Consider the following 144,179-nt stretch of genomic DNA (forward strand, 5'->3'; position numbering starts at 1 on the left):
CTATACAAAACTTTCTTGCTGCAGATAACCATGATCATGCCCTAAACCTTACATTGAATGAAGCTCTCTCACAGAACCTGAACCAGAACCAGCCCGAGGAAGTTGCTCATACTAAGAACCTTCTTGCTGCAGATAACGATGATCCTATACAGAAATTTCTTGCTGCAAATAACCATCATTCTATACAAAACTTTCTTGCTGCAGATAACCATGATCATGCACTGAACCAAACATTGAATGAAGCTCACTCACAGAACCTGAACCAGAACCCTCCGAGGAAGTTTCTCATTCTGAGAACCTTCTTGCTGCAGATAACGATGATCTATACAAACTTTCTTGCTGCAAATAACCATCATTCTATACAAACTTTCTTGCTGCAGATAACCATGATCATGCAATGAACCTGACATTGAATGAAGCTCCGTTACAGAACCTGAACCAGAACCAACTCGAGGAAGTTTCTCATACTGAGAACCTTCTTGTTGCAGATAACGATGATCCTATACATAACTTTCTTGCTACAAATAACCATCATTCTATACAAACTTTCTTGCTGCAGATAACCATGATCATGCACTGAACCAAACATTGAATGAAGATCACTCACAGAACCTGAACCAGAACCAGCCCGAGGAAGTTTCTCATTCTGAGAACCTTCTTGCTGCAGATAACGATGATCCTATACATAACTTTCTTGCTACAAATAACCATCATCCTATACAAACTTTCTTGCTACAGATAACCATAATCATGCACTGAATCTGACATTGAATGAAGCTCCCTCAGGGAACCAGAACCAGCCCGAGGAAGTTACTCATACTAAGAACCTTCTTTCCGTAGATAACCATCTTGCTGCAGATAACGATGATCCTATACAGAAATTTCTTGCTGCAAATAACCATCATTCTATACAAAACATTCTTGCTGCAGATAACCATGATCATGCACTGAACCAAACATTGAATGAAGCTCACTCACAGAACCTGAACCAGAACCATCCCGAGGAAGTTTCTCATTCTGAGAACCTTCTTGCTGCAGATAACAATGATCCTATTCATAACTTTCTTGCTACAAATAACCATCATCCTATACAGAACTTTCTTGCTACAAATAACCATAATCATGCACTGAATCTGACATTGAATGAAGCTCCCTCAGAGAACCAGAACCAGCCCGAGGAAGTTACTCATACTGAGAACCTTCTTGCTGCAGATAACCATCATCTTATACAGAACTTTCTTGCTGCAAATAACCATCATCCTATACAAAACTTTCTTGCTACAGATAATTATTATCATGCACTGAACCTGACATTGAATGAAGCTCCCTCACAGAACCTGAACCAGAACCAACCAGAGGAAGTTGCTCATACTAATAACCTTCTTTCCGTAGATAACAATGATCCTATACAGAACTTTCTTGTCGCAGATAACGATGATCCTATACAGAACTTTCTTGCTGCAAATAACCATCATCCTATACAAAACTTTCTTGTTGTAGATAACCAAGATCTGCCCTGAAACTGACATTGAATGAAGCTACCATACAGAACCTGAACCAGAACCAAACCGAGGAAGTGGCTCATACTGAGAACCTTCTTGTTACCGATAACGATGATGCTATACATAACTTTCTTGCTGCAAATAACCATCATCCTGTACAAAACTTTCTTTTTGCAGATAACCTTGATCATGCACTGAACCTGACATTGGATGAAGCTCTCTCACAAAACCTAACCAGAACCAGCCCGAGGAAATTGCTCATACATAGAACCTTCTTGCTGCAGATAATGATGATCCTATACTGAACTTTCTTGCTGCAAATAACCATCATCCTATACTTAACTTTCTTGCTGAAGATAACGTTTTTCATGCACTGAACCAGACATTGAATGAAGCTCCACCACAGAACTTGAAACAAAACCAGCCCTAGGAAGTTGCTCATACTGAGAACCTTCTTGCTGCATATAACGATGATCCTATACATAACTTTCTTGCTGCAAATAACCATCATCCTATACAAAACTTTCTTGCTGCAGATAACCATGATCATGCACTGAACCTGACATTGTATGAAACTCCCTCACAGAACCTATACATAACTTTCTTGCTGCAAATAACCATCATCCTATACAAAACTTTCTTGCTGCAGATAACCATGATCATGCACTGAACCTGACATTGTATGAAACTCCCTCACAGAACCTGAACCAGAACCATCCCGAGGAAGTTGCTCATACTGAGAACCTTCTTGCTAAAGATAACGATGATCTTATACAGAACTTTCTTGCTGCAAATAACCATCATCCTATATAGAACTTTCTTGCTGCAGATAACCATGATCATGCACTGAACCTAACATTGAATAAAGCTCCCTCACAGAACCTGAACGAGAACCAGCCCGAGGAAGTTGCTCATACTGAGAACCTTCTTGCTGCTGATAACGATGATCCTATAAAGAATATCTTTGTGCAAATAACCATCATCCTATAAAGAACTTTCTTGCTGCAGATAACCATGATCATGCACTGAACTTGACATTGAATGAAGCTCCATCACAGAACCTGAACCAGAACCAGCCCGAGGAAGTTGCTCATATTGAGAACCTTCTTGCTGCAGATAACGATGATCTTATACAGAACCTTCTTGGTGCAAATAACCATTATCCTATACAGAACTTTCTTGCTGCAATAACCATGATCATGCACTGAACCTGACATTGAATGAAGCTCCCTTACATAACATGAACCAGAACCACCCGAGAAAGTTGCTCATACTGACAACCATCTTGCTGCAGATAACGATGATCCTATACAGAACTTTCTTGCTGCAAATAACCATCATCCTATACAAAACTTTCTTGCTGCAGATAACGATGATCATGCACTAAACTTACATTGAATGAAGCTCTCTCACAGAACCTGAACCAGAACCAGCCCGAGGAAGTTGCTCATACTAAGAACCTTCTTGCTGCAGATAACGATGATCCTATACAGAATTTCTTGCTGCAAATAACCATCATTCTATACAAACTTTCTTGCTGCAGATAACCATGATCATGCACTGAACCAAACATTGAATGAAGCTCACTCACAGAACCTGAACCAGAACCAGCCCGAGGAATTTCTCATTCTGAGAACCTTCTTGCTGTAGATAACGATGATCCTATACATAACTTTCTTGCTACAAAAACATCATCCTATACAGAACTTTCTTGCTACAGATAACTATAATCATGCACTGAATCTGACATTGAATGAAGCTCCCTCAGGGAACCAGAACCAGCCCGAGGAAGTTGCTCATACTAAGAACCTTCTTGCTGCTGATAACGATGATCCTATAAAGAAATTTCTTGCTGCAAATAACCATCATCCTATAAAGAACTTTCTTGCTGAAAGAAACCATGATCATGCACTGAACCTGACATTGAATGAAGCTCCCTTACAGAACCTGAACCAGAACCAATTCGAGGAAGTTGCTCATACTGAGAACCTTCTTGTTGTAGATAACGATGATCCTATGCATAACCTTCTTGCTACAAATAACCATCATCGTATACAAAAATTTCTTGCTGCAGATAACCATGATCATGCACTGTACCTGACATTGAATGAAGCTCTCTCACAGAACCTGAACCAGAACCAACCCGAGGAAGTTGCTCATATTAAGAACCTTCTTGCTGCAGAAAACGATGATCCTATACAGAACTTTCTTCCTGCAAATAACCATCATTCTATACGAAACTCTCTTGCTGCAGATAACCATGATCATGCACTGAACCTGACATTGAATGAAGCTCCCTTATAGAACCTGAACCAGAACCAGCCCGAGGAAGTTTCTCATACTGAGATCCTTCTTGCTGCAGATAACGATGATCCTATACATAACTTTCTTGCTACAAATAACCATCATCCTTTACAGAACTTTCTTGCTGCAGATAACCACGATCATGCACTGAACCTGACATTGAATGTAGCTTCCTCATAGAACCTGAACCAGAACCAGCCCGAGGAAGTTTCTCATACTGAGAACCTTCTTGCTGTAGATAAAGATGATCCTATACAGAACTTTCTTGCTGGAAATAACCATCATCCTATACAGAACTTTCTTGCTACAGATAACCATCATCATGCACTGAATCTGACATTGAATGAAGCTCCCTTAGGGAACCAGAACCAGCCCGAGGAAGTTACTCATACTGAGAACCTTCTTGCTGCAGATAACGATGATCTTATACGAAACTTTCTTGCTGAAAATAACCATCATCCTATACAAAACTTTCTGGTTGCAGATAACATATGATCATGCACTGAACCTGACATTGAATGAAGCTCCTCCATAGAACCTGAACTAGAACCAGCCCAAGAAAGGTGCTCACACTGAGAACCTTCTTGCTGCAGATAACGATGATGCTATACAGAACTTTTTTGCTGCAAATAACCATCATCCTATATAGAACTTTCTTGCTGCAGATAACCATGATCATGCATTGAAAATGTTATTGAATGAAGCTCCCTCACAGAACCTAAACCAGAACCAGCCAGAGAAAGTTGCTCATACTGAGAACCTTCTTGTTGCAGATAACCATCATCCTATACAGAACTTTCTTGCTGCAAATAACCATCATCCTATACAAAACTTTCTTGCTGCAGATAACCATTATCATGCACTGAACCTGACATTGAATGAAGCTCCCTCACAGAACCTGAACCAGAACCAACCCGAGGAAGTTGCTCATACTAATAACCTTCTTTCCGCAGATAACGATGATCCTATACAGAACTTTCTTGCCGCAGATAACGATGATCCTATAAAGAACTTTCTTGCTGCAAATAACCATCATCCTATACAAATCTTTCTTGTTGTAGATAACCATGATCTCCCCTGAAACTGACATTGAATGAAGCTACCTTACAGAACCTTAACCAGAACCAGCCCGAGGAAGTTGCTCATACTGTGAACCTTCTTGTTGCCGATAACGATGATCCTATACATAACTTTCTTGCTGCAAATAACCATCATCCTATAAAGAACTTTCTTGCTGCAGATAACCATGATCATGCACTGAACCTGACATTGAATGAAGCTCCCTTACAGAACCTGAACCAGAACCAATTCGAGGAAGTTGCTCATACTGAGAACCTTCTTGTTGCAGATAACGATGATCCTATACATAACCTTCTTGCTACAAATAACCATCATCGTATACAAAAATTTCTTGCTGCAGATAACCATGATCATGCATTGTACCTGACATTGAATGAAGCTCTCTCACAGAACCTGAACCAGAACCAACCCGAGGAAGTTGCTCATATTAAGAACCTTCTTGCTGCAGAAAACGATGATCCTATACAGAACTTTCTTCCTGCAAATAACCATCATTCTATACGAAACTCTCTTGCTGCAGATAACCATGATCATGCACTGAACCTGATATTGAATTATGCTCCCTTACAGAACCTGAACCAGAACCAGCCCGACGAAGTTTCTCATACTGAGAACCTTCTTGCTGCAGATAACGATGATCCTATACATAACTTTCTTGCTACAAATAACCATCATCCTTTACAGAACTTTCTTGCTGCAGATAACCACGATCATGCACTGAACCTGACATTGAATGTAGCTTCCTCATAGAACCTGAACCAGAACCAGCCCGAGAAAGGCGCTCATACTGAGAACCTTCTTGCAGTAGATAAAGATGATCCTATACAGAACTTTCTTGCTGGAAATAACCATCATCCTATACAGAACTTTCTTGCTACAGATAACCATCATCATGCACTGAATCTGACATTGAATGAAGCTCCCTTAGGGAACCAGAACCAGCCCGAGGACGTTACTCATACTGAGAACCTTCTTGCTGCAGATAACGATGATCTTATACAGAACTATCTTGCTGAAAATAACCATCATCCTATACAAAACTTTCTGGTTGCAGATAACATATGATCATGCACTGAACCTGACATTGAATTAAGCTCCTCCATAGAACCTGAACTAGAACCAGCCCAAGAAAGGTGCTCACACTCAGAACCTTCTTGCTGCAGATAACGATGATGCTATACAGAACTTTTTTGCTGCAAATAACCATCATCCTATATAGAACTTTCTTGCTGCAGATAACCATGATCATGCTTTGAAAATGTTATTGAATGAAGCTCCCTCACAGAACCTAAACCAGAACCAGCCAGAGAAAGTTGCTCATACTGAGAACCTTCTTGTTGCAGATAACCATCATCCTATACAGAACTTTCTTGCTGCAAATAACCATCATCCTATACAAAACTTTCTTGCTGCAGATAACCATTATCATGCACTGAACCTGACATTGAATGAAGCTCCCTCACAGAACCTGAACCAGAACCACCCGAGGAAGTTGCTCATACTAATAACCTTCTTTCCGCAGATAACGATGATCCTATACAGAACTTTCTTGCCGCAGATAACGATGATCCTATAAAGAACTTTCTTGCTGCAAATAACCATCATCCTATACAAATCTTTCTTGTTGTAGATAACCATGATCTCCCCTGAAACTGACATGAATGAAGCTACCTACAGAACCTTAACCAGAACCAGCCGAGGAAGTTGCTCATACTGTGAACTTCTTGTTGCCGATAACGATGATCCTATACATAACTTTCTTGCTGCAAATAACCATCATCCTATAAAGAACTTTCTTGCTGCATATAACCATGATCATGCCCTGAACCTGACATTGAATGAAGCTCCCTTACAGAACCTGAACCAGAACCAATTCGAGGAAGTTGCTCATACTGAGAACCTTCTTGTTGCAGATAACGATGATCCTATACATAACCTTCTTGCTACAAATAACCATCATCGTATACAAAAATTTCTTGCTGCAGATAACCATGATCATGCACTGTACCTGACATTGAATGAAGCTCTCTCACAGAACCTGAACCAGAACCAGCCCGAGGAAGTTTCTCATTCTGAGAACCTTCTTGCTGCAGATAACGATGATCCTATACATAACTTTCTTGCTACAAATAACCATCATCCTATACAGAACTTTCTTGCTGCAGATAAACATGATCATGCACTGAACCAAACATTGAATGAAGCTTACTCACAGAACTTGAACCAGAACCAGCCCGAGGAAGTTACTCATACTAAGAACCTTCTTGCTGCTGAACACGATGATCCTATAAAGAAATTTCTTCCTGCAAATAACCATCATCCTATAAAGAACTTTCTTGCTGCAGATAACCATGATCATGCACTGAACCTGACATTGAATGAAGCTCCCTTACAGAACCTGAACCAGAACCAACCCGAGGAAGTTGCTCATACTGAGAACCTTCTTGCTGCAGATAACGATGATCCTATACATACCTTCTTGCTACAAATAACCATCATCCTATACAAAACTTTCTTGCTGCAGATAACCATGATCATACACTGAACCTGACATTGAATGAAGCTCTCTCACAGAACCTGAACCAGAACCAACCCGAGGAAGTTGCTCAGATTGAAAACCTTCTTGCTGCAGATAACAATGATCCTATACATAAATTTCTTGCTACAAATAACCATTATCCTATACAAAACTTTCTTGCTGCAGATAACCATGATCATGCACTGAACTTGACATTGAATGAAGCTCCCTCACAGAACCTGAACTAAAACCATCCCGAGAAAGGCGCTCATACTGAGAACCTTCTTGCTGCAGATAACGATGATCCTATACAGAACTTTTTTGCTGCAAATAACCATCATCCTATACAGAACTTTCTTGCTGCAGATAACCATGATCATGCACTGAACATGTCATTGAATGAAGCTCCCACACAGAACCTGAACCAGAACCAACCCGAGGAAGTTGCTCATACTAAGAACCTTCTTTCCGTAGATAACGATGATCCTATACAGAACTTTCTTGCCGCATATAACAATGATCCTATACAGAACTTTCTTGCTGCAAATAACCATCATCCTATACAAACTTTTCTTGTTGTAGATAACCATGATCTGCCCTAAAACTGACATTGAATGAAGCTACCTTACAGAACCTGAACCAGAACCAGCCCGAGGAAGTTGCTCATACTAAGAACCTTCTTGTTGCCGATAACGATGATCCTATACAAAACTTTCTTTCTGCAAATAACCATCATCCTATACATAACTTTCTTTCTGCAGATAAACCTGATCATGCTCTGAACCTGACATTGGATGAAGCTCTCTCACAGAACCTAACCAGAACCAGCCCGAGGAAATTGCTCATACTAAGAACCTTCTTGCTGCAGATAACGATGATCCTATACAGAACTTTCTTGCTAAAAATAACCATCATCCTATACAGAACTTTCTTGCTGAAGATAACCATGATCATGCACTGAACCTGACATTGAATGAAGCTCCATCATAGAACCTGAAACAAAACCAGCCCTAGGAAGTTGCTCATACTGAGAACCTTCTTCCTGCATATAACGATGATCCTATACATAACTTTCTTGCTGCAAATAACCATCATCCTATACAAAACTTTCTTGCTGCAGATAACCATGATCATGCACTGAACCTGACATTGTATGAAACTCCCTCACAGAACCTGAACCAGAACCATCCCGAGGAAGTTGATCATACTGAGAACCTTCTTGCTACAGATAACGATGATCTTATACAGAACTTTCTTGCTGCAAATAACCATCATCCTATAAAGAACTTTCTTGCTGCAGATAACCATGATCATGCACTGAACCTAACATTGAATAAAGCTCCCTCACAGAACCTGAACGAGAACCAGCCCGAGGAAGTTGCTCATACTGAGAACCTTCTTGCTGCTGATAACGATGATCCTATAAAGAATATCTTTGTGCAAATAACCATCATCCTATAAAGAACTTTCTTGCTGCAGATAACCATGATCATGCACTGAACCTGACATTGAATGAAGCTCCATCACAGAACCTGAAGCAGAACCAGCCCGAGGATGTTGCTCATATTGAGAACCTTCTTGCTGCAGATAACGATGATCTTATACAGAACCTTCTTGGTGCAAATAACCATTATCCTATACAGAACTTTCTTGCTGCAAATAACCATGATCATGCACTGAACCCGACATTGAATGAAGCTCCCTTACATAACATGAACCAGAACAAACCCGAGAAAGTTGCTCATACTGACAACCATCTTGCTGCAGATAACGATGATCCTATACAGAACTTTCTTGCTGCAAATAACCATCATCCTATACCAAACTTTCTTGCTGCAGATAACCATGATCATGCCCTAAACCTTACATTGAATGAAGCTCTCTCACAGAACCTGAACCAGAACCAGCCCGAGGAAGTTTCTCATACTAAGAACCTTCTTGCTGCAGATAACGATGATCCTATACAGAAATTTCTTGCTGCAAATAACCATCATTCTATACAAAACTTTCTTGCTGCAGATAACCATGATCATGCACTGAACCAAACATTGAATGAAGCTCACTCACAGAACCTGAACCAGAACCAGCCCGAGGAAGTTTCTCATTCTGATAACCTTCTTGCTGCAGATAACGATGATCCTATACATAACTTTCTTGCTACAAATAACCATCATCCTATACAGAACTTTCTTGCTACAGATAACTATAATCATGCACTTAATCTGACATTGAATGAAGCTCCCTCAGGGAACCAGAACCAGCCCGAGGAAGTTGCTCATACTAAGAACCTTCTTGATGCTGATAACGATGATCCTATAAAGAAATTTCTTGCTGCAAATAACCATCATCCTATAAAGAACTTTCTTGCTGCAGATAACCATGATCATGCACTGAACCTGACATTGAATGCAGCTCCCTTACAGAACCTGAACCAGAACCAACCCAAGGAAGTTTCTCATACTGAGAACCTTCTTGCTGCAGATAACGATGATCCTATACATAACCTTCTTGCTACAAATAACCATCATCGTATACAAAAATTTCTTGCTGTAGATAACCATGATCATGCACTGTATCTGACATTGAATGAAGCTCTCTCACAGAACCTGAACCAGAACCAACCCGAGGAAGTTGCTCATATTAAGAACCTTCTTGCTGCAGAAAACGATGATCCTATACAGAACTTTCTTCCTGCAAATAACCATCATTCTATACGAAACTCTTATGCTGCAGATAACCATGATCATGCACTGAACCTGACATTGAATTATGCTCCCTTACAGAACCTGAACCAGAACCAGCCCGAGGAAGTTTCTCATACTGAGAACCTTCTTGCTGCAGATAACGATGATCCTATACATAACTTTCTTGCTACAAATAACCATCATCCTTTACAGAACTTTCTTGCTGCAGATAACTACGATCATGCACTGAACCTGACATTGAATGTAGCTTCCTCATAGAACCTGAACCAGAACCAGCACGAGAAAGGCGCTCATACTGAGAACCTTCTTGCTGTAGATAAAGATGATCCTATACAGAACTTTCTTGCTGGAAATAACCATCATCCTATACAGAACTTTCTTGCTACAGATAACCATCATCATGCACTGAATCTGACATTGAATGAAGCTCCCTCAGGGAACCAGAACCAGCCCGAGGAAGTTACTCATACTGAGAACCTTCTTGCTGCAGATAACGATGATCTTATACAGAACTTTCTTGCTGAAAATAACCATCATCCTATACAAAACTTTCTGGTTGCAGATAACATATGATCATGCACTGAACCTGACATTGAATGAAGCTCCTCCATAGAACCTGAACTAGAACCAGCCCAAGAAAGGTGCTCACACTGAGAACCTTCTTGCTGCAGATAACGATGATGCTATACAGAACTTTTTTGCTGCAAATAACCATCATCCTATATAGAACTTTCTTGCTGCAGATAACCATGATCATGCATTGAAAATGTTATTGAATGAAGCTCCCTCACAGAACTTAAACTTGAACCAGCCCGAGGAAGTTGCTCATACTGAGAACCTTCTTGTTGCAGATAACCATCATCCTATACAGAACTTTCTTGCTGCAAATAACCATCATCCTATACAAAACTTTCTTGCTGCAGATAACCATTATCATGCACTGAACCTGACATTGAATGAAGCTCCCTCACAGAACCTGAACCAGAACCAACCCGAGGAAGTTGCTCATACTAAAAACCTTCTTTCCGCAGATAACGATGATCCTATACAGAACTTTCTTGCCGCAGATAACGATGATCCTATAAAGAACTTTCTTGCAGCAAATAACCATCATCCTATACAAATCTTTCTTGTTGTAGATAACCATGATCTCCCCTGAAACTGACATTGAATGAAGCTACCTTACAGAACCTTAACCAGAACCAGCCCGAGGAAGTTGCTCATACTGTGAACCTTCTTGTTGCCGATAACGATGATCCTATACATAACTTTCTTGCTGCAAATAACCATCATCCTATACAGAACTTTCTTTCTGCAGATAACCTGAGCATGCACTGAACCTGATTTGGATGAAGCTCTCTCACAGAACCTAACCAGAACCAACCCGAGGAAGTTGCTCATATTGAGAACCTTCTTGCTGCAGATAACGATGATCCTATACAAAACTTTCTTGCTGCAAATAACCATCATTCTATACGAAACTCTCTTGCTGCAGATAACCATGATCATGCACTGAACATGACATTGAATGAAGCTCCCTTACAGAACCTGAACCAGAACCAACCCGAGGAAGTTTCTCATTCTAAGAACCTTCTTGCTGCAGATAACGATGATCCTATACATAACTTTCTAGCTGCAAATAACCATCACTCTACACAAAACTTTCTTGCTGCAGATAACCAAGATCATGCACTGAACCAGACATTGAATGAAGCTCCCTCATAGAACCTGAACCAGAACCAGCCCGAGGAAGTTTCTCATTCTGAGAACCTTCTTGATGCAGATAACGATGATCCTATACATAACTTTCTTGCTACAAATAACCATCATCCTATACAGAACTTTCATGCTGCAGATAAACATGATCATGCACTGAACCAAACATTGAATGAAGCTTACTCACAGAACCTGAACCAGAACCAGCCCGAGGAAGTTACTCATACTAAGAACCTTCTTGCTGCTGAACACGATGATCCTATAAAGAAATTTCTTCCTGCAAATAACCATCATCCTATAAAGAACTTTCTTGCTGCAGATAACCATGATCATGCACTGAACCTGACATTGAATGAAGCTCCCTTACAGAACCTGAACCAGAACCAACCCGAGGAAGTTGCTCATACTGAGAACCTTCTTGCTGCAGATAACGATGATCCTATACATAACCTTCTTGCTACAAATAACCATCATCCTATACAAAACTTTCTTGCTGCAGATAACCATGATCATACACTGAACCTGACATTGAATGAAGCTCTCTCACAGAACCTGAACCAGAACCAACCCGAGGAAGTTGCTCAGATTGAAAACCTTCTTGCTGCAGATAACGATGATCCTATACATAAATTTCTTGCTACAAATAACCATCATCCTATACAGAACTTTCTTGCTGCAGATAACCATGATCATGCACTGAACCTGACATTGAATGTAGCTCCCTCACAGAACCTGAACCAGAACCAGCCAGAGAAAGGCGCTCATACTGAGAACCTTCTTGTTGCAGATATAGATGATCCTATACAGAACTTTCTTGCTGCAAATAACCATCATCCTATACAGAACTTTGTTGCTATAGATAACCATGATCATCCACTGATTCTGACATTGAATGAAGCTCCCCCAGGGAACCAGAACCAGCCCGAGGAAGTTACTCATACTGAGAACCTTCTTGCTGCAGATAACGATGATCTTATACAGAACTTTCTTGCTGAAAATAACCATCATCCTATACAAAACTTTCTTGTTGCAGATAACATATGATCATGCACTGAACCTGACATTGAATGAAGCTCCTCCATAGAACCTGAACTAAAACCATCCCGAGAAAGGCGCTCATACTGAGAACCTTCTTGCTGCAGATAACGATGATCCTATACAGAACTTTTTTGCTGCAAATAACCATCATCCTATACAGAACTTTCTTGCTGCAGATAACCATGATCATGCACTGAACATGTCATTGAATGAAGCTCCCACACAGAACCTGAACCAGAACCAACCCGAGGAAGTTGCTCATACTAAGAACCTTCTTTCCGTAGATAACGATGATCCTATACAGAACTTTCTTGCCGCATATAACAATGATCCTATACAGAACTTTCTTGCTGCAAATAACCATCATCCTATACAAACTTTTCTTGTTGTAGATAACCATGATCTGCCCTAAAACTGACATTGAATGAAGCTACCTTACAGAACCTGAACCAGAACCTGCCCGAGGAAGTTGCTCATACTAAGAACCTTCTTGTTGCCGATAACGATGATCCTATACATAACTTTCTTTCTGCAAATAACCATCATCCTATACATAACTTTCTTTCTGCAGATAACCTTGATCATGCTCTGAACTTGACATTGGATGAAGCTCTCTCACAGAACCTAACCAGAACCAGCTCGAGGAAATTGCTCATACTAAGAACCTTCTTGCTGCAGATAACGATGATCCTATACAGAACTTTCTTGCTACAAATAACCATCATCCTATACAGAACTTTCTTGCTGAAGATAACCATGATCATGCACTGAACCTGACATTGAATGAAGCTCCATCATAGAACCTGAAACAAAACCAGCCCTAGGAAGTTGCTCATACTGAGAACCTTCTTCCTGCATATAACGCTGATCCTATACATAACTTTCTTGCTGCAAATAACCATCATCCTATACAAAACTTTCTTGCTGCAGTTAACCATGATCATGCACTGAACCTGACATTGTATGAAACTCCCTCACAGAACCTGAACCAGAACCATCCCGAGGAAGTTGATCATACTGAGAACCTTCTTGCTACAGATAACGATGATCTTATACAGAACTTTCTTGCTGCAAATAACCATCATCCTATAAAGAACTTTCTTGCTGCAGATAACCATGATCATGCACTGAACCTAACATTGAATAAAGCTCCCTCACAGAACCTGAACGAGAACCAGCCCGAGGAAGTTGCTCATACTGAGAACCTTCTTGCTGCTGATAACGATGATCCTATAAAGAATATCTTTGTGCAAATAACCATCATCCTATAAAGAACTTTCTTGCTGCAGATAACCATGATCATGCACTGAACCTGACATTGAATGAAGCTCCATCACAGAACCTAAAGCAGAACCAGCTCGAGGAAGTTGCTCATATTGAGAACCTTCTTGCTGCAGATAACGATGATCTTATACAGAACCTTCTTGGTGCAAATAACCATTATCCTATACAGAACTTTCTTGCTGCAAATAACCATGATCATGCACTGAACCTGACATTGAATGAAGCTCCCTTACATAACATGAACCAGAACCAACCCGAGAAAGTTGCTCATACTGACAACCATCTTGCTGCAGATAACGATGATCCTATACAGAAATTTCTTGCTGCAAATAACCATCATCCTATACAAAACTTTCTTGCTGCAGATAACCATGATCATGCACTAAACCTTACATTGAATGAAGCTCTCTCACAGAACCTGAACCAGAACCAGCCCGAGGAAGTTTCTCATACTAAGAACCTTCTTGCTGCAGATAACGATGATCCTATACAGAAATTTCTTGCTGCAAATAACCATCATTCTATACAAAACTTTCTTGCTGCAGATAACCATGATCATGCACTGAACCAAACATTGAATGAAGCTCACTCACAGAACCTGAACCAGAACCAGCCCGAGGAAGTTTCTCATTCTGAGAACCTTCTTGCTGCAGATAACGATGATCCTATACATAACTTTCTTGCTACAAATAACCATCATCCTATACAGAACTTTCTTGCTACAAATAACTATAATCATGCACTGAATCTGACATTGAATGAAGCTCCCTCAGGGAACCAGAACCAGCCCGAGGAAGTTGCTCATACTAAGAACCTTCTTGCTGCTGATAACGATAATCCTATAAAGAAATTTCTTGCTGCAAATAACCATCATCCTATAAAGAACTTTCTTGCTGCAGATAACCATGATCATGCACTGAACCTGACATTGAATGCAGCTCCTTTACAGAACCTGAACCAGAACCAACCCGAGGAAGTTGCTCATACTGAGAACCTTCTTGCTGCAGATAACGATGATCCTATACATAACCTTCTTGCTACAAATAACCATCATCGTATACAAAAATTTCTTGCTGCAGATAACCATGATCATGCACTGTACCTGACATTGAATGAAGCTCTCTCACAGAACCTGAACCAGAACCAGCCCGAGAAAGGCGCTCATACTGAGAACCTTCTTGCTGTAGATAAAGATGATCCTATACAAAACTTTCTTGCTGGAAATAACCATCATCCTATACAGAACTTTCTTGCTACAGATAACCATCATCATGCACTGAATCTGACATTGAATGAAGCTCCCTCAGGGAACCAGAACCAGCCCGAGGAAGTTACTCATACTGAGAACCTTCTTGCTGCAGATAACGATGATCTTATACAGAACTTTCTTGCTGAAAATAACCATCATCCTATACAAAACTTTCTGGTTGCAGATAACATATGATCATGCACTGAACCTGACATTGAATGAAGCTCCTCCATAGAACCTGAACTAGAACCAGCCCAAGAAAGGCGCTCACACTGAGAACCTTCTTGCTGCAGATAACGATGATCCTATACAGAACTTTTTTGCTGCAAATAACCATCATCCTATATAGAACTTTCTTGCTGCAGATAACCATGATCATGCATTGAAAATGTTATTGAATGAAGCTCCCTCACAAAACCTAAACCAGAACCAGCCCGAGGAAGTTGCTCATACTGAGAACCTTCTTGTTGCAGATAACCATCATCCTATACAGAACTTTCTTGCTGCAAATAACCATCATCCTATACAAAACTTTCTTGCTGCAGATAACCATTATCATGCACTGAACCTGACATTGAATGAAGCTCCCTCACAGAACCTGAACCATAACCAACCCGAGGAAGTTGCTCATACTAATAACCTTCTTTCCGCAGATAACGATGATCCTATACAGAACTTTCTTGCCGCAGATAACGATGATCCTATAAAGAACTTTCTTGCTGCAAATAACCATCATCCTATACAAATCTTTCTTGTTGTAGATAACCATGATCTCCCCTGAAACTGACATTGAATGAAGCTACCTTACAGAACCTTAACCAGAACCAGCCCGAGGAAGTTGCTCATACTGTGAACCTTCTTGTTGCCGATAACGATGATCCTATACATAACTTTCTTGCTGCAAATAACCATTATCCTATACAGAACTTTCTTTCAGCAGATAACCTTGAGCATGCACTGAACGTGATTTTGGATGAAGCTCTCTCACAGAACCTAACCAGAACCAACCCGAGGAAGTTGCTCATATTGAGAACCTTCTTGCTGCAGATAACCATGATCATGCACTGAACATGACATTGAATGAAGCTCCCTTACAGAACCTGAACCAGAACCAGCCCGAGGAAGTTTCTCATTCTAAGAACCTTCTTGCTGCAGATAACGATGATCCTATACATAACTTTCTAGCTGCAAATAACCATCATTCTATACAAAACTTTCTTGCTGCAGATAACCAAGATCATGCACTGAACCAGACATTGAATGAAGCTCCCTCATAGAACATGAACCAGAACCAGCCAGAGGAAGTTTCTCATTCTGAGAACCTTCTTGCTGCAGATAACGATGATCCTATACATAACTTTCTTGCTACAAATAACCATCATCTTATACAGAACTTTCTTGCTGCAGATAAACATGATCATGCACTGAACCAAACATTGAATGAAGCTTACTCACAGAACCTGAACCAGAACCAGCCCGAGGAAGTTACTCATACTAAGAACCTTCTTGCTGCTGAACACGATGATCCCATAAAGAAATTTCTTCCTGCAAATAACCATCATCCTATAAAGAACTTTCTTGCTGCAGATAAACATGATCATGCACTGAACCTGACATTGAATGAAGCTCCCTTACAGAACCTGAACCAGAACCAACCCGAGGAAGTTGCTCATACTGAGAACCTTCTTGCTGCAGATAACGATGATCCTATACATAACCTTCTTGCTACAAATAACCATCATCCTATACAAAACTTTCTTGCTGCAGATAACCATGATCATACACTGAACCTGACATTGAATGAAGCTCTCTCACAGAACCTGAACCAGAACCAACCCGAGGAAGTTGCTCAGATTGAAAACCTTCTTGCTGCAGATAACGATGATGCTATACAGAACTTTTTTGCTGCAAATAACCATCATCCTATATAGAACTTTCTTGCTGCAGATAACCATGATCATGCATTGAAAATGTTATTGAATGAAGCTCCCTCACAGAACTTAAACCAGAACCAGCCCGAGGAAGTTGCTCATACTGAGAACCTTCTTGTTGCAGATAACCATCATCCTATACAGAACTTTCTTGCTGCAAATAACCATCATCCTATACAAAACTTTCTTGCTGCAGATAACCATTATCATGCACTGAACCTGACATTGAATGAAGCTCCCTCACAGAACCTGAACCAGAACCAACCCGAGGAAGTTGCTCATACTAATAACCTTCTTTCCGCAGATAACGATGATCCTATACAGAACTTTCTTGCCGCAGATAACGATGATCCTATAAAGAACTTTCTTGCAGCAAATAACCATCATCCTATACAGAACTTTCTTGCCGCAGATAACGATGATCCTATACATAAATTTCTTGCTACAAATAACCATCATCCTATACAGAACTTTCTTGCTGCAGATAACCATGATCATGCACTGAACCTGACATTGAATGTAGCTCCCTCACAGAACCTGAACCAGAACCAGCCAGAGAAAGGCGCTCATACTGAGAACCTTCTTGTTGCAGATAAAGATGATCCTATACAGAACTTTCTTGCTGCAAATAACCATCATCCTATACAGAACTTTCTTGCTATAGATAACCATGATCATCCACTGATTCTGACATTCAATGAAGCTCCCCCAGGGAACCAGAACCAGCCCGAGGAAGTTACTCATACTGAGAACCTTCTTCCTGCAGATAACGATGATCTCATACAGAACTTACTTGCTGAAAATAACCATCATCCTATACAAAACTTTCTTGTTGCAGATAACATATGATCATGCACTGAACCTGACATTGAATGAAGCTCCTCCATAGAACCTGAACTAAAACCATCCTGAGAAAGGCGCTCATACTGAGAACCTTCTTGCTGCAGATAACGATGATCCTATACAGAACTTTTTTGCTGCAAATAACCATCATCCTATACAGAACTTTCTTGCTGCAGATAACCATGATCATGCACTGAACATGTCATTGAATGAAGCTCCCACACAGAACCTGAACCAGAACCAACCCGACGAAGTTGCTCATACTTAGAACCTTCTTTCCGTAGATAACGATGATCCTATACAGAACTTTCTTGCCGCATATAACAATGATCCTATATAGAACTTTCTTGCTGCAAATAACCATCATCCTATACAAACTTTTCTTGTTGTAGATAACCATGATCTGCCCTAAAACTGACATTGAATGAAGCTACCTTACAGAACCTGAACCAGAACCAGCCCGAGGAAGTTGCTCATACTAAGAACCTTCTTGTTGCCGATAACGATGATCCTATACATAACTTTCTTTCTGCAAATAACCATCATCCTATATAGAACTTTCTTGCTGCAGATAACCATGATCATGCATTGAAAATGTTATTGAATGAAGCTCCCTCACAGAACCTAAACCAGAACCAGCCCGAGGAAGTTGCTCATACTGAGAACCTTCTTGTTGCAGATAACCATCATCCTATACAGAACTTTCTTGCTGCAAATAACCATCATCCTATACAAAACTTTCTTGCTGCAGATAACCATTATCATGCACTGAACCTGACATTGAATGAAGCTCCCTCATAGAACCTGAACCAGAACCAACCCGAGGAAGTTGCTCATACTAATAACCTTCTTTCCGCAGATAACGATGATCCTATACAGAACTTTCTTGCCGCAGATAACGATGATCCTATAAAGAACTTTCTTGCTGCAAATAACCATCATCCTATACAAATCTTTCTTGTTGTAGATAACCATGATCTCCCCTGAATCTGACATTGAACGAAGCTACCTTACAGAACCTTAACCAGAACCAGCACGAGGAAGTTGCTCATACTGTGAACCTTCTTTTTGCCGATAACGATGATCCTATACATAACTTTCTTGCTGCAAATAACCATCATCCTATACAGAACTTTCTTTCTGCAGATAACCTTGAGCATGCACTGAACCTGATTTTGGATGAAGCTCTCTCACAGAACCTAACCAGAACCAACCCGAGGAAGTTGCTCATATTGAGAACTTTCTTGCTGCAGATAATGATGATCCTATACAAAACTTTCTTGCTGCAAATAACCATCATTCTATACGAAACTCTCTTGCTGCAGATAACCATGATCATGCACTGAACATGACATTGAATGAAGCTCCCTTACAGAACCTGAACCAGAACCAGCCCGAGGAAGTTTCTCATTCTAAGAACCTTCTTGCTGCAGATAACGATGATCCTATACATAACTTTCTAGCTGCAAATAACCATCATTCTATACAAAACTTTCTTGCTGCAGATAACCAAGATCATGCACTGAACCAGACATTGAATGAAGCTCCCTCATAGAACCTGAACCAGAACCAGCCAGAGGAAGTTTCTCATTCTGAGAACCTTCTTGCTGCAGATAACGATGATCCTATACATAACTTTCTTGCTACAAATAACCATCATCCTATACAGAACTTTCTTGCTGCAGATAAACATGATCATGCACTGAACCAAACATTGAATGAAGCTTACTCACAGAACCTGAACCAGAACCAGCCCGAGGAAGTTACTCATACTAAGAACCTTCTTGCTGCTGAACACGATGATCCTATAAAGAAATTTCTTCCTGCAAATAACCATCATCCTATAAAGAACTTTCTTGCTGCAGATAAACATGATCATGCACTGAACCTGACATTGAATGAAGCTCCCTTACAGAACCTGAACCAGAACCAACCCGAGGAAGTTGCTCATACTGAGAACCTTCTTGCTGCAGATAACGATGATCCTATACATAACCTTCTTGCTACAAATAACCATCATCCTATACAAAACTTTCTTGCTGCAGATAACCATGATCATACACTGAACCTGACATTGAATGAAGCTCTCTCACAGAACCTGAACCAGAACCAACCCGAGGAAGTTGCTCAGATTGAAAACCTTCTTGCTGCAGATAACGATGATGCTATACAGAACTTTTTTGCTGCAAATAACCATCATCCTATATAGAACTTTCTTGCTGCAGATAACCATGATCATGCATTGAAAATGTTATTGAATGAAGCTCCCTCACAGAACTTAAACCAGAACCAGCCCGAGGAAGTTGCTCATACTGAGAACCTTCTTGTTGCAGATAACCATCATCCTATACAGAACTTTCTTGCTGCAAATAACCATCATCCTATACAAAACTTTCTTGCTGCAGATAACCATTATCATGCACTGAACCTGACATTGAATGAAGCTCCCTCACAGAACCTGAACCAGAACCAACCCGAGGAAGTTGCTCATACTAATAACCTTCTTTCCGCAGATAACGATGATCCTATACAGAACTTTCTTGCCGCAGATAACGATGATCCTATAAAGAACTTTCTTGCAGCAAATAACCATCATCCTATACAGAACTTTCTTGCCGCAGATAACGATGATCCTATACATAAATTTCTTGCTACAAATAACCATCATCCTATACAGAACTTTCTTGCTGCAGATAACCATGATCATGCACTGAACCTGACATTGAATGTAGCTCCCTCACAGAACCTGAACCAGAACCAGCCAGAGAAAGGCGCTCATACTGAGAACCTTCTTGTTGCAGATAAAGATGATCCTATACAGAACTTTCTTGCTGCAAATAACCATCATCCTATACAGAACTTTCTTGCTATAGATAACCATGATCATCCACTGATTCTGACATTGAATGAAGCTCCCCCAGGGAACCAGAACCAGCCCGAGGAAGTTACTCATACTGAGAACCTTCTTCCTGCAGATAACGATGATCTTATACAGAACTTTCTTGCTGAAAATAACCATCATCCTATACAAAACTTTCTTGTTGCAGATAACATATTATCATGCACTGAACCTGACATTGAATCAAGCTCCTCCATAGAACCTGAACTAAAACCATCCTGAGAAAGGCGCTCATACTGAGAACCTTCTTGCTGCAGATAACGATGATCCTATACAGAACTTTTTTGCTGCAAATAACCATCATCCTATACAGAACTTTCTTGCTGCAGATAACCATGATCATGCACTGAACATGTCATTGAATGAAGCTCCCACACAGAACCTGAACCAGAACCAACCCGAGGAAGTTGCTCATACTAAGAACCTTCTTTCCGTAGATAACGATGATCCTATACAGAACTTTCTTGCCGCATATAACAATGATCCTATATAGAACTTTCTTGCTGCAAATAACCATCATCCTATACAAACTTTTCTTGTTGTAGATAACCATGATCTGCCCTAAAACTGACATTGAATGAAGCTACCTTACAGAACCTGAACCAGAACCAGCCCGAGGAAGTTGCTCATACTAAGAACCTTCTTGTTGCCGATAACGATGATCCTATACATAACTTTCTTTCTGCAAATAACCATCATCCTATATAGAACTTTCTTGCTGCAGATAACCATGATCATGCATTGAAAATGTTATTGAATGAAGCTCCCTCACAGAACCTAAACCAGAACCAGCCCGAGGAAGTTGCTCATACTGAGAACCTTCTTGTTGCAGATAACCATCATCCTATACAGAACTTTGTTGCTGCAAATAACCATCATCCTATACAAAACTTTCTTGCTGCAGATAACCATTATCATGCACTGAACCTGACATTGAATGAAGCTCCCTCATAGAACCTGAAGCAGAACCAACCCGAGGAAGTTGCTCATACTAATAACCTTCTTTCCGCAGATAACGATGATCCTATACAGAACTTTCTTGCCGCAGATAACGATGATCCTATAAAGAACTTTCTTGCTGCAAATAACCATCATCCTATACAAATCTTTCTTGTTGTAGATAACCATGATCTCCCCTGAAACTGACATTGAACGAAGCTACCTTACAGAACCTTAACCAGAACCAGCACGAGGAAGTTGCTCATACTGTGAACCTTCTTGTTGCCGATAACGATGATCCTATACATAACTTTCTTGCTGCAAATAACCATCATCCTATACAGAACTTTCTTTCTGCAGATAACCTTGAGCATGCACTGAACCTGATTTTGGATGAAGCTCTCTCACAGAACCTAACCAGAACCAACCCGAGGAAGTTGCTCATATTGAGAACTTTCTTGCTGCAGATAACGATGATCCTATACAAAACTTTCTTGCTGCAAATAACCATCATTCTATACGAAACTCTCTTGCTGCAGATAACCATGATCATGCACTGAACATGACATTGAATGAAGCTCCCTTACAGAACCTGAACCAGAACCAGCCCGAGGAAGTTTCTCATTCTAAGAACCTTCTTGCTGCAGATAACGATGATCCTATACATAACTTTCTAGCTGCAAATAACCATCATTCTATACAAAACTTTCTTGCTGCAGATAACCAAGATCATGCACTGAACCAGACATTGAATGAAGCTCCCTCATAAAACCTGAACCAGAACCAGCCCGAGGAAGTTTCTCATTCTGAGAACCTTCTTGCTGCAGATAACGATGATCCTATACATAACTTTCTTGCTACAAATAACCATCATCCTATACAGAACTTTCTTGCTGCAGATAAACATGATCATACACTGAACCAAACATTGAATGAAGCTTACTCACATAACGTGAACCAGAACCAGCCCGAGGAAGTTACTCATACTAAGAACCTTCTTGCTGCTGAACACGATGATCCTATAAAGAAATTTCTTCCTGCAAATAACCATCATCCTATAAAGAACTTTCTTGCTGCAGATAACCATGATCATGCACTGAACCTGACATTGAATGAAGCTCCCTTACAGAACCTGAACCAGAACCAACCCGAGGAAGTTGCTCATACTGAGAACCTTCTTGCTGCAGATAACGATGATCCTATACATAACCTTCTTGCTACAAATAACCATCATCCTATACAAAACTTTCTTGCTGCAGATAACCATGATCATACACTGAACCTGACATTGAATGAAGCTCCCTCACAGAACCTGAACCTGAACCAACCCGAGGAAGTTGCTCAGATTGAAAACCTTCTTGCTGCAGATAACGATGATCCTATACATAAATTTCTTGCTACAAATAACCATCTTCCTATACAGAACTTTCTTGCTGCAGATAACCATGATCATGCACTGAACCTGACATTGAATGTAGCTCCCTCACAGAACCTGAACCAGAACCAGCCAGAGAAAGGCGCTCATACTGAGAACCTTCTTGTTGCAGATAAAGATGATCCTATACAGAACTTTCTTGCTGCAAATAACCATCATCCTATACAGAACTTTCTTGCTATAGATAACCATGATCATCCACTGATTCTGACATTGAATGAAGCTCCCCCAGGGAACCAGAACCAGCCCGAGAAAGTTACTCATACTGAGAACCTTCTTGCTGCAGATAACGATGATCTTATACAGAACTTTCTTGCTGAAAATAACCATCATCCTATACAAAACTTTCTTGTTGCAGATAACATATGATCATGCACTGAACCTGACATTGAATGAAGCTCCTCCATAGAACCTGAACTAAAACCATCCCGAGAAAGGCGCTCATACTGAGAACCTTCTTGTTGCAGATAACGATGATCCTATACAGAACTTTTTTGCTGCAAATAACCATCATCCTATACAGAACTTTCTTGCTGCAGATAACCATGATCATGCACTGAACATGTCATTGAATGAAGCTCCCACACAGAACCTGAATCAGAACCAACCCGAGGAAGTTGCTCATACTAAGAACCTTCTTTCCGTAGATAACGATGATCCTATACAGAACTTTCTTGCCGCATATAACAATGATCCTATACAGAACTTTCTTGCTGCAAATAACCATCATCCTATACAAACTTTTCTTGTTGTAGATAACCATGATCTGCCCTGAAACTGACATTGAATGAAGCTACCTTACAGAACCAGAACCAGAACCAGCCGAGGAAGTTGCTCATACTAAGAACCTTCTTGTTGCCGATAACGATGATCCTATACATAACTTTCTTTCTGCAAATAACCATCATCCTATACAGAACTTTCTCTCTGCAGATAACCTTGATCATGCTCTGAACCTGACATTGGATGAAGCTCTCTCACAGAACCTAACCAGAACCAGCCCGAGGAAATTGCTCATACTAAGAACCTTCTTGCTGCAGATAACGATGATCCTATACATAACTTTCTTGCTACAAATAACCATCATCCTATACATAACTTTCTTGCTGAAGATAACCATGATCATGCACTGAACCTGACATTGAATGAAGCTCCATCATAGAACCTGAAACAAAACCAGCCCTAGGAAGTTGCTCATACTGAGAACCTTCTTCCTGCATATAACGATGATCCTTTACATAACTTTCTTGCTGCAAATAACCATCATCCTATACAAAACTTTCTTGCTGCAGATAACCATGATCATGCACTGAACCTGACATTGTATGAAACTCCCTCACAGAACCTGAACCAGAACCATCCCGAGGAAGTTGCTCATACTGAGAACCTTCTTGCTACAGATAACAATGATCTTATACAGAACTTTCTTGCTGTAAATAACCATCATCCTATACAGAACTTTCTTGCTGCAGATAACCATGATCATGCACTGAACCTAACATTGAATAAAGCTCCCTCACAGAACCTGAACGAGAACCAGCCCAAGGAAGTTGCTCATACTGAGAACCTTCTTGCTGCTGATAACGATGATCCTATAAAGAATATCTTTATGCAAATAACCATCATCCTATAAAGAACTTTCTTGCTGCAGATAACCATGATCATGCACTGAACCTGACATTAAATGAAGCTCCATCACAGAACCTGAACCAGAACCAGCCCGAGGAAGTTGCTCATATTGAGAACCTTCTTGCTGCAGATAACGATGATCTTATACAGAACCTTCTTGGTGCAAATAACCATTATCCTATACAGAACTTTCTTGCTGCAAATAACCATGATCATGCACTGAACCTGACATTGAATGAAGCTCCCTTACATAACAGGAACCAGAACCAACCCGAGAAAGTTGCTCATACTGACAACCATCTTGCTGCAGATAACGATGATCCTATACAGAACTTTCTTGCTGCAAATAACCATCATCCTATACAAAACTTTCTTGCTGCAGATAACCATGATCATGCACTAAACCTTACATTGAATGAAGCTCTCTCACAGAACCTGAACCAGAACCAGCCCGAGGAAGTTGCTCATACTAAGAACCTTCTTGCTGCAGATAACGATGATCCTATACAGAAATTTCTTGCTGCAAATAACCATCATTCTATACAAAACTTTCTTGCTGCAGATAACCGTGATCATGCACTGAACCAAACATTGAATGAAGCTCACTCACAGAACCTGAACCAGAACCAGCCCGAGGAAGTTTCTCATTCTGAGAACCTTCTTGCTGCAGATAACGATGATCCTATACATAACTTTCTTGCTACAAATAACCATCATTCTATACAGAACTTTCTTGCTACAGATAACTATAATCATGCACTGAATCTGACATTGAATGAAGCCCCCTCAGGGAACCAGAACCAGCCCGAGGAAGTTGCTCATACTAAGAACCTTCTTGCTGCTGATAACGATGATCCTATAAAGAAATTTCTTGCTGCAAATAACCATCATCCTATAAAGAACTTTCTTGCTGCAGATAACCATGATCATGCACTGAACCTGACATTGAATGCAGCTCCCTTACAGAACCTGAACCAGACCCAACCCGAGGAAGTTGCTCATACTGAGAACCTTCTTGCTGCAGATAACGATGATCCTATACAGAACTTTCTTGCTACAAATAACCATCATCGTATACAAAAATTTCTTGCTGCAGATAACCATGATCATGCACTGTACCTGACATTGAATGAAACTCTCTCAGAGAACCTGAACCAGAACCAACCCGAGGAAGTTGCTCATATTAAGAACCTTCTTGCTGCAGAAAACGATGATCCTATACAGAACTTTCTTCCTGCAAATAACCATCATTCTATACGAAACTCTCTTGCTGCAGATAACCATGATCATGCACTGAACCTGACATTGAATGATGCTCCCTTACAGAACCTGAACCAGAACCAGCCCGAGGAAGTTTCTCATACTGAGAACCTTCTTGCTGCAGATAACGATGATCCTATACATAACTTTCTTGCTACAAATAACCATCATCCTTTACAGAACTTTCTTGCTGCAGATAACCACGATCATGCACTGAACCTGACATTGAATGTAGCTTCCTCATAGAACCTGAACCAGAACCAGCCCGAGAAAGGCGCTCATACTGAGAACCTTCTTGCTATAGATAAAGATGATCCTATACAGAACTTACTTGCTGGAAATAACCATCATCCTATACAGAACTTTCTTGCTACAGATAACCATCATCATGCACTGAATCTGACATTGAATGAAGCTCCCTCAGGGAACCAGAACCAGCCCGAGGAAGTTACTCATACTGAGAACCTTCTTGCTGCAGATAACGATGATCTTATACAGAACTTTCTTGCTGAAAATAACCATCATCCTATACAAAACTTTCTGGTTGCAGATAACATATGATCATGCACTGAACCTGACATTGAATGAAGCTCCTCCATAGAACCTGAACTAAAACCATCCTGAGAAAGGCGCTCATACTGAGAACCTTCTTGCTGCAGATAACGATGATCCTATACAGAACTTTTTTGCTGCAAATAACCATCATCCTATATAGAACTTTCTTGCTGCAGATAACCATGATCATGCATTGAAAATGTTATTGAATGAAGCTCCCTCACAGAACCTAAACCAGAACCAGCCCGAGGAAGTTGCTCATACTGAGAACCTTCTTGTTGCAGATAACCATCATCCTATACAGAACTTTCTTGCTGCAAATAACCATCATCCTATACAAAACTTTCTTGCTGCAAATAACCATTATCATGCACTGAACCTGCCATTGAATGAAGCTCCCTCACAGAACCTGAACCAGAACCAACCCGAGGAAGTTGCTCATACTAATATCCTTCTTTCCGCAGATAACGATGATCATATACAGAACTTTCTTGCCGCAGATAACGATGATCCTATAAAGAACTTTCTTGCTGCAAATAACCATCATCCTATACAAATCTTTCTTGTTGTAGATAACCATGATCTCCCCTGAAACTGACATTGAATGAAGCTACCTTACAGAACCTTAACCAGAACCAGCCCGAGGAAGTTGCTCATACTGTGAACCTTCTTGTTGCCGATAACGATGATCCTATACATAACTTTCTTGCTGCAAATAACCATCATCCTATACAGAACTTTCTTTCTGCAGATAACCTTGAGCATGCACTGAACCTGATTTTGGATGAAGCTCTCTCACAGAACCTAACCAGAACCAACCCGAGGAAGTTGCTCATATTGAGAACCTTCTTGCTGCAGATAACGATGATCCTATACAAAACTTTCTTGCTGCAAATAACCATCATTCTATACGAAACTCTCTTGCTGCAGAAAACCATGATCATGCACTGAACATGACATTGAATGAAGCTCCCTTACAGAACCTGAACCAGAACCAGCCCGAGGAAGTTTCTCATTCTAAGAACCTTCTTGCTGCAGATAACGATGATCCTATACATAACATTCTAGCTGCAAATAACCATCATTCTATACAAAACTTTCTTGCCGCAGATAACCAAGATCATGCACTGAACCAGACATTGAATGAAGCTCCCTCATAGAACCTGAACCAGAACCAGCCCGAGGAAGTTTCTCATTCTGAGAACCTTCTTGCTGCAGATAACGATGATCCTATACATAACTTTCTTGCTACAAATAACCATCATCCTATACAGAACTTTCTTGCTGCAGATAAACATGATCATGCACTGAACCAAACATTGAATGAAGCTTACTCACAGAACCTGAACCAGAACCAGCCCGAGGAAGTTACGCATACTAAGAACCTTCTTGCTGCTGAACACGATGATCCTATAAAGAAATTTCTTCCTGCAAATAACCATCATCCTATAAAGAACTTTCTTGCTGCAGATAACCATGATCATGCACTGAACCTGACATTGAATGAAGCTCCCTTACAGAACCTGAACCAGAACCAACCCGAGGAAGTTGCTCATACTGAGAACCTTTTTGCTGCAGATAACGATGATCCTATACATAACCTTCTTGCTACAAATAACCATCATCCTATACAAAACTTTCTTGCTGCAGATAACCATGATCATACACTGAACCTGACATTGAATGAAGCTCTCTCACAGAACCTGAACCAGAACCAACCCGAGGAAGTTGCTCAGATTGAGAACCTTCTTGCTGCAGATAACGATGATCCTATACATAAATTTCTTGCTACAAATAACCATCATCCTATACAGAACTTTCTTGCTGCAGATAACCATGATCATGCACTGAACCTGACATTGAATGTAGCTCCCTCACAGAACCTGAACCAGAACCAGCCAGAGAAAGGCGCTCATACTGAGAACCTTCTTGTTGCAGATAAAGATGATCCTATACAGAACTTTCTTGCTGCAAATAACCATCATCCTATACAGAACTTTCTTGCTATAGATAACCATGATCATCCACTGATTCTGACATTGAATGAAGCTCCCCCAGGGAACCAGAACCAGCCCGAGGAAGTTACTCATACTGAGAACCTTCTTGCTGCAGATAACGATGATCTTATACAGAACTTTTTTGCTGAAAATAACCATCATCCTATACAAAACTTTCTTGTTGCAGATAACATATGATCATGCACTGAACCTGACATTGAATGAAGCTCCTCCATAGAACCTGAACTAAAACCATCCCGAGAAAGGCGCTCATACTGAGAACCTTCTTGCTGCAGATAAAAATGATCCTATACAGAACTTTTTTGCTGCAAATAACCATCATCCTATACAGAACTTTCTTGCTGCAGATAACCATGATCATGCACTGAACATGTCATTGAATGAAGCTCCCACACAGAACCTGAACCAGATCCAACCCGAGGAAGTTGCTCATACTAAGAACCTTCTTTCCGTAGATAACGATGATCCTATACAGAACTTTCTTGCCGCATATAACAATGATCCTATACAGAAATTTCTTGCTGCAAATAACCATCATCCTATACAAACTTTTCTTGTTGTAGATAACCATGATCTGCCCTGAAACTGACATTGAATGAAGCTACCTTACAGAACCTGAACCAGAACCAGCCCGAGGAAGTTGCTCATACTAAGAACCTTCTTGTTGCCAATAACGATGATCCTATACATAACTTTCTTTCTGCAAATAACCATCATCCTATACAGAACTTTCTTTCTGCAGATAACCTTGATCATGCTCTGAACCTTACATTGGATGAAGCTCTCTCACAGAACCCAACCAGAACCAGCCCGAGGAAATTGCTCATACTAAGAACCTTCTTGCTGCAGATAACGATGATCCTATACAGAACTTTCTTGCTACAAATAACCATCATCCTATACAGAACTTTCTTGCTGAAGATAACCATGATCATGCACTGAACCTGACATTGAATGAAGCTCCATCATAGAACCTGAAACAAAACCAGCCCTAGGAAGTTGCTCATACTGAGAACCTTCTTCCTGCATATAATGCTGATCCTATACATAACTTTCTTGCTGCAAATAACCATCATCCTATACAAAACTTTCTTGCTGCAGATAACCATGATCATGTACTGAACCTGACATTGTAAGAAACTCCCTCACAGAACCTAAACCAGAACCAGCCCGAGGAAGTTGCTCATACTGAGAACCTTCTTGCTACAGATAACGATGATCTTATACAGAACTTTCTTGCTGCAAATAACCATCATCCTATACACAACTTTCTTGCTGCAGATAACCATGATCATGCACTGAACCTAACATAGAATGAAGCTCCCTCACAGAACCTGAACGAGAACCAGCCCGAGGAAGTTGCTCATACTGAGAACCTTCTTGCTGCTGATAACGATGATCCTATAAAAAAATTCTTGCTGCAAATAACCATCATGCTATACAAAACTTTCTTGCTGTAGATAACCATGATCATGCACCGAACCTGACATTGAATGAAGCTCTCTCACAAAACCTGAACCAGAACCAGCCCGAGGAAGTTGCTCATACTGAGAACCTTCTTGCTGTAGATAACGATGATCCTATACAGAACTTTCTTGCTGCAAATTACCAGCATTCTATACAAAACTTTCTTGCTGTAGATAACCATGATCATGCACTGAACCTGACATTGAATGAAGCTCCCTTACAGAACCTGACCAGAACCAGCCCGAGGAAGTTTCTCATACTGAGAACCTTCTTGCTGCAGATAACGATGATCCTATACAGAACTTTCTTGCTGCAAATAACCATCATTCTATACAAAACTTTCTTGTAGCAGATAACCATGATCATGCACTGAACCTGACATTGAATGAAGCTCCCTTACAGAACCTGAACCAGAACCAGCCCGAGGAAGTTTCTCATACTGAGAACCTTCTTGCTGCAGATAACGATTATCCTATACAGAACTTTCTTGCTGCAAATAACCATCATCCTATACAAAACTTTCTAGTTGTAGATAACCATGATCATGCACTGAACCTGACATTGAATGAAGCTCTCTCACAGAACCTGAACCAGAACCAGCCCGAGGAAGTTGCTCATACATAGAACCTTCTTGCTGCAGATAACGATGATCCTATACAGAACTTTCTTGCTGCAAATAACCATCATTCTATATAAAACTTTCTTGCAGCAGATAACCATGATCATGCACTGAACCTGACATTGAATGAAGCTCCCTTACAGAACCTGAACCCAAACCAGCCCGAGGAAGTTTCTCATACTGAGAACCTTCTTGCTGCAGATAACGATAATCCTATACAGAACTTTCTTGGTGCAAATAACTATCATCCTATACAAAACTTTCTTGCTGCAGATAACCATGATCATGCACTGAAGCTGACATTGAATGAAGCTCTCTCACAGAACCTGAACCAGAACCAGCCCGAGGAAGTTGCTCATACTGAGAACCTTCTTGCTGCAGATAACGATGATCCTATACAGAACTTTCTTGCTGCAAATAACCATCATTCTATACAAAACTTTCTTGCAGCAGATAACCATGATCATGCACTGAACCTGACATTGAATGAAGCTCCCTTACAGAACCTGAACCAGAACCAGCTCGAGGAAGTTTCTCATACTGAGAACCTTCTTGATGCAGATAACAATGATCCTATACATAACTTTCTTGCTACAAATAACCATCATCCTATACAGAACTTTTTTGCTGCAAATAACCATGATCATGCACTGAACCTGACATTGAATGAAACTCCCTCACAGATCCTGAACCAGAACCAGCCCGAGAAAGGCGCTCATACTGAGAACCTTCTTGCTGCAGATAAACATGATTCTATACAGAACTTTCTTGCTGCAAATAACCATCATCCTATACAGAACTTTCTTGCTACAGATAACCATGATCATGCACTGAATCTGACATTTAATGAAGCTTTCTCAGGGAACCAGAACCACCCCGACGAAGTTACTCATACTGACCTTCTTGCTGCAGATAACGATGATCTTATACAGAACCTTCTTGCTGCAAATAACCAATATCCTATACAGAACTTTCTTGCTGCAGATAACCATGATCATGCACTGAACCTGACATTGAATGAAGCTCCCTTACAGAACCTGAACCAGAACCAACCCGAGGAAGTTGCTCATACTGAGAACCTTCTTGCTGTAGATAACGATGATCCTATACATAACCTTCTTGCTGCAAATAATCATCATCCTATACAAAACTTTCTTGCTTCCAGATAACCATGATCATGCACTAAACCTGACATTGAATGAAGCTCTCTCACAGAACCTGAACCAGAACCAGCCCGAGGAAGTTGCTCATACTGAGAACCTTCTTGATGCAGATAACGATGATCTTATACAGAACCTTCTTGCTGCAAATAACCATTATCCTATACATAACATTCTTGCTGCAAATAACCATGATCATGCACTGAACCTGACATTGAATGAAGCTCCCTTACATAACATGAACCAGAACCAACCCGAGAAAGTTGCTCATACTGACAACCATCTTGCTGCAGATAACGATGATCCTATACAGAACTTTCTTGCTGCAAATAACCATCATCCTATACAAAACTTTCTTGCTGCAGATAACCATGATCATGCACTAAACCTTACATTGAATGAAGCTCTCTCACAGAACCTGAACCAGAACCAGCCCGAGGAAGTTGCTCATACTAAGAACCTTCTTGCTGCAGATAACGATGATCCTATACAGAAATTTCTTGCTGCAAATAACCATCATTCTATACAAAACTTTCTTGCTGCAGATAACCATGATCATGCACTGAACCAAACATTGAATGAAGCTCACTCACAGAACCTGAACCAGAACCAGCCCGAGGAAGTTTCTCATTCTGAGAACCTTCTTGCTGCAGATAACGATGATCCTATACATAACTTTCTTGCTACAAATAACCATCATCCTATACAGAACTTTCTTGCTACAGATAACTATAATCATGCACTGAATCTGACATTGAATGAAGCTCCCTCAGGGAACCAGAACCAGCCCGAGGAAGTTGCTCATACTAAGAACCTTCTTGCTGCTGATAACGATGATCCTATAAAGAAATTTCTTGCTGCAAATAACCATCATCCTATAAAGAACTTTCTTGCTGCAGATAACCATGATCATTCACTGAACCTGACATTTAATGCAGCTCCCTTACAGAACCTGAACCAGAACCAACCCGAGGAAGTTGCTCATACTGAGAACCTTCTTGCTGCAGATAACGATGATCATATACATAACCTTCTTGCTACAAATAACCATCATCGTATACAAAAATTTCTTGCTGCAGATAACCATGATCATGCACTGTACCTGACATTGAATGAAGCTCTCTCACAGAACCTGAACCAGAACCAACCCGAGGAGGTTGCTCATATTAAGAACCTTCTTGCTGCAGAAAACGATGATCCTATACAGAACTTTCTTCCTGCAAATAACCATCATTCTATACGAAACTCTCCTGCTGCAGATAACCATGATCATGCACTGAACCTGACATTGAATGATGCTCCCTTACAGAACCTGAACCAGAACCAGCCCGAGGAAGTTTCTCATACTGAGAACCTTCTTGCTGCAGATAACGATGATCCTATACATAACTTTCTTGCTACAAATAACCATCATCCTTTACAGAACTTTCTTGCTGCAGATAACCACGATCATGCACTGAACCTGACATTGAATGTAGCTTCCTCATAGAACCTGAACCAGAACCAGCCCGAGAAAGGCGCTCATACTGAGAACCTTCTTGCTGTAGATAAAGATGATCCTATACAGAACTTTCTTGCTGGAAATAACCATCATCCTATACAGAACTTTCTTGCTACAGATAACCATCATCATGCACTGAATCTGACATTGAATGAAGCTCCCTCAGGGAACCAGAACCAGCCCGAGGAAGTTACTCATACTGAGAACCTTCTTGCTGCAGATAACGATGATCTTATACAGAACTTTCTTGCTGAAAATAACCATCATCCTATACAAAACTTTCTGGTTGCAGATAACATATGATCATGCACTGAACCTGACATTGAATGAAGCTCCTCCATAGAACCTGAACTAGAACCAGCCCAAGGCAGGCGCTCACACTGAGAACCTTCTTTCTGCAGATAACGATGATCCTATACAGAACTTTTTTGCTGCAAATAACCATCATCCTATATAGAACTTTCTTGCTGCAGATAACCATGATCATGCATTGAAAATGTTATTGAATGAAGCTCCCTCACAGAACCTAAACCAGAACCAGCCCGAGGAAGTTGCTCATACTGAGAACCTTCTTGTTGCAGATAACCATCATCCTATACAGAGCTTTCTTGCTGCAAATAACCATCATCCTATACAAAACTTTCTTGCTGCAGATAACCATTATCATGCACTGAACCTGACATTGAATGAAGCTCCCTCACAGAACCTGAACCAGAACCAACCCGAGGAAGTTGCTCATACTAATAACCTTCTTTCCGCAGATAACGATGATCATATACAGAACTTTCTTGCCGCAGATAACGATGATCCTATAAAGAACTTTCTTGCTGTAAATAACCATCATCCTATACAAATCATTCTTGTTGTAGATAACCATGATCTCCCCTGAAACTGACATTGAATGAAGCTACCTTACAGAACCTTAACCAGAACCAGCCCGAGGAAGTTGCTCAAACTGTGAACCTTCTTGTTGCCGATAACGATGATCCTATACATAACTTTCTTGCTGCAAATAACCATCATCCTATACAGAACTTTCTTTCTGCATATAACCTTGAGCATGCACTGAACCTGATTTTGGATGAAGCTCTCTCACAGAACCTAACCAGAACCAACCCGAGGAAGTTGCTCATATTGAGAACCTTCTTGATGCAGATAACGATGATCCTATACAAAACTTTCTTGCTGCAAATAACCGTCATTCTATACAAAACTCTCTTGCTGCAGATAACCAAGATCATGCACTGAACCAGACATTGAATGAAGCTCCCTCATAGAACCTGAACCAGAACCAGCCCGAGGAAGTTTCTCCTTGTGAGAACCTTCTTGCTGCAGATAACGATGATCCTATACATAACTTTCTTGCTATAAATAACCATCATCCTATACAGAACTTTCTTGCTGCAGATAAACATGATCATGCACTGAACCAAACATTGAATGAAGCTTACTCACAGAACCTGAACCAGAACCAGCCCGAGGAAGTTACTCATACTAAGAACCTTCTTGCTGCTGAACACGATGATCCTATAAAGAAATTTCTTCCTGCAAATAACCATCATCCTATAAAGAACTTTCTTGCTGCAGATAACCATGATCATGCACTGAACCTGACATTGAATGAAGCTCCCTTACAGAACCTGAACCAGAACCAACCCGAGGAAGTTGCTCATACTGAGAACCTTCTTGCTGCAGATAACGATGATCCTATACATAACCTTCTTGCTACAAATAACCATCATCCTATACAAAACTTTCTTGCTGCAGATAACCATGATCATACACTGAACCTGACATTGAATGAAGCTCTCTCACAGAACCTGAACCAGAACCAACCCGAGGAAGTTGCTCAGATAACGATGATCCTATACATAAATTTCTTGCTATAAATAACCATCATCCTATACAGAACTTTCTTGCTGCAGATAACCATGATCATGCACTGAACCTGACATTGAATGTAGCTCCCTCACAGAACCTGAACCAGAACCAGCCAGAGAAAGGCGCTCATACTGAGAACCTTCTTGTTGCAGATAAAGATGATCCTATACAGAACTTTCTTGCTGCAAATAACCATCATCCTATACAGAACTTTCTTGCTATAGATAACCATGATCATCCACTGATTCTGACATTGAATGAAGCTACCCCAGGGAACCAGAACCAGCCCGAGGAAGTTACTCATACTGAGAACCTTCTTGCTGCAGATAACGATGATCTTATACAGAACTTTTTTGCTGAAAATAACCATCATCCTATACAAAACTTTCTTGTTGCAGATAACATATGATCATGCACTGAACCTGACATTGAATGAAGCTCCTCCATAGAACCTGAACTAAAACCATCCCGTGAAAGGCGCTCATACTGAGAACCTTCTTGTTGCAGATAACGATGATCCTATACAGAACTTTTTTGCTGCAAATAACCATCATCCTATACAGAACTTTCTTGCTGTAGATAACCATGATCATGCACTAAACATGTCATTGAATGAAGCTCCCACACAGAACCTGAACCAGAACCAACCCGAGGAAGTTGCTCATACTAAGAACCTTCTTTCCGTAGATAACGATGATCCTATACAGAACTTTCTTGCCGCATATAACAATGATCCTATACAGAACTTTCTTGCTGCAAATAACCATCATGCTATACAAACTTTTCTTGTTGTAGATAACCATGATCTGCCCTGAAACTGACATTGAATGAAGCTACCTTACAGAACCTGAACCAGAACCAGCCCGAGGAAGTTGCTCATACTAAGAACCTTCTTGTTGCCGATAACGATGATCCTATACATAACTTTCTTTCTGCAAATAACCATCATCCTATACAGAACTTTCTTTCTGCAGATAACCTTGATCATGCTCTGAACCTTACATTGGATGAAGCTCTCTCACAGAACCTAACCAGAACCAGCCCGAGGAAATTGCTCATACTAAGAACCTTCTTGCTGCAGATAACGATGATCCTATACAGAACTTTCTTGCTACAAATAACCATCATCCTATACAGAACTTTCTTGCTGAAGATAACCATGATCATGCACTGAACCTGACATTTAATGAAGCTCCATCATAGAACCTGAAACAAAACCAGCCCTAGGAAGTTGCTCATACTGAGAACCTTCTTCCTGCATATAACGCTGTTAGACGGTGTGGCTAGTGATCGAGAGGGGGGGGGGGTGAATAGATCACCTCTTTAAAATTAACGGATTTATCGTTTAATTAGAGTTTTCAAAAACAGCGGAAAGAGCAGTCCCGAATCGGCTTCCGTCTATTCTGAACTGCTACTAGAAAGCCGGACACGCAAGTGCAGTTGCTGGATTTTAATGAGAATGACAGAAATAATACACACAGAATTTTAACAGATTGAATGCGCTTATCCTCAAATTCTATTTCCAATGAGCACAATCAAGTTAACCGTTTTGTCAAACAGTTGGTGTGTGTGTGTTTGATGATAAACAGCAATGGTGTATGACTAAAGGTTTTATTATCACTGCTGTCCAGAAAAATTGATCAATCACCACACACTAACATAAATTGCAAAACAGTTTTGAAACGTAAAGAAGATTAAGGTAAGAGTACGATACGCAGAGATTTGTTAAGGAAGTTCCCCACGTCGTCCTCGCGTGTGGGTACGTCTCCCTCTCAATTTCAAATGAAATTGAGAACTTTGATTATCAATTATTGCCGAATCCGTTGATACAAGGTTTTGATACAAAGACAAAATTTCTAAACTCCAAGAACCTCTTCTTGTATAAACCTTCACTTGATCTGAGCTCGATCAAGATTTTCCTGCACAAAGTTGCAAACAATTCACCGGTTCCACGACCTGCTTGCAAAATCCCCAGATCTCCAAACGCAACGCTGCGGCTGAATTTGTTCTGCAAATGTGACTCCCAAACCCTCAAGAACACACCAGTTCTTGAAGGAAAAACCAGTAGGTTTTTCCTAGAAACCCCCTTCAATCTTCGACTCAGCTAGATCCTCGATCGTTCCACTGCAACCCACAGCTAGATCCTTGATCGTACCACTGAACGTTATCTCAATCCTTCTTTAATCCAAAGAACAAGAATTGTTATGTGTAAATGTTCTTGAAGGGAAGTGATTGAGAAGATGAAGAAGATGAAGTCTCTTTCAGGTTTCTATGTGCTCACAAACAATTTCTCCAACACTGCTTTTTGATCTGTGTTCAATTGTTTTCCCTCAATGAATTCGTCATTGCCACCTGCTGTTGAAACCTGTATTTATATCCTTAAAAAAACAGTTGCTGTTATGACTTAAAACAACTCTGTGTATTGATACATAGAGGTGTGTATCGATGCATACTGTAAGTTGTATAGATTTTTGGTGAAATTAATTAATCATGTATCGATGCAGGAATCGTGTGTATCGATGCATGTGAATTTTACACTAATATGTATCGATGCCCAATGCGTATGTATCGATGCACAGGCTGACTCAAGTAGTCATGTATCGATGCAGGTGTCGTGTGTATCGATGCACAGAGTTTTTGGCCTTCCATGTATTGATGCATGGTTCGTATGTATCGATGCATACTGAACAAGAATTGTTTTGTGATTAATCACAGGCTACATGTATCGATGCAAAGGGTCATGTATTGATACATACTGACATAAAATGCATTTTAATTGTTATTTTAAAGGAAATTTTCAATGTAGGCTTATATGTGTGGTTATGCAACAATAGAATGGGATGAATTAAAAAGTAAGAACACAAATATATCATGTAATGCAATGCACAACCAATTTGGATGATGATCACACAATTTGCTATCATTAAAAGTTAATTCAAGTTAAAGAATTCTTTCACAAACTCCCCCTTTTGATGATGGCAAATTCTTGGCAAGATGTGTGATACTCCCCCTGAGTTTGTGCATATCTGCGTTTTCTCCCCCTTTGTCAACATCAAAAAGAGGAAGACACAAAGTTATCAAGCAGAAAGTGTAGCAGGGCATGGCAAAAATGGATAATAGGCTATCAATCACAAAGAAAGAAGCTGCAAGTTAAAGAATCATTCACAAAGAATCATTCAAACAGTAAGGGCAATAACAAATAGAGGTAAACAGAAACTGAAAAGCATTTTAAGTGTGCGAACAAGTTTAAGAGTTACATAAGCTAAACCATATAATGTGCAACAAAATAAAACATGAGCAATATGAAATGAAATGCAGTGAGATGAAAGTAATGAGATAGGAAGTGAGATGATTGGCTGATGTGTCGATGCATGAGAGAGAAAGAAATGCATTTAATGCAGATAGCATCAGTAAGTATCGATGCAGAGAGTTATGCGTCGATGCCAAGCATTTCAAAATTGTCGTGTGTATCGATACATGCGATGGATGCGTCGATGCCTAGTGTTTACAATTGCCTTGTGTATCGATACATGCGATAGATGCATCGATGCATACTGAAGCAGTTTTTCAAAAAATTTAATTTCAGAGTATATGTATCGATGCAGGCTTCGTATGTGTCGATACATACTGATGCTGAACTGGTTTTTAATGAGTTTTAATGAAGTATGATTATGCAGTTGCACTATGTCATGATAATTTTGCTCAGAAATCAGATTGTTAATGAGCACACATTATAGACAGGAAGTATATTCAAGCAAACTTTACATCAACTAGAGTAAGCATATTTGTTCTAACAAACACAATTACTAATCAATAAGAAAATTGTAGAAAGGATTGATATTACCTCTGTTGGAGAGATCTTGTGAAGGATAATTGACATCTAAAACAGTGCTTGTCACACACGGTGAGGCATAATATAATTAAGATGTAACATGCTTATGACATCAAATGAGATAGATCTAAGATTCCTAATTCACGACGTATGTTGAAGAAAGGTTCCGTTGCCAATGGTTTAGTGAAAATATCAGCAAGCTGATTTTTGGAGTCAACGTGCTCAAAGACAACGTCTTCTTTTTCAACATGATCGCGAAGGAAATGATGTCTAATCTCTATGTGTTTAGTGCGTGAGTGTAAAACAGGGTTTTTAGTAAGGTTTATGGCACTAGTGTTGTCACATTTGATAGGAATACGTTTGAGTTGAATGTTGAAGTCTTGTAGTTGCTGCTTAAGCCATAAAATCTGAGCGCAACAACTACCGGCTGCAACGTATTCAGCCTCTGCAGTTGACAAAGCCACAGAAACTTGCTTTTTGCTGTGCCAACTGACTAAGGAGTTTGAAAATAGGTGACACGTACCACTTGTACTTTTCCTATCTGATTTGCAGCCAGCAAAATCAGAATCGGAGTACCCTACTAGGCTACAATCACTTCCTTTAGAATACCAAAGCCCATATTTAGATGTTCCATGAAGATATCTAAATATGCGCTTCACCGCTTTTAGGTGCGATTCTTTAGGATTTGATTGATAGCGTGCACACATGCAAACACTAAACATGATGTCAGGTCTAGAAGCAGAAAGATACAAGAGAGATCCAATCATACCTCTGAATCTTTTGACGTCTACACACTTACCGTGCTCATCCTTTTCTAGATTTCCGTTGGTAGGCATTGGAGTGTCGATTGATTTTGAGTCATTCATTCCAAAGCGCTTGAGTAGTTCTCTGCAGTATTTTGTTTGACATACTGCAGTACCTTCATCAAGTTGCTTTATTTGCAGTCCTAGGAAGTAGTTTAGCTCCCCCATTAGACTCATCTCAAATTCACCCTGCATAACCTTAGAAAATTCTTCGACCAAGTGTATGTTAGTTGAACCAAATATGATGTCGTCGACATAAACTTAAACTAAAAGAATGTGCTTCCCTTTGTGTTTAATAAAGAGAGTATTGTCCACTTTACCTCTTGAATATCCATGATCAATTAGGAATTTGCTAAGTCTTTCATACCAAACCCGAGGGGCTTGTTTAAGACCATACAAAGCTCTTTTTAATTTGTAAACATGATCTGGATTTTCAGCATTTTCAAAACCGGGAGGTTGTGAAACATATACTTCTTCATTTATGACACCATTAAGAAAGGCACTCTTTACGTCCATTTGGTAAAGCTTAAAATCCTTAGAACACGCATAGGCAAGCAAAAGACGTATAGCTTCGAGGCGAGCAACTGGAGCATAAGTTTCCTCATAGTCTATGCCCTCCTCTTGGTTATATCCTTGTGCTACTAAGCGTGCCTTGTTCCTAGTAATCACTCCGTTTTCATCAAGCTTGTTTCTAAAAACCCACTTAGTGCCTATGATATGATGATCTCGCGGACGAGGGACAAGTTCCCAAACGTCATTTCTTTTAAATTGATTAAGCTCTTCTTGCATGGCCATTAGCCAAAATTCATCAATCAAGGCCTCTTTGGCATTTTTAGGTTCTACTTGTGAAACAAACGCGAAGTGAGAACAAAAGTTACTTATCTTAGACCGGGTCATTACTCCCTTTGAAATGTCTCCCAAAATGTTGTCGATGGGATGGTCTTTTGAGGATCTCCAAGCTGTTGGAAGATCATTCACTTCAGCTGTCTTTTCTTCCTCAATTTCTTCATGACTTGTATCTTCCTCCTTCTCATGGGCAGCTGTTTTGGACTGATCAATTTCCTCAACAGCTTCCTTGAGTATGTCTTCTATAGATACACCTGCGTCATCAAAAGAAATACCTTTTCCGACATTTTTCGGATAAGACTCATCAAACGAAACATGAACCGACTCTTCAACAGTAAGTAAACGCTTATTATACACTCTATATGCTTTACTTGACATTGAGTAACCAAGAAAAATACCTTCATCCGCTTTTGCATCAAACTTCCCAATGTTTTCCTTACCGTTATTCAAAACAAAACATTTACAACCGAATACGTGAAGATGTGACAAGTTTGGTTTTCTTCCTTTCAAAAGTTCATAAGGAGTTTTGTTCAAAATAGGGCGAATTAAGATTCTGTTTAGGACATAACAGGCTGTGCTAACAGCATCAGCCCAAAAGTATTTTGGTAATCCACCCTCATTAAGCATTGTTCTTGCCAACTCCTCTAAAACACGATTTTTACGCTCCACAACGCCATTTTGTTGTGGAGTGCGAGGGGCTGAAAAGTTATGCTCAATGCCATACTTGTCACAAAACTTCTCAAAGTGATAATTTTGAAACTCACCACCATGATCGCTACGAATTGTAACTATTTTGGAATTCATTTTGTTTTGGGACAGATTTGCAAAATTTTTAAAAGCAGAAAAAGTTTCATCTTTGCTATGAAGGAATATAGTCCAAGTGAATCTAGAGTAGTCATCAACTATTACAAAGCCATAGTAGTTTCCACCTAGGCTCTTTGTCCTAGAAGGTCCAAAGAGGTCCATATGGAGAAGCTCAAGGGGTCGTGAAGTTGAAATTACATTTTTAGATTTAAAAGACACCCTTGTTTGCTTTCCCATTTGGCACGCGTCACATAGGTGGTCTTTTGAAAATTTTATTTTTGGTAGACCAACTACTAGATCCTTAGATACAACCTTGTTTAGCAAATCGAAGTTAACATGAGCTAAACGTCTATGCCAAAGCCAAGAATCATCATTCAAGGTGACTAGACATTTAGTATTTGTTAACGGTACATCAAACAAGTCAAGCATATAGATGTTGTTTACTCTTACACCCTTAAACACAATGTTTTGTTCAGCATGTTCAATTATGCAGCAAGTTTTTGTAAACGAAACTTTATAGCCCATGTCGCATAGTTGACTTATGCTTAACAAATTGTGTTTAAGTCCCTCAACTAAATGGACATTTGAAATAGTAGTGGTGGAGGGATTACCTACACTACCTTTGCCGAGTATAGCTCCTTTGTTGTTGTCTCCATAAGTAACATATCCCTTTTTCTTTGCCTTGAAATCTATAAAAAGCGATATGTCACCGGTCATGTGCCTTGAGCAGCCGCTGTCAAGAAACCACCTTCTATCTACGGAGGCAAGGCACTCATCCTACAACATCAAAAGAGAGAAGTTGGTCCCCAATTTTCATTGGGTCCAAGAGGGTAAGTGTTAACATGGTTGCCTTTTGGCTTCCATTGATAAATACCTTTAGGGACTAGAAATCTCCTAAATTTGCATTTCTCAATGGTATGGCCAGCATGACAACAATAATGACATAAACCATGATGATGTGTTTGTTGTTTCTTGTTCATTGAATCCTTTAAGATAAAAGAGTATTTTGCATATGGAGGATTCAATGACTTCTTAAACAACTTGGGGTCAACGGCATAAGTAATTTTAGGTTGTAGCGCTTTCTCTAGTTTGACCTTAAGAGTGTTTACCTCTTTTTGCCAAACATAACAAGCGTCACAATACCTAACTCTACTACATCCGTCAATGTCAATAGTTTTTGAATTTTCTGCAATACTAGTTTTCAATGCTTCTAAATCAATTTCAGCTTTGTTTACTTTACCTTCCAAAAAAGAGAAGATATGTTTGTCGGAAGCTAGTCGTTTAAAAGCATCTACAGCTTCGTTATGCAGTTTTTCAAAAGCTATTTTTAATTCTGAAAAAGACATAGAGGAGAAGTTATTGAAGTAGGCTTGTTTTACCTTTTTGTCATTGCTTTTCTTCTTGTGGTAGGACTGATTTTTTGTGTGAGCCATAAGGCACAGATTTGCAGCTTCATCATCATCACTTGAGCTTTGTGTGCTTGATGAATCACTATCACTTTCCCATGCAATATACGCTCTTCTTTGCTTGCTGTACCCTTTTGGTGAGTCTTTTCTTTGGTCCTTATACTTCATAGGGCAGTCCATTTTAAAGTGTCCGGATTTACCACAATTAAAGCATGATCCTCTTCCTCTACTCTTCTTGTTTTCTTCTTGTTTCGAATTTATGGATTGTCTTCGAAACTTCATGAGATTTTTGTCGGAATGCTTGACTCCATTCTTTCGAATGAATCTATTGTATCTCCTTACAAACAGTCCCATTTCCTCATCATCCGAGTCTTTGTCACTACTTGAATCATTGTCGCTTTGCTCTTTTCGTGAGGACTTAGAGCTAGAAGCCACAAGAGCTATTGGCTTCTTCTCTCCCTCTTTGTCTCTTTTCTTCTCCTTTTCCTTCTTACTTTTATTCTCATATTTTTCAAGACTTTCCAAAGCTTGCTGATGTTCTTCCAGCTTTCCAAACAGTGTTGTAATCGTAAGTCTTGTAAGATCGTTGGCTTCCTTGATTGCTGTAACTTTAGGTTGCCACTCCCTGCTTAGACACCTGAGAATTTTATTAGTAGCAATTTCATTGGAAATAGGTTTTCCAAGAGCATTCAATCGGTTAGTTAGATGGGTGAATCTCTTTTGCATGTCGGAGATGGATTCTCCTTGTTTCATGCGAAAGAGCTCAAACTCTTGATTGAGTGTGTTAATGCGGGATTGTTTTACTTCAGTAGTACCCTCATGGGCAACTTCTAAAGCGTCCCACATTTCTTTAGCTGTCGTGCAATGGGATACTCGATAATACTCATCAACACCAAGTGCTGAAATTAACATGTTTCGAGCTCTCCAATCACACAACCACTTTTTCTCATCTTTCTCATTCCAATCATTTTCTGGTTTAGGTACTATGGCGCCAGCCGCATTAGTTATTGTAATTTGAAACGGACCGTTTTCAATGGCAGCCCATACTAACCTATCCACAGAATTTATATGAACTCGCATGCAGTCTTTCCAGTAGCCATAGTTTTCACCGTTGAAAATAGGCGCTCTATTATACGCCCCCTTTGGTTCAGAATCCATACTGTTACAGGCAGCCACAGAGCACCAGCGAACCGACGCTCTGATACCACTTGTTAGACGGTGTGGCTAGTGATCGAGAGGGGGGGGGGTGAATAGATCACCTCTTTAAAATTAACGGATTTATCGTTTAATTAGAGTTTTCAAAAACAGCGGAAAGAGCAGTCCCGAATCGACTTCCGTCTATTCTGAACTGCTACTAGAAAGCCGGACACGCAAGTGCAGTTGCTGGATTTTAATGAGAATGACTGAAATAATACACACAGAATTTTAACAGATTGAATGCGCTTATCCTCAAATTCTATTTCCGATGAGCACAATCAAGTTAACCGTTTTGTCAAACAGTTGGTGTGTGTGTTTGATGATAAACAGCAATGGTGTATGACTAAAGGTTTTATTATCACTGCTGTCCAGAAAAATTGATCAATCACCACACACTAACATAAATTGCAAAACAGTTTTGAAACGTAAAGAAGATTAAGGTAAGAGTACGATACGCAGAGATTTGTTAAGGAAGTTCCCCACGTCGTCCTCGCGTGTGGGTACGTCTCCCTCTCAATTTCAAATGAAATTGAGAACTTTGATTATCAATTATTGCCGAATCGGTTGATACAAGGTTTTGATACAAAGACAGAATTTCTAAACTCCAAGAACCTCTTCTTGTATAAACCTTCACTTGATCTGAGCTCGATCAAGATTTTCCTGCACAAAGTTGCAAACAATTCACCGGTTCCACGACCTGCTTGCAAAATCCCCCGATCTCCAAACGCAACGCTGCGGCTGAATTTGTTCTGCAAATGTGACTCCCAAACCCTCAAGAACACACCAGTTCTTGAAGGACAAACCAATAGGTTTTTCCTAGAAACCCCCTTCAATCTTCGACTCAGCTAGATCCTCGATCGTTCCACTGCAACCCACAGCTAGATCCTTGATCGTACCACTGAACGTTATCTCAATCCTTCTTTAATCCAAAGAACAAGAATTGTTATGTGTAAATGTTCTTGAAGGGAAGTGATTGAGAAGATGAAGAAGATGAAGTCTCTTTCAGGTTTCTATGTGCTCACAAACAATTGCTCCAACACTGCTTTTTGATCTGTGTTCAATTGTTTTCCTTCAATGAATTCGTCATTGCCACCTGCTGTTGAAACCTGTATTTATATCCTTAAAAAAACAGTTGCTGTTATGACTTAAAACAACTCTGTGTATTGATACATAGAGGTGTGTATCGATGCATACTGTAAGTTGTATAGATTTTTGGTGAAATTAATTAATCATGTATCGATGCAGGAATCGTGTGTATCGATGCATGTGAATTTTACACTAATATGTATCGATGCCCAATGCGTATGTATCGATGCACAGGCTGACTCAAGTAGTCATGTATCGATGCAGGTGTCGTGTGTATCGATGCACAGAGTTTTTGGCCTTCCATGTATTGATGCATGGTTCGTATGTATCGATGCATACTGAACAAGAATTGTTTTGTGATTAATCACAGGCTACATGTATCGATGCAAAGGGTCATGTATTGATACATACTGACATAAAATGCATTTTAATTGTTATTTTAAAGGAAATTTTCAATGTAGGCTTATATGTGTGGTTATGCAACAATAGAATGGGATGAATTAAAAAGTAAGAACACAAATATATCATGTAATGCAATGCACAACCAATTTGGATGATGATCACACAATTTGCTATCATTAAAAGTTAATTCAAGTTAAAGAATTCTTTCACAAACTCCCCCTTTTTGATGATGGCAAATTCTTGGCAAGATGTGTGATACTCCCCCTGAGTTTGTGCATATCTGCGTTTTCTCCCCCTTTGTCAACATCAAAAAGAGGAAGACACAAAGTTATCAAGCAGAAAGTGTAGCAGGGCATGGCAAAAATGGATAATAGGCTATCAATCACAAAGAAAGAAGCTGCAAGTTAAAGAATCATTCACAAAGAATCATTCAAACAGTAAGGGCAATAACAAATAGAGGTAAACAGAAATTGAAAAGCATTTTAAGTGTGCGAACAAGTTTAAGAGTTACATAAGCTAAACCATATAATGTGCAACAAAATAAAACATGAGCAATATGAAATGAAATGCAGTGAGATGAAAGTAATGAGATAGGAAGTGAGATGATTGGCTGATGTGTCGATGCATGAGAGAGAAAGAAATGCATTTAATGCAGATAGCATCAGTAAGTATCGATGCAGAGAGTTATGCGTCGATGCCAAGCATTTCAAAATTGTCATGTGTATCGATACATGCGATGGATGCGTCGATGCCTAGTGTTTACAATTGCCTTGTGTATTGATACATGCGATAGATGCATCGATGCATACTGAAGCAGTTTTTCAAAAAAATTAATTTCAGAGTATATGTATCGATGCAGGCTTCGTATGTGTCGATACATACTGATGCTGAACTGGATTTTAATGAGTTTTAATGCAGTATGATTATGCAGTTGCACTATGTCATGATAATTTTGCTCAGAAATCAGATTGTTAATGAGCACACATTATAGACAGGAAGTATATTCAAGCAAACTTTACATCAACTAGAGTAAGCATATTTGTTCTAACAAACACAATTACTAATCAATAAGAAAATTGTAGAAAGGATTGATATTACCTCTGTTGGAGAGATCTTGTGAAGGATAATTGACATCTAAAACAGTGCTTGTCACACACGGTGAGGCATAATATAATTAAGATGTAACATGCTTATGACATCAAATGAGATAGATCTAAGATTCCTAATTCACGACGTATGTTGAAGAAAGGTTCCGTTGCCAATGGTTTAGTGAAAATATCAGCAAGCTGATTTTTGGAGTCAACGTGCTCAAAGACAACGTCTTCTTTTTCAACATGATCGCGAAGGAAATGATGTCTAATCTCTATGTGTTTAGTGCGTGAGTGTAAAACAGGGTTTTTAGTAAGGTTTATGGCACTAGTGTTGTCACATTTGATAGGAATACGTTTGAGTTGAATGTTGAATTAAAAAGTAAGAACACAAATATATCATGTAATGCAATGCACAACCAATTTGGATGATGATCACACAATTTGCTATCATTAAAAGTTAATTCAAGTTAAAGAATTCTTTCACACTTTCTTGCTGCAAATAACCATCATCCTATACAAAACTTTCTTGCTGCAGATAACCATGATCATGTACTGAACCTGACATTGTAAGAAACTCCCTCACAGAACCTAAACCAGAACCAGCCCGAGGAAGTTGCTCATACTGAGAACCTTTTTGCTACAGATAACGATGATCTTATACAGAACTTTCTTGCTGCAAATAACCATCATCCTATACACAACTTTCTTGCTGCAGATAACCATGATCATGCACTGAACCTAACATAAAATGAAGCTCCCTCACAGAACCTGAACGAGAACCAGCCCGAGGAAGTTGCTCATACTGAGAACCTTCTTGCTGCTGATAACGATGATCCTATAAAAAAATTCTTGCTGCAAATAACCATCATCCTATACAAAACTTTCTTGCTGTAGATAACCATGATCATGCACTGAACCTGACATTGAATGAAGCTCTCTCACAAAACCTGAACCAGAACCAGCCCGAGGAAGTTGCTCATACTGAGAACGTTCTTGCTGTAGATAACGATGATCCTATACAGAACTTTCTTGCTGCAAATAACCATCATTCTATACAAAACTTTCTTGCTGTAGATAACCATGATCATGCACTGAACCTGACATTGAATGAAGCTCCCTTACAGAACCTGAACCAGAACCAGCCCGAGGAAGTTTCTCATACTGAGAACCTTCTTGCTGCAGATAACGATGATCCTATACAGAACTTTCTTGCTGCAAATAACCATCATTCTATACAAAACTTTCTTGTAGCAGATAACCATGATCATGCACTGAACCTGACATTAAATGAAGCTCCCTTACAGAACCTGAACTAGAACCAGCCCGAGGAAGTTTCTCATACTGAGAACCTTCTTGCTGCAGATAACGATGATCCTATACAGAACTTTCTTGCTGCAAATAACCATCATTCTATACAAAACTTTCTTGCAGCAGATAACCATGATCATGCACTGAACCTGACATTGAATGAAGCTCCCTTACAGAACCTGAACCAGAACCAGCCCGAGGAAGTTTCTCATACTGAGAACCTTCTTGCTGCAGATAACGATGATCCTATACAGAACTTTCTTGCTGCAAATAACCATCATCCTATACAAAACTTTCTTGCTGCAGATAACCATGATCATGCACTGAACCTGACAATGAATGAAGCTCTCTCACAGAACCTGAACCAGAACCAGCCCGAGGAAGTTGCTCATACTGAGCACCTTTTTGCTGCAGATAACGATGATCTTATACAGAACTTTCTTGCTGCAAATAACCATCATTCTATACAAAACTTTCTTGCAGCAGATAACCATGATCATGCACTGAACCTGACATTAAATGAAGCTCCCTTACAGAACCTGAACCAGAACCAGCCCGAGGAAGTTTCTCATACTGAGAACCTTCTTGATGCAGATAACAATGATCCTATACATAACTTTCTTGCTACAAATAACCATCATCCTATACAGAACTTTTTTGCTGCAAATAACCATGATCATACACTGAACCTGACATTGAATGAAACTCCCTCACAGATCCTGAACCAGAACCAGCCCGAGAAAGGCGCTCATATTGAGAACCTTCTTGCTGCAGATAAAGATGATCCTATACAGAACTTTCTTGCTGCAAATAACCATCATCCTATACAGAACTTTCTTGCTGAAGATAACCATTATCATGCACTGAACCAGACATTGAATGAAGCTCCACCACAGAACCTGAAACAAAACCAGCCCTAGGAAGTTGCTCATACTGAGAACCTTCTTGCTGCATATAACGATGATCCTATACATAATTTTCTTGCTACAAATAATCATCATCCTATACAAAACTTTCTTGCTGCAGATAACCATGATCATGCACTGAACCTGACATTGTATGAAAGGCGCTCATACTGTGGGTGGTATCTTTTTTTGAGAGTGATTCTTGATCACCAAGCATTGCTTGCATTTGTATATCATTGTTTTTCTTTTAATCACTAACCAAAAATGTACAAAAATATGTCATTTAACATTTGTCTTGCAACTTAAGCAGTCAACAGGTCAAGGCAATTCAAGTGAATCCTTTGTGCAAGAGCTGATGATTTTCCTTGAGATATGGATCATGTGATCATTATATTGAGCTTGTGTGAGCTAGAGGTTCATTTTGGAGCAAATTCCCCAAGTGGTTGAGGCCCAAGTTCATCAGAACATTTTCAAGTCATTTAAGGACCAATGCAAGTCAACTGAAAGTCAACTGAAGGCTTTGAGTGTGAGAATTGAATTTCTTCATCTCATTCATGTTCAAACAAGGCTTATTCATCATGTCAAACATCTATATTGAAGATTTTGAAGCCAGTGCAAAAGTTTCCCAAAATGGAAAGTGATCTATAAATTCAAGTTTCCAAAAATAGCAAGTTTTTGGACCAAGTTCAACTCAACTTTCCAACATCAAAGAAGCTTCAAATGAATTTTTGTCCAACATGAAAGTTGAATATCTTTCTCTCCCATTTCCAAAAACTCCAAGATCATGAGCATCTGATGAATGGTTGAGAAGTTATGGTCCAATGATTGCCAAGTGTGCATGGAACTTCAACAAGCCATAACTTTTGATCCAAAGCTCCAAAATGAGTCACTCTTTTTCTAAAATTCTTCTCATGACATATATTTTCCAAATCCATCATGGCATTGCATGAAATTTCATCATTTGATCATTTGCCCATGCATGTTCATTTTGGAGGGAAAATGGGAAATTTGAATTTGGTTAATCACATGAGCAAAATACCATTGCCATTATGCTTATGAGGTGATTTTAAGTGAATTTGATCATGCACATGCTACTGTTCACGTGTGGATTGGCATGGAACCTCACATTTTCCATTTTTTGTCATACACCTTATTTTTCTTAATCTCAATTAACCAATGCAAATGTGGATTAGCAATGTGATTAGAACAGATTACAAATGCCAAATCATAACAGACTTTCCGAGGTTTTGAACATTCTAGATCCAAATTTTTCTTTCCCTCCATTTTTGCTCTCAATTGAAACTTCACATTTTTCCACATAGCACTTGAATTTTATTGGATAATCATGATCGTGAAGCTCCATTGAGTATAGATCAAGCTTTGATTTGAAGAATTCGAGTCAGAATCAAGCATATCAAGCTCAAGAACATGAAGATGGAAGTTGAAATCTGATTAAGATTCAAGCAGTTCCAAGCCTCAATTTCTACATCAAGCTTCATAACATCAATTTAGGAGTGAATCTGGAGATTGCTAGGCCTTGAATCGCTTGTTTCCATTGACTGCTCTTCAAGAGGTAGGGATTTCCATTGAGTGAATCTGGAGATTGCTAGGCCTTGAATCGCTGATATAAATTTCATATGAAATGGTGAAGTATTGACTGAGTTATGTTGAGTAGAAGTTTGGTAGATCAAAATGTTTTGCTTCGATTTGCATTGTACATGATGTTTTAGACTTAGTTGATGTTAGATTTGTGTTCTACATGTGATAAGCTTTCGAACGGTATATGATTTGCTTATTTCTGGAATTTTTTTGGCCATGATGTACTGTAGCGCCACCGTCTTCACGAAGAAGACGGTGGAAACCACCACAAACCACCATAGCGCACAGTAACTAGGGTTTCTTCTGGTTCACCTTATGAAGTCCACTGTTTGGAAGTCTTTCACACCATGAACCTGCGTTCAATTCTTGCATTTGGCATTTGTTTTGTTTTAATTTCCTTGTTAGCGCTTGCGTGTGCGCTTCGTTGGCATTTTCATTGGCTAGCGTTTCCTTGACCGTGTCCATGCACGCGTTGAATCTGACTGGGACGCCACCTCAATTAATGGAACGACTGTGTTTTGCTAGCGCCTGTTTTAGCCTATGTGTCTTTGGTTCGATTCCATGATATTGCTTGTTTCCAATTATCATTTTATTTCATGATTTTCATTTTAATACATTATTTTCATGCCAAATTCTAAAAATCATTAAAAATAGAATATGCATCCAATTAATTCCCAATTTTTTCCCACACGATCATATGGATGTCTATTATTTTGTGGTTGAGATTTCATGATTTTATCATTTCTGGAATTTAAATGTGATTGATTCTTTGGACATGTAAGCAAATGTGACATGTTGTACCAATTCTATTGTGAAATGCTCAATAATGATCCAGTTGCCATGAAATTTTATGTGCTCATTCCCAACATGTTGCATGACTTGTCAGATTTGGTTTGACATTTTTAGCATTTTCCATTTCTGTTTTAGGCATGTGGATGTATGGTGTGACAATGTGTGACACACAATTTGATGTTGATCTTGTTCATTTTCATTTCTAGGTCAATTGAGCTTTTCTGTTTACAAATTTTTGCATGATCCTTGTGTTTGACATGTTGTGTGCAAATAAAAATTTTCATGATTGTTTGATTCATTTCTGTTTTAATATGGAATTTCTTTGTTGGATATCCAATTGTGTGCTTTGAAATTGCCTTTGTCATATCTTGCTCATGTAGTGACTTTGCTTAATGCTTTTGACTTGGTCCTTTTTAGGACATGTTCTTGCTTGAATAAAGTTTCTTTTTGTTGAATATCAACTTCTGTTTTGACTTTTTGCTTTACCTTTGACCCTAGGCTTTGCCCTAGGGGTTTGAACTCACAATTTGAGCTGTGTATTTCAGGATCAAGCATTCATCTCCATGGTTGATGTTACCTCATCATTTGAGCTTTGCTATTTGCTTTGTTTGCTAACCTTTGGTTGTTTTGTAGGTCCTTTGGTAGTGAATCACTTGAGTGTTTGCCTCTTATGGCTTACATGTTGTACATATTGGGATTGTCTGATTGTTGTTAACTGTTGGTTGTTTGTCTGAACATAATATTGATTGTTTAGCTTTTCATACAGGTACCTTAGCTGCTTTAAGTTCATTATTTGAACTTTGCTTTGCTTGTGGTTGGCATACCACTTAGGTAACCTCCCTAACTCCATGTAGTCTAGAAGCCCTGTCGTTTATGTTTGGCAGGCATTTGGCTGAAGTCCTCCTTAAGAGGCAATGTCTGTGTTTGTTTATATTTGTGCCATGTACTTCAAGTCCTCCTAGGTGAAGAGGCAATTGGCAGATAGAAGGGATTTGCAATCAATTCCCTGCTAATCAGTTGACTCTTTCATATTTCTCGCACTACGTGCTGATGCATTTGAATAAACACCCAAAATCTTGTAGAGTCAGTCATGTGGAATAGAGTTCCTCATTCTGGACTCCCAAACCTTCTTGCTGCAGATAACGATGATCCTATCCTATCCATAACCTTCTTGCTGCAATTAACCATCATCCTATACAAAACTTTCTTGCTGCAGATAACCATGATCATGCACTGAACCTGACATTGAATGAAGCTCTCTCACAGAACCTGAACCAGAACTAACCCGAAGAAGTTGCTCATACGGAGAACCTTCTTGCTGCAGATAACGATGATCATATACAAAATTTTCTTGTCTGCAAATAACCATCATCCTATACAGAACTTTCTTGCGGAGATAATCATATTCATGCACTGAACCTGACATTGAATGAAGCTCCCACACAAAACCTAAACCAGAACCAGCCCGTGGAAGTTGCTTAGACTGAGAACCTTCTGGGTTCAGATAACCATAATCCTATACAGAACTTTCTTGCTGCAAATAACCATCATTCTATAAAAAACTTTCTTACTGCAGATAACCATGATCATGCACTGAACCTGACATTGAATGAAGCTCCCTCACAAAACCTGAACCAGAACCAACCCGAGGAAGTTGCTCATAGTAAGAGCCTTCTTGCTGCAGATAATGATGATCCTATACAGAACTTTCTTGCTGCAAATAACCATCATCCTATACAGAACTTTCTTGCTGCAGATAACCATGATCATGCACTGCCTCTGACATTGAATGAAGCTCCCTCACAGAACCTGAACCAAAACCAGCCCGAGGAAGTTGCTAATACTGAGAACCTTCTTGCTGTAGATAACGTTGATCCTATACAGAACTTTCTTGCGGCAAATAACCATCGTCCTATGCATAACTTTCTTGCTGCAGATAACCAAGATCATACACTGATTCTGACATTGAATGAAGCTCCCTCACAGAACCTGAACCAGAATCAGCCCGAGGAAGTTGCTCATACTGAGAACCTTCTTGCAGCAGATAATGATGATTCTATACAAAACTTTCTTTCTGTAAATAACCATCATCCTATATAGAACTTTCTTGCTGTAGATAACCATGATCATGCATTGAACCTAACATTGAATGAAGCTCCCTCAAAGACCTGAACCAGAACCAGCCCGAGGAAGTTGCTCATACTAAGAGCCTTCTTGTTGTAGATAATGATGGTCCTATACAGAACTTTCTTGCTGCAAATAACCATCATCCTATGCAAAACTTTCTTGCTGCAGATAACCATGATCATGCACTGATTCTGACATTGAACGAAGCTCCCTCACTGAACCTGAACCAGAACCAGCCTGAGGAAGTTGCTCATACTGAGAACCTTCTTGCTGGAGATAACGATGATCTTATACAGAACTTTCATGCTGCAAATAACCATCGTCCTATGCATAACTTTCTTGCTGCAAATAACCATGATCATACACTGAATCTGACATTGAATGAAGCTCCCTCACCGAACCTGAACCAGAACCAGCCCGAGGAAGTTGCTCATATTGAGAACCTTCTTGCTGCAGATAACGATGATTGTATACATAACTTTCTTGTTGTAAATAACCATCATCCTATACAGAACTTTCTTGCTGCAGATAACCATGATCATGTACTGAACCTAACATTGAATGAATCTCCGTCAAAGAACCTGAACCAGAACCAGCCCGAGGAAGTTGCTCATACTAAGAACCTTCTTGCTGCAGATAACGATGATCCTATACAGATTCTTGCTGTAAATAACCATCATCCTATAAAGAACTTTCTATCTGTAGATAACCATGTTCATGCACTGAACCTGACATTGAATGAAGCTCCCTTACAGAACCTGAACCAGAACCAACCCGAGGAAGGTGCTCATACTGAGAACTTTCTTGCTGCAGATAACAATGATCCTATACATAAACTTCTTGCTTCAAATAACCATCATCCAATACAAAACATTCTTGATGCAGATATCCATAATCATGCACTGAACCTGAACCAGAACCAGCCCGAGGAAGTTGCTTATACTGAGAACCTTCTTGCTACAGATAACGATGATCCTATACAGAACTTTCTTGCTGCAAATAACCATTATCCTACACAAAACTTTCTTGCTGCAGATAACCATGATCATGCACTGAACCTGACATTGTATGAAGCTCCCTCACAAGAACCTGAACTAGAACCAGCCCGAGGAAGTTGCTCTTATTGAGAACCTTTTTGCTGCAGATAACGATGATCCTATACAGAACTTTCTTGCTGCAAATAACCATCATCCTATACAAAACTTTCTTGCTGCAGATAACCATGATCATGCACTAAACCTAACATTGAATGAAGCTCCCTCACAGAACCTGAACGAGAACAGCCCAAGAAAGTTGCTCATACTGAGAACCTTCTGGCTGCAGATAACGATGATCCTATACAGAAATTTCTTGCTGCAAATAACCATCATCCTATAAAGAACTTTCTTGCCGCAGGTAACCATGATCATGCACTGAACCTGACATTGAATAAAGCTCCCTCAGGGAACCAGCCCGAGGAAGTTGCTCATACTGAGAATCTTCCTGCTGCAGATAACGATGATCCTATACAGAACTAACTTGCTGCAAATAACCATCATCCTATACAAAACTTTCTTGCTGCAGATAACCATGATCATGCACTGAACCTGACATTGAATGAAGCTCCCCCAAAGAACATTAACCAGAACTAGCCCTAGGAAGTTGCTCATACTGAGAACCTTCTTGCTGTAGATAACCATCATCTTATACAGAACTTTCTTGCTGCAAATAACCATGATCCTATACAAAACTTTCTTGCTACAGATAACCATTATCATGCACTGAACCTGACATTGAATGAAACTCCCTCACAGAACCTGAACCAGAACCAACCAGAGGAAGTTGCTCATACTAAGAACCTTCTTTCCGTAGATAACGATGATCCTATACAGAACTTTCTTGTCGCAGATAACGAGGATCCCATACAGAACTTTCTTGCTGCAAATAACCATCATCCTATACAAAACTTTCTTATTGTAGATAACCAAGATCTGCCCTAAAACTGACATTGAATGAAGCTACCATACAAAACCTGAACTATAACCAGCCCGAGGAAGTGGCTCATACTGAGAACCTTCTTGTTGCCGATAACGATGATGCTATACATAACTTTCTTGCTGCAAATAACCATCATCCTATACAGAACTTTCTTTCTGCAGATTACCTTGATCATGCACTGAACCTAACATTGGATGAAGCTCTCTCACAGAACCTAACCTGAACCAGCCCGAGGAAATTGCTCATACAAAGAACCTTCTTGCTGCAGATAACGATGATCCTATACATAACTTTCTTGCTACAAATAACCATCATCCTATATAGAACTTTCTTGCTGCAGATAACAATGATCATGCACTGAACCAAACATTGAATGAAGCTTACTCACAGAACCTGAACGAGAACCAGCCCGAGGAAGTTGCTCATACTAAGAACCTTTTTGCTGCTGATAATGATGATCCTATAAAGAAATTTCTTGCTGCAAATAACCATCATCCTATAAAGAACTTTCCTGCTGCAGATAACCATGATCATGCACTGAACCTGACATTGAATGAAGCTCCCTTACAGAACCTGAACTAGAACAAACCCGAGGAAGTTGCTCATACTGAGAACCTTCTTGCTACAGATAACGATGATCTTATACAGAACTTTCTTGCTGCAAATAACCATCATCCTATACAGAACTTTCTTGCTGCAGATAACCATGATCATGCACTGAACCTAACATTGAATGAAGCTCACTCACAGAACCTGAACGAGAACCAGCCCGAGGAAGTTGCTCATACTAAGAACCTTCTTGTTGCTGATAACGATGATCCTACAAAGAAATTTCTTGGTGCAAATAATCATCATCCTATAAAGAACTTTCTTGCTGCAGATAACCATGATCATGCACTGAACATGTCATTGAATGAAGCTCCCTCACAGAACCTAAACCAGGAGCAGCCCGAGGAAGTTGCTCATACTGAGAACCTTCTTGCTGTAGATAACCATCATCCTATACAGAACTTTCTTGCTGCAAATAACAATCATCCTATACAAAACTTTCTTGCTGCAGATAACCATTATCATGCACTGAACCTGACATTGAATGAAGCTCCCTCACAGAACCTGAACCAGAACCAACCCGAGGAAGTATCTCATACTGAGAACCTTATTTCCGTAGATAACGATGATTCTATACAGAACTTTCTTGTCGCAGATAACGATGATCCTATACAGAACTTTCTTGCTGCAAATAACCATCATCCTATACAAAACTTTCTTGTTGTAGATAACCAAGATCTGCCCTGAAACTGACATAGAATGAAGCTACCTTACAGAACCTGAACCAGAACCAGCCCGAGGAAGTGGCTCATACTGAGAACCTTCTTGTTGCCGATAACGATGATGATATACATAACTTTCTTGCTGCAAATAACCATCATCCTATACAAAACTTTCTTGCTGCAGATAACCTTGATCATGCACTGAACCTGACATTAGATGAAGTTCTCTCACAGAACCTAACCAGAACCAGCCCGAGGAAATTGCTCATACAAAGAACCTTCTTGCTGCAGATAACGATGATCCTATACAGAACTTTCTAGCTGCAAATAACCATCATTCTATACAGAACTTTCTTGCTGAAGATAACCATTATCATGCACTGAACCAGACATTGAATGAAGCTCCACACAAAAACCTGAAACAAAACCAGCCCTAGGAAGTTGCTCATACTGAGAACCTTCTTGCTGCATATAACGACGATCCTATACATAACTTTCTTGCTGCAAATAACCATCATCCTGTACAAAACTTTCTTGCTGCAGATAACCATGATCATGCACTGAACCTGACATTGTATGAGACTCCCCCACAGAACCTATACATAACTTTCTTGCTGCAAATAACCATCATCCTATACAAAACTTTCTTGCTTCAGATAACCATGATCATGCACTGAACCCGACATTGTATGAAACTCCCTCACAGAACCTGAACCAGAACCATCCCGAGGAAGTTGCTCATACTGAGAACCTTCTTGCTACAGATAACGATGATCTTATACAGAACTTTCTTGCTGCAAATAACCATCATCCTATACAGAACTTTCTTGCTGCAGATAACCATGATCATGCACTGAACCTAACATTGAATGAAGCTCCCTCACAGAACCTGAACGAGAACCAGCCCGAGGAAGTTGCTCATACTGAGAACCTTCTTGCTGCTGATAACGATGATCTTATACAGAACCTTCTTGCTGCAAATAACCATTATCCTATACAGAACTTTCTTGCTGCAGATAACCATGATCATGCACTGAACCTGACATTGAATGAAGCTCCCTTACATAACATGAACCAGAACCAACCCGAGGAAGTTGCTCATACTGACAACCATCTTGCTGCAGATAACGATGATCCTATACAGAACTTTCTTGCTGCAAATAACCATCATCCTACACAAAACTTTCTTGCTGCAGATAACCATGATCATGCACTAAACCTGACATTGAATGAAGCTCTCTCACAGAACCTGAACCAGAACCAGCCCGAGGAAGTTGCTCATACTAAGAACCTTCTTGCTGCAGATAACGATGATCATATACAGAACTTTCTTGCTGCAAATAACCATCATTCTATACAAAACTTTCTTGCTACAGATAACCATGATCATGCACTGAACCAGACATTGAATGAAGCTCACTCACAGAACCTGAACCAGAACCAGCCCGAGGAAGTTTCTCTTTCTGAGAACCTTCTTGCTGCAGATAACGATGATCCTATACATAACTTTCTTGCTACAAATAACCATCATCCTATATAGAACTTTCTTGCTTCAGATAACCATGATCATGCATTGAACCAAACATTGAATGAAGCTTACTCACAGAACCTGAACGAGAACCAGCCCGAGGAAGTTGCTCATACTAAGAACCTTTTTGCTGCTGATAACGATGATCCTATAAAGAAATTTCTTGCTGCAAATAACCATCATCCTATAAAGAACTTTCCTGCTGCAGATAACCATGATCATGCACTGAACCTGACATTGAATGAAGCTCCCTTACAGAACCTGAACTAGAACCAACCCGAGGAAGTTGCTCATACTGAGAACCTTCTTGCTGCAGATAACGATGATCCTATACAAAACTATCTTGCTACAAATAACCATCATCGTATATAAAACTTTCTTGCTACAGATAACCATGATCATGCACTGAACCTGACATTGAATGAAGCTCTCTCACAGAACCTGAACCAGAACCAACCCGAGGAAGTTGCTCATATTGAGAACCTTCTTGCTGCAGAAAACGATGATCCTATATAGAACTTTCTTGCTGCAAATAACCATCATTCTATACGAAACTCTCTTCCTGCAGATAACCATGATCATGCACTGAACCTGACATTGAATGAAGCTCCCTTATAGAACCTGAACCAGAACCAGCCCGAGGAAGTTTCTCATACTGAGATCCTTCTTGCTGCAGATAACGATGATCCTATACATAACTTTCTTGCTACAAATAACCATCATCCTTTACAGAACTTTCTTGCTGCAGATAACCATAATCATGCACTGAACCTGACATTGAATGTAGCTTCCTCACAGAACCTGAACCAGAACCAGCCCGAGAAAGGCTCTCATACTGAGAACCTTTTTGCTGCAGATAAAGATGATCCTATACAGAACTTTCTTGCTGCAAATAACCATCATCCTATACAGAACTTTCTTGCTGCAGATAACCATGATCATGCACTAAACCTAACATTGAATGAAGCTCACTCACAGAACCTGAACGAGAACCAGCCCGAGGAAGTTGCTCATACTAAGAACCTTTTTGTTGCTGATAACGATGATCCTATAAAGAAATTTCTTGGTGCAAATAACCATCATCCTATAAAGAACTTTCTTGCTGCAGATAACCATGATCATGCACTGAACATGTCATTGAATGAAGCTCCCTCACAGAACCTAAACCAGGAGCAGCCCGAGGAAGTTGCTCATACTGAGAACCTTCTTGCTGCAGATAACCATCATCCTATACAGAACATTCTTGCTGCAAATAACAATCATCCTATACAAAACTTTCTTGCTGCAGATAACCATTATCATGCACTGAACCTGACATTGAATGAAGCTCCCTCACAGAACCTGAACCAGAACCAACCCGAGGAAGTTGCTCATACTGAGAACCTTATTTCCGTAGATAACGATGATTCTATACAGAACTTTCTTGTCGCAGATAACGATGATCCTATACAGAACTTTCTTGCTGCAAATAACCATCATCCTATACAAAACTTTCTTGTTGTAGATAACCAAGATCTGCCCTGAAACTGACATAGAATGAAGCTACCTTACAGAACCTGAACCAGAACCAGTCCGAGGAAGTGGCTCATACTAAGAACCTTCTTGTTGCCGATAACGATGATGATATACATAACTTTCTTGCTGCAATTAACCATCATCCTATACAAAACTTTCTTGCTGCAGATAACCTTGATCATGCACTGAACCTGACATTAGATGAAGTTCTCTCACAGAACCTAACCAGAACCAGCCCGAGGAAATTGCTCATACAAAGAACCTTCTTGCTGCAGATAACGATGATCCTATACAGCACTTTCTAGCTGCAAATAACCATCATTCTATACAGAACACTCTTGCTGAAGATAACCATTATCATGCACTGAACCAGACATTGAATGAAGCTCCACCACAAAACCTGAAACAAAACCAGCCCTAGGAAGTTGCTCATACTGAGAACCTTCTTGCTGCATATAACGACGATCCTATACATAACTTTCTTGCTGCAAATAACCATCATCCTGTACAAAACTTTCTTGCTGCAGATAACCATGATCATGCACTGAACCTGACATTGTATGAGACTCCCCCACAGAACCTATACATAACTTTCTTGCTGCAAATAACCATCATCCTATACAAAACTTTCTTGCTGCAGATAACCATGATCATGCACTGAACCTGACATTGTATGAAACTCCCTCACAGAACCTGAACCAGAACCATCCCGAGGAAGTTGCTCATACTGAGAACCTTTTTGCTACAGATAACGATGATCTTATACAGAACTTTCTTGCTGCAAATAACCATCATCCTATACAGAACTTTCTTGCTGCAGATAACCATGATCATGCACTGAACCTAACATTGAATGAAGCTCCCTCATAGAACCTGAACGAGAACCAGCCCAAGGAAGTTGCTCATACTGAGAACCTTCTTGCTGCTGATAACGATGATCTTATACAGAACCTTCTTGCTGCAAATAACCATGATCATGCACTGAACCTGACATTGAATGAAGCTCCCTTACATAACATGAACCAGAACCAACCCGAGGAAGTTGCTCATACTGACAACCATCTTGCTGCAGATAACGATGATCCTATACAGAACTTTCTTGCTGCAAATAACCATCATCCTACACAAAACTTTCTTGCTGCAGATAACCATGATCATGCACTAAACCTGACATTGAATGAAGCTCTCTCACAGAACCTGAACCAGAACCAGCCCGAGGAAGTTGCTCATACTAAGAACCTTCTTGCTGTAGATAACGATGATCATATACAGAACTTTCTTGCTGCAAATAACCATCATTCTATACAAAACTTTCTTGCTACAGATAACCATGATCATGCACTGAACCAGACATTGAATGAAGCTCACTCACAGAACCTAAACCAGAACCAGCCCGAGGAAGTTTCTCTTTCTGAGAACCTTCTTGCTGCAGATAACGATGATCCTATACATAACTTTCTTGCTACAAATAACCATCATCCTATATAGAACTTTCTTGCTGCAGATAACAATGATCATGCACTGAACCAAACATTGAATGAAGCTTACTCACAGAACCTGAACGAGAACCAGCCCGAGGAAGTTGCTCATACTAAGAACCTTTTTGCTGCTGATAACGATGATCCTATAAAGAAATTTCTTGCTGCAAATAACCATCATCCTATAAAGAACTTTCCTGCTGCAGATAACCATGATCATGCACTGAACCTGACATTGAATGAAGCTCCCTTACAGAACCTGAACTAGAACAAACCCGAGGAAGTTGCTCATACTGAGAACCTTCTTGCTGCAGATAACGATGATCCTATACATAACTATCTTGCTACAAATAACCATCATCGTATATAAAACTTTCTTGCTACAGATAACCATGATCATGCACTGAACCTGACATTGAATGAAGCTCTCTCACAAAACCTGAACCAGAACCAACCCGAGGAAGTTGCTCATATTGAGAACCTTCTTGCTGCAGAAAACGATGATCCTATATAGAACTTTCTTGCTGCAAATAACCATCATTCTATACGAACCTCTCTTCCTGCAGATAACCATGATCATGCACTGAACCTGACATTGAATGAAGCACCCTTATAGAACCTGAACAAGAACCAGCCCGAGGAAGTTTCTCATACTGAGATCCTTCTTGCTGCAGATAACGATGATCCTATACATAACTTTCTTGCTACAAATAACCATCATCCTTTACAGAACTTTCTTGCTGCAGATAACCATAATCATGCACTGAACCTGACATTGAATGTAGCTTCCTCACAGAACCTGAACCAGAACCAGCCCGAGAAAGGCTCTCATACTGAGAACCTTCTTGCTGCAGATAAAGATGATCCTATACAGAACTTTGTTGCTGCAAATAACCATCATCCTATACAGAAATTTCTTGCTACAGATAACCATCATCATGCACTGAATCTGACATTGAATGAAGCTCCCTCAAGGAACCAGAACCAGCCCGAGGAAGTTACTCATACTGAGAACCTTCTTGCTGAAAATGACCATCATCCTATACAAAACTTTCTGGTTGCAGATAACATATGATCATGCACTGAACTTGACATTGAATGAAGCTCCTCCATAGAACCTGAACTAGAACCAGCCCAAGAAAGGCGCTCACACTGAGAACCTTCTTGCTGCAGATAACGATGATCCTATACAGAACTTTTTTGCTGCAAATAACCATCATCCTATATAGAACTTTCTTGCTGCAGATAACCATGATCATGCACTGAAAATGTCATTGAATGAAGCTCCCTCACAGAACCTAAACCAGAACCAGCCCGAGGAAGTTGCTCATACTGAGAACCTTCTTGTTGCAGATAACCATCATCCTATACAGAACTTTCTTGCTGCAAATAACCATCATCCTATACAAAACTTTCTTGCTGCAGATAACCATTATCATGCACTGAACCTGACATTGAATGAAGCTCCCTCACAGAACCTGAACCAGAACTAACCCGAGGAAGTTGCTCATTCTAAGAACCTTCTTTCCGTAGATAACGATGATCCTATACAGAACTTTCTTGCCTTAGATAACGATGATCCTATACAGAACTTTCTTGCTGCAAATAACCATCATCCTATACAAAACTTTCTTGTTGTAGATAACCATGATCTGCCCTGAAACTGACATTGAATGAAGCTACCTTACAGAACATTAACCAGAACCAGCCCGAGGAAGTTGCTCATACTGAGAACCTTCTTGTTGCCGATAACGATGATCCTATACATAACTTTCTTGCTGCAAATAACCATCATCCTATACAGAACTTTATTTCTGCAGATAACCTTGATCATGCATTGAACCAGACATTGGATGAAGCTCTCTCACAGAACCTAACAAGAACCAGCCCGAGGAAATTGCTCATACTAAGAACCTTCTTGCTGTAGATAACGGTGATCCTATACAGAACTTTCTTGCTACAAATAACCATCATCCTATACAGAACTTTCTTGCTGAAGATAACCATGATCCTGCACTGAACCTGACATTGAATGAAGCTCTCTCACAGAACCTGAACCAGAACCAGCCCGAGGAATTTGCTCATACTAAGAACCTTCTTGCTGCAGATAACGATGATCATATACAGAACTTTCTTGCTGCAAATAACCATCATTCTATACAAAACTTTCTTGCTACAGATAACCATGATTATGCACTGAACCAGACATTGAATGAAGCTCACTGACAGAACCTGAACCAGAACCATCCCGAGGAAGTTTCTCTTTCTGAGAACCTTCTTGCTGCAGATAACGATGATCCTATACATAACTTTCTTGCTACAAATAACCATCATTCTATACGAACCTCTCTTCCTGCAGATAACCATGATCATGCACTGAACCTGACATTGAATGAAGCACCCTTATAGAACCTGAACAAGAACCAGCCCGAGGAAGTTTCTCATACTGAGATCCTTCTTGCTGCAGATAACGATGATCCTATACATAACTTTCTTGCTACAAATAACCATCATCCTTTACAGAACTTTCTTGCTGCAGATAACCATAATCATGCACTGAACCTGACATTGAATGTAGCTTCCTCACAGAACCTGAACCAGAACCAGCCCGAGAAAGGCTCTCATACTGAGAACCTTCTTGCTGCAGATAAAGATGATCCTATACAGAATTTTGTTGCTGCAAATAACCATCATCCTATACAGAAATTTCTTGCTACAGATAACCATCATCATGCACTGAATCTGACATTGAATGAAGCTCCCTCAAGGAACCAGAACCAGCCCGAGGAAGTTACTCATACTGAGAACCTTCTTGCTGCCGATAACGATGATCTTATACAGAACTTTCTTGCTGAAAATGACCATCATCCTATACAAAACTTTCTGGTTGCAGATAACATATGATCATGCACTGAACTTGACATTGAATGAAGCTCCTCCATAGAACCTGAACTAGAACCAGCCCAAGAAAGGCGCTCACACTGAGAACCTTCTTGCTGCAGATAACGATGATCCTATACAGAACTTTTTTGCTGCAAATAACCATCATCCTATATAGAACTTTCTTGCTGCAGATAACCATGATCATGCACTGAAAATGTCATTGAATGAAGCTCCCTCACAGAACCTAAACCAGAACCAGCCCGAGGAAGTTGCTCATACTGAGAACCTTCTTGTTGCAGATAACCATCATCCTATACAGAACTTTCTTGCTGCAAATAACCATCATCCTATACAAAACTTTCTTGCTGCAGATAACCATTATCATGCACTGAACCTGACATTGAATGAAGCTCCCTCACAGAACCTGAACCAGAACTAACCCGAGGAAGTTGCTCATTCTAAGAACCTTCTTTCCGTAGATAACGATGATCCTATACAGAACTTTCTTGCCTTAGATAACGATGATCTTATACAGAACTTTCTTGCTGCAAATAACCATCATCCTATACAAAACTTTCTTCTTGTAGATAACCATGATCTGCCCTGAAACTGACATTGAATGAAGCTACCTTACAGAACATTAACCAGAACCAGCCCGAGGAAGTTGCTCATACTGAGAACCTTCTTGTTGCCGATAACGATGATCCTATACATAACTTTCTTGCTGCAAATAACCATCATCCTATACAGAACTTTATTTCTGCAGATAACCTTGATCATGCATTGAACCAGACATTGGATGAAGCTCTCTCACAGAACCTAACAAGAACCAGCCCGAGGAAATTGCTCATACTAAGAACCTTCTTGCTGTAGATAACGGTGATCCTATACAGAACTTTCTTGCTACAAATAACCATCATCCTATACAGAACTTTCTTGCTGAAGATAACCATGATCCTGCACTGAACCTGACATTGAATGAAGCTCTCTCACAGAACCTGAACCAGAACCAGCCCGAGGAATTTGCTCATACTAAGAACCTTCTTGCTGCAGATAACGATGATCATATACAGAACTTTCTTGCTGCAAATAACCATCATTCTATACAAAACTTTCTTGCTACAGATAACCATGATCATGCACTGAACCAGACATTGAATGAAGCTCACTGACAGAACCTGAACCAGAACCATCCCGAGGAAGTTTCTCTTTCTGAGAACCTTCTTGCTGCAGATAACGATGATCCTATACATGACTTTCTTGCTACAAATAACCATCATCCTATATAGAACTTTCTTGCTGCAGATAACCATGATCATGCACTGAACCAAACATTGAATGAAGCTTACTCACAGAACCTAAACGAGAACCAGCCCGAGGAAGTTGCTCATACTAAGAACCTTCTTGCTGCTGATAACGATGATCCTATAAAGAAATTTCTTGCTGCAAATAACCATCATCCTATAAAGAACTTTCTTGCTGCAGATAACCATGATCATGCACTGAACTTGACATTGAATGAAGCTCCCTTACAGAACCTGAACTAGAACCAACCCGAGGAAGTTGCTCATACTGAGAACGTTCTTGCTGCAGATAACGATGATCCTATACATAACCTTCTTGCTACAAATAACCATCATCGTATACAACACTTTCTTGCTGCAGATAACCATGATCATGCACTGAACCTGACATTGAATGAAGCTCTCTCACAGAACCTGAACCAGAACCAACCCGAGGAAGTTGCTCATATTGAGAACCTTCTTGCTGCAGAAAACGATGATCCTATATAGAACTTTCTTGCTGCAAATAACCATCATTCTATACGAAACTCTCTTACTGCAGATAACCATGATCCTGCACTGAACCTGACATTGAATGAAGCTCCCTTACAGAACCTGAACCAGAACCAGCCCGAGGAAGTTTCTCATACTGAGAACCTTCTTGCTGCAGATAACAATGATCCTATACATAACTTTCTTGCTACAAATAACCATCATCCTTTACAGAACTTTCTTGCTGCAGATAACCATAATCATGCACTGAACCTGACATTGAATGTAGCTTCCTCACAGAACCTGAACTAGAACCAGCCCGAGAAAGGCTCTCATACTGAGAACCTTCTTGCTGCAGATAAAGATGATCCTATACAGAACTTTGTTGCTGCAAATAACCATCATCCTATACAGAACTTTCTTGCTACAGATAACCATCATCATGCACTGAATCTGACATTGAATGAAGCTCCCTCAGGGAACCAGAACCAGCCCGAGGAAGTTACTCATACTGAGAACCTTCTTGCTGCCGATAATGATAATCTTATACAGAACTTTCTTGCTGAAAATAACCATCATCCTATACAAAACTTTCTTGCTGGAGATAACCATGATCATGCACTGAAAATGTCATTGAATGAAGCTCCCTCACAGAACCTAAACCAGAACCAGCCCGAGGAAGTTGCTCATACTGAGAACCTTCTTATTGCAGATAACCATCATCCTATACAGAACTTTCTTGCTGCAAATAACCATCATCCTATACAAAACTTTCTTGCTGCAGATAACCATTATCATGCACTGAACCTGAAATTGAATGAAGCTCCCTCACAGAACCTGAACCAGAACCAACCCGAGGAAGTTGCTCATTTTAAGAACCTTCTTTCCGTAGATAACGATGATCCTATACAGAACTTTCTTGCCGCAGATAACGATGATCCTATACAGAACTTTCTTGCTGCAAATAACCATCATCCTATACAAAACTTTCTTGTTGTAGATAACCATGATCTTCCCTGAAACTGACATTGAATGAAGCTACCTTACAGAACATTAACCAGAACCAGCCCGAGGAAGTTGCTCATACTGAGAACCTTCTTGTTGCCGATAACGATGATCCTATACATAACTTTCTTGCTGCAAATAACCATCATCCTATACAGAACTTTCTTTCTGTAGATAACCTTGATCATGCATTGAACCAGACATTGGATGAAGCTCTCTCACAGAACCTAACAAGAACCAGCCCGAGGAAATTGCGCATACTAAGAACCTTCTTGCTGTAGATAACGGTGATCCTATACAGAACTTTCTTGCTACAAATAACCATCATCCTATACAGAACTTTCTTGCTGAAGATAACCATGATCCTGCACTGAACCTGACATTGAACGAAGCTCCATCACAGAACCTGAAACAAAACCAGCCCTAGGAAGGTGCTCATACTGAGAACCTTCTTGCTGCATATAATGATGATCCTATACATAACTTTCTTGCTGCAAATACCCATCATCCTATACAAAACTTTCTTGCTGCAGATAACCATGATCATGCATTGAACCTGACATTGTATGAAACTCCCTCACAGAACCTAAACCAGAACCATCCCGAGGAAGTTGTTGATACTGAGAACCTTCTTGCTACAGATAACGATGATCTTATACAGAACTTTCTTGCTGCAAATAACCATCATCCTATACAAAACTTTCTTGCTGCAGATAACCATGATCATGCACTGAACCAAACATTGAATGAAGCTCCCTCACGAAACCTGAACGAGAACCAGCCCGAGGAAGTTGCTCATACTGAGAACCTTCTTGCTGCTGATAACGATGATCCTATAAAGAATATCTTGCTGCAAATAACCATCATCCTATAAAGAACTTTCTTGCTGCAGATAACCATGATCATGCACTGAACCTGACATTGAATGAAGCTCCATCACAGAACCTGAACCAGAACCAGCCCGAGGAAGTTGCTCATACTGACAACCTTCTTGCTGCAGATAACGATGATCCGATACAAAACTTTCTTGCTGCAAATAACCATCATCCTATACAAAACTTTCTTCCTGCAGATAACCATGATCATGCACTAAACCTGACATTGAATGAAGCTTTCTCACAGAACCTGAACCAGAACCAGCCCGAGGAAGTTGCTCATACTAAGAACCTTCTTGCTGCAGATAACGATGATCCTATACAAAACTTTCTTGCTGCAAATAACCATCATTCTATACAAAACTTTCTTGTTGCAGATAACCAAGATCATGCACTGAACCAGACATTGAATGAAGCTCCCTCACAGAACCTGAACCAGAACCAACCCGAGGAAGTTTCTCATTCTGAGAATCTTCTTGCTGCAGAGAACGATGATCCTATACATAACTTTCTTGTTACAAATCACCATCATCCTATACAGAACTTTCTTGTTGCAGATAACCATGATCATGCACTAAACCAAACATTGAATGAAGCTTACTCACAGAACCCGAACGAGAACCAGCCCGAGGAAGTTGCTCATACTAAGAACCTTCTTGCTGCTGAACAGGATGATCCTATAAAGAAATTTCTTGCTGCAAATAACCATCATCCTATAAAGAACTTTCTTGCTGCAGATAACCATGATCATGCACTGAATCTGACATTGAATGAGGCTCCCTTACAGAACCTGAACCAGAACCAGCCCGAGGAAGTTTCTCATACTGAGAACCTTCTTGCTGCAGATAACGATGATCCTATACATAAATTTCTTGCTACAAATAACCATCATCCTATACACAACTTTCTTGCTGCAGATAACCATGATCATGCACTGAACCTGACATTAAATGTAGCTCCCTCACAGAACCTGAACCAGAACCAGCCAGAGAAAGGCACTCATACTGAGAACCTTCTTGCTGCAGATAAAGATGATCCTATACAGGACTTTCTTGCTGCAAATAACCATCATCCTATACAGAACTTTCTTGCTACAGATAACCATGATCATGCACTGATTCTGACATTGAATGAAGCTCCCCCAGGGAACCAGAACCAGCCCGAGGAAGTTACTCATACTGAGAACCTTCTTGCTGCAGATAACGATGATCTTATACAGAAATTTCTTGCTAAAAATAACCATCATCCTATACAAAACTTTCTTGTTGCAGATAACATATGATCATGCAATGAACCTGACATTGAATGACGCTCCTCCATAGAACCTGAACTATAACCAGCCCGAGAAAGGCGCTCATACTGAGAACCTTCTTGCTGCAGATAACGATGATCCTATACAGAACTTTTTTGCTGGAAATAACCATCATCCTATACAGAACTTTCTTGCTGCAGATAACCATGATCATGCACTGAACATGTCATTGAATGAAGCTCCCTCACAGAACCAGAACCAGAACCAACCCGAGGAAGTTGCTCATACTAAGAACCTTCTTTCCGTAGATAACGGTGATCCTATACAGAACTTTCTTGCCGCTTATAACAATGATCCTATACAGAACTTTCTTGTAGATAACTATGATCTGCCCTGAAACTGACATTGAATGAAGCTACCTAACAGAACCTGAACCAGAACCAGCCCGAGGAAGTTGCTCATACTAAGAACCTTCTTGTTGCCGATAACGATGATCCTATACATAACTTTCTTTCTGCAAATAACCATCATCCTATACAGAACTTTCTTTCTGCAGATAACCTTGATCATGCACTGAACCTGATATTGGATGAAGCTCTCTCACAGAACCTAACCAGAACCAGCCCGAGGAAATTGCTCATACTAAGAACCTTCTTGCTGCAGATAACGATGATCCTATACAGAACTTTCTTGCTACAAATAACCATCATCCTATATAGAACTTTCTTGCTGAAGATAACCATGATCATGCACTGAACCTGACATTGAATGAAGCTCCATCATAGAACCTGAAACAAAAGCAGCCCTAGGTAGTTGCTCATACTGAGAACCTTCTTGCTGCATATAACGCAGATCCTATACATAACTTTCTTGCTGCAAATAACCATCATCCTATACAAAACTTTCTTGCTGCAGATAACCATGATCATGCACTGAACCTGACATTGTATGAAACTCCCTCACATAACCTAAACCAGACCCAGCCCGAGGAAGTTGCTCATACTGAGAACCTTGCTACAGATAACGATGATCTTATACAGAACTTTCTTGCTGCAAATAACCATCATCCTATAGACAACTTTCTTGCTGCAGATAACCATGATCATGCACTGACCCTAACATAGAATGAAGCTCCCTCACAGAACCTGAACGAGAACCAGCCTGAGGAAGTTGCTCATACTGAGAACCTTCTTGCTGCTGATAACGATGATCCTATAAAAAAATTCTTGCTCCAAATAACCATCATCCTATAAAGAACTTTCTTGCTGCAGATAACCATGATCATGCCCTGAACCTGACATTGAATGAAGCTCCATCACAGAACCTTAACCAGAACCAGCCCGAGGAAGTTGCTCATACTGAGAACCCTCTTGCTGTAGATAACGATGATCCTATACATAACCTTCTTGCTGCAAATAACCATCATCCTATACAGAAATTTCTTGCTGCAGATAACCATGATCATGCACTGAACCTGACATTGAATGAAGCTCCCTCACAGAACCTGAACCAGAACCAACCCGAGGAAGTTTCTCATTCTGAGAACCTTCTTGCTGCAGATAACGATGATCCTATACATAACTTTCTTGCTACAAATAACCATCATCCTATACAGAACTTTCTTGTTGCAGATAACCATGATCATGCACTGAACCAAACATTGAATGAAGCTTACTCACAGAACCTGAACGAGAACCAGCCCGAGGAATTGCTCATACTAAGAACCTTCTTGCTGCTGAACACGATGATCCTATAAAGAAATTTCTTGCTGCAAATAACCATCATCCTATAAAGAACTTTCTTGCTGCAGATAACCATGATCATGCACTGAATCTGACATTGAATGAAGCTCCCTTACAGAACCTGAACCAGAACCAGCCCGAGGAAGTTTCTCATACTGAGAACCTTCTTGTTGCAGATAACGATGATCCTATACATAAATTTCTTGCTACAAATAACCATCATCCTATACAGAACTTTCTTGTTGCAGATAACCATGATCATGCACTGAACCTGACATTGAATGTAGCTCCCTCACAGAACCTGAACCAGAACCAGCCAGAGAAAGGCGCTCATACTGAGAACCTTCTTGCTGCAGATAAAGATGATCCTATACAGAACTTTCTTGCTGCAAATAACCATCATCCTATACAGAAATTTATTGCTACAGATAACCATGATCATGCACTGATTCTGACATTGAACGAAGCTCCCCCAGGGAACCAGAACCAGCCCGAGGAAGTTACTCATACTGAGAACCTTCTTGCTGCAGATAACGATGATCTTATACAGAAATTTCTTGCTAAAAATAACCATCATCCTATACAAAACATTTCTGTTGCAGATAACATATGATCATGCACTGAACCTGACATTGAATGACGCTCCTCCATAGAACCTGAACTATAACCAGCCCGAGAAAGGCGCTCATACTGAGAACCTTCTGGCTGCAAATAACCATCATCCTATACAGAACTTTCTTGCTGCAGATAACCATGATCATGCACTGAACATGTCATTGAATGAAGCTAGCTCACAGAACCTGAACCAGAACCAACCCGAGGAAGTTGCTCATACTAAGAACCTTCTTTCCGTAGATAACGGTGATCCTATACAGAACTTTCTTGCCGCATATAACAATGATCCTATACAGAACTTTCTTGTAGATAACCATGATCTGCCCTGAAACTGACATTGAATGAAGCTACCTTACAGAACCTGAACCAGAACCAGCCCGAGGATGTTGCTCATACTAAGAACCTTCTTGTTGCCGATAACAATGATCTTATACAGAAATTTCTTGCTAAAAATAACCATCATCCTATACAAAACTTTCTTGTTGCAGATAACATATGATCATGCATTGAACCTGACATTGAATGACGCTCCTCCATAGAACCTGAACTATAACCAGCCCGAGAAAGGCGCTCATACTGAGAACCTTCTTGCTGCAGATAACGATGATCCTATACAGAACTTTTTTGCTGCAAATAACCATCATCCTATACAGAACTTTCTTGCTGCAGATAACCATGATCATGCACTGAACATGTCATTGAATGAAGCTACCTCACAGAACCTGAACCAGAACCAACCCGAGGAAGTTGCTCATACTAAGAACCTTCTTTCCGTAGATAACGGTGATCCTATACAGAACTTTCTTGTAGATAACCATGATCATGCACTGAACCTGACATTGAATGAAGCTCCATCATAGAACCTGAATCAAAACCAGCCCTAGGTAGTTGCTCATACTGAGAACCTTCTATCTGCATATAACGCTGATCCTATACATAACTTTCTTGCTTCAAATAACCATCATCCTATACAAAACTTTCTTGCTGCAGATAACCATGATCATGCACTGAACCTGACATTGTATGAAACTCCCTCACATAACCTAAACCAGAACCAGCCCGAGGAAGTTGCTCATACTGAGAACCTTCTTGCTACAGATAACGATGATCTTATACAGAACTTTCTTGCTGCAAATAACCATCATCCTATACACAACTTTCTTGCTGCAGATAACCATGATCATGCACTAAACCTAACATAGAATGAAGCTCCCTCACAGAACCTGAACGAGAACCAGCCTGAGGAAGTTGCTCATACTGAGAACCTTCTTGTTGCTGATAACGATGATCCTATAAAAAATTTCTTGCTGCAAATAACCATCATCCTATAAAGAACTTTTTGGCTGCAGATAACCATGATCATTCCCTGAACCTGACATTGAATGAAGCTCTCTCACAAAACCTGAACCAGAACCAGCCCGAGGAAGTTGCTCATACTGAGAACCTTCTTGCTGCAGATAACGATGATCCTATATAGAACTTTCTTGCTGCAAATAACCATCATTCTATACAAAATTTTCTTGCTGTAGATAACCATGATCATGCACTAAACCTGACATTGAATGAAGCTCCCTTACAGAACCTGAACCAGAACCAGCCCGAGGAAGTTTCTCATACTGAGAACCTTCTTGCTGCAGATAACAATGATCTTATACATAACTTTCTTGCTACAAATAACCATCATCCTATACAGAACTTTTTTGCTGCAAATAACCATGATCATGCACTGAACCTGACATTGAATGAAACTCCCTCACAGATCCTGAACCAGAACCAGCCCGAGAAAGGCGCTCATACTGAGAACCTTCTTGCTGCAGATAAAGATGATCCTATACAGAACTTTCTTGCTGCAAATAACCATCATCCTATACAGAACTTTCTTGCTACAGATAACCATTATCATGCACTGAATCTGACATTGAATGAAGCTCCCTCAGGGAACCAGAACCAGCCCGAGGAAGTTACTCATACTGAGAACCTTCTTGCTGTAGATAACGATGATCTTATACAGAACCTTCTTGCTGCAAATAACCATTATCCTATACAGAACTTTCTTGCTGCAAATAACCATGATCATGCCTTGAACCTGACATTGAATGAAGCTCCCTTACAGAACCTGAACCAAAACCAGCCCGAGGAAGTTGCTCATACTGAGAACCTTCTTGCTGTAGATAACGATGATCCTATACATAACCTTCTTGCTGCAAATAACCATCATCCTATACAAAACTTTCTTGCTGCAGATAACCGTGATCATGCACTGAACCTGACATTGAATGAAGCTCTCTCACAAAACCTGAACAAGAACCAGCCCGAGGAAGTTGCTCATACTGAGAACCTTCTTGCTGCAGATAACGATGATCCTATATAGAACTTTCTTGCTGCAAATAACCATCATTCTATACAAAATTTTCTTGCTGTAGATAACCATGATCATGATCTAAACCTGACATTGAATGAAGCTCCCTTACAGAACCTGAACCAGAACCAGCCCGAGGAAGTTTCTCATACTGAGAACCTTCTTGCTGCAGATAACAATGATCCTATACATAACTTTCTTGCTACAAATAACCATCATCCTATACAGAACTTTTTTGCTGCAAATAACCATGATCATGCACTGAACCTGACATTGAATGAAACTCCCTCACAGATCCTGAACCAGAACCAGCCCGAGAAAGGCGCTCATACTGAGAACCTTCTTGCTGCAGATAAAGATGATCCTATACAGAACTTTCTTGCTGCAAATAACCATCATCCTATACAGAACTTTCTTGCTACAGATAACCATTATCATGCACTGAATCTGACATTAAATGAAGCTCCCTCAGGGAACCAGAACCAGCCCGAGGAAGTTACTCACACTGAGAACCTTCTTGCTGTAGATAACGATGATCTTATACAGAACCTTCTTGCTGCAAATAACCATTATCCTATACAGAACTTTCTTGCTGCAAATAACCATGATTATGCCCTGAACCTGACATTGAATGAAGCTCCCTTACAGAACCTGAACCAGAACCAACCTGAGGAAGTTGCTCATACTGAGAACCTTCTTACTGTAGATAACGATGATCCTATACATAACCTTCTTGCTGCAAATAACCATCATCCTATACAAAACTTTCTTGCTGCAGATAACCATGATCATGCACTGAACCTGACATTGAATGAAGTTCTCTCACAGAACCTGAACCAGAACTAGCCCGAGGAAGTTGCTCATACTGAGAACCTTCTTGCTGCACATAACGATGATCTTATACAGAACTTTCTTGCTGCCAATAACCATCATTCTATACAAAACTTTCTTGCAGCAGATAACCATGATCATGCACTGAACCTGACATTGAATGAAGCTCCCTTATAGAACCTGAACCAGAACCAGCCCGAGGAAGTTTCTCATATTGAGAACCTTCTTGCTGCAGATAACAATGATCTTATACATAAATTTCTTGCTACAAATAACCGTCATCCTATACCGAACTTTTTTGCTGCAAATAACCATGATCATGCACTGAACCTGACATTGAATGAAACTCCCTCACAAATCTTGAACCAGAACCAGCCCGAGAAAGGCGCTCATACTGAGAACCTTCTTGCTGCAGATAAAGATGATCCTATACAGAACTTCCTTGCTGCAAATAACAATCATCCTATACAGAACTTTCTGGCTACAGATAACCATGATCATGCACTGAATCTGACATTGAATGAAGCTCCCTCAGGGAACCAGAACCAGCCCGAGGAAGTTACTCATACTGAGAACCTTCTTGCTGCAGATAACGATGATCTTATACAGAACCTTCTTGATGCAAAAAACCATTATCCTATACAGAACATTCTTGCTGCAGATAACAATGATCATACACTGAACCTGACATTGAATGAAGCTCCCTTACAGAACCTGAACCAGAACCAACCCGAGGAAGTTGCTCATACTGAGAACCTTCTTGCTGTAGATAACGATGATCCTATACATAACCTTCTTGCTGCAAATAACCACCATCCTATACAAAACTTTCTTGCTGCAGATAACAATGATCATGCACTGAACCTGACATTGAATGAAGCTCTCTCACAGAACCTGAACAAGAACCAGCCCGAGGAAGTTGCTCATACTGAGAACCTTCTTACTGTAGATAACGATGATCCTATACATAACCTTCTTGCTGCAAATAACCATCATCCTATACAAAACTTTCTTGCTGCAGATAACCATGATCATGCATTGAACCTGACATTGAATGAAGCTCTCTCACAGAACCTGAACCAGAACCAGCCCGAGGAAGTTGCTCATACTTAGAACCATCTTGCTGCAGATAACGATGATCTTATACAGAACTTTATTGCTGCAAATAACCATCATTCTATACAAAACTTTCTTGCAGCAGATAACCATGATCATGCACTGAACCTGACATTAAATGAAGCTCCCTTACAGAACCTGAACCAGAACCAGCCCGAGGAACTTTCTCATACTGAGAACCTTCTTGCTTCAGATAACAATGATCCTATACATAACTTTCTTGCTACAAATAACCATCATCCTATACTGAACTTTTTTGCTGCAAAGAACCATGATCATGCACTGAACCTGACATTGAATGAAACTCCCTCACAGATCTTGAACCAGAACCAGCCCGAGAAAGGCGCTCATACTGAGAACCTTCTTGCTGCAGATAAAGATGATCCTATACAGAACTTTCTTGCTGCAAATAACCATCATCCTATACAGAACTTTCTTGCTACAGATAACCATGATGATGCACTGAATCTGACATTGAATGAAGCTCCCTCAGGGAACCAGAACCAGCCCGAGGAAGTTACTCATACTGAGAACCTTCTTGCTGCAGATAACGATGATATTATACAGAACCTTCTTGCTGCAAATAACCATTATCCTATACAGAACATTCTTGCTGCAGATAACCATGATCATGCACTGAACCTGACATTGAATGAAGCTCCCTTACAAAACATGAACCAGAACCATCCCGAGGAAGTTGCTCATACTGAGAACCTTCTTGCTGTAGATAACGATGATCCTATACATAACCTTCTTGCTGCAAATAACCATCATCCTATACAAAACTTTCTTGCTGCAGATAACCATGATCATGCACTGAACCTGACATTGAATGAAGCTCTCTCACAGAACCTGAACCAGAACCAGCCCGAGGAAGTTGCTCATACTGAGAACCTTCTTGCTGCAGATAACGATGATCCTATACAGAACTTTCTTGCTGCAAATAACCATCATTCTATACAAAACTTTCTTGCAGCAGATAACCATGATCATGCACTGAACCTGACACTGAATGAAGCTCCCTTACAGAACCTGAACCAGAACCAGCCCGAGGAAGTTTCTCATACTGAGAACCTTCTTGTTGCAGATAACAATGATCCTATACATAACTTTCTTGCTACAGATAACCATCATCCTATACAGAACATTTTTGCTGCAAATAACCATGATCATGCACTGAACCTGACATTGAATGAAACTCCCTCACAGATCCTGAACCAGAACCAGCCCGAGAAAGGCGCTCATACTGAGAACCTTCTTGCTACAGATAAAGATGATCCTATACAGAAGTTTCTTGCTGCAAATAACCATCATCCTATACAGAACTTTCTTGCTACAGATAACCATGATCATGCACTGAATCTGACATTGAATGAAGCTCCCTCAAGGAACCAGAACCAGCCCGAGGAAGTTACTCATACTGAGAACCTTCTTGCTGCAGATAACGACGATCTTATACAGAACTTTCTTGCTGCAAATAACCATCATCCCATACAAAACTTTCTTGCTGCAGATAACATATGATCATGCATTGAACCTGACATTGAATTAAGCTCCTCCACAGAACCTGAACTAGAACCAGCCCGAGAAAGGCGCTCATACTGAGAACCTTCTTGCTGCAGATAACGATGATCTTATTGTAAGACCCCAATTTTGTCCCTAAGATCCCTCATGGGATCATATCATATCATTGCATAGCCTCAAGGATCATTGGACACCTTGCTTCCTTCCCTGTGGGTGGTATCTTTTTTTGAGAGTGATTCTTGATCACCAAGGATTGCTTGCATTTGTATATCATTGTTTTTCTTTTAATCACTAACCAAAAATGTACAAAAATATGTCATCTAACATTTGTCTTGCAACTTAAGCAGTCAACAGGTCAAGGCAATTCAAGTGAATCCTTTGTGCAAGAGCTGATGATTTTCCTTGAGATATGGATCATGTGATCATTATATTGAGCTTGTGTGAGCTAGAGGTTCATTTTGGAGCAAATTCCCCAAGTGGTTGAGGCCCAAGTTCATCAGAACATTTTCAAGTCATCTAAGGACCAATGCAAGTCAACTGAAGGCTTTGAGTGTGAGAATTGAATTTCTTCATCTCATTCATGTTCAAACAAGGCTTATTCATCATGTCAAACATCTATATTGAAGATTTTGAAGCCAGTGCAAAAGTTTCCCAAAATGGAAAGTGACCTATAAATTCAAGTTTCCAAAAATAGCAAGTTTTTGGACCAAGTTCAACTCAACTTTCCAACATCAAAGAAGCTTCAAATGAATTTTTGTCCAACATTAAAGTTGAAGATCTTTCTCTCCCATTTCCAAAAAGTCCAAGATCATGAGCATCTGATGAATGGTTGAGAAGTTACGGTCCAATGATTGCCAAGTGTGCATGGAACTTCAACAAGCCATAACTTTTGATCCAAAGCTCCAAAATGAGTCACTCTTTTTCTAAAATGCTTCTCATGACATATATTTTCCAAATCCATCATGGCATTGCATGAAATTTCATCATTTGATCATTTGCCCATGCATGTTCATTTTGGAGGGAAAATGGAAAATTTGAATTTGGTTAATCACATGAACAAAATACCATTGCCATTATGCTTATGAGGTGATTTTAAGTGAATTTGATCATGCACATGCTACTGTTCACGTGTGGATTGGCATGACACCTCACATTTTCCATTTTTTGTCATACACCTTATTTTTCTTAATCTCAATTAACCAATGCAAATGTGGATTAGCAATGTGATTAGAACAGATTATAAATGCCAAATCATAACAGACTTTCAGAGGTTTTGAACATTCTAGATCCAAATTTTTCTTTCCCTCCATTTTTCCTCTCAATTGAAACTTCACATTTTTCCACATAGCACTTGAATTTTATTGGATAATCATGATCATGAAGCTCCATTGAGTATAGATCAAGCTTTGATTTGAAGAATTCGAGTCAGAATCAAGCATATCAAGCTCAAGAACATGAAGATGGAAGTTGAAATCTGATTAAGATTCAAGCAGTTCCAAGCCTCAATTTCTACATCAAGCTTCATAACATCAATTTAGGAGTGAATCTGGAGATTGCTAGGCCTTGAATCGCTTGTTTCCATTGACTGCTCTTCAAGAGGTAGGGATTTCAAACCTCTTAATTCTCCTTTTTATGCACATAATGTTGTAGATCTTTGAACGTTGATCACGCTGATATAAATTTCATAAGAAATGGTGAAGTATTGACTGAGTTATGTTGAGTAGAAGTTTGGTAGATCAAAATGTTTTGCTTCAATTTGCATTGTACATGATGTTTTAGACTTAGTTGATGTTAGATTTGTGTTCTACATGTGATAAGCTTTCGAACGGTATATGATTTGCTTATTTCTGGAATTTTTTTGGCCATGATGTACTGTAGCGCCACCGTCTTCACGAAGAAGACGGTGGAAACCACCACAAACCACCGTAGCGCACAGTAACTAGGGTTTCTTCTGGTTCAGCTTATGAAGTCCACTGTTTGCAAGCCTTTCACACCATGAACCTGCGTTCAATTCTTGCATTTGGCATTTGTTTTGTTTTAATTTCCTTGCTAGCGCTTGAGTGTGCGCTTCGTTGGCATTTTCATTGGCTAGCGTTTCCTCGACCGTGTCCATGCACGCGTTGAATTTGACTGGGACGCCACCTCAATTAATGGAACGACCGTGTTTTGCTAGCGCCTGTTTTAGCCTATGTGTCTTTGGTTCGATTCCATGCTATTGCTTGTTTCCAATTATCATTTTATTTCATGATTTTCATTTTAATACATTATTTTCATGCCAAATTCAAAAAATCATTAAAAATAGAATATGCATCCAATTAACTCCCAATTTTTTCCCACACGATCATATGGATGTCTATTATTTTGTGGTTGAGATTTCATGATTTTATCATTTCTGGAATTTAAATGTGATTGATTATTTGGACATGTAAGCAAATGTGACATGTTGTACCAATTCTATTGTGAAATGCTCAATAATGATCCAGTTGCCATGAAATTTTATGTGCTCATTCCCAACATGTTGCATGACTTGTCAGATTTGGTTTGGCATTTTTAGTATTTTCCATTTCTGTTTTAGGCATGTGGATGTATGGTGTGACAATGTGTGTCACACAATTTGATGTTGATCTTGTTCATTTTCATTTCTAGGTCAATTGAGCTTTTCTGTTTACAAATTTTTGCTTGATCCTTGTGTTTGACATGTTGTGTGCACATAAAAATTTTCATGATTGTTTGATTCATTTCTGTTTTAATATGGAATTTCTTTGTTGGATATCCAATTGTGTGCTTTGAAATTGCCTTTGTCATATCTTGCTCATGTAGTGACTTTGCTTAATGCTTTTGACTTGGTCCTTTTTAGGACATGTTCTTGCTTGAATAAAGTTTCTTTTTGTTGAATATCAACTTCTGTTTTGACTTTTTGCTTTACCTTTGACCCTAGGCTTTGCCCTAGGGGTTTGAACTCACAATTTGAGATGTGTATTTCAGGATCAAGCATTCATCTCCATGGTTGATGTTACCTCATCATTTGAGCTTTGCTATTTGCTTTGTTTGCTAACCTTTGGTTGTTTTGTAGGTCCTTTGGTAGTGAATCACTTGAGTGTTTGCCTCTTATGGCTTACATGTTGTACATATTGGGATTGTCTGATTGTTGTTAACTGTTGGTTGTTTGTATGAACATAATATTGATTGTTTAGCTTTTCATACAGGTACCTTAGCTGCTTTAAGTTCATTATTTGAACTTTGCTTTGCTTGTGGTTGGCATACCACTTAGGTAACCTCTCTAACTCCATGTAGTCTAGAAGCCCTGTCGTTTATGTTTGGCAGGCATTTGGCTGAAGTCCTCCTTAAGAGGCAATGTTTGTGTTTGTTTATATTTGTGCCATGTACTTCAAGTCCTCCTAAGTGAAGAGGCAATTGGAAGATAGAAGGGATTTGCAATCAATCCCCTACTAATCAATTGACTCTTTCATATTTCTCGCACTACGTGCTGATGCATTTGAATAAACACCCAAAATCTTGTAGAGTCAATCATGTGGAATAGAGTTCCTCATTCTGGACTCCCAAACCTTCTTTGATTCAAGCTCACCCCGGTCAGGGTTAAGAGCTATGAGGTCTAACCCTCATTCCCTTTCATCTGCTCACCCTGACAGTCAATGTCAGAGGTTAAGAGCCTGAACACCCGTAACAATATTGGCTTGTTTGTCAAGTCAATATGACCCCTTGACTAAAGCCCAACTTTGATTGAGCCTCTTGATTGTGTATAGCGTGTGCTAATTGATTGATATGATTGCTTGTGTTTGCTTTTGCATATTGTTCTTGCATATTGCCTGTGCATTTGTTATTTACTTTGTTTGAGGAGTCAGATGTAAGACCATAGATTGGCTATCTGTTTCCTGTTCCTTTTGGGGAGCTGGATATAAGACCATTTATTGGCACTCCATTTCCTTTCCTGTTTTGTTTTGTGGAGTCAGATGTAAGACCATTGATTGGCTATCTGTTTCTCGTATTTGTTTGTTTTGTGGAGTCAGATGTAAGACCATTGATTGGCTATCTGTTTCCTATTTTGTTTGTGGAGTTAGATGTAAGACCATTGATTGGCTATCTATTTCCCATTTGCTTTTGGAGTTGGATGTAAGACCATTGATTGGCACTCCATTTCCAGTTTTGTTGCTCTCTTATGAGACATTGCATTGCTTATTGCTTTGTGTTGCCTGATCCCAGAGGAACTTACTTGAATCATTTCTATGATTTTGAGAAAGCAATCCTGCCTGTGGCTTTTGTCCCTTACCTCACCCTTTTGTGCTTAACCCTGATTTGTTTTCCATCTTTAACCCAAACCAGAAAACTTTTGTGCAAACATTTTCACCTGTTTTCAAAACTAGAAACCTAGGCCATATGCCTTTGATCTTCAAACTTCATTTTTCTAATACTCATTTGTAATTGAACTTAATTCATACTTTGACTTCATTTTGTGAATACTCTAATTGGTTAATTCAACCCACTCAATTGCTTTTTGTTGCCCTTGTCCACTTCTTAATCAAGTTTTCATGCATTAGCCATATATCTGAATTATCATAGTGGTTGATGTAAATCTCACTGCATCCTTAGTGATTGAATTGTAAGTTTTCCATACTGATAACAGGGTTAACCCCTCTAGTATGTCGAAGCTATTCTCACATGGTGGATTGTTGGTTCAGGTCGAGTGTTCTCCCTTTGATAATGAAAGACCTTAGGGCTTTTGTTTAAAATCAATCCACTCACTTTTGGAAATCTTTTAGCCGAACTACGGCGTTTTGATCCTTATCTTTCATGAAAGGTACGTAGGTGTCGCATTACGCGAAAAAACCAGCGGGAAAACGAAAACAACAGAGCCGCCACCGTGCGTTATTTGTCCCAGAAGAGGAAAAGGAAACGCTCGAAGTAAACCTGGAATGGACATGGTCTCGCGACCTGAGTAAGATGGGATCGGGAGTTGGTTATGCGAAGGGAAGGTATTAGCACCCCTACGCATCCGTCGTACTCGACGGGATCCACGCACAAAAAGAAAGGATAAGGTTGCTAGAAACTGCTCACACGCTGCACAAGGCTGGAAGGAAATACAGAAAGACAAAAGAAACGAACTCGGCAAGATATCGCATTCTGGGCCTACGTAGTCTGTCAGACACAGACATCAGAGTCGACGTAGTTCGGGACAGGGGGAACGTGCTCGCTAGGATGTCGCATCCTAGGCATACGTATCCTCTCTGACCGGAGAAGAATCAGAGCACTCGTAGCTCGGCTAACGCACGCCAAACAAAACCCACACACCGGAAACCGACTGCCAATCGCTGGACTTATGTCAGACTCCACACACACAAGCAAACATGGAAACTGAATGCCAATCACTGGACTTACATCAGACTCCGAACCAACAAACACACACAGGAAACCAACTGCCAATCGCTGGAATTATGTCAGACTCCAAACACACACAAGGGGGAGTTGAAAAAGAAAAAAGGGCGCCCGGAGAGATCAGCTCATCTCCTGGCTACGTACCTCATCTGGTATAAGGATCAGGGCAACGTAGTTCCCCTATGCAGGGAAAGAACTCCTATCCTAACCAGAGACAAAGGGAGACAACAAGCTACTAGGGAGACTACGACTCGAGCCTAGAAGTTGTCATGCATACGAATCCTATGTCGAGGTTTCTAATCTAACTTGCACAGGAAGCAAGCTATCCTAAACAGCACAGAAGCACACACAAGCACAAGTAGCACACACTATATGCAAATAAATGGGCTCACACAAGGCTAGGCTTTAGTCAAGGGGTCATGTCAACCTCGACAAACAAGCCAACTGGAGTGGGGTGTGGATAGCTCTTAACCCTAACATTGAGAGTTAGGGTGAAGCAGATGAGCTTTAGACAAATGAAAGTGTGGGAGTCCAGAATGTGGGACTCTTCTCCACATGACTGACACAACAAAATCTTGGGTTAATATTCAAAGTGCATCAACACAATGGTGTGAGCAGGATGAATGACACAACTGAATAGCAGGGGATGGATTGCACATCCCTTATATCTGCCAATGCGTCTTCACTTAGGAGGTCTTTGAATGTACGGGGCACAAAGTTAAACATTCACAAACATTGCCTCTTAAGGAGGGCTTCAGACAGGTGCCTACCAATAACAGTAGGTCTTCCAGACTACATGAAGTCAAAGGAGTTATACCTCAGTGGTATGTAAACCACAAGCAATGCCAAGCAAGTTCAAAGAACTCAAAGCAACTTAGGTACCTGTGGAAACATCTAGACCAATCAGTACATAAATCCAGACCAACAATCAACAATCAAGGTCAAACAGACAAACAAATCCAATCAGGCAACAATGGTGCAAGGCATAATGCAAACACAAATGAATGGTCCTCAAAGCCTACAAAACAAGCAAATGTTAGCCAACATCAACCAATAATCAAGCTCAAATGAAGGAGCATCAGCACTCATGGAGATGTATAATTTGAACCTGAAATTCACAATCCAAATGGTAAGTCCACACCACTAGGTCAAAGCCTAGGGTCAAAAAAGGATCAAAAATCCAAAACAGAAGCTCAAACTCAACACAAAGCATGTTTAATCACTCAATAATAAGCCATAAAAAGATCCAAATCATAATCCATAAGCAAGTCCATTTCATGTTCAAGATAAGTCAAAGACCAATTCAAGGCATCCAAATGACCAACATGAATGAAAAATCTCAATCAAAACATAAATGATTCAAAAAAAATTGGAAAAAAACATGAGATATCAAGACATCCATAACATCCATCACACAAAAAATCAGAATCATTGGACATCATTTGGCATGGCAATCACATTGTACAAATCAGACAACCAAAGGTGTGACACACATTGTCACACCAAGCTAACACAATCATAAAACAGAATTGGAGCATAGGAAAAATGTCAAACCAAAGCCAAAATGTCAATCAACATGTCTAGAAACTACACACAAAATTTCAGGTTCATTGGATAAGAAAGAAGCATTTTATGATGGGAAGGACAAAGCAATATCACACATGCATATGTATTCAATCATCCTAGCACAAAATAATTTTTCAGCCAAGCAAAACATGCAAATTTATGCTCATAAAAAAGTAGACAAACCAAGGAGCATTGTGCAAAAAATTGGGATCAAATTGGTGCAAATTTCAATTTTATATGATTTTTCTAAGTTTGGAAAAATAATTGAAGTCAAAATGAGCTAACATTGGAAAATGGGAGGGAAAGTGAAAAATAGCATGGCAATTTAAAAAACTCGCTCGCTCAGTATCGAACCATGGGCGAATTTGAAATTGGCGCTCAACAAAACGGCAGCGTATTGGCTTAAAACCCTAGCGCCCAAAAATTCCAGAAAACGTAGCTAATCCTATGAAGAAACCGTAGCAAAACTGTAGCAAACTCGTGGCTAACCTGGAAACGCATGAAGTTCATCTTCTTCAGGATGAACTTCAAGAACAAATTCCCAGCAAATCACAAAACAGTCCAGAAATTAACAAAACCTATACCAATCGATTCCTTAGCTCATGTACATGCAAGATCAACAATCATTTAACCATAATTCACAATAACAAGATCAAATCGAAGAAAATGAAAGTTGACATCAAACATTCAATCAAGCATATCTTCATGAATATTGAGCCATTTCAATCAAACTTTATACCAAAATCATCACCAGCAAAAGATCTACATGAATATAACAAAGAATTTGAGAATTAGAGAGGTCGAATCCTGACCTCTTTGAAGAACAGAACCTGGAATCATGTTCTATGAAGCTCAACAATGCCTCAAATCTTCTCCACAATGCTTATTAATGTGATTGGTGATGAATTGGATGCTCGAGTATGCACGAATCCAACTCAATTTGCAAACTCCATGGATGCTTCAAGCTTTGAGTATGGTTCAATATGCCACGATTTGCTTTGATTCCACGTCCAAATCTCCTCAAAAACACCTCATGAGCATGAATTAATCAATAGAAAAGGTTCTTGTGTGAAGAATTTGAAAAATATCTTGAGAGAAAAAATTTGATGATTCTTGAATCTAGATCTGAAAATGAGTGTTAATGATGAAAACAGTTGGGATTATCCTTATATACCCCATGCTAATCATGCTGAAAACTTGTTTTAAGTCAAATGCAATTAAGATTAACAAGTTATGAAGTGTATGCACTAATTGGTCTTTTCACCCCCATGCATGAAAACCCACGTGAACAATGCTTAATTCTGGCCCAAAATCCCTTAAAACAAGCCCATGCAAGCTTTTGAATTGGTATTTTATGCATACAATCATCCAAAATGATTCTTAGAAATTTTCTTCCAAAAACTTCACTAGTGAGCACATGATCATGCTATGGAAATTTATGCCATGTAATGAGATGCTTGGAAAGTACATGTTATGAGGATCAAAATGCAAAAAGAACCACTCATTTTGGAGCTTTGGTTCAAAAGTTATGCCCATTTGAATTTTCAAACACACTTTTCCATGATTAGCTCATATATCCTCAACCACACATTAGAAATTCATGATCTTGAACTTTTTGGAAATGGGAGAGAAAGATCTTCAACTTTCATGTTGGACAAGATTTCATTTAAGGCTTTCTTGATGATGTACAATTGAGTTGAAGTTGGTCCAAAACCCTTCCATTTTTGGAAATTCCAAATTATAGGTCACTTACTATTTTGGGAAAGTCTTGACCTGACTTCAAATTCTTCAATGTGAGTGTTTGAAATGTCAAATGAGACTTGTTTGAACATGAATGAAGCATCTCTAACCACTTCCCACCTCCAAATCCACAGTTGACTTTGCAGTTGACTTCTGTTGACTTCTATGGGCCTCAGATGACTTGCACATGCACTGATGAGTTCTGAGCCTTCAACACTTGGCCAAGCCACTTCAAAATGATCCTTGGGTCACATGAGCTCATTGGAACCACCCTAGGGCTTTCATCTCATGGAAAATGCTCTTGTTTCCTTGCACAGTTGAATCTTCTGACCAGTCTTGCCTAATGACATGTAATGGACTATGCAATGCTAATGCAATCTTGATGTGATGTTAATGACCTAAAAATGAAATGTATATACAAATGGGAGGTGCAAATTTGAGGTGCTAAAACTGCCCCTAATCAATCAACTGGGAACTTGAACGAATGAGAGCAACGGCTGTCAGACCTTCAAGGTAAACAAGGATTGAATACCAAAGAACCGTAGAAATTTGCACTCTGCGGGAGATGATACAAAGAAAACCTAGGCCATTTACCAATGGCGACTTAGCCGGGAATTGGATATTTGATATTTACCGATATCAACTTCAGCGAGACCATTTACCGATGGCTGTTGGGAAACAACATTCAAAAGAAGCAGGACCATTTACCGATGGTGGCTTCAACTGGGAATTGACATTAAAAGGAAGCGAGACCATTTACCGATGGTGGCTTCAAAGCAACTTTATATTTACCGATATCAACATCAACGAGACCATTTACCGATGGTTGCTGGGAAACAGATGTCACAGAAAGCGAGGCCATTTACCGATGGCGGCTAAGCTGAGCATTCGATATTTACCGATATCGAAGCAAGACGAGGCCATTTACCGATGGCGTCTCCAACTGGGGAGGAAAAAGGATATTTGCAACTGGAACCAGACAAGACGTTTACCGACGACTCTACTGGGGATCTTTGATTTTTATCAAAGGAAGGACACACGACCAGACCTTTACCGATGACTGGGAAAAAGCTCAATGTTTACCGACATCAAAAAACAAACAGACATTTACCAATGACTGGGATGAAGATATACAACCAGACGTCAACGGACGAATGGGAAAAACTCAACGTTTGTCGACACCAACGGAGAGGTGACAAGACATCAACGGATGACTGGGAAACAAGATACAACCATACGTCAACGGACGAATGGGCAAAACTCGACGTTTATCGACACCAACGGAGAGGTGACCAGACATCAACGGATGAATGGGAAGAGATACAACCATACGTCAACGGACGAATGGGAAAAACTCAACGTTTATCGACACCAACGGAGAGGTGACCAGACCTCAACGGATGACTGGGAAATACCAACATCGAAAGATGATGTTTACCGACATCAAAAGGGGACGACCAGACATTTACCGATGACTGGAGTGAGATTCGATGTTTACTGACACCGAAATAATGGTGTTTACCGACACCAAGGAAAGAACACACGCGGGTGTTGACATGACACTTACCGATATCACAAGAATGACATCTTCAATACGTCAAGGCAAGGCCAAACACTTGCCGGGGATCTCACTTGGGAGAATCAACTTTCCTTTCACGGACGGGTGAAGAAATAAACCTCTCTGGGGAATTATCAATCCCGAATGCTGTCAGGAGCAACTGTAGCAAATGTGCCGTACAAATGTTGAACAATAATCCGCCTCTGCCGGGGATATGGTCCGATTAGGTTTTAACACATGAATGCATATGTTTGAATTTTTCTATGGCATAATGCTCCATATGGAATGGAAATGCTACGCGTTTTGAGGATGCAATGATTACTACATGCAAGATGCAAGCTGATGAAAAATTCCTGCTGGGGAGCAAACGGATTGCTCTGCTGAGCACACAAACTGATATAGATTCTCTAACTCTGTGGGGAGACACACTGCTGGGAGTGCTCTGCGGGGAATAGCACCAACTTCTCAAACATGCTGGGGAATAGCATTGCTGCTGGAGAAAGGATCCCACCGGGGACAACCTTCACTGAATCTAATCCGCTTGGGGACTCCGCTAGGGGAAACCACTAATGCTCACCTCTGCTGAGGATAGCGGCCAATCCACAGGTAGGATAAACTCTACTGGGGATAATTTTCACCGAACCTGATCCACTTGGGGAACCTGCTGGGGAAAACCATCAACACAAACCTCTGCTAGGGAGATCTGCTAGGGGAACACATTCACAACCCTGATGGGGAAAGGCATTCACAACCTGACGAGGATTACAGTACTTCAAACCCGACTGCTGGGGAATAAACTATTCCACTAACACCTCCGCTGGGGATACAACATCCTTCCCACTCGGTGGGGATTAATAATCTTCAGACTAGCTGGGGATAAATCCACTTTCAGGCCTGCTACCCAACTGTTGGGGGAGAAAAGTTCTAATAACTTTCAGACGTGCTTGGGGGAACATACACTTCCAAGCGTGCTGGGGAATTATCCTCAATCCTGCTGAGGAATTCCTGATCTTGAATATGTTGGGTAGACAAGCCCTGAACTTGCTTCGCCTGCTGGGGAAGACCCCCATCCTCTCACACTACTGGACAGTGCTGACAACATCCCTGAACAAACCGCGGCTTACCTGCTTCAGTCAGGAACCAAAGGTGATAACCTGCAAAATAAGACATACATGCCCCAGGGAATTGCATGGACAAGATACACTCAAGTGTACTCAACATTCAAAATGATTTTCAAATGTTTTATCTTTCTCCACGTTATTGTCTAGCCTTCATGTTTTTATATACAAAGTTTATAAAAAATTCGGACGTTTTTGCAAACAAAACAGTAAAAATAAAAGCAAGAGAGCAATTTATCTGAATAACGACTTTTATTGATTGAAAATGGGCCTGAAAAGGCAAATACACCGGGAAGCAATTCCTAGGAAGAGGTAATTGCACACAAAAGGAAAAATCTATCCTAATGGCAATGTGAACACGGCATCCACTATTTCCCAATTCTGTTATGACTCACAGATCATCAATTTCTCCCCAAATTCTTTGCTTTCTGAGAAGAATGACTAGACCGATCATATCCTTCGGGATGGTAGACAATGAAGCGCGATGAAGTACAGATAACTCAGACTGTAGTCTTCGCTTTAATCCCTCTTTTGCCTGGATCGCCCTTTCGGGTTTTCAATCCACCGGGATACCCATTTTTGCCTAAGCCGCCCTTGCAGGTTTTCGACTTACCGGGTGTACAATCTTTTTATTCTTTATCCCTAACTTTTGCCCGAACCTTTTCTCTTTTTTTTTTGGTTCGCCGGGATGCCCTTTTTTGCCTGGACTCTTTTATTTTATTTTCCAGCGGGTCAATTTATGCGAAGTATTTTTTGACTACATCCGAGTTAACAGGGGACGGAAAATCTTCACCATCCATAGTTGTCAGCATCAAGGCTCCACCAGAGAAAAACTTTTTAACAACATATGGACCTTCGCAATTAGGAGTTCATTTGCCCCTGTTATCTGTACCCGGAGGAAGGATCCTCTTCAAAACTAAATCACCAGTCTGATAGCTTCGAGGACGCACTTTCTGATCAAAGGCTCTCTTCATCCTTCTCTGATACAACTGCCCATGGCACACAACTGCTAGCCTTCTCTCTTTGATAAGGCTCAACTCGTTAAACCTTGTTCGAATCCACTCAGCTTCGTCAAGCTTGACATCCAACAAGACCCTCAGAGAAGGAATCTCCACTTCGATAGGTAGGACTGCTTCCAAACCATACACAAGGGAGTAAGGGGTTGCCCCGGTCGACGTACGTACTGAAGTACGGTACCCATGCAAAGCGAAAGGCAGCATTTCATGCCAATCCTTGTACGTCACGACCATCTTCTGCACAATCTTCTTAATATTCTTGTTTGCCGCCTCTACAACACCATTCATCTTTGGTCTGTAAGGAGAAGAATTGTGATGTGCAATCTTGAAATCTCTGCAAAGCTCTTTCATCATCTTGTTATTGAGATTCGAACCATTATCAGTAATGATTCTCTCGGGAACCCCATAACGACAGATAATTTCCTTCTTGATGAATCGGGCAACCACTTGTTTGGTAACATTAGCATAGGAAGCTGCTTCCACCCACTTGGTGAAGTAATCAATCGCAACTAGGACGAAGCGATGTCCGTTAGAAGCAGTAGGCTCAATCTTTCCAATCATATCAATGCCCCACATCGCGAATGGCCAAGGCGAATTCATGACATTCAGAGGGCTTGGTGGCACATGCACCTTATCAGCATAGATCTGGCATTTATGGCACTTCTGAGCGTACTTGAAACAATCGGATTCCATAGTCATCCAATAATAACCGGCTCTCAACAACTTCTTGGACATTGCATGACCACCAGCATGGGTACCAAAAGATCCTTCATGCACTTCTTGCATCAACATGTCTGCTTCGTGTCTATCCACGCATCTGAGCAGAACCATGTCAAAGTTCCTCTTGTACAACACATCATCCTGATTCAATAAAAGCTTCCAGCTAGCCTTCTCAGGGTTTTCTTGTCATTCTTCGACGCTCCTTCAGGATACTCCTGGCTCTTGAAGAAGTTCTTGATGTCATAGTACCACGGCTTCTCATCCACAACAGACTCGGCTGCAAACACAGGCTGCAAACACAGGCTGCAAACACAGGCCTCTCGAGTCGATTCACCGCAACATGTGGCACATGATTCCACCAATGAACTTTGATCATAGAAGACAAAGTAGCCAAGGCATCAGCCATCTGATTCTCATCCCGGGGGACATGATACAACTTCACCTTGAAGAACGTCAGTATTCTTCTGGTGTAATCTCTGTAAGGAATCAAATGCGGCTGATTAGTATTCCAATCTTCATTGACCTGGTTAATCACTAGAGCGGAAACTCCATAAATGTCCAGAGTTTTGATCCTCAGATCGATGGCTTCTTCTATCCCCATGATGCAAGCTTCATACTCAGCCTCGTTGTTGGTTGCATCAAAAGTCAGTCTGGCAGAAAAAGGTATATGAGCACCTTTGGGATTGATAAGCACTGCCCCAACACCGTTACCATTCACATTCACAGCCCCATCAAACATCAATGTCCACTTATCATCAGGATCCGATCCTTCCTCGACAAGAGGCTCTTCACAATCTTTCATCTTCAAATACATGATGTCTTCATCAAGGAATTCAAACATCATCGGCTGATAATCATCGATCAGTTGCTCGGCAAGGTAGTTTGACAGAATACTACCTTTGATGGCCTTCTGCGATATATGCTGGATATCATACTCTGTTAGAATCATCTGCCAACGGGCAACACGTCCAGTGAGAGCCGGCTTCTCAAAGATGTACTTCACTGGATCCATCTTAGAAATCAACAAAGTGGTATGGTTCAACATATACTGCCTCAGTCGGCGAGTAGCCCAGGCCAAAGCACAACAAGTTTTCTCAAGCTGTGAATATTTGATTTCACAGTCGGTAAACTTTTTGCTAAGGTAGTATATGGCATGCTCTTTTCGACCAGACTCGTCATGCTGTCCCAATACACACCCCATCGAGTTCTCGGTCACTGACAGGTACATTATCAGAGGTCTCCCAGGAACTGGAGGTACAAGGATTGGAGGTTTCTGTAAATACTCTTTTATCTTGTCAAAAGCTTTCTGACAGTCATCATTCCACCTGATTGCTTGATTCTTTCTTAGCAATTTGAATATTGGTTCACACGTGGCAGTTAGGTGAGATACAAACCGTGCTATGTAGTTCAATCTCCCTAAAAACCCACGAACCTGCTTTTCTGTTTTCGGCTCAGGCATCTCTTGTATAGCTTTTACTTTTGCTGGATCAACCTCAATCCCTTTCTCACTAACAATGAAGCCTAACAGCTTACCAGATCTCACCCCAAACGTACACTTGTTTGGATTCAGCCTCAGTTTAAATTTTCTCAACCTGTCAAACAACTTCTGCAAATTTACCAGGTGCTCCTCTTTTGTCTGCGACTTCGCAATCATATCATCCACGTACACTTCAATCTCTTTGTGCATCATGTCATGAAAGAGAGTCGTCATAACCCTCTGATAGGTAGCACCGGCATTCTTCAGCCCAAATGGCATCACCTTATAGCAGAACGTGCCCCAAGGTGTAATGAATGTCGTCTTTTCCATGTCCTCTAGCGCCATCTTAATCTGATTATAACAAGAGAAACCATCCATGAAAGTGAAAACCGAGGACTGAGTCGTATTATCAACCAATACATCAATGTGAGGTGACGGGAAATCATCTTTCAGACTGGCTCTGTTCAAATCCCGGTAGTCGACACACATTCTGACTTTGCCGTCCTTCTTCGGCATTGGAACGATGTTGGCCACCCACGGGGGATAAGTAGTCACTGACAGAAAACCCGCATCCAACTGCTTCTGAACCTCTTCCTTGATCTTAACAGCCATATCAGGACTAATTCTGTGAAGCTTCTGCTTGACTGAAGGACAATCTTCTCTGAGAGGTAGCCTATGCACCACAATATCGGTATCCAACCCAGACATATCTTGATACGACCAGGCGAATATCTCCACATATTCTCTCAGCATCTCAATCAACCTTCTCTTGACATCTTCCTTCAAAGCAGCCCCGATTTTGATCTCTCTTCTGGCATCCTCTGTACCAAGATTAATAATCTCCAACTCCTCCTGATGAGGTTGGATGACCCTTTCCTCCTGCTTCAATAATCTGACCAGTTCTTTGGGGAGTTCACAGTCTTCCTCACTCTCCTCTTCAGCTTGGTAGATGGGATTATTGAAATCATACTGAGCCATAACAGAACTGTTCATAGTGGAGTCCGTAATATCACTTCTGCATGTTCAATGCTTTATTTTAGAAAAAAGAGTTCGAGAAAGTCACAAAAACAAAAACATTGCCATTTTTATTGTTTGAAAAAGTGAAAAACAAAAACAGAAAGACAGGGATCACAAAATTGTTTGCAAAACGTCCTTTATTAATGATATCATTGAAAAACATGATGAGGCCCTACAATGAACCACTACGCCTTGGGCAGAACTTAGGGTTTTATGCAAAATGAAAAACAAAAGAAAATTACTCTGTTTGAAGAGTAACTTGGACCACTTCTTCTGTCGTCCAATTGTTCACCGTCTCTCCTGGAGCACACGGGCGCACCCAGTTGTCCACATCATAATCACTGTCACAGTCTTCACTACCGGCTGCAAAGACATCACCATGATTCATCAGCCCAGCGCTGGTGAAGGTACTCAGCCCTTTCTGCTCAATTTGCTCTGCCTGAAGAGGTTGATAACCAATACCGAACTTGTCTTCTTTGACGGGCAGGTCCACCATCTTACCCCAGCCTTCTGCATTGCCTGAGCTGACAACCTCTATAGCCTGCTTGTAGGATGCAATTGAGGCACCTGGCTTCTTCTGCTCAGCAAAAGCCACCCTCTCAAGAGCAACGGTCTCGAATGCCTGGTATAAAGTTTCATGGATCTCGCCATCCACCTCCACATACTTGAAAGAGGATAAATGACTCACCAGAATGTCCTCCTCGCCGCACACTGTCACAATCTGACCGTTCCATACATACTTCAGGTTCTGATGGAGAGTTGACGACACTGCCCCAACCCCATGTATCCAGGGACGCCCCAATAAACAACTATATGCTGGCTGGATGTCCATCACATAGAAAATAATATCAAACATCTCCGGGCCAATCTTCACTGGCAACGTGACTTCACCAAAAACAGACCGTTTGGATCCATCAAACGCACGAACAATGAGATCACTTGGAGTGAGGACAACCCCTTCTACATTTATCTTGCTCAGAATCTTCTTGGGAAACACGTTCAAAGACGAGCCAGTATCCACTAACACGTGTGACAATACTGCGCCTTTGCACTCCATGGTAATATGCAGGGCTTTATTATGGTTGCGATCCTCAGGTGTCAGATCCAAGTCGGTGAACCCCAAACCGTGCCTGGTGATCACATTCGCAATAACACCCTCCAACTGGTCGACAGAAATCTCCTGAGGCACGTAAGCCAGATTCAACATTTTCAGCAAGGCGTTACGGTGTGCCTCAGAGCACAACAACAACGAGAGTATGGAAATCTTGGACGGAGTTTGATTCAGCTGATCTACAATCTTGTAGTCACTTTTCTTAATAATCTTCATAAACTCCTCCACATCCTTCTCAAACGACCCCTCAGGCGCCTCCTTCTGCATGGGTTCTTCCTCAACCACAACCTGTTTACCCTTAGCTTTGGCGAGAGCCTCAGCATTGGTATCTCTCAAAGCCTGCGGCGCAAACAAACGACCGCTTCTTGTAAATCCTCCTGGTCCTCCTACATTGTCCACTACTGGACTCACAGTCACAGGAGTTCTACTCGGCACACCAATAGTTACAGGAGCTTGGTTGACTGGCCTGATCTGACTTTCAGCCCTTCTGTTGTTGCGATAAGCATTATCATACTTCCACGGCACAACCCTACCATTCTCAACAGCCCTTCTACCAGAAGCAACAATAGTAGTGGGAGCACTGACGGTTACCGGAGCAGAAATGGTAACAGGAGTACCAACGGTTACTGGTGCATTGACAATTCTCTGGCCACGTCCCTCGGACAGTTTGAAATAAATGGTGACGGTTGACACCACTCCACGATCTTTCACGGCCCGACTAAACTCTAGACAACCCTCTTCTATCAGACCCTAGATACCATCCCTCAACTTGTCACAACCATTCATTGAATCTGCACAATCTGAACAGCCCTGATCACAGCCCGGGAACACTCCCCCATTCAACAGACGATCCTTCACAACAGACAACAGAGTCTGAATCTCATCAATACTGACAACCAGGTCAACAACTTCCCCATCTTCCATATTATTCACCCTATGCGCACCATGCTGAGGCATAGGATTGTTCACAACATTAGGCACATGAGCAAAATTGATTGTTTTGGCGTCAATTAAGTCCTGGACCTTATGATGAAAAGCTCGACAATTCTCAATATAGTGCCCCGGTGCACCAGAGTGGAAATCACAACGAACGTTGGCATCATACCCAGGTGGTATTTTTGTCAACGGAGCTATCGTACGCAACTCAACAAACCCCAATCTAAGCAATTCGGGCAGCAATTCAGCATATGTCATAGGTAACGGGTCGAAACGTCGATCCATCATTCTCTGTCTCGGCTGATACAGACGTTGATGTTGTTGTGGTTGTGGTGGTTGAACTCTCTGTTGTTGCTGTTGTCGCTGTTGAGGTGCTGGAATGGTTACAGCAGCAACCTGGCGATACTAACCTCTGTTTGTATTCCTTCGACCGTGCACAGCATTAGTTTCACCCTCCATTCTTCTGGGTGCCCCAGCAAATGGCTTCTTCGAAGATGAGGAACCGACATCCTGAATCTTTCCAGCTTTAATGAGACTCTCTGTTCTTTCCCCACAAATCACAACGTCAGAAAAGCTACCGAATGGGCAACTCCCCATCCGGTCCATAAATACTCCTTGCAAAGTCCCGATGAACGTATCGGTCAACTCCCTTTCCAGCATCGGAGGTTGCACCCTTGCAGCTAACTCACGCCATCTCTAGGCGTACTCTTTGAAACTTTCTCCAGACTTCTGACATAGGCTCTGCAACTGAGTTCGGCTCGGAGCCATCTCCATATTGTGCTTGTATTGCCTCAGAAAGGCTTCACCCAGATCTCTCCAACTCCTGATGGATTCTCTTTTCAGCTCCATTTACCAATTCAAGGACGCTCCAGACAAGCTATCCTGGAAAAAATACATCCACATCTTTTCATCGTCTGTGTAGGCAGAGATCTTCCTGTAATAAGCCTGCACATGGGTGCGAGGACAAGAAGTACCGTTGTATTTGTCAAAGGAAGGCGCTTTGAACTTGTAAGGAATTCTCAGTCCATCCACTAAACCCATGTTTGTCACATTAAACCCCAGAGAATTCTGACACTCCATGGCTCTGATCTTCTCAGCAAGGGCATCAACTTTCCGATCCCTCTCTTCAACCCTTACAACCTCGTCATCTTCACTGAGCAGTGTGAACATATCCTCCTGTCTATCAACCAGCGGAGCAAGATGGCGAACGGGGAGCGCGGGTTGCTCTGGCATTTACAGTCTCTGCAGCAAGAGGCTGTCCATTGATTCGAATACCCCTTAATTCATCACCCACGGCATAATCATTGACGGGAGCAGCAGCAGCAGCATTATCATTACCGGGGACACCCACTGGTGAAGCACGGCTGGGCGGCATAATCACAGCTTCCTGTCTCTGGGCTAAGGCACGCAGCTCCTCTTGCCCTTGAACGACCCCTTGCATCATCGTCATGAACTGGGCCATGTTAGCCCTCATCTCAGCCAACTCAACTTGAACTTGGTCCATGTTCCTCTGTTGATTCAACCTCGTTGCGTAGCGGTGCGGACGTTGATCAGCAATCCTGCCTAAAACAGGAACCAGAGTGAGAAGTCTCGATCAGGAACACCTGTAATGCAAAATGATATGTGTATGATGCTAATGATGCGTATGATGCTAATGATGCGTATGATGCACATGATATGTTCATTTCTCAGGCATTTCAAGAGCCTAATTCATCTTTCAAGAAATGGCAACCTGCAATAATGAACAACACAGAAGCAATCTACACAAGAATAAAGAGCACAAGGTGAAACATCAACAACCTCATCTATAGACATGAGCAACAAGGATCATACAACATTCAAACAAAGATCCAAATGATATAGTGCAACAATGAATCCCATCCAACAAGCCTGGAGGTGATTCTCAACATAAACAACAAATACAAGCTAGGAAAGATGTCCTCCAGGAATGAGAGTCTTCAGGTACTGGCACTGGTCTATCAACAGGTCGCATTCTGAACACTCTGGCAGAGGAGTGAGTTTCTCCTTCAGTTGTCTTCTGAGCTCTACAACTTCTCCTCCAAGCTGACTCTCTGATGCGTGTCTCAAGTCTACCTCCTTCTTCAATTGGATGTCTTTGTCTCTAAGCTGCTTTTCCAAGTCTCGTATCTTCTTCTGATAATTAGCTTCAGCTTTCCGCATCCTCAAGCACTCACGATGTTATTCATTCAACAATGTCTCTATCTCCTCATAGGACCTCTTCTTGTTCTTCAATCTGCTAGCATCTTCCCCTTGCCTGTCCTTGAGTTGATGAGCCAAATTCAACTTGTCAGCTTTGGCTTTGTAAAGCTCCATCTGGGTATCTTGTTCCTTCTCTTTCAACCGACGATTCTCCATCAAGGCTTTCTTGTACTGCTCAGCAGGCACATTCTCAGCAAGGATCAAAGGTTGTTTCTCTTGCAATGACTCCATCCTATCATAGGGAAACAACAAAGTCTCAACTCTCTTCTTGACCCAATCAATGTAAGCAGGCATAGCAACAACAAACTTCTTCCCTAGAACAGCTCCATCCTTGACACCAATGGTCTTCCAAGCCCTCCCTACTTGCTCCAATCTAGCAGGGTCACTCCGCTTCTCAAAATATACACTCTCAACTATCTCAGCATCAAGTGGTCTTCCATTCATCACAAACCCCAACTGACGAAGAGAAAGAATCGGGTTATAATTGATGCAACCCTTAGTCCCTATGAGTGGCACATTACGAAACGCTCCACAACTCATGATGACATTACGCACATCCATCCGGTAAGATTGCCACCTGATATCATAGGGGGTAAGAGACATAATCCTTTGAGTCCACTTATGAGTGCTCTGAGCATCCACAAAAGGTCCACTGACTGGCAGGAGAGACAAGAACCATCTGAGCAATAAAGGGAGACAGCATCTGATAGCTCCACCCTTACCATGCCTGCTGTGAATAGCATAGTAGGTGTCAGCTAACAAAGTAGGAACTGGGTTTCCTCCAAGCAAAATAGTGACAGCAGCAAAGTCCACAAAGTTTGGCATACTCGGGAACAACACAACTCCATAGATCATGATAGCTAACTGGGCATGAAAAGCTTCCCAATTTCCCTTCTTTGCTTCTTCTTTAGCCATCCTCACCAGATACTTCAAAGGAAAACCCACCACATCACCACTTGACTTCCAGTTGTCACTCACTTCCTTGACACTCAAATGAAGAGCTCAGGCAACGACCCTAAAATCAACCTCCTTTGGAACATCCAAGAAAGGCACCTAATATCTGATCGGGACATTCATCAGGATGGAGTACTCTTCAAGAGTGGGAGCCAACTGATAATCCTGGAAAGTGAAACAACGGAGCTCTGGGTCATAGAACTGTAGAAGAGTCTGCAACGGCACTAGATCTACCACAATCTTCAAAAGTGTCAACAAATCCCCATACTGATCAACAAACACCTTCTGATTACCGCCGGTCACAGGATTGCTCAATTCTGTCAAAGATGTCAATGGCTCACGGTGAAAACTGTAGGTGCAAGTCTTCCTCTTCAACTCTGGAACGGTTGCCATTTCTCACAGTGAATAGACTCCTGAATGAACCTGAGAAATCATATGCATGAGGAGATTAGCTTTTTACTTTTCTTTTTCTTTTTTGATTTTTTTTATTGCATTATTTTTTTGAAAATAAACATGATATGATGCAAATGATGCAAACACGACTGGTTGGCTGTGCATCTCGGAGCACAGGTTCAAAGCTTCGGCTTGAATTCGGAACCACAAAGTCATTTGAGACCCCAAAGTCAACTGAGACCCATATCTCTGAACCAAGTCACCAACAGGAACCAAGAGTCACCAACAAGTCACCAACAAGTCACCAACAAGTCACCAACAAGTCACCAACGGTACCTGTAAATGATCATTCCCTCCCCACTCACGTGTGTCCTCTAGGCCAAGGTAAGGTTAAGAGAAACGCAGGATAAACAACCCTTTCATAGATTATCATCATGTACACACCAGATGTATGTACCGATAATACCCCATCAGGATCTGAACTGCTCGTGATATCAAGTTCCGCTAAGTGGCGCAATACCACCCGCTTCCCAAGAATCACTTTATTCCTAGGTGTCCTAGAGTTCACTCATAGCCTGGGTATTGGGCCTTTTACCTCATGTAACTCCCACCCCACAGAGAGACAAACACACAGGCAACACAGATGAAAATATGATGAATGCAAACATAAATGCAAACATAAATGCAAATATAAACAAATAAATGCAATAAATGAAACAGCAAAAGCAACCAAACCCTATCCTACAGAGCGCTAGGAGAGACTCGCTTAGGGAATATGGACGAGCAAGAGGTCAACATCTCTATTCCCCAGCAGAGTCGCCAGCTGTCGCATTACGCGAAAAAACCGGCGGGAAAACGAAAACAACAGAGCCGCCACCGTACGTTATTTATCCCAAAAGAGGGAAAGGAAACGCTCGAAGTAAACCTGGAAAGGACATGGTCTCGCGACCAGAGAAAGATAGGATCGCGAGTCGGTTATGCGAAGGAAAGGTATTAGCACCCCTACGCATCCGTCGTACTCGACGGGATCCACGCACAAAAAGAAAGGATAAGGTTGCTAGAAACTGCTCACACGCTGCACAAGGCTGGAAGGAAACACAGAAAGACAGAAGAAACGAACTCGGCAGGATATCGCATCCTGGGCCTACGTAGTCTGTCAGACACAGACATCAGAGTCGACGTAGTTCGGGACAGGGGGAACGTGCTCGCTAGGATGTCGCATCCTAGGCATACGTATCTTCTCTGACCGAAGAAGAATCAGAGCACTCGTAGCTCGGCTAACGCACGCCAAACAAAACCCACACACCAGAAACCGACTGCCAATCGCTGGACTTATGTCAGACTCCACACACACAGGCAAACATGGAAACCGAATGCCAATCGCTGGACTTACATCAGACTCCGAACCAACAAACGCACACAGGAAACCAACTGCCAATCGTTGGACTTATGTCAGACTCCAAACACACACAAGGGGGAGTTGAAAAAGAAAAAAGGGCGCCCGGAGAGATCAGCTCATCTCCTGCCTACGTACCTCATCTGGTATGAGGATCAGGGCGACGTAGTTCCCCTACGCCGGGAAAGAACTCCTATCCTAACCAGAGACAAAGGGAGACAACAAGCTACTAGGGAGACTACGACTCAAGCCTAGAAGTTGTCATGCATACGAACCCTATGTCGAGGTTTCTAATCTAACTTGCACAGGAAGCAAGCTATCCTAAACAGCACAGATGCACACACAAGCACAAGTAGCACACACTATATGCAAACAAATGGGTTTACACAAGGCTAGGCTTTAGTCAAGGGGTCATGTCAACCTCGACAAACAAGCCAACTAGAGTGGGGTGTGGTTAGCTCTTAACCCTAACATTGAGAGTTTGGGTGAAGCAGATGAAATGAGAAGTGAGGGTAAGACCTCACAGCTCTTATCCCTGGCCTGGGAGAGCTTCAGACAAATGAAAGTGTGGGAGTCCAGAATGTGGGACTCTTCTCCACATGACTGACACAACAAAATCTTGGGTTAATATTCAAAGTGCATCAACACAATGGTGTGAGCAGGATGAATGACACAACTGAATAGCAGGGGATGGATTGCACATCCCTTGTATCTGCCAATGCCTCTTCACTTAGGAGGTCTTTGAATGTACAAGGCACAAAGTTAAACATTCACAAACATTGCCTCTTAAGGAGGGCTTCAGACAGGTGCCTACCAATAACAGTAGGTCTTCCAGACTACATGAAGTCAAAGGAGTTATACCTCAGTGGTATGTAAACCACAAGCAATGCCAAGCAAGTTCAAAGAACTCAAATCAACTTAGGTACCTGTGGAAACATCTAGACCAATCAGTACAAAAATCCAGACCAACAATCAACAATCAAGGTCAAACAGACAGATAAATCCAATCAGGCAACAATGGTGCAAGGCATAATGCAAACACAAATGAATGGTCCTCAAAGCCTACAAAACAAGCAAATGTTAGCCAACATCAACCAATAATCAAGCTCAAATGAAGGAGCATCAGCACTCATGGAGATGTATACTTTGAACCTGAAATTCACAATCCAAATGGTAAGTCCACACTACTAGGTCAAAGCCTAGGGTCAAAAGAGGATCAAAAATCCAAAACAGAAGCTCAAACTCAACACAAAGCATTTTTAATCACTCAAGAATAAGCCATAAAAAGATCTAAATCATAATCCATAAGCAAGTCCATTTCATGTTCAAGATAAGTCAAAGACCAATTCAAGGCATCCAAATGACCAACATGAATGGAAAATCTCAATCAAAACAGAAATGATTCAAAAAAAATTGGAAAAAAACATGAGCGATCAAGACATCCATAACATCCATCACACAATAAATCAGAATCATTGGACATCATTTGGCATGGCAATCACATTGTACAAATCAGACAACCAAAGGTGTGACACACATTGTCACACCAAGCTAACACAATCATAAAACAGAATTGGAGCAAGGTCTCCCTTCTGAGTTCCTCATCGCTCAAGCTACCGTTTTTGGGAAGGCCATGAGTGAGGATGCCTTTGAAGCCGTACTCGTGCTTCTCATCTATGGATTGGTATTGTTCCCCAACATCGACAAATTTTTGGATGTGAACGCTATTAGGATCTTCTCTGCTCTTAATCCCGTTCCGACTCTGTTGGGTGATACCTATTTCTCTTTGCATCTGAGGAATGCAAAGGGTGGTGGCGCTATTGTGTGTTGTTTGCCTCTGTTGTATAAGTGGTTTATTTCTCACTTACCTCAGACTGTCGCTTTCAAGGAGAACAAGGGATGTCTACGGTGGTCTACGAGACTTATGTCTCTCACCAATGATGATATCTCTTGGTATGATCGAGTATATGATGGTGTCCAGATCATTGACTCTTGTGGTGATTTCTCCAATGTACCTCTTCTTGGTACATGTGGTGGGATTAGCTACAAACCTATCTTAGCACGTCGTCAGCTTGGGTTCCCTCTAAAGGATGAACCTAATAACATTCTGTTAGAAGGTGTGTTCTTTCAGGAGGGTAAAGATCCCCAAGGCATGAAAGCCAGGATGGTCCTCGCTTGGCGCAAGATTCACAAGAAGGATAGAAATGAGTTGGGTCCGAAGAATTGCATTGCTTTGGAGCCGTAAACTACTTGGGTAAGGAAGAGAGCACCTGAGTATCTCATGCCTTATGATTATCCGAGACCTACACCTTTGGTTGTGGCTGGGCCTTCAACCCTCCCTAACCAAGGAGTAGAGGAGTTGAGAGACGAAGACCTTTCACGTGCCTGGATCCGTGCAAGAGAAGAGTTGCTTCAACAGCTTAAAGAGAATGATGCTTTGATTGAGTTCCTAGAGCATCAAGTGATTGATGATCCTGATGATGCATGGACTTCTCTACTTCCTCAGTCTTCCAAGTTCTGGAAAAGGAGGTATGACAGACTCGCCAAAGAGAAGGCGAATATGGAAGCAACATATGAGAGAGAGGTTAAGAGGCTTCGTATAACTTATCTTCCGGAATCCCGAGCTTCTAGGGATCCATAGGATGTTTATTCTCCTTTTTCTCTTGTAACATGATTAACAATGTTGTACTTCTTTTCTCAAATATATTTGATGAGATATTTTCCATATGCGATCAAATGCTTCATATTCAAAATTTGCAAATAATACCCTAAAGTTCCTTCGAAAATAAAACAAATCATATGCACGAGCATTGCATGCATCATTTGCATAAGCAGGTGTTGTTCTCAGCCTCTTGTCTTGTGGTCTAACTTTATGCTCTTCATTTATTTTGAAGACAAGCTGACTCATCGGTACTACACCAGAGCCAACTCTTCTAGATTGATGGATCATCTTGAGCAAGAGAACCGTGAGCTCAAAGAGGAAGTCGCCAGACTGAGTGCTTTGATGGAATCTTTCCTAGCTGCTCAGAATCAGCCGTCTCCAACACCTGCAACTCCTCCCCATAGGACTGTTATTTCTGAGGTTATCTCTTTGACAGTGCCTGCTGCCAGTGCACATTTTGTGCCAACAGCCATGCCGTCCGGGTTTCTGTGGGGGATGCCTCCTAGCTTTATGCCTGATATTCCTGCGCCAACGTTTGCTTCCATGCCGGCATCTAGCCCGGTCATTGTTGTGCCTCCTCCTGTCGTGCATACCGTTCCCAGGGTAGACGACACCATCTATCATTCTGAGCCGTCTAAGGGCCCAGATGTTCATGAGAAGATGGATGCTATGAATGACCAATTTCTTGAACTCCGCAAGGAATTGAAAACCCTTCGAGGAAAGGATTTGTTTGGGAAGTCTGCTGCCGAGCTGTGTTTGGTTCCCAATGTCAAAATTCCGTTGAAATTCAAGGTCCCTGACTTTGAGAAGTACAAGGGGAACACCTGCCCTCTCAGCCACCTGGTTATGTATGCCAGGAAAATGTCTACTCAAACGGATAATGATCAGCTACTCATCCACTATTTTCAGGACCGTCTGTCCGGTGCTGCACTGCGATGGTATATGAGTTTGGACAGTGCAAACATCCGTTCCTTCAACGACCTTGGCGAAGCCTTCGTCAAGCAGTACAAATATAACATGGATATGGCTTCCGATCGGGATCAGCTCAGGGCCAAGTCCCAGAAGGGCAAAGAGACATTTAAAGAGTACGCCCAGAGGTGGCGAGAGCTGGCAGCTCAGATTACTCCTCCGCTGGAAGAGAAAGAAATGACCAAGATCTTTCTGAAGACCTTGAGCTCATTTTATTACGAGCGGATGATTGCTAGCGCTCCTTCGGACTTCACTGAAATGGTGAACATGGGGATGCGACTAGAGGAAGGAGTCCGTGAAGGACGTTTGACCAAGGATGAAGGCTCTTCTAGCAAGCGATATGGGGCGTTTGCAAAGAAGAAAGATGGCGAGGCACATGCTGTGCAATCCCATGTCCAACCCAGAAGACCCTCCGTGAGGAGGAAGCCTGCGCGTTCAGCCAGCAACCAGCACCAGGTGGCTCACATAGCACCTGTCTTTAGAGACAACCAGCAATATCATCATCAACAACACAATAATCAGCAACCACATCAACAGTATCAACAACAACATCGTCCTCAATAGCAGGCTTACCAGTCTCGCAACAGTAATCCAGCTAGTACGAGTTATGAAAGGAAGAAGATCACTTTCGATCCGATTCCGGTGTCATACGCAGAGCTGTATCCCTCTTTGATAGAGCGGAAACTGATTACTCCGAGAGACCCGCAAGCTATACCGGTCAACCCGCAGTGGTGGTATAAGCCTGATTTGCACTGTGTCTATCATTCGGGTGCTCCAGGCCACGATGTAGAGAACTGCTTTCAGCTGAAGTCTAAGGTTCAAGACCTTATGAGATGTGGCATTTTGAGCTTTGAGGAAGCAGGTCCCAATGTTAAAAAGAACCCACTGCCCGAGCATGGGAAATCAGTTAACATTGTCCAGGGCTGCCCTGGCAAATACAAGGTCAAATATGTTAGCCATATTCGACAGTCGTTGGTTGAGTTGCATCGTCTACTGTGTGATTACAGTCATCTGGAGCACGACCATGGAAAATGTCGTATCTGCTTTGTCAACAGATTGGGTTGTCGCTTAGTGCGGAAAGATCTGCAAGAATTGCTGGACGATGGGACCATTGAGATTCTTCAGAACAGGAATGTTGATGAAGACGAACCAGAGGTTAATGTGATTTCTCCTGTGATCAAGATCCCTGAGCCTGTTGTCATTCGATATGATGGTAGCAAGCAGAAGATTTCTCCTTCTTTGATTATCAAGCCTGCCGGCCCTGTGCCGTATTCGTCTGATAAAGCAATTCCATTCCGCTATAATGTTGTTGCTGTGGAAGATGGGAAAGAAGTTCCCTTGCCGTCTCCATCTGTTGTGAATATAGCCAATGTGAGCGGATTGACCCGTAGTGGTCGCGTGTTTTCAGCGCCGAAGCCTCAGGCTAGGGCTGACTGTGTTTAGTGTCCGGTTGGGAATGCGGTTAATTCTCCGAATCCGGCACCTGTTGCTAAATCCTCCTCTGTACAAAAGACTCCTTCTTCTGTTGGCCCTAGTGGCATTGTGAATGAAGACTGCAATGAGATGATGAGGCTCATCAAGAAGAGTGAGTACAACGTTGTAGACCAGCTTCTACAAACGCCGTCCAAAATCTTCGTGTTATCTTTGCTTCTGAATTCAGAACCGCATAGGGAGGCTCTGCAGAAAGTTTTGGACTTGGCTTATGTTGATCATGATGTCACGATTGAACAGTTTGACAGCATTATTGCGAACATTACTGCTTGTAACACTTTGAGGTTCTGTGACGCTGATCTCCCTGAGGAGGGAAGAGACCACAACATGGCTTTACATATATCCATGAATTGCAAGAATAACGCCATGTCCAATGTGCATGTGGACACTGGGTCATCTTTGAATGTATTGCCGAAATCCACTCTCTCTAGATTGTCATATCAAGGGCCTCCCATGAGGCAGAGTGGAGTTGTTGTGAAAGCTTTTGATGGGTCGCGTAAGACTGTGATTGGGGAAGTTGACCTCCCTATCAAGATTGGACCAAGTGATTTCCAGATCACCTTTCAGGTTATGGATATCCACCCATCTTATAGCTGTCTCCTTGGCAGACCATGGATTCACGAGGCTGGCGCCGTGACATCCACCCTACACCAGAAGCTGAAATTCGTTAAGAGTAAGAAACTGGTTGTGGTAGGGGGAGAAAAGACTCTCCTGGTGAGCCACTTGTCTTCCTTCTCATACATAGATGCTGAGAATGAAGTTGGAACTCCCTTCCAAGCTTTATCTATAGACGAGCCTGTTGAGAAGAGAACTTTTTCATTTGCTTCCTATCGTGATGCGAAACTGGCCATTGAATGTGGCGCAATTGATGGTTTAGGAAGGATGATCGAGCTTGAAGACAACAAGTCCCGGGCTGGCATTGGCTTTTCTTCTGGGGTCTTCAACGACAGAGGGTTGTTTAAGAGTGGACGTTTCATCCACGCCGGTCAGAGCGAGGAAGCTGCTGCTGTTCTGGAAAAAGATGCAGAGGATACTGACAACTTTGTCATCCCTGGCGGGATCTGCCACAATTGGGTCGCTGTAGATGTTCCTACAGTCATTCATAGATCAGAGTAAATAATCACTTTGTTTAAAAACCCTTCTCCCATGCCAAAAGGAGGAGTGATGACATTATTGGCAGCATTTATACAATGATATTTCATTCAATAAATTCATGTTAAATGTTTTTTTTCCATTTGTTTTCACTTTTTGCTTTTTGCATGAAATCGGTGATCACAAAAAACCCTAAAAACAAGAATAAAAGCAATCTTTTCATCTGCATAATGATTGCCTTGTGTGGTTTCTAAAAAGCTTTTATATTCAAAATCATTATGTAGGTTGATTCTTAAACCCATTGACCATAATGATCCAACGCCATCTCCCAATTTTGAATTCCCTGTATTCGAGGCAGAGGAAGATGATGTTGAAGGGATTCCTGACGAGATTACCTGTCTTCTTGAGCACGAAAAGAAGATCATTCAGCTGCATCTTGAGAATCTGGAAACAGTCAACTTGGGGTCTGAAGATTGTGTTCGGATAGGGAAGATTGGGGCACTCCTTGAAGAGTCTGTCAAGAAGGGGTTGATCAGTTTGCTACGAGAATATTCCGATATCTTCGCTTGGTCGTACGAAGACATGCCAGGTCTAGATACAGATATTGTGCAACATTTCCTGCCTTTAAAGCCTGAGTGTGTGCTTGTGAAGCAAAAGCTCAGAAGAACTCATCCAGATATGGCAGTGAAGATCAAAGTTCAGAAGCAAATTGATGCGGGGTTTCTGGTGAATTCCACATATCCTCAATGGGTGGCCAATATTGTGCCCGTACCTAAGAAAGACGGAAAAGTCCGTATGTGTGTTGGTTACATAGATTTGAATAAAGCTAGTCCGAAAGATGATTTCCCTCTACCACACATTGATATGTTGGTAGACAATACAACCAAATTCAAAGTCTTCTCGTTTATGGACGGATTTTCCGGATATAATCAAATCAAGATGGCACCCGAGGATATGGAGAAGACAACATTCATCACACCTTGGGGAACATTCTGTTATCGAGTGATGCCCTTCGGTTTGAAGAACGCCGGAGCCACGTATCAACGAGCTATGACTACCTTGTTTCATGATATGATGCACAAGGAGATAGAGGTCTACGTCGATGATATGATTGCTAAGTCACGAACGGAAGTAGAACATGTTGAACATTTGTTGAAGCTATTTCAGCGTTTGAGGAAGTACTAGCTTCGTCTGAATCCCAACAAATGTACATTTGGAGTCCGTTCTGGCAAGTTATTGGGCTTTGTTGTTAGCGAAAGAGGTATTGAGGTTGATCCTGCAAAGGTCAAAGCAATACAAGAGATGCCTGCGCCCAAAACTGAAAAGCAAGTCCGAGGTTTTCTTGGCCGCTTGAATTACATTTCCAGATTTATATCCCACATGAATGCCACATGTGGGCCGACATTCAAGCTCCTCCGGAAAGATCAGTCTCATGATTGGACCGAGGATCCCCAGAAAGCTTTCGACAGTATCAAAGAATATCCGTCTGAACCTCCGATCTTGTCTCCGCCTGTAGAAGGAAGACCTTTGATCATGTATCTGACTGTTCTTGAAGACTCGATGGGTTGTGTACTCGGTCATCAAGACTCGATGGGTTCTTTACTGAAGTTGATTTCCATCATATTCCTCGAGAGGATAACCGGATGGCATACGCGCTTGCTACGCTTGCCTCCATGATTGTGGTCAAATATTGGAATGAAGTTCCCAACATCACCGTGATGCGCTTGGACATACCAGCTCACGTGTTTGCAGTCGAAGAAGCGAATGATGACAAACCTTGGTATTTTGATATCAAGAATTTCCTCCAGAACCAGGTCTACCCGCCTGGGGCATCTGTGAAAGATAGGAAAACTTTGAGGAGACTAGCAGGCAGTTTCTACCTCAGTGGTGAAGTGTTGTACAAGAGAAATTTTGACATGGTTCTGCTCAGATGCGTGGATAGACACGAAGCAGACCTGTTGATGACTGAGGTCCATGAGGGTTCATTTGGTACTCATTCCAATGGACATGCCATGGCAAAGAAGATGTTGAGAGCAGGCTACTATTGGCTGACAATGGAGTCTGACTGCTGCAAATACGTGAATGAATACCACAAGTGTCAGATTTACGCGGACAAGATTCACATTCCTCCGACGCTCCTGAATGTGATTTCATCACCATGGCCTTTCTCTATGTGGGGAATTGACATGATTGACATGATTGAACCGAAAGCGTCCAACGGACACAGGTTTATTCTCGTAGCAATTGACTACTTCACCAAATGGGTTGAAGCGGCGTCGTATGCTAATGTGACCAGGCAGGTGGTTGTGAAGTTTGTCAAGAATCAGCTGATATGCCGTTATGGTGTGCCTGATAAGATCATTACTGATAATGGATCTAACTTGAACAACAAGATGATGGAAGAGATGTGCAGTGAGTTCAAGATTGCACACCATAATTCCTCTCCCTACAGACCCAAGATGAATGGGGCTGTTGAAGCTGCTAACAAGAATATCAAGAAGATCATCCAGAAGATGACAGTCACGTACAGAGATTGGCACGAGATGCTGCCATTTGCCTTACATGGATATCGTACATCTGTCCGCACTTCAACAGGGGCAACCCCTTTTTCTCTTGTTTACGGCATGGAAGATGTTCTCCCAGTAGAGGTGGAGATCCCATCAATGAGATTCCCAACATGTTGCATGACTTGTGAGATTTGGTTTGGCATTTTTAGCATTTTCCATTTATGTTTTATGCATGTGGATGTATGGTGTGACAATGTGTGTCACACAATTTGATATTGATCTTGTTCATTTTCATTTCTAGGTCAATTGAGCTTTTCTGTTTACAATTTTATGCATGATACTTGTATTTGACATGTTGTGTGCACATAAAAAGTTTCATGATTGTTTGATTCATTTCTGTTTTAATATGGAATTTCTTTGTTGGATATCCAATTGTGTGCTTTGAAATTGCCTTTGCCATATCTTGCTCATGTAGTGACTTTGCTTAATGCTTTTGACTTGGTCCTTTTTAGGACATGTTCTTGCTTGAATAAAGTTGCTTTTTGTTGAATATCAACTTTTGTTTTGACTTTTTGCTTTACCTTTGACCCTAGGCTTTGCCCTAGGGGTTTGAACTTACAATTTGAGTTGTGTATTTCAGGATCAAGCATTCATCTCCATGGTTGATGTTGCCTCATCATTTGAGCTTTGCTATTTGCTTTGTTTGCTAACCTTTGGTTGTTTTGTAGGTCCTTTGGTAGTGAATCACTTGAGTGTTTGCCTCTTATGGCTTACATGTTGTTAACTGTTGGTTGTCTGAACATAATACTGATTGTTTAGCTTTTCATACAGGTACCTTAGCTGCTTTAAGTTCATTATTTGAACTTTGCTTTGCTTGTGGTTGGCATACCACTTAGGTAACCTCTCTAACTCCATGTAGTCTAGAAGCCCTGTCGTTTATGTTTGGCAGGCATTTGGCTGAAGTCCTCCTTAAGAGGCAATGTCTATGTTTGTTTATATTTGTGCCATGTACTTCAAGTCCTCATAAGTGAAGAGGCAATTGGAAGATAGAAGGGATTTGCAATCAATCCCCTGCTAATCAGTTGAGTCTTTCATATTGCTCACACCACGTGCTGATGCATTTGAATAAACACCCAAAATCTTGTAGAGTCAGTCATGTGGAATAGAGTTCCTCATTCTGGACTCCCACACCTTCTTTGATTCAAGCTCACCCCGGCCAGGGTTAAGAGCTATGAGGTCTAACCCTCATTCCCTTTCATCTTCTCACCCTGACGGTCAATGTCAGAGGTTAAGAGCCTGAACACCCGTAACAATATTGGCTTGTTTGTCAAGGTCGATATGACCCCTTGACTAAAGCCCAACTTTGATTGAGCCTCTTGATTGTGTATAGCGTGTGCTAATTGATTGATATGATTGCTTGTGTTTGCTTTTGCATATTATTCTTGCATATTGCCTGTGCATTTGTTATTTACTTTGTTTGAGGAGTCAGATGTAAGACCATTGATTGGCTACCTGTTTCCTATTCCTTTTGGGGAGCTGGATATAAGACCATTTATTGGCACTCCATTTCCTTTCCTGTTTTGTTTTGTGGAGTCAGATGTAAGACCATTGATTGGCCATCTGTTTCCCGTATTTGTTTGTTCTGTGGAGTCAGATGTTAGACCATTGAATGGCTATTTGTTTCCTATTTTGTTTGTGGAGTTAGATGTAAGACCATTGATTGGCTATCTATTTCCCATTTGCTTTTGGAGTTGGATGTAAGACCATTGATTGGCACTCCATTTCCAGTTTTATTGCTCTCTTATGAGACCTTGCTTTGCTTAATGCTTTGTGTTGCCTGATCCCAGAGGAACTTACTTGAATCATTTCTATGATTTTGAGAAAGCAATCCTGCTTGTGGCTTTTGTCCCTTACCCTCACCCTTTTGTGCTTAACCCTGATTTGTTTTCCATCTTTAACCCAAACCAGAAAACTTTTGTGCAAACATTTTCACCTGTTTTCAAAACTAGAAACCTAGGCCATATGCCTTTGATCTTCAAACTTCATTTTTCTAATACTCATTTGTAATTGAACTTAATTCATACTTTGACTTCATTTTGTGAATACTCTAATTGGTTAATTCAACCCATTCAATTTCTTTTGGTGGCCCTTGTCCACTTCTTAATCAAGTTTTCATGCATTAGCCATAAATCTGAATTATCATAGTGGTTGATGTAAATCTCATCGCATCCTTAGTGATCGAATCGTAAGTCTTCCATACTGATAACAGGGTTAACCCCTCTAGTATGTCGAAGCTATTCTCACATGGTGGATTGTTGGTTCAGGTCGAGTGTTCTCCCTTTGATAATGAAAGACCTTAGGGCTTCTGTTTAAAATCAATCCACTCACTTTTGGAAATCTTTTAGCCGAACTACGGCGTTTTGATCCTTATCTTTCATGAAAGGTACGTAGGCAATGGGTTCATCCATCCAAACACAAAAATAACTAATTTGTACATTCTTTTCTCACCTCTTCCCTCATGTTTGCACAATAAATATTTTCATAAACAATAACCTGATACACCAAGTTGTGAAAAGGGTTCCCTAGGAGTACCTAGGATGTTGTGGGTGCCTAACACCTTCCCACAACATAATTACCCCCTTACCCAGATCTCTGTACCCTTTTTATTAGTTTTCTTTGCAAAACTTCTTAGGCTTTTGTTCGCTTTCTAGCCATTCCTTTGGATAAATAGAAGTGCGGTGGCGACTCTATCTTTGTATGCTTTGCTTTTGATTTAGTCAATAAATCTAAAGGCGATGAATACACCGCTACAGAAAAGTGGCGACTCTGCTGGGGAATATGGCTTCCTAGTGGGTTTGCCAACTTTTCACACTTTGTTGTATTATATTGTCTATTGTTTATGACATATTTTTGTGCAATTTAGGATTACTGTATTGTTTGTAATGATTGATTTGCTTGATATATCAATTGCTTGCATGCTTTGGTGATCTCTGTGAGATGAGTTCTATACCCGAACTCGAGTGCACCTTATGATAGGAGAATGGCATAGTCTCGTCGACTTGTGTGGAGTTATTCCTTAGCAAGTTGACTTGCGAGTCCATTCACTTGGTGGAGGTCATGTTGGATCAATGATGTCACACAAGTTATTTGTGGTTAGGCATTATTCTTTCAATATGTGTCGTAGAAGCCAAGGACCTTAGTTTACCAAGCCCATCTTGGCCTATTTTTAGGACGTAGTGCGGAGGTCGTTCAAATGTTAGATTTGATGCGATTGTTACGCGATACTACACTCATAAGAGTCTCTCTTGAGAATATTTTCGAAATACGAGTATTCGTTCCTCCGATAATATTCGAAAGATGGGATGATGACTATGGGATCTCTGGTAGAACATGTTCTGCAGGTTTAAACCATAGTACACTCCCTTTGGGTGGTTCTTAACCGAGACTCCATGCTCGTGACTCACAACAAACCCGTGATTCATGGTTGATCCGTTCAGGCAACCTTAATATCAATGGAACTTGGGTGTTGATATGGTGAAAACCATAATCCACCAAAATGGATGATTGATATTAAGGAGGTTTGAACCGTTCATATATTGTTAATATCAATGGAACTTGGGTGTTGATAAGGTGAAAACCATAATCCACCAAAATGGATGATTGATATTAGGGATAATATGAACCATCCCATGACCTTTGTCTGGTGTGTTTTGCTTGATCCTTGAGTGTGATTGTTGCACTCATGCATTCATGCATTCATCTGCATCCATATCATAGAAAAAGGAAAATTTTCAAGGAACTTAAGGGGTTTATTTGCAAAATTTTCAGATATGGAAAGACAAAAAAGGCATACAAAGAAGTACAGCTTTAGACAGCCCGATCTGAAAGAGTTAAGGAATCTGACATCCTATGTATTAGATCCCTTGGGTTTCAAACCTCGTTATGGGAAGCTTCTGCCTCTTCTGACTACTCAGGTTGACGAAGGGTTGATGGGTACTCTGGTGCAGTTCTATGATCCTCTGTATCACTGCTTCATTTTTCCAGACTTTCAGCTATTGCCTACCCTTGAGGAGTATGCTCATCTTGTGGGTATTCCGATTCTGGATCAGTTGCCGTTCAGTGGCTTGGAGAGTATTCCTACTTCTCAAGAGATAGCTGACATGTTGCACATAGATGAATCCTTGGTTAAAGCTCATATGACTACCAAAGGTGGAATTCAAGGTCTCCCTTCTGAGTTCCTCATCGCTCAAGCTACCGTTTTTGGGAAGGCCATGAGTGAGGATGCCTTTGAAGCCATATTCGTGCTTCTCATCTATGGATTAGTATTGTTCCCCAACATCGACAAATTTTTGGATGTGAACGCTATTAGGATCTTCTTTGCTCTTAATCCCGTTCCGACTCTGTTGGGTGATACCTATTTCTCTTTGCATCTGAGGAATGCAAAGGGTGGTGGCGCTATTGTGTGTTGTTTGCCTCTGTTGTATAAGTGGTTTATTTCTCACTTACCTCAGACTGTCGCTTTCAAGGAGAACAAGGGATGTCTACGGTGGTCTACGAGACTTATGTCTCTCACCAATGATGATATCTCTTGGTATGATCGAGTATATGATGGTGTCCAGATCATTGACTCTTGTGGTGATTTGTCCAATGTACCTCTTCTTGGTACATGTGGTGGGATTAGCTACAACCCTATCTTAGCACGTCGTCAGATTGGGTTCCCTCTAAAGGATGAACCTAATAACATTCTGTTAGAAGGTGTGTTCTTTCAGGAGGGTAAAGATCCCCAAGGCATGAAAGCCAGGATGGTCCGCGCTTGGCGCAAGATTCACAAGAAGGGTAGAAATGAGTTGGGTCCGAAGAATTACATTGCTTTGGAGCCGTATACTACTTGGGTAAGGAAGAGAGCATCTGAGTATCTCATGCCTTATGATTATCCGAGACCTACACCTTTGGTTGTGGTTGGGCCTTCAACCCTCCCTAACCAAGGAGTAGAGGAGTTGAGAGACGAAGACCTTTCACGTGCCTGGATCCGTGAAAGAGAAGAGTTCCTTCAACAGCTTAAAGAGAATGATGCTTTGATTGAGTTCCTCGAGCATCAAGTGATTGATGATTCTGATGATGCATGGACTTCTCTACTTCCTCAGTCTTCCAAGTTCTAGAAAAGGAGGTATGACAGACTCGCCAAAGAGAAGGCGGATATGGAAGCAACATATGAGAGAGAGGTTAAGAGGCTTCGTATAGCTTATCTTCCGGCATCCCGAGCTTCTAGGGATCCATAGGATGTTTATTCTCCTTTTCTCTTGTAACATGATTAACAATGCTGTACTTCTTTTCTCAAATATATTTGATGAGATATTTTCCATATGCGATCAAATGCTTAATATTCAAAATTTGCAAATAATACCCCAAAGTTCCTTCGAAAATAAAACAAATCATATGCACGAGCATTGCATGCATCATTTGCATAAGCAGGTGTTGTTCTCAGCCTCTGGTCTTGTGGTCTAACTTTGTGCTCTTCATTTATTTTGAAGACAAGCTGACTCATCGGTACTACACCAGAGCCAACTCTTCTAGATTGATGGATCATCTTGAGCAAGAGAACCGTGAGCTCAAAGAGGAAGTCGCCAGACTGAGTGCTTTGATGGAATCTTTCCTAGCTGCTTAGAATCAGCCGTCTCCACCAAAATGGATGATTGATATTAGGGATAATATGAACAATCCCATGACCTTTGTCTGGTGTGTTTTGCTTGATCCTTGAGTGTGATTGTTGCATTCATGCATTCATGCATTCATCTGCATCCATATCATAGAAAAAGGAAAATTTTCAAGGAACTTAAGGGGTTTATTTGCAAAATTTTCAGATATGGAAAGACAAAAAAGGCATACAAAGAAGTACAGCTTCAGACAGCCCGATCTGAAAGATTTAAGGAATCTGACATCCTAGATAACGATGATCTTAAACAGAACTTTCTTGCTGCAAATAACTATCATCCTATACAGAACTTTCTTGTTGCAGATAACCATGATCATGCACTGAACCTGAGATTGAATGAAGCTCCCTTATAGAACCTGAACCAGAAACAGCCCGAGGAAGTTGCTCATATTGAGAACCTTCTGGCTGCAGATAACGATGATCCTATACATAACTTTCTTGCTGCAAATAACCATCATCCTATAAAAAACTTTCTTGCTGCAGATAACAATGATCATGCACTGAACCTGACATTGAATGAGGCTATCTCAAAGAACCTAAACAAGAACCAGCCCGAAGAAATTGCTCATACTAAGAACCTTCTTGCTGCAGATAACGATGATCCTATACAGAACATTCTTGTTTCAAATATCCATCATCCTATACAGAACATCCTTACCTCAGATAACCATGATCATGGACTGAACCTGACATTGAATGAAGCTCCATTACAGAACCTGAACCAGAACCAGCCCAAGGAAGTTGCTCATATTGAGAACCTTCTTGCTGCAGATAACGATGATCCTATACAAAACTTTCTTGCTGCATATAACCATCATCCTATACATAACTTTCTTGCTGCAGATAACCATGATCATGCACTGAACCTGACATTGAATGAAACTCTCTCACAGATCCTGAACCAGAACCAGCCCGAGAAAGGCGATAATACTGAGAACCTTCTTGCTGCAGATAACGGTGATCTTATATAGAACTTTCTTGCTGCAAATAACCATCATCCTATATAAATCTTTCTTGCTGCAGATAACCATGATCATGCACTAAACTTGACATTGAATAAAGCTCCCTCAGGGAACCTGAACCAGAACCAGCCCGAGGAAGTTGTTCATACTCAGAACCTTCTTGCTGCAGAAAACGATGATCCTATACAGAACTTTCTTGCTGCAAATAACCATCATCCTATACAGAACTTTCTTCCTGCAGATAACCATGATCATGCACTGAACTTGACATTGAATGTAGCTCCCTCATAGAACCTGAACCAGAACCAGCCCGAGAAAGGCGCTCATACTGAGAACCTGTTGCTGCAGATAACGATTATCTTATACAGAAGTTTCTTGCTGCAAATAACCCTCATCCTTTACAAAACTTTCTTGCTGTAGATAACCATGATCATGCACTGAACCTGACATTGAATGAAGCTCCCTCACAGAACCTAAACCAGAACCAGCCTGAGGAAGTTGCTCATACTGAGAACATTCTTGCTGCAGATAACCATCATGCTATACAGAACTTTCTTGCGGCAAATAACCATCATCCTATACAAAACTTTCTTCCTGCAGATAACCATGATCATGCACTGAACCTGACATTGAATGAAGCTCCCTCATAGAACCTGAACCAGAACCAGCCTGAGGAAGTTGCTCATATTGAGAACCTTCTTGCTGCAGATAACGATGATCCTATACATAACTTTCTTGCTACAAATAACCATCATCCTATACAAAACTTTCTTGCTGCAGATAACAATGATCATGCACTGAACCTGACATTGAATGAAGCTATCTCAAAGAACATAATGAAGAACCAGCCCGATGAAATTGCTCATACTAAGAACCTTCTTGCTGCAGATAACGATGATCCTATACAGAACTTTCTTGCTGCAAATAACCATCATCCTATACAGAACTTTCTTGCTGCAGATAACCATGATCATGCACTGAACCTGACATTGAATGAAACTCCCTCACAGATCCTGAACCCGACCCAGCCCGAGAAAGGCGATCATTCTGAGAACCTTCTTGCTGCAGATAATGATGATCTTATACAGAACTTTTTTGCTGCAAATAACCATCATCCTATACAAATCTTTCTTGCTGCAGATAAGAATGATCATGCACTGAACCTGACATTGAATGAAGCTATCTCAAAGAACCTAAACAAGAACCAGCCCTAGGAAATTGCTCATACTAAGAACCTTCTTGCTGCAGATAACGATGATCCTATACAGAACATTCTTGCAGCAAATATCCATCATCCTATACAGAACTTTCTTCCTGCAGATAACCATGATCATGCACTGAACTTGACATTGAATGTAGTCCCTCATAGAACCTGAACCAGAACCAGCCCGAGAAAGGCGCTCATACTGAGAACCTTCTTGCTGCAGATAACAATTATCTTATACCGAACTTTCTTGCTGCAAATAACCATCATCCTTTACAAAATTTTCTTGCTGTAGATAACCATGATCATGCACTGAACCTGACATTGAATGAAGCTCCCTCACAGAACCTAAACCAGAACCAGGCTGAGGAAGTTGCTCATACTGAGAACCTTCTTGCTGCAGATAACCATCATCCTATACAGAACTTTCTTGCGACAAATAACCATCGTCTTATACAAAACTTTCTTCCTGCAGATAACCATGATCATGCACTGAACCTGACATTGAATGAAGCTCCCTCATAGAACCTGAACCAGAACCAGCCTGAGGATGTTGCTCATATTGAGAACCTTCTTGCTGCAGATAACGATGATCCTATACAGAACTTTCTTGCTGCAAATAACTATCATCTTATACAGAACTTTCTTGTTCCATATAACCATGATCATGCACTGAACCTGAAATTGAATGAAGCTACCTTAAAGAACCTGAACCAGAACCAGCCCGAGGAAGTTGCTCATATTGAGAACCTTCTTGTTGCAGATAATGATGATTCTATACATAACTTTCTTGCTGCAAATAACCATCATCCTGTATAAAACTTTCTTGCTGCAGATAACCATTATCATGCACTTAACCTGACATTGAATGAAGCTCTCTAAAAGAACCTGAACAAGAACCAGCCCGAGGAAATTGCTCATACTAAGAACCTTCTTGTTGTAGATAACGATGATCCTATACAGAACATTCTTGCTGCAAATATCCATCAACCTGTACATAACTTTCTTGCTTCGTATAACCATGATCATGCACTGAACCTGACATTGAATTAAACTCCCTCACAGATCCTGAACCAGAACCAGCCCGAGAAAGGCGATCATACTAAGAACCGTCTTGCTGCAGATAACGATGATCTTATACAGAACTTTCTTGCTGAAAATAACAATCACCCTATACCAAACTTTCTTGTAGCATATAACCATGATCATGAACTGAACCTGACATTGAATGAAGCTCCCTCACATAACCTAAACCAGAACCAACCCGAGGAAGTTGCTCATTCTGAGAACCTTCTTGCTGCAGATAACCAGCATCCTATATAGAACTTTCTTGCGGCAAATAACCATCATCTTATACAAAACTTTCTTCCTGCAGATAACCATGATCATGCACTGAACCTGACATTGAATGAAGCTCCCTCATAGAACCTGAACCAGAACCAGCCTGAGGAAGTTGCTCATATTGAGAACCTTCTTGCTGCAGATAACGATGATCCTATACAGAACTTTCTTGCTGCAAATAACTATCATCTTATACAGAACTTTCTTGTTGCATATAACCATGATCATGCACTGAACCTGAAATTGAATGAAGCTACCTTAAAGAACCTGAACCAGAACCAGCCCGAGGAAGTTGCTCATATTGAGAACCTTCTTGCTGCAGATAATGATGATTCTATACATAACTTTCTTGCTGCAAATGACCATCATCCTGTATAAAACTTTCTTGCTGCAGATAACCATTATCATGCACTTAACCTGACATTGAATGAAGCTCTCTAAAAGAACCTGAACAAGAACCAGCCCGAGGAAATTACTCATACTAAGAACCTTCTTGTTGTAGATAACGATGATCCTATACAGAACATTCTTGCTGCAAATATCCATCAACCTGTACATAACTTTCTTGCTGCAGATAACCATGATCATGCACTGAACCTGACATTGAATGAAGCTCCCTCATAGAACCTGAACCAGAACCAGCCTGAGGAAGTTGCTCATATTGAGAACCTTCTTGCTGCAGATAACGATGATCCTATACATAACTTTCTTGCTACAAATAACCATCATCCTATACAAAACTTTCTTGCTGCAGATAACAATGATCATGCACTGAACCTGACATTGAATGAAGCTATCTCAAAGAACATAAAGAAGAACCAGCCCGATGAAATTGCTCATACTAAGAACCTTCTTGCTGCAGATAACGATGATCCTATACAGAACTTTCTTGCTGCAAATAACCATCATCCTATACAGAACTTTCTTGCTGCAGATAACCATGATCATGCACTGAACCTGACATTGAATGAAACTCCCTCACAGATCCTGAACCCGACCCAGCCCGAGAAAGGCGATCATTCTGAGAACCTTCTTGCTGCAGATAATGATGATCTTATACAGAACTTTTTTGCTGCAAATAACCATCATCCTATACAAATCTTTCTTGCTGCAGATAAGAATGATCATGCACTGAACCTGACATTGAATGAAGCTATCTCAAAGAACCTAAACAAGAACCAGCCCTAGGAAATTGCTCATACTAAGAACCTTCTTGCTGCAGATAACGATGATCCTATACAGAACATTCTTGCAGCAAATATCCATCATCCTATACAGAACTTTCTTCCTGCAGATAACCATGATCATGCACTGAACTTGACATTGAATGTAGTCCCTCATAGAACCTGAACCAGAACCAGCCCGAGAAAGGCGCTCATACTGAGAACCTTCTTGCTGCAGATAACAATTATCTTATACCGAACTTTCTTGCTGCAAATAACCATCATCCTTTACAAAATTTTCTTGCTGTAGATAACCATGATCATGCACTGAACCTGACATTGAATGAAGCTCCCTCACAGAACCTAAACCAGAACCAGGCTGAGGAAGTTGCTCATACTGAGAACCTTCTTGCTGCAGATAACCATCATCCTATACAGAACTTTCTTGCGACAAATAACCATCGTCTTATACAAAACTTTCTTCCTGCAGATAACCATGATCATGCACTGAACCTGACATTGAATGAAGCTCCCTCATAGAACCTGAACCAGAACCAGCCTGAGGATGTTGCTCATATTGAGAACCTTCTTGCTGCAGATAACGATGATCCTATACAGAACTTTCTTGCTGCAAATAACTATCATCTTATACAGAACTTTCTTGTTCCATATAACCATGATCATGCACTGAACCTGAAATTGAATGAAGCTACCTTAAAGAACCTGAACCAGAACCAGCCCGAGGAAGTTGCTCATATTGAGAACCTTCTTGTTGCAGATAATGATGATTCTATACATAACTTTCTTGCTGCAAATAACCATCATCCTGTATAAAACTTTCTTGCTGCAGATAACCATTATCATGCACTTAACCTGACATTGAATGAAGCTCTCTAAAGAACCTGAACAAGAACCAGCCCGAGGAAATTGCTCATACTAAGAACCTTCTTGTTGTAGATAACGATGATCCTATACAGAACATTCTTGCTGCAAATATCCATCAACCTGTACATAACTTTCTTGCTTCGTATAACCATGATCATGCACTGAACCTGACATTGAATTAAACTCCCTCACAGATCCTGAACCAGAACCAGCCCGAGAAAGGCGATCATACTAAGAACCGTCTTGCTGCAGATAACGATGATCTTATACAGAACTTTCTTGCTGAAAATAACAATCACCCTATACCAAACTTTCTTGTAGCATATAACCATGATCATGAACTGAACCTGACATTGAATGAAGCTCCCTCACATAACCTAAACCAGAACCAACCCGAGGAAGTTGCTCATTCTGAGAACCTTCTTGCTGCAGATAACCAGCATCCTATATAGAACTTTCTTGCGGCAAATAACCATCATCTTATACAAAACTTTCTTCCTGCAGATAACCATGATCATGCACTGAACCTGACATTGAATGAAGCTCCCTCATAGAACCTGAACCAGAACCAGCCTGAGGAAGTTGCTCATATTGAGAACCTTCTTGCTGCAGATAACGATGATCCTATACAGAACTTTCTTGCTGCAAATAACTATCATCTTATACAGAACTTTCTTGTTGCATATAACCATGATCATGCACTGAACCTGAAATTGAATGAAGCTACCTTAAAGAACCTGAACCAGAACCAGCCCGAGGAAGTTGCTCATATTGAGAACCTTCTTGCTGCAGATAATGATGATTCTATACATAACTTTCTTGCTGCAAATGACCATCATCCTGTATAAAACTTTCTTGCTGCAGATAACCATTATCATGCACTTAACCTGACATTGAATGAAGCTCTCTAAAAGAACCTGAACAAGAACCAGCCCGAGGAAATTACTCATACTAAGAACCTTCTTGTTGTAGATAACGATGATCCTATACAGAACATTCTTGCTGCAAATATCCATCAACCTGTACATAACTTTCTTGCTTCGTATAACCATGATCATGCACTGAACCTGACATTGAATTAAACTCCCTCACAGATCCTGAACCAGAACCAGCCCGAGAAAGGCGATCATACTAAGAACCGTCTTGCTGCAGATAACGATGATCTTATACAGAACTTTCTTGCTGAAAATAACCATCACCCTATACCAAACTTTCTTGTTGCATATAACCATGATCATGAACTGAACCTGACATTGAATGAAGCTCCCTCACATAACCTAAACCAGAACCAGCCCGAGGAAGTTGCTCATACTGAGAACCTTCTTGCTACAGATAACCATCATCCTATACAGAACTTTCTTGCTACAAATAACCATCATCCTATACAAAACTTTTTTGCTGCAGATAACCATGATCATGCACTTAACCTGACATTGAATGAAGCTATCTCACAGAACCTGAACCAAAACCAGCCCGAGGAAGTTGCTCATACTGAGAACCTTCTTGCTGCAGATAACCATCATCCTATACAGAACTTTCTTGCTGCAAATAACCATCATCCTATACAAATCTTTCTTGCTGCAGATAACCATGATAATGCACTAAACCTGACATTGAATGAAGCTCCCTCACAGAACCTTAACCACAACCAGCCCGAGGAAGTTGTTCATACTGAGAACCTTCTTGCTGCAGATAACGATGATCTTATACAGAACTTTCTTGCTGCAAATAACTGTCATCCTATACAGAACTTTCTTCCTGCAGATAACCATGATCATGCACTGAACTTGACATTGAATGTAGCTCCCTCATAGAACCTAAACCAGAACCAGCCCAAGAAAGGCGCTCATACTGAGAACCTTCTTGCTGCAGATAACGATTATCTTATAGAGAATTTTCTTGCTGCAAATAACCATCATCCTATACAGAACTTTCTTGCTGTAGATAACCATGATCATTCACTGAACCTGACATTGAATACAGCTCCCTCACAGAACCTGAACTAAAACCTACATGAGAAAGGAGGCAAATAACCATCATCCTATACAAAACTTTCTTCCTGCAGATAACCATGATCATGCACTGAACCTGACATTGAATGAAGCTCCCTCATAGAACCTGAACCTGAACCAGCCTAAGGAAGTTGCTCATATTAAGAACCTTCTTGATGCAGATAACGATGATCCTATACATAACTTTCTTGCTGCAAATAACTATCATCTTATACAGAACTTTCTTGTTGCAGATAACCATGTTCATTCACTGAACCTGAAATTGAATGAAGCTCCCATAAAGAACCTGAACCAGAACCAGCCCGAGGAAGTTGCTCATATTCAGAACCATATTGCTGCAGATAACTATGATCCTATACATAACTTTCTTGCTGCAAATAACCATCATCCTATACAAAACTTTCTTCCCCTAGATAACCATTATCATGCACTGAACCTGACATTGAATGAAGCTCTCTCAAAGAACCTGAACAAGAACCAGCCCGAGGAAATTGCTCATACTAAGAACCTTCTTGCTGTAGATAACGATGATCCTATACAGAACATTCTTGCTGCAAATATCCATCAACCTGTACAGAACTTTCTTGCTTCTTATAACCTTGATCATGCACTGAACCTGACATTGAATGACACTCCCTCACAGATCCTGAACCAGAACCAGCCCGAGAAAGTCGATCATACACTAGAACCTTCTTGCTGCAGATAACGATGATCTTATACAGAACTTTCTTGCTGCAAATAACCATCACCCTATACCAAACTTTCTTGCTGCATATAACCATGATCATGCAATGAACCTGACATTGAATGAAGCTCCCTCACATAACCTAAACCAGAACCAGCCCGAGGAAGTTGCTCATTCTGAGAACCTTCTTGCTACAGATAACCATCATCCTATATAGAACTTTCTTGCTGCAAATAACCATCATCCTATACAAATCTTTCTTGCTGCAGATAACCATGATAATGCACTAAACCTGACATTGAATGAAGCTCCCTCACAGAACCTTAACTAAAACCAGCCCGAGGAAGTTGCTCATACTGAGAACCTTCTTGTTGTAGGTAACCATCTCCTATACAGAACTTTCTTGCTGCAAATATCCATCATCCTATACAGAACTTCCTTGCTGCAGATATCCATGATCATGGACTGAACCTGACAATGAATGAAGCTCCATCACAGAACCTGAACCAGAACCAGCCCGAGGAAGTTGCTCATATTGAGAACCTTCTTGCTGCAAATAACGATGATCCTATACTGAACTTTCTTGCTGCAAATAACCATCATCCTATACAAAACTTTCTTGCTGTAGATAACCATGATCCTGCACTGAACCTGACATTGAATGAAACTCCCTCACAGATCCTGAACCAGAACCAACCCGAGAAAGGCAATCATACTGAGAACCTTCTTGCTGCAGATAACGATGATCTTATACAGAACTTTCTTGCTACAAATAACCATCATCCTATACAAAACTTTCTTCCTGCAGATAACCATGATCATGCACTGAACTTGACATTGAATGTAGCTCCCTCATAGAACCAGAACCAGAATCAGCCCGAGAAAGGCGCTCATACTGAGAACCTTCTTGCTGCAGATAAGGATTATCTTATACAGAACTTTCTTGCTGAAAATAACCCTCATCCTTTACAAAACTTTCTTGCTGTAGATAACCATGATCATGCACTGAACCTGACATTGAATGATGCTCCCTCACAGAACCTAAACCAGAACCAGCCTGAGGAAGTTGCTCATACTGAGAACATTCTTGCTGCAGATAACCATCATGCTATACAGAACTTTCTTGCGGCAAATAACCATCATCCTATACAAAACTTTCTTCCTGCAGATAACCATGATCATGCACTGAACCTGACATTGAATGAAGCTCCCTCATAGAACCTGAACCAGAACCAGCCTGAGGAAGTTGCTCATATTGAGAACCTTCTTGCTGCAGATAACGATGATCCTATACATAACTTTCTTGCTACAAATAACAATCATCCTATACAAAACTTTCTTGCTGCAGATAACAATGATCATGCACTGAACCTGACATTGAATGAAGCTATCTCAAAGAACATAAAGAAGAACCAGCCCGATGAAATTGCTCATACTAAGAACCTTCTTGCTGCAGATAATGATGATCCTATACAGAACTTTCTTGCTGCAAATAACCATCATCCTATACAGAACTTTCTTGCTGCAGATAACCATGATCATGCACTGAACCTGACATTGAATGAAACTCCCTCACAGATCCTGAACCAGACCCAGCCCGAGAAAGGCGATCATTCTGAGAACCTTCTTGCTGCAGATAATGATGATCTTATACAGAACTTTTTTGCTGCAAATAACCATCATCCTATACAAATCTTTCTTGCTGCAGATAACAATGATCATGCACTGAACCTGACATTGAATGAAGCTATCTCAAAGAACCTAAACAAGAACCAGCCCTAGGAAATTGCTCATACTAAGAACCTTCTTGCTGCAGATAACGATGATCCTATACAGAACATTCTTGCTGCAAATATCCATCATCCTATACAGAACTTTCTTCCTGCAGATAACCATGATCATGCACTGAACTTGACATTGAATGTAGCTCCCTCATAGAACCTGAACCAGAACCAGCCCGAGAAAGGCGCTCATACTGAGAACCTTCTTGCTGCAGATAACAATTATCTTATACCGAACTTTCTTGCTGCAAATAACCATCATCCTTTACAAAACTTTCTTGCTGTAGATAACCATGATCATGCACTGAACCTGACATTGAATGAAGCTCCCTCACAGAACCTAAACCAGAACCAGGTTGAGGAAGTTGCTCATACTGAGAACCTTCTTGCTGCAGATAACCATCATCCTATACAGAACTTTCTTGCGACAAATAACCATCATCTTATACAAAACTTTCATCATGCAGATAACCATGATCATGCACTGAACCTGACATTGAATGAAGCTCCCTCATAGAACCTGAACCAGAACCAGCCTGAGGATGTTGCTCATCTTGAATACCTTCTTGCTGCAGATAACGATGATCCTATACAGAACTTTCTTGCTGCAAATAACTATCATCTTATACAGAACTTTCTTGTTGCATATAACCATGATCATGCACTGAACCTGAAATTGAATGAAGCTACCTTAAAGAACCTGAACCAGAACCAGCCCGAGGAAGTTGCTCATATTGAGAACCTTCTTGCTGCAGATAATGATGATTCTATACATAACTTTCTTGCTGCAAATAACCATCATCCTGTACAAAACTTTCTTGCTGCAGATAACCATTATCATGCACTTAACCTGACATTGAATGAAGCTCTCTAAAAGAACCTGAACAAGAACCAACCCGAGGAAATTGCTCATACTAAGAACCTTCTTGTTGTAGATAACGATGATCCTATACAGAACTTTCTTGCTGCAAATATCCATCAACCTGTACATAACTTTCTTGCTTCGTATAACCATGATCATGCACTGAACCTGACATTGAATTAAACTCCCTCACAGATCCTGAACCAGAACCAGCCCGAGAAAGGCGATCATACTAAGAACCGTCTTGCTGCAGATAACGATGATCTTATACAGAACTTTCTTGCTGAAAATAACAATCACCTTATACCAAACTTTCTTGTTGCATATAACCATGATCATGAACTGAACCTGACATTGAATGAAGCTCCCTCACATAACCTAAACCAGAACCAACCCGAGGAAGTTGCTCATTCTGAGAACCTTCTTGCTGCAGATAACCAGCATCCTATATAGAACTTTCTTGCGGCAAATAACCATCATCTTATACAAAACTTTCTTCCTGCAGATAACCATGATCATGCACTGAACCTGACATTGAATGAAGCTCCCTCATAGAACCTGAACCAGAACCAGCCTGAGGAAGTTGCTCATATTGAGAACCTTCTTGCTGCAGATAACGATGATCCTATACAGAACTTTCTTGCTGCAAATAACTATCATCTTATACATAACTTTCTTGTTGCATATAACCATGATCATGCACTGAACCTGAAATTGAGTGAAGCTACCTTAAAGAACTTGAACCAGAACCAGCCCGAGGAAGTTGCTCATATTGAGAACCTTCTTGCTGCAGATAACGATGATTCTATACATAACTTTCTTGCTGCAAATAACCATCATCCTGTATAAAACTTTCTTGCTGCAGATAACCATTATGATGCACTTAACCTGACATTGAATGAAGCTCTCTAAAAGAACCTGAACAAGAACCAGCCCGAGGAAATTGCTCATACTAAGAACCTTCTTGTTGTAGATAACGATGATCCTATACAGAACATTCTTGCTGCAAATATCCATCAACCTGTACATAACTTTCTTGCTTCGTATAACCATGATCATGCACTGAACATGACATTGAATTAAACTCCCTCACAGATCCTGAACCAGAACCAGCCCGAGAAAGGCGATCATACTAAGAACCGTCTTGCTGCAGATAACGATGATCTTATACAGAACTTTCTTGCTGAAAATAACAATCACCCTATACCAAACTTTCTTGTTGCATATAACCATGATCATGAACTGAACCTGACATTGAATGAAGCTCCCTCACATAACCTAAACCAGAACCAACCCGAGGAAGTTTCTCATTCTGAGAACCTTCTTGCTGCAGATAACCAGCATCCTATATAGAACTTTCTTGCGGCAAATAACCATCATCTTATACAAAACTTTCTTCCTGCAGATAACCATGATCATGCACTGAACCTGACATTGAATGAAGCTCCCTCATAGAACCTGAACCAGAACCAGCCTGAGGAAGTTGCTCATATTGAGAACCTTCTTGCTGCAGATAACGATGATCCTATACAGAACTTTCTTGCTGCAAATAACCATCATCCTGTATAAAACTTTCTTGTTGCAGATAACCATTATCATGCACTTAACCTGACATTGAATGAAGCTCTCTAAAAGAACCTGAACAAGAACCAGCCCGAGGAAATTACTCATACTAAGAACCTTCTTGTTGTAGATAACGATGATCCTATACAGAACATTCTTGCTGCAAATATCCATCAACCTGTACATAACTTTCTTGCTTCGTATAACCATGATCATGCACTGAACCTGACATTGAATTAAACTCCCTCACAGATCATGAACCAGAACCAGCCCGAGAAAGGCGATCATACTAAGAACCATCTTGCTGCAGATAACGATGATCTTATACAGAACTTTCTTGCTGAAAATAACAATCACCCTATACCAAACTTTCTTGTTGCATATAACCATGATCATGAACTGAACCTGACATTGAATGAAGCTCCCCCACATAACCTAAACCAGAACCAACCCGAGGAAGTTGCTCATTCTGAGAACCTTCTTGCTGCAGATAACCAGCATCCTATATAGAACTTTCTTGTGGCAAATAACCATCATCTTATACAAAACTTTCTTCCTGCAGATAACCATGATCATGCACTGAACCTGACATTGAATGAAGCTCCCTCATAGAACCTGAACCAGAACCAGCCCGAGGAAGTTGCTCATATTGAGAACCTTCTTGCTGCAGATAATGATGATTCTATACATAACTTTCTTGCTGCAAATAACCATCATCCTGTATAAAACTTTCTTGCTGCAGATAACCATTATCATGCACTTAACCTGACATTGAATGAAGCTCTCTAAAAGAACCTGAACAAGAACCAGCCCGAGGAAATTACTCATACTAAGAACCTTCTTGTTGTAGATAACGATGATCCTATACAGAACATTCTTGCTGCAAATATCCATCAACCTGTACATAACTTTCTTGCTTCGTATAACCATGATCATGCACTGAACCTGACATTGAATTAAACTCCCTCACAGATCCTGAACCAGAACCACCCGAGAAAGGCGATCATACTAAGAACCGTCTTGCTGCAGATAACGATGATCTTATACAGAACTTTCTTGCTGAAAATAACCATCACCCTATACCAAACTTTCTTGTTGCATATAACCATGATCATGAACTGAACCTGACATTGAATGAAGCTCCCTCACATAACCTAAACCAGAACCAGCCCGAGGAAGTTGCTCATACTGAGAACCTTCTTGCTACATATAACCATCATCCTATACAAAACTTTCTTGCTACAAATAACCATCATCCTATACAAAACTTTTTTGCTGCAGATAACCATGATCATGCACTTAACCTGACATTGAATGAAGCTATCTCACAGAACCTGAACCAAAACCAGCCCGAGGAAGTTGCTCATACTGAGAACCTTCTTGCTGCAGATAACCATCATCCTATACAGAACTTTCTTGCTGCAAATAACCATCATCCTATACAAATCTTTCTTGCTGCAGATAACCATGATAATGCACTAAACCTGACATTGAATGAAGCTCCCTCACAGAACCTTAACCAGAACCAGCCCGAGGAAGTTGTTCATACTGAGAACCTTCTTGCTGCAGATAACGATGATCTTATACAGAACTTTCTTGCTGCAAATAACTGTCATCCTATACAGAACTTTCTTCCTGCAGATAACCATGATCATGCACTGAACTTGACATTGAATGTAGCTCCCTCATAGAACCTAAACCAGAACTAGCCCAAGAAAGGCGCTCATACTGAGAACCTTCTTGCTGCAGATAACGATTATCTTATAGAGAATTTTCTTGCTGCAAATAACCATCATCCTATACAGAACTTTCTTGCTGCAGATAACCATGATCATTCACTGAACCTGACATTGAATACAGCTCCATCACAGAACCTGAACTAAAACCTACATGAGAAAGGAGGCAAATAACCATCATCCTATACAAAACTTTCTTCCTGCAGATAACCATGATCATGCACTGAACCTGACATTGAATGAAGCTCCCTCATAGAACCTGAACCTGAACCAGCCTAAGGAAGTTGCTCATATTAAGAACCTTCTTGCTGCAGATAACGATGATCCTATACATAACTTTCTTGCTGCAAATAACTATCATCTTATACAGAACTTTCTTGTTGCAGATAACCATGTTCATTCACTGAACCTGAAATTGAATGAAGCTCCCATAAAGAACCTGAACCAGAACCAGCCCGAGGAAGTTGCTCATATTCAGAACCATATTGCTGCAGATAACTATGATCCTATACATAAATTTCTTGCTGCAAATAACCATCATCCTATACAAAACTTTCTTCCTCTAGATAACCATTATCATGCACTGAACCTGACATTGAATGAAGCTCTCTCAAAGAACCTGAACAAGAACCAGCCCGAGGAAATTGCTCATACTAAGAACCTTCTTGCTGTAGATAACCATGATCCTATACAGAACATTCTTGCTGCAAATATCCATCAACCTGTACAGAACTTTCTTGCTTCTTATAACCTTGATCATGCACTGAACCTGACATTGAATGACACTCCCTCACAGATCCTGAACCAGAACCAGCCCGAGAAAGTCGATCATACACTAGAACCTTCTTGCTGCAGATAACGATGATCTTATACAGAACTTTTTTGCTGCAAATAACCATCACCCTATACCAAACTTTCTTGCTGCATATAACCATGATCATGCAATGAACCTGACATTGAATGAAGCTCCCTCACATAACCTAAACCAGAACCAGCCCGAGGAAGTTGCTCATTCTGAGAACATTCTTGCTGCAGATAACCATCATCCTATATAGAAATTTCTTGCTTCAAATAACCATCATCCTATACAAATCTTTCTTGCTGCAGATAACCATGATAATGCACTAAACCTGACATTGAATGAAGCTCCCTCACAGAACCTTAACTAGAACCAGCCCGAGGAAGTTGCTCATACTGAGAACCTTCTTGTTGTAGGTAACCATCTCCTATACAGAACTTTCTTGCTGCAAATAACCATCATCCTATAAGAATCTTTCTTGCTGCAGATAACCATGATAATGCACTGAACTTGAAATTGAATGAAGCTCCCTGACAGAACCTGAACCAGAACCATCATGAGGAAGTTGCTCATGCTGAGAACCTTCTTGCTGCAGATAACGATGATCCTATACAGAACTTTCTTGCTGCAAATAACCATCATCCTATACAGAACTTTCTTGTTGCAGATAACCATGATCATGCACTGAACCTGACATTGAATGAAGCTATCTCAAAGAACCTAAACAAGAACCAGCCCAAGGAAATTGCTCATACTATGAACCTTCTTGCTGCAGATAACGATGATCCTATACAGAACATTCTTGCTGCAAATATCCATCATCCTATACAGAACTTCCTTGCTGCAGATATCCATGATCATGGACTGAACCTGACAATGAATGAAGCTCCATCACAGAACCTGAACCAGAACCAGCCCGAGGAAGTTGCTCATATTGAGAACCTTCTTGCTGCAAATAACGATGATCCTATACTGAACTTTCTTGCTGCAAATAACCATCATCCTATACAAAACTTTCTTGCTGTAGATAACCATGATCCTGCACTGAACCTGACATTGAATGAAACTCCCTCACAGATCCTGAACCAGAACCAACCCGAGAAAGGCAATCATACTGAGAACCTTCTTGCTGCAGATAATGACCATTTTATACAGAACTTTCTTGCTGCAAATAACCATCATCCTATACCGAACTTTCTTGCTGAAGATAACCATGATCATGCACTAAACTTGACATTGAATAAAGCTCCCTCAGGGAACCTGAACCAGAACCAGCCCGAGGAAGTTGCTCATACTCGGAACCTTCTTGCTGCAGATAACGATGATCTTATACAGAACTTTCCTGCTACAAATAACCATCATCCTATACAAAACTTTCTTCCTGCATATAACCATGATCATGCACTGAACTTGACATTGAATGTAGCTCCCTCATAGAACCAGAACCAGAACCAGCCCGAGAAAGGCGCTCATACTGAGAACCTTCTTGCTGCAGATAAGGATTATCTTATACAGAACTTTCTTGCTGTAGATAACCATGATCATGCACTGAACCTGACATTGAATGAAGCTCCCTCACAGAACCTAAACCAGAACCAGCCTGAGGAAGTTGCTCATGGTGAGAACCTTCTTGCTGCAGATAACCATCATCTTATACAGAACTTTCTTGCTGCAAATAACCATCATCCTATACAAAACTTTCATCCTGCAGATAACCATGATCATGCACTGAACCTGACATCGAATGAAGCTCCCTCATAGAACCTGAACCAGAACTAGCCTGAGGAAGTTGCTCATATTGAGAACCTCCTTGCTGCAGATAACGACGATCCTATACAGAACTTTCTTGCTGCAAATAACTATCATCTTATACAGAACTTTCTTGTTGCAGATAACCATGATCATGCACTGAACCTGAAATTGAATGAAGCTCCCTTAAAGAACCTGAACCAGAACCAGCCCGAGGAAGTTGCTCATATTGAGAACCTTCTTGCTGCAGATAACGATGATCCATTACATAACTTTCTTGCTGCAAATAACCATCATCCTATACAAAACTTTCTTGCTGCAGATAACCATTATCATTCACTAAACCTGACATTGAATAAAGCTCTCTCAAAGAACCTGAACAAGAACCAGCCCGAGGAAATTACTCATACTAAGAACCTTCTTGCTGCAGATAACGATGATCCTATACAGAACATTCTTGCTGCAAATAACTATCATCTTATACAGAACTTTCTTGCTGTAGATAACCATGATCATAGACTGAACCTGACATCAAATGAAGCTCCATCACAAAAACTGAACTAGAACCAGCCCGAGGAAGTTGCTCATATTGAGAACCTTCTTGCTTTAGATAACGATGATCCTATACATAACTTTATTGTTGCAAATAACCATCATCATGTACAAAACTTTCTTGCTGCATATAACCATGATCATGCACTAAACCTGACATTGAATGAAACTCCCTCAAAGATCCTGAACCAGAACCAGCCCGAGAAAGGCGATCATACTGAGAACCTTCTTGCTGCAGATAACGATGATTTTATACAGAACTTTCTTGCTGCAAATAACCATCATCCTATACCGAACTTTCTTGCTGAATATAACCATGATCATGCACTAAACATGACATTGAATAAAGCTCCCTCAGGGAACCTGAAGCAGAACCTGCCTGAGGAAGTTGCTCATATTGAGAACCTCCTTGCTGCAGATAACGATGATCCTATACAAAACTTTCTTGCTGCAAATAACTATCATCTTATACAGAACATTCTTGATGTAGATAACCATGATCATGCACTGAACCTGAAATTGAATGAAGCTCCCTTAAAGAACCTGAACCAGAACCAACCCGAGGAAGTTGCTCATATTGAGAACCTTCTTGCTGCAGATAACGATGATCCTATACATAACTTTCTTGCTGCAAATAACCATCATCCTATACAAAACTTTCTTGCTGCAGATAACCATGATCATGCACTGAATCTGACATTGAATGAAGCTCTCTCAAAGAACCTGAACAAGAACCAGCCCGAGGAAATTGGTCATACTAACAACCTTCTTACTGCAGATAACGATGATCCTATATAGAATATTCTTGCTGCAAATAACTATCATCTTATATAAAACTTTCTGGCTATACATAACCATGATCATAGACTGAACCTGACATTGAATGAAGCTCCATCACAAAAACTGAATTAGAACCAGCCCGAGGAAGTTGCTCACATTGAGAACCTTCTTGCTGTAGATAACGATGATCCTATACATAACTTTCTTGTTGCAAATAACCATCATCATGTACAGGACTTTATTGCTGCATATAACCATGATCATGCACTGAACCTGACATTGAATGAAACTCCCTCAAAGATCCTGAACCAGAACCAGCCCGAGAAAGGCGATCATACTGTGAACCTTCTTGCTGCAGATAACGATGATCTTATACAGAACTTTCTTGCTGCAAATAACCATCATCCTATACCAAACTTTCTTGCTGCAGATAACCATGATTATGCACTGAACCTGACATTGAATGAAGCTTCCTCACATAACCTAAACCAGAACCAGCCCGAGGAAGTTGCTCATACTGAGAACCTTCTTGCTGCAGATAACCATCATCCTATACAGAACTTTCTTGCTGCAAATAACCATCATCTTATACAAAACTTTCTTGCTGCAGATAACCATGATCATGCACTTAACCTGACATTGAATGAAGCTCCCTCACAGAACCTGAATCAGAACCAGCCCGAGGAAGTTGCTCATACTGAGAACCTTCTTGTTGCAGGTAACCATCTCCTATACAAAACTTTCTTGCTGCAAATAACCATCATCCTATACAAATCTTTCTTGCTGCAGATAACCATGATAATGCACTGAACTTGAAATTGAATGAAGCTCCCTCATAGAACCTGAACCAGAACCAGCCTGAGGAAGTTGCTCATAATGAGAACCTTCTTACTGCAGATAACGATGATCCTATACAGAACTTTCCTACTGCAAATAACTATCATCCTATACAAAACTTTCTTGTTGCAGATAACCATGATCATGCACTGAACCTGACATTGAATGAAGCTCCCTTACAGAACCTGAACCAGAAACAGCCCGAGGAAGTTGCTCATATTGAGAACCTTCTTGCTGCAGATAACGATGATCCTATACATAACTTTCTTGCTACAAATAACCATCATCCTATACAAAACTTTCTTGCTGCAGATAACAATGGTCATGCACTGAACCTGACATTGAATGAAGCTATCTCAAAGAACCTAAACAAGAACCAGCCCGAAGAAATTGCTCATACTAAGAACCTTCTTGCTGCAGATAACGATGATCCTATACAGAAATTTCTTGCTGCATATAACCATCATCCTATACAGAACTTTCTTGCTGCAGATAACCATGATCATGCACTGAACCTGACATTGAATGAAACTCCCTCACAGATCCTGAACCAGAACCAGCCCGAGAAAGGCGATCATACTGAGAACCTTCTTGCTGCAGATAACGGTGATCTTATACAGAACTTTCTTGCTGCTAATAACCATCATCTTATACAAATCTTTCTTGCTGCAGATAACCATGATCGTGCATTAAACTTGACATTGAATAAAGCTCCCTCAGGGAACCGAACCAGAACCAGCCCGAGGAAGTTGTTCATACTCAGAACCTTCTTGCTGCAGATAACGATGATCCTATACAGAACTTTCTTGCTGCAAATAACCATCATCCTATATAGAACTTTCTTCCTGCAGATAACCATGATCATGCACTGAACTTGACATTGAATGTAGCTCCCTCATAGAACCTGAACCAGAACCAGCCCGAGAAAGGCGCTCATACTGAGAACCTTCTTGCTGCAGATAACGATTATCTTATACAAAACTTTCTTGCTGCAAATAACCCTCATACTTTACAAAAGTTTCTTGCTGTAGATAACCATGATCATGCATTGAACCTGACATTAAATGAAGCTCCCTCACAGAACCTAAACCAGAACCAGCCTGAGGAAGTTGCTCATACTGAGAACATTCTTGCTGCAGATAACCATCATCCTATACAGAACTTTCTTGCGGCAAATAACCATCATCCTATACAAAACTTTCTTCCTGCAGATAACCATGATCATGCACTGAATCTGACATTGAATGAAGCTCCCTCATAGAACCTGAACCAGAACCAGCCTGAGGAAGTTGCTCATATTGAGAACCTTCTTGCTGCAGATAACGATGATCCTATACAGAACTTTCTTGCTGCAAATAACTATCATCTTATACAGAACTTTCTTATTACAGATAACCATGATCATTCACTGAACCTGAAGTTGAATCAAGCTCCCTTAAAGAACCTGAACCAGAACTAGCCAGAGGAAGTTGCTCATATTCAGAACCATATTGCTGCAGATAACGATGATCCTATACAGAAGTTTCTTGCTGCAAATAACTATCATCCTATACAAAACTTTCTTGTTGCAGATAACCATGATCATGCACTGAACCTGACATTGAATGAAGCTCCCTTACAGAACCTGAACCAGAAACAGCCCGAGGAAGTTGCTCATATTGAGAACCTTCTTGCTGTAGATAACGATGATCCTATACAGAACATCTTGCTGCAAATATCCATCAACCTGTAAAGAACTTTCTTGCTTCATATAACCATGATCATGCACTCAACCTGACATTGAATGAAACTCCCTCACAGATCCTGAACCAGAACCAGTCCGAGAAAGGCGATCATACTAAGAACCTTCTTGCTGCAGATAACGATGATCTTATACAGAACTTTCTTGCTGCAAATAACCATCACCCTATACCAAACTTTCTTGCTGCATATAACCATGATCATGCACTAAACCTAACATTGAATGAAGCTCCCTCACATAACCTAAACCAGAACCAGCCCGAGGAAGTTGCTCATACTGAGAACCTTCTTGCTGCAGATAACCATCATCCTATACAGAACTTTCTTGCTACAAATAACCATCATCCTATACAAAACTTTCATGCTGCAGATAACCATGATCATGCACTTAACCTGACATTGAATGAAGCTCCCTCACAGAACCAGAACCAGAACCAGCCCGAGGAAGTTGCTCATACTGAGAACCTTCTTGCTGCAGATAACCATCATCCTATATAGAAATTTCTTGCCGCAAATAACCATCATCCTATACAAAACTTTCTTGCTGCAGATAACAATGATCATGCACTGAACCTGACATGGAATGAAGCTATCTCAAAGAACATAAACAAGAACCAGCCCGAGGAAATTGCTCATACTAAGAACCTTCTTGCTGCAGATAACGATGATCCTATACAGAACACTCTTGCTGCAAATATCCATCATCCTATACAGAACTTCCTTGCTGCAGATAACCATGATCATGGACTGAACCTGACATTGAATGAAGCTCCATCACAGAACCTGTACCAGAACCAGCCCGAGGAAGTTGCTCATATTGAGAACCTTCTTGCTGCAGATAATGATGATCCTACACAAAACTTTCTTGCTACAAATAACCATCATCCTATACAGAACTTTCTTGCTGCAGATAACCATGATCATGCAATGAACCTGACATTGAATGAAACTCCCTCACAGATCCTGAACCAGAACTAGCCCGAGAAAGGCGATCATACTGAGAACCTTCTTGTTGCAGATAATGATGATCTTATACAGAACTTTCTTGCTGCAAATAACCATCATCCTATACAAATCTTTCTTGCTGCAGATAACAATGATCATGCACTGAACCTGACATTGAATGAAGCTATCTCAAAGAACCTAAACAAGAACCAGCCCGAGGAAATTGCTCATACTAAGAACCTTCTTGCTGCAGATAATGATGATCCTATACAGAACATTCTTGCTGCAAATATCCATCATCCTATACAGAACTTTCTTCCTGCAGATAACCATGATCATGCACTGAACTTGACATTGAATGTAGCTCCCTCATAGAACCTGAACCAGAACCAGCCCGAGAAAGGCGCTCATACTGAGAACCTTCTTACTAAAGATAACAATTATCTTATACAGAACTTTCTTGCTGCAAATAACCATCATCCTTTACAAAACTTTCTTGCTGTAGATAACCATGATCATGCACTGAACCTGACATTGAATGAAGCTCCCTCACAGAACCTAAACCAGAACCAGGCTGAGGAAGTTGCTCATACTGAGAACCTTCTTGCTGCAGATAACCATCATCCTATACAAAACTTTCTTGCGGCAAATAACCATCATCCTATACAAAACTTTCTTCCTGCAGATAACCATGATCATGCACTGAACCTGACATTGAATGAAGCTCCCTCATAGAACCTGAACCAAAACCAGCCTGAGGAAGTTGCTCATATTGAGAACCTTCTTGCTGCAGATAACGATGATCCTATACAGAACTTTCTTGCTGCAAATAACTATCATCTTATATAGAACTTTCTTGTTGCATATAACCATGATCATGCACTGTGTAACACCCCGATAAAAATATGATAATTATTTAATTTAAGTTAATAAGTATATTTATTAATTTAATTAAATAATTGGATTATTATTGGATTATTATTATTGGAATAATAAAGTTGGAATATATATAAAGAGTTCCAGTTGGTAAAAAGGGTTTTTCACGTGAAAACCAGAGAGGCGACAGAAAGTGAGAAAAGGGCAAAAAGGAAGAGCAAGAGAACAAGGGTTGAAGAAGGGAAAAACTTGAAGTTAAAGGATTTCCCGGATTAACTCAGGTAAGGGGGGTTTATCGTCGTTTAATGGGTATTATGGGTTAACATGTAATGGGTAGTAATAAGCCATTGAATTGACCCTAAGTGGGATGAGGAATGCTGTAAATGGTGATGAATAAATTACGTTAAAAACTGTGATTGAATCTATAGTTGGGTGAGTCGTAGTTTTCTGGACGTGTAGCTGTTTACGGAATCGAAATCGGAGGTCCGGAAGTCCTCCGACGGCGAAAAATGCGGGGGATTCTGCATTCTGTTCGTGTTAGCGCAGGAACAGCTTTCTGTCTTGCGTTAAACGGTTAACCCAGGGTGTTAACCGGTTAACACTGTTATGAATTATGAGAAATTGCTGTCTGTCTTGCGTTAACCGGTTAACCCAGGGCGTTAACCGGTTAACACTGTTAAAATGTGCCAGGAAGCGTGTTCTGTTTTGCGTTAACCGGTTAACCCAGGGCGTTAACCGGTTAACACTGTTGGAAAAGTGAAAATTTGATATTCAAATATTGTGTACATAGTTGATGATTGGCCTATATTGGTGTATGATATAGTAGGGATCATTTCCCGTTGTTTTGAGCAGTAGGGGTATTAGTAGAGTGTGCTAATACTGTAATTTATTATTTGGCATGACATGATATGATTCTGTGATAAATATGCTGATAATGTATGATGGTATGCATAATGCTGTGAATATATCTATTATGTATGCAATTGTGGATGCACTGTTTATGGCTTAGAGTGTGAGCATATGTCCATTGTGGATTATTGTTGATGGTTGCATGCTAGGTAATTTAGCGTGCATAGCATAGTATGGCCTTTATGGTGGTAGCTGATTCCCATGGTGAGGAATTAGTGAGTGAGTTATTGTGGATTGTTGTTGATGTGTGCATGCTAGGTGATTTAGCGTGCATAGCATAGCCCTTGGGGTGGTAGCTAATTCCCATGGTGAGGAATTAGTGAGTGAGTCACTAGGTCTCAAATGAGTGGGACTAGTGAGCTTGGTAGCCGTATCTGGATTTGATCGGTGAGGTTGAACTATGTGTTCACGAATAGTCGGTACCGCATGCATGGAGTCTCATTGCATAATGTATGTATGACGTATAATATGAATGGATGTATTCCAATATTACACGTGTGTTTTGTGTTGTGTTGTGTTGAGTATGATTATGAGTTGATGTTGCCGTTGCTGAATGTGTGATATGATTAGGCTGATGAAATGTGTTAAATTACTTAGCATTACATGATATTTTATAATGCTTATCATATCGATTGAGGAACTCACCCTTACAACTATGTTTCAGGTAACGAGCAGTGATTGAGTAGAAGCTAGTGCTTGGAGTCTAGTGTAGTTCCTTAGTGGGTCATGCTCTGGTATATGTAACATCGGGACGGGATGTTTTACTTTGTTTTATTTTTGGTTGTTGAACAATTTTACACGAAATGTGTTACATGGCTTGCATGTTGTTAGATTTCTATCCGCTGCGAATTATGCAATGTTTTATTTTGATTAATAAATGAGCATGACAAGTTATTTTGGTGAATGGTGTGAAGTGTCAAGTGTGACACCCTGAAATTGCATATCTACTCTGATTCATATTTGTTGTTTTTAATTAATTATTGGGGTATTTTAGAAGGGTGTTACACACTGAACCTGAAATTGAATGAAGCTCCCTTAAAGAACCTGAACCAGAACCAGCCCGAGGAAGTTGCTCATATTGAGAACCTTCTTGCTGCAGATAACGATGATTCTATACATAACTTTCTTGCTGCAAATAACCATCATCCTATACAAAACTTTCTTGCTGAAGATAACAATTATCATGCACTTAACCTGACATTGAATGAAGCTCTCTCAAAGAACCTGAACAAGAACCAGCCCGAGGAAATTGCTCATACTAAGAACCTTCTTGTTGTAGATAACGATGATCCTATACAGAACATTCTTGCTGCAAATATCCATCAACCTGTACATAACTTTCTTGCTTCGTATAACCATGATCATGCACTGAACCTGACATTGAATTAAACTCCCTTACAGATCTTGAACCAGAACCAGCCCGAGAAAGGCGATCATACTAAGAACCTTCTTGCTGCAGATAACGATGATCTTATACAGAACTTTCTTGCTGAAAAAAACCATCACCCTATACCAAACTTTCTTGCTGCATATAACCATGATCATGCACTGAACCTGACATTGAATGAAGCTCCCTCACATAACCTAAACCAGAACCAGCCCGAGGAAGTTGCTCATACTGAGAACCTTCTCGCTACAGATAACCATCATCCTATATAGAACTTTCTTGCTATAAATAACCATCATCCTATACAAAACTTTCTTGCTGCAGATAACCATGATCATGCACTTAACCTGACATTGAATGAAGCTCTCTCACAGAACCTGAACCAGAACCAGCCCGAGGAAGTTGCTCATACTGAGAACCTTCTTGCTGCAGATAACCATCTTCCTATACAGAACTTTCTTGCTGCAAATAACCATCATCCTATACAAATCTTTCTTGCTGCAGATAACCATGATAATGCACTAAACCTGACATTGAATGAAGCTCCCTCACAGAACCTTAAACAGAACAAGCCCGTGGAAGTTGCTCATAGTGAGAACCTTCTTGCTGCAGATAACGATGATCCTATACAGAACTTTCTTGCTGCAAATAACTATCATCCTATACAGAACTTTCTTGTTACAGATAACCATGATCATGCACTGAACCTGACATTGAATGAAGCTCCCTTACAGAACCTGAACCAGAAACAGCCCCAGGAAGTTGCTCATATTGAGAACCTTCTTGCTACAGATAACGATGATCCTATACATAACTTTCTTGCTACAAATAACCATCATCCTATACAAAACTTTCTTACTACAGATGACAATGATCATGCACTTAACCTGACATTGAATGTAGCTATCTCAAAGAACCTAAACAAGAACCAGCCCGAGGAAATTGCTCATACTAAGAACCTTCTTGCTGCAGAGAATGATGATCCTATACATAACATTCTTGCTGGAAATATCCATCATCCTATACAGAACTTCCATGCTGCAGATAACCATGATCATGGACTGAACCTGACATTGAATGAAGCTCCATCACAGAACCTGAACCAGAAGCAGCCCGAGGAAGTTGCTCATATTGAGAACCTTCTGGCTGCAGATAACGATGATCCTATACAGAAATTTTTTGCTGTAAATAACCATCATCCTATACAGAACTTTCTTGCTGCAGATAACCATGATCATGCACTGAACCTGACATTGAATGAAACTCCCTCACAGATCCAGAACCAGAACCAACCCGAGAAAGGCGATCATACTGAGAACCTTCTTGCTGCAGATAACGATGATCTTATACAGAACTTTCTTGCTGCAAATAACCATCATCCTATACAAATCTTTCTTGCTGCAGATAACTATGATCATGCACTAAATTTGACATTGAATAAAACTCCCTTAGGGAACCTGAACCAGAACCAGCCCGAGGAAGTTGTTCATACTCAGAACCTTCTTGCTGCAGATAACGATGATCTTATACAGAACTTTCTTGCTGCAAATAACCGTCATCCTATACAGAACTTTCTTCCTGCAGATAACCAGGATCATGCACTGAACTTGACATTGAATGTAGCTCCCTCATAGAACCTAAACCAGAACCAGCCCGAGAAAGGCGCTCATACTGAGAACCTTCTTGCTGCAGATAACGATAATTTTATAGAGAACTTTCTTGCTGCAAATAACCATCATCCTATACAGAACTTTCTTGCTGCAGATAACCATGATCATTCACTGAACCTGACATTGAATACAGCTCCCTCACAAAACCTGAACCAAAACCTACATGAGAAAGGCGGGAAATAACCATCATCCTAAACAAAACTTTCTTCCTGTAGATAACCATGACCATCCACTGAACCTGAAATTGAATGAAGCTCCCTCATAGAACCTGAACCAGAACCAGCCTAAGGAAGTTGCTCATATTAAGAACCTCCTTGCTGCAGATAACGATGATCCTATACATAACTTTCTTGCTGCAAATAACTATCATCTTATACAGAACTTTCTTATTGCAGATAACCATGTTCATTCACTGAACCTGAAATTGAATGAAGCTCCCTTAAAGAACCTGAACTAGAACCAGCCCGAGGAAGTTGCTCATATTCAGAACCATATTGCTGCAGATAACGATGATCCTATACATAACTTTCTTGCTGCAAATAACCATCATTCTATACAAAACTTTCTTCCTGCAGATAACCATTATAATGCACTGAACCTGACATTGAATGAAGCTCTCTCAAAGAACCTGAACAAGAACCAGCCCGAGGAAATTGCTCATACTAAGAACCTTCTTGTTGTAGATAACGATGATCCTATACAGAACATTCTTGTTGCATATAACCATGATCATGCACTGAACCTGACATTGAATTACACTCCCTCACAGATCCTGAAACAGAACCAGCCCGAGAAAGGCGATCATACACTAGAACCTTCTTGCTGCAGATAATGATGATCTTATACAGAACTTTCTTGCTCCAAGTAACCATCACCCTCTACCAAACGTTCTTGCTGCATAAAACCATGATAATGCACTGAACCTGACATTGAATGAAGCTCCCTTACATAACCTAAACCAGAACCAGCCCGAGGAAGTTGCTCATTCTGAGAACCTTCTTGCTGCAGATAACCATTATCCTATATAGAACTTTCTTGCTGCAAATAACCATCATCCTATACAAAACTTTCTTGCTGCAGATAACCATGATCATGCACTTAACCTGACATTGAATGAAGCTCCCTCACAAAACCTGAACCAGAACCAGCCCGAGGAAGTTACTCATACTGAGAACCTTCTTGCTGCAGATAACCATCATCCTATACAGAACTTTCTTACTACAAATAACCATCATCCTATACAAATCTTTCTTGCTGCAGATAACCATGATAATGCACTAAACCTGACATTGAATGAAGCTCCCTCACAGAACCTTAACCAGAACCAGCCCGAGGAAGTTGCTCATACTGAGAACCTTCTTGCTGCAGATAACGATGATCCTATACAGAACTTTCTTGCTGCAAATAACCATCATCCTATACAGAACTTTCTTGTTGCAGATAACCATGATCATGCACTGAACCTGACATTGAATGAACCTAAACAAGAACCAGCCCGAGGAAGTTTCTCACATTGAGAACCTTCTTGCTGTAGATAACGATGATCTTATACAGAACTTTCTTGCTGCAAAAAACCATCATCCTTTACAAAACTTTCTTGCTGTAGATAACCATGATCATGCACTGAACCTGACATTGAATGAAGCTCCCTCACAGAACCTAAACCAGAACCAGCCTGAGAAATTTGCTCATACTGAGAACCTTCTTGCTGCAGATAACCATCATCCTATACAGAACTTTCTTGCGGAAAATAACCATCATCCTATACAAAACTTTCATCCTGCGGATAACCATGATCATGCACTGAACCTGACATTAAATGAAGCTCCATCATAGAACCTGAAGCAGAACCAGCCTGATGAAGTTGCTCATATTGAGAACCTCCTTGCTGCAGATAACGATGATCCTATACAGAACTTTCTTCCTGCAAATAACTATCATCTTATACAAAACTTTCTTGTTGCAGATAAGAATGATCATGCACTGAACCTGAAATTGAATGAAGCTCCCTTAAAGAACCTGAACCAGAACCAGCCCGAGGAAGTTGCTCATATTGAGAACCTTCTTGCTGCAGATAACGATGATCCTATACATAAATTTCTTGCTGCAAATAACCATCATCTTATACAAAACTTTCTTGCTGCAGATAACCATTATCATGCACTGAACCTGACATTGAATGAAGCTCCCTTACAGAACCTGAACCAGAAACAGCCCGAGGAAGTTGCTCATATTGAGAACCTTCTTGCTGCAGATAACGATGATCCTATACATAACTTTCTTGCTACAAATATCCATCATCCTATACAAAACTTCCTTGCTGCAGATAACCATGATAATGGACTGAACCTGACATTGAATGAAGCTCCATCACAGAACCTGAACCAGAACCAGCCCGAGGAAGTTGCTCATACTGAGAACCTCCTTGTTGCAGATAACCATCATCCTATACAGAACTTTCTTGCTGCAAATAACCATCATCTTATACAAAACTTTCTTGCTGCAGATAACCATGATCATGCACTTAACCTGACATTGAATGAAGCTCCCTCACAGAACCTGAACCAGAACCAGCCCGAGGAAGTTGCTCATACTGAGAACCTTCTTGTTGCAGGTAACCATCTCCTATACAGAACTTTCTTGCTGCAAATAACCATCATCCTATACAAATATTTCTTGCTGCAGATAACCATGATAATGCACTGAACTTGACATTGAATGAAGCTCCATCACAGAACCTAAACCAGAACCAGCCCGAGGAAGTTGCTCATACTGAGAACCTTCTTGCTGCAGATAACCATCATCCTATACAGAACTTTCTTGCTGCAAATAACCATCATCTTATACAAAACATTCTTGGTGCAGATAACCATGATCATGCACTTAACCTGACATTGAATGAAGCTCCCTCACAGAACCAGAACCAGAACCAGCCCGAGGAAGTTGCTCATACTGAGAACCTTCTTGTTGTAGGTAACCATCTCCTATACAGAACTTTCTTGCTGCAAATAACCATCATCCTATAAGAATCTTTCTTGCTGCAGATAACCATGATAATGCACTGAACTTGAAATTGAATGAAGCTCCGTCACAGAACCTGAACCAGAACCAGCCTGAGGAAGTTGCTCATACTGAGAACCTTCTTGCTGCAGATAATGATGATCCTATACAGAACTTTCTTGCTGCAAATAACTATCATCCTATACAGAACTTTCTT

This window comes from Lathyrus oleraceus, chromosome 3, assembly GCF_024323335.1.
Source record: "Lathyrus oleraceus cultivar Zhongwan6 chromosome 3, CAAS_Psat_ZW6_1.0, whole genome shotgun sequence".
NCBI classification, from domain to species: Eukaryota; Viridiplantae; Streptophyta; class Magnoliopsida; order Fabales; family Fabaceae; genus Lathyrus; species Lathyrus oleraceus.